This window comes from Thamnophis elegans, chromosome 8 (genome assembly GCF_009769535.1).
Source record: "Thamnophis elegans isolate rThaEle1 chromosome 8, rThaEle1.pri, whole genome shotgun sequence".
Taxonomy (NCBI): domain Eukaryota; kingdom Metazoa; phylum Chordata; class Lepidosauria; order Squamata; family Colubridae; genus Thamnophis; species Thamnophis elegans.
The window spans coordinates 66937133-67081311 of NC_045548.1; the positions used below are offsets into that span (position 1 = coordinate 66937133).

Below are 144179 nucleotides of genomic sequence, written 5' to 3' on the forward strand. Positions count from 1 at the left end.
AATAAAAAAAATTAAAAAAAGAAGGAAAGAAAAACTACCTTTTGGAAGCATTCAGACTTCTAAGATTCTGTTACTATAACCTTATCATAAAAGTAGCACTATCACGTACGACTCTGGTTTCCTAGTCTAGTCTACCTTGAAGGCCTGACAGAGGCTTTTAACAGTGGTTCTTCATCCTCCAACACTATGGAGCATACGGTCCATTCCATCGAAAATGTAATTCAAAAAGAAGGAAGGGATGATATACAGGTAGTGCTCAACTTATGACCACAATTGTGTCCTAGGATATTTCATTTTTCTGAGAGAGGGCTGGGTGATACCTTCCTACAATAGAAAAGAGCTAGACAGATGATTAGACAACTGGAGGCTAAAACATATTGTAGAAAGTTAACACCCACTCCTCTCCTAGAAGAATGAAATATTTTAAGAAATATTAACAAGGCAGAATATGCCCCTTAAAAGAGAAATAGAAATCTTAAAACAGAAATTCAGCCCCAGCTCCCTGTACCCAGCAGATATTTTGGTTTTCTACAAGACAAAAGACTGGGCCAGCTTATCTACAAAACAATAAACCTTCACCCTCAGGACATGATAGGATTAACCGTCTACCCATCTAGCAACAGAACTCACCCCATGACATCTGGGGAGATTGCATCACCCAGCAAGGTTCAATCAAACCTGGGACTCAAGACAGTCTATAAAGTTACCCCTGCATGGCCCCATGGGAGTCTGACAACCAATCAGCATACTTGCCCTTACACAGCAACAGGAAGCTCTAAGGCGGGGCCAAGATTGGATGTGTGTGTGTGTATTCCATGTTCTTGATTGCCCAGAACCTCAAACCATATGTAGTCTAGTGAAAGGGAGGACTATGATAGCAGTGTTCCAATATTTGAGGGGCTGCCACAAAGAAAATTGGGTCAACCTAGTTTCCAAAGCACCAGAAGGCAAGACAATAAACAATGGATGGAGACCAATCAAGGAAAGAAGCAACCTAGAACTAAGGAGAAATATCCTGACAGTCAGAATAATTAACCAGTGGAACGGCTTGCCTTCAGAATGTGTGGGTGCTTTTAAGAAGAGACTGGACAGTCCCTTCTGGAGTGCTGTAGGATCTTCTGCTTGAGCAGAGGTTTGGACTAGAAGACACCCAAGGTCCTGTCCAACTCCGTTATTCTTGTTTCAGTGCTTATTTTCTCCTTCTGCTGCTCCTGTTCTTCTTGCTCTTTCTCCTCCTCCTCTTATTTGTTCATTTGTTTGTTTATTTGCAGAAAAGGATTGTTCGCTGGAATAAAGATGAAAATGAAGAGGAAAGGAGACAAGGGGTTATTTATTGCAAACAAGGGAGCAACAGGTAAGCCTATCTAGTTTGAGAAGATTTCAGCCAAATGAGAAGATGATATCCGAATGCTGCAGGACAATTGCTTCCTTGAGACATCCTATCGTTCTGTGCACAATAAAGAGCATGATATCATGCTACATTTGTCCCAGGGAAACCTGAACTCTGAACTTGAGTCTCTTGTAAAGGGAGGACATTTCAAGCATCAATAGAGCAAGATCAATAAATAGACTGTTTTATGTGTATTTGTGTGTGTGTGTGTGTTTGTTTGTGTGTGTGTTTGTGTGTTAGTGTTAGTGTTACAAAGTTTGTGCCATTTTCCATGCTGATTCACTATACTCTTGAGCAGGAGATTTGAAAACTCAGAGCCACCATTTATTATTTATATCCAGCTTTTATTCCTTTTATCAATAATTCAAAGTGGCAAACATATACTGTACTCCTTTCTCCTCCTATTTCCCCCACAACAGCAACCCTCTGAGGTGGGCTGGGCTGAGAGAGAGAGCCTGGCTTTCATGACAAAGGCAGGATTAGAACTCACAGGCCTCTGGCTTCTAGTCTGGTGTCTCACACCAAATTGGTTCCTAGACCAAATTAGTCCCTAAAATTGGTTCTTAATTGAGACTCTTCTCAACCATTGAGAATATCTGCTTAGAGCAGGGGTGTCAAACTCGATTTCATTGAGGGCCGCATCAGGATTGTGTTTGACCTTGGGAGGGGGGGGCAGGGAGGGCATGGTCAGGGGTGTGTGGCCAGATCAACATCACTGGTGTTGGGGGCGCCTATGGTGGCTGAAGCGCTCTGCCGGTGAAAGGGGCTCCTGAGCTCCATTTTTGGCTGCAACAGGCTTCTGCAACCCTCTATCAGTGAAAATGGAGCTTGGGAGAGCTGCGTGCCAACCTCCCGAGGTCCATTTTTTGTTGGCAGAGGCACTGTTGGCCAGTCTTTTATTGTTTCTAGGGGAGCCCCGCGGGCCAGATCTAAGCACCCCACAGGCTGGATCCGCTCCCCAGGACTTGAGTTTGACATCCCTGGCTTACAGTATTTCTGTAGTGCAGAGAAATTTCTAGAGCATTTCTCTAGAACCATCCCTAGGAAACAATGGGTGGGTGTCAGCCTTTCTAGGTAAATCAAATTAGGAATCCATTATAGAGCATAGGTGGGAGACTATGGTCTAGAGGTGGTATTCAGCAGGTTCTGACCAATTCTGGAGAACCTGTAGTGGAAATTTTGAGTGGTTTGGAGAACTGGCAAATACTACCTCTACTTGGCCCCACCCCCATCTATTCTCTGCCTCCCGAGTCCCAGCTGATCGGGAGGAAATGTGGATTTTGCAGTAACCTTCCCCTGGAGTGGGGAAGGAACAGAGATTTTGCAATATCCTCCCTTCCCTTGCCATGCCCACCAAACCACACCCACCAAGCCCACCAAGCCACACCCACCAGGCCACGCCCACAGAACCAGTAGTAAAAAAAAATTGAATCCCACCACTGTTACAGTCCCTTTATGAATTGTGGATTTCAATTCCCAGAATACAAAGCATGGTTGGCTCAGGAATTCTGGGAGTTGAAGTCCACAAGTCATAAAAGGACCATAGTTCCCCATGCCTGTTCTAGTGGACTAGCGCAGTTTTAGATCAGAGGTGGACAAATATGTGATGGTTTGAGACCTCAGTTAACATTTCTGGATGTCCAGGAACCACAATGATCAAGATAGGGATGCAAAATCAAGAAATCTTTAGGCCTTTAAAGGGGAGGGAGAGAACAAAAGGCTTTGTTTTTTGTTAGAAAGTTAAATCTATTTTAGGGCCTAAGCTATCAAACATTTCTTATCCAATACGGCAGGAAATTTTTAATTTTCAGCAAGCTTTGATCATCGAAGGTTCTAATAGTTTGAAACAAGGGGCTTCTAGGCAGGGTTCCACCACAAAACCGCATTCGACTAAAGGGCGCTCGATGAAGCCGCGTAGCTGACGTCATCACAGCGCGACAACAGCGTGGAGAAAAAAGCACGCTGTAAACGCTAAACCTAAAATTAACCCCTAAACCCAAACCTAACCCCCCTAAACCTAATCCTAAACCTAACCCTAAACCTAACCCTAACCCTTAACCTAACCCTAAACCTAACCCTAACCCTAACCCTAACCCTAACCCTAACCCTAACCCTAACCCTAACCCTTAACCTAACCCTAAACCTAACCCTAACCCTTAACCTAACCCTAAACCTAACCCTAAACCTAACCCTTACCTTAACTTGAAGCAGCTTGCTTTCAAAGCGCTATTTAAAGCGCCCTTCTTTCTCCGCGCTCGCTGTTGTCGCCCTGTTGATGACGTCAGCGACGCGGTTTAATCAGGCGCGCTTTAGTGGAGCGCGGTTTTGTCGTGCCACGTCTAGGCAGATATTTGCTCTCTCCTGCTTTAAACCTAATGCTCAAGCTGTCACATGCAGATATGCAATAGTTAGATAATCATTTCTAAAACATCAATAATGGAAGACATGTTTCTCTGAAAGTCCTCCTGCTTATCAGAAATGAACTTTCTCAGCCACATGCAGCTGTTAGGAATATAATCTAACGGTTGGGTTGGCAATATATAAATTACGTAACAATGTTGTACCTGTTTCTTTAAATCATACTGTAAAATGTGATTGGTTGCTGGTTTCCTCAATCGGCCGTAAGAGGGAGCCAGAATGACTGTTAGCTGTCTGTTCCTTAGATGCTGGGCTGATCTGGAAGTGCCTTGAGCTATTGCAACTGCTAGCAAACTTTGTGTACCGGACTAATTATATGATACTGGACTTTGTTATTTGGATTGTCCCTTAACTGAAAGACGTTGATGACTGACTGTCTTATCCGTGTATGACTTGGACTGTTTGATGGACTCTGATACCTCTATTTCCACGAAAGTGAAAGCCTATTTAAATTGCAGTGTCTCTGTATGCTGGTTTGTGTGTTCTCCAACACAACTCTCACAACGCTTCGCTGAACGCACTCGCTCTCCCAACGGGGAGTTTACCTAACAGCAGCTATAGTGGATTATTGCTTTAAATCTCAAAGGTCCTCCCTAAATTTATCTACGTGTTTTCTCCCCCGCTTTGGGAATTTGTGTTTTAGGGAGAGGAAGGAGAGAATGGCTGTACAGTTATAAATCTAAACCAAAGCTAGATGTCAAAGGGACTGATTAACTTGTCCACAGAGATGTCACGAAGAAACTTCCAATTTCCCTTTTAATTATGAGCAGATAAATAAGCAAAATGTCACACAGGGCTTCATTATTGACATTGCCAGCAGGCATTTCAAACAGCGTAATGAGGTAGAATTCATGCTATCCAAGCAACGTGATGTCTTTTTCATGTTTTAGACTAGAGTTCCAGTCGTATTACATATATAGAGGGCAAAGTTTGCACACTTCTACCACAAAAAGCCATGCTTTTAATAATAATATAGTAATAATTCTCACGACTACAATTGAGCCTAAAATTTCTGTTGCTAAGCCACACAGTTGCTAAGTGAGGTTTGCCCCATTTTACAACCTTTTTTGCCACAGTTGTTAAGTGAATCACCACAGTTGTTAAGTTAGTGATATGGTTGTTAAGTGAACTTAGCTTCCCCATTGACCTCGCTTGTCAGAAGGTCACAAAAGGGAATCACATGACCCCGGTAGACTACAACCATCATAAATACCAGTTGCCAAGTGTGTGAATTTTGATCACGTGACCACAGGGAGGCTGCAACAATCAGACGTGTGAAAAACGGCCATAATTCACTTTTTTCCCAGTGTTGTTACAACTTCAAACAGTCACTAGGTCAAGGTTTCCGACTAATGAACCCAATAGCAGTTAGACTTATATACCGCTTCATAGGGCTTTCAGCCCTCTCTAAGCGGTTTACAGAGTCAGCATATTGCCCCCAACAACAATCCGGGTCCTCATTTTACCCACCTCGGAAGGATGGAAGGCTGAGTCAACCCTGAGCCGCTGAGATTTGAACAGCCGAACTGCAGAACTGCAGTCAGCTGAAGTAGCCTGCAGTGCTGCATTTAACCACTGCGCCACCTCTGCTCTCTAATCAGATGAACCCCATCCCTGAGTGTCACAAATCATGTTAGCCAATTAGGAAAATTGGCGGGCTCTCCAGGCACTCCTTCCCCGACCTTATCCATTGCCAGTAAAGATGACCTTGGTTCTCACGAGAAAGCTCTTTGTTGTGTCTAGTAAGGCGTTCTACCCTCCTTCCCCCCCCTTCCCTCTCTGTGTGGCAACTGAGGAACAGAAAAATGGCTGCTGCCAGATTCAGTTCAAAGTTGACAATCGGTTCTCCCTCTAGTGAGTGAGAAGTATCGTCGGGTTGCCTTTGCCCTCATCTTCGCTGTCATAGGAGTTGGGCTGCCCACTAGTGAGCAAATTTGCTTGAGTTAATAATCATTAGTCCGAACCTTGACACACTAAATAAATGGCTGTAAGTCGAGGGCTACTAAATAGAGGGCACAATTTGCTCACAACTACCACAAAATCCATGCTTAGGGACATTGATATATTTTTCTTCCACAGAGGAGCAGGTACATGAACATTTACAGCATGAGGTTGTGAGCGGTCAAGATGACGAAGTACAAGATATGCTGAATGATGAAACTGACGCCGTGTGTAGCGCAGAAGTCTCAGCGTCTTGGAGTAAAAGGTACTGTATATCAATCAAAAAAATCTCTTCCCTTGCTCCTGTCTCTTGTTGATCTACCCCAGAGGTGTCAAACTCACAGCGTCACGTTGTCATCACCTGATGGATCACGACTTTTCCCCCTTCACTAAAATAGGGATGGGCGTGGCCAGCGTGTGACGCATCCAGCCCATGGGCCGCGAGTTTGATCTAGCCGAAGACTGGAAACCATGGAAGTTGTCACTTTTCTCCATCATCTGGGATTAACTCTTAATAGGTTGAGAGTTGGAATGCTTAAGCATAAAAGTGTAAAACTCAAGTGTAAATGCTCATGTGAGGCTCTTAGTGAATAATGACATGGAGGAGGAGGAGGAAGAGGAGGAGGAGGAGGAGGAGGAGGAGGAGGAGGAGGAGGAGGAGGAGGAGGAGGAGGAAGGGGCAGAAGCTATATGTCAACAAAATATTTCCACCTGAAGACAAACTTGCCTCAGATGAAAAAGTGGGAAGGAACAGATCAACAATCTTGATTTAGCCTTCGCTCTTGTCTGTAGAAAGCAAGATGCTGACTTCAGTGCAAATTGAATCCACCTTCTGTTATAGAGGAAGCTACAAAGTACATGTACAGCAGTATTTTTCATGTATATGAGATTGATAGCTGTACTATATCATGCAAGAACTCAGTTTGGCATGCAGGCAACCTCAACATTCCCGGTGTTATATCCTGTTCTTTGGGCTGATAACAGTCTCTTTGTGGTTAATATTTAAACACAAAGCAAGTTTTGAACAGGTGACTGTGGCTGTTTGATTCACACAGACCGGTGTTCCAAAAAGATGAATTTTCAGCATGCAGCACCTGCCTGCTTCCCTGGAAAAGATGCAGCTGCTTTAAAAAGCTACTGTGGCTATGTTTGTATTAGCAATAGCAATAGCACTTGGATTTATATACTGCTTCATAGTGCTTTTATAGCCTTCTCTAAGCGGTTTACAGAGACAGCCTATTGCCCCCAACAATCTGGGTCCTCATTTTACCCACCTCAGAAGGATGGAAGGCTGAGTCAACCTTGAGCCACTGAGATTTGAACTGCCGCACTGCGGCTAGCAGTCAGCTGAAGTCGCCTGCAGTACTGCATTCTAACCACTGCGCCACTTCAGCTCCTACATGCTCTGTCTGAATTATTTCCAACTTATTTCCAAACTATTGCCCAGTTCTGCAGATGTTCTAACAGAATAGATATTCCTTGACGTATAACAGTTCATTTAGTGACTGTTCAAAGTTACAATGGCACTAAAAAAACGTGACTTACATGAATGTTTTTCACTCTTATGACCGTTGCAGCATCCCCATGGTCACATGATCAAAATTCAGATGCTTGGCGATGGGTTCATATGTATGACTGTTGCTGGGTCTCAAGGTCATATGATCCTCTTTTGTGAACTTCTAACAAGCAAAATTAGTGGGGAAGCCAGATTCACTTAATAACTGGGTTACTCATTGATTCACTTAACCACAGTGGCAAGGAAGGTGATAAAATGGGAGCAAAACTCACTTAACAAATGTCTCACTTAACAACAGAAATTTTGGACTCAATTGTGGTTGTAAATCGAAGATTACCTGTATTGGGAGGACCCACCATCATTATTGTGGTCAATGAATGGGCAAAAATAGACTGTCTTCCCATGTCAGCAAAGGTTATTTAAGAGTAACTCTCAGTTACTCTTAAGTGTAATTGAGGAAACAGCAAACAGGGATGAATGTTACTCAAAGCTTCTGAGTAGGGCAGATAGTTCCTTCCTTCCTTCATTCATCCATCCACCTATCCATCCGTTCATCCATCCATCCATCTATCCAATCATTCATTCAACTTAGAACATAGAATAACATTATTGTCCATCATTTCTGTGCCTGATCTGAAATTAATACAGGTAGCCCTTACAATCATAATTGAGCCCAAAATTTATGTTGCTAACTGAGAAATTCGTTAAATACATTTTGCCCCATTTTACGACTTTTCTTGCCGCATTTGTTAAGTAAATCACTGCAATTGTTACATGAACGATACCAGTGGTGGGTTTCTAATTTTTTTACTACCAGTTTGCTCATGCAGCCATTCTCCCTCTCTCTCATGCGCGTGACACTTCTGCGTCCGGGCGGTTGGGCGGGGCCTCCTGCCACTGCTACTACCGGTTCGCCCAATCTGGGCTGAACTGGGAGCAACTCACCTCTGAATGACACAGTTGTTAAGTGAATCTGGCTTCCCCATTGACTTAGCTTGTCAGAAGGTCACAAGAGATGATCACCTGATCCTGGGATACTGCAAAGGTCATAAATATGAACCAGTTGTCAAGCATCCAAATGTAAATCATGTGACCATGGAGATGCTGCAACAGTCATAAGTGTGAAAAACGGTAATAAGTCACTTTTTCAATGTCTTTGTAATTTCGAATGGTCTCTAAACAAACTGTTGTAAGTTGAGGATTACTGTATTTTTTGGACTATAAGACGCACCTTTTTCCCTCAAAAAAGAGGCTGAAAATCTGAATGCATCTTATACACTGAATACAGCATTTTTGCCTCCTGAAACCCCACCCCTTCACCAAAATGACCCTGTATAGCTTGTAGGAGGCTTTCAGAGAGCTCCTGGGAGCTGAAGAGGGCAGAAATGAAAATGGGCCATTTTTTGCTCAATTTTGCTCCCCCCCCCAGCCCCAGGAACACTCTATAAGCTTCCTAATGCCCTTTTTTGACAAAAAACAGGCCCGTTTTTGCAAAAAATGGGCTATTTTTTGCTCATTTTTGGACCCTCCACCCTCCCAGGAACACTCTACAAGCCTCCTAAAGGCTATTCATGTCCTTTTTTTTTTTTTTTTTTTTGAAAAAAAAAGAGCCTGTTTTTGTGAAAAATGGGCTGTTTTGGGGAGGTTTGCAGAGTGCAAAACTTTTTTTAAAAAATTTGCCTCTTCAAAACCTTGCTGTGTCTTATACTCCGGTGCGTCTTATACTCTGAAAAATACGGTACTTGTACTTACTATTATTTGCATTGGGCAACATAATACTTTTCACTCTATTCCAAGCAAGTTTCACTTTCCATGTATTTTACTTTTCAATTATTCTGATGGGACATAATTATTTTTTTCATACAGAAATCGTACTTTTTCTGCTTATAGCGGTTTATTTTCATCCTTGCTTATTTTACCTCTTTTCTTCCACACTGTATCTACTTTTCTCCAAGATCTTCCCTTAATGCTCTAAAAAAAACCCATTCTGATAGCACATTAAGAATTCTGTGCTACCGTAGCATGTTCTACTAATTTTCTCAATTTTTCATCATAGTCAAATCAACCATTTTTTAGATCTATTTTAATTCCTTAGCCATGTGTGCATAAGAAAAGGTATATGCTAGAACCAAGTATTCAGAACAAACAGTTCTTTTTCAAAACAGCTATTCGTAAAACATCCTTGCGTTTGTGAAGGGCCCAATCCAGGGGTGGGTTCCTGCCAGTTCTAACGTCTTCTGTAGAAGAGGTTCCACAAATCTACAATGCCGTTTAGAACCAGTTCCAGGTCCCTCCCCCGGCCCATCCGCACATTATCAAGATGAAGAGTGAGAGGAGGAATTCTGGGAGTTGAAGTCCACAAGTCTTAAAGCTGTCAAGTTTGAACACCCCTGGGGATTTTTTTCTAAAGGGTTAGGGGTGCAAGGGTCTGGTAACTTGACAGCTTTAAGACTTGCATGCTTCAAATGCCAGAGTTTCTGAGCCAACATTTTGGTTGCTAAGCAAGAGCGTTGTTAAATGAGTTTTTACAAGTTGGCCATGCCCACCCAGTCACATGACTGCCAATCCACTCCCACTCAGTCAGATGGCTGGCAAGCCACTCCCACAAAGCAGGCCACACCTACAGAAGAGGTTCTAAAACATTTTGAAACCCACCACTGGCCCAATCCATCTGTTTCCATCGCATTCATTCGTACTATCTGGCAGAACATTTTTTCTCAGTGCCTCATCACTCAACCTGCTATAGAACAACCAACACAAGCTATGAAAAAGGTGACACTACCATACATCAAGAACATCTCAGAAACAACCAACAGACTATTACAACCACATAGTATTATTGTGTGGTGCACAAGCCAGCTAAATCCTCCAAAACATCTTAGGTAAAGGAAAAGGCCCAGTAGCCCAAGAAGAAGAAGAAAAAAGGAGGCATCTACAACATACTATGTAAGGATGGCAACGGCTACCCTGTTTCCCCCAAAATAAGACCCAACTGGAAAAAAAGTTCTAGCATGATTTTTCAGGATGCCTGTAATATAAGCCCTTCCCCCAAAATAAGCCCCAGTTAGGATTGTCAGCCACATTTATTACTGTATTTCTCCAACAATAAGACCTAATCAGAAAATAAGCCCCAATTTATCTTTTGGAACAAAAATTAATATAAGACCCAGTCTTATTTTCAGGGAAACATGGATACTAGTCAAGCAGAAGAGTATCGGAACACATCCATGAACACCAAGTAGTAGCCAGTAGTATCATGGAAACTCCTTAATCTCACAATACATGGACATACTCAACTGTATTCAACTGTGAAATTTTGACCATCCTAGATCAAGCTAAATCCAAAAATGCTAAGGAGTTCCAGAAGCTTGGCATCCCCCAAAATAAGCCATCAATAAACTCATAAAAATAAACCATATTTACAAACCGTCCCAAAGAAACAATAAAACAATAAAATGCTAATAAGGAAACAAAAAGACCAGAGCACGTTATCTCCAACAGCCAACACCCAGATAAGCAGAGATTAATACCCAGCAAGTAATTACATAAGCAGAAAACAATATCCTAATCAAGGAAATACCATCTGTCCTTCGGCTCGTCACAAGAGTCCATCACGACAGAAACCCAATATTTTTACTGTTGCCTTTGTTATATTTGTGTTTTTTTATTTGTGCTATTTTATTTATTTATCAGCACAAATAAACACACACACACACACACACACACACACACACACACACACACACACACATATATATATATATATATATATATATATATATATATATATATGTTATATTTATGCTGATAAATAAATAAAGGGAGACTTATCAGCATAAATATAACAAATGTAACAAAAAAGGCAACAGTAAAAAATATTGGGTTTCTGTCTGGATGGACTCTTGTGACGAGCCTAATGACAGAGAGTGGAAGTGTGACCTTCCTCCCATACTTGGGCATACCAGGGGTTGTGACTTTAAATATATATATATATATATATATATATATATATATATATATATATATATATATATATATATATATATATATATATATATATATATTTATTCTCCTCTATTGGAATTTTTCACTTTGGTGACATTCATTCAGAATATCCATGATATTTTCAAAATCTCTTTTCCATTATCCCATTCACTACTGTGCTGAGTGCAGGTATCACTAACCTACTAATTCCTACTTTCATATACACCCACAATGGCATAGATGACACCAATTCATAAGTTTCCAATATGCATCTTAGCTCTTCTGTTCATGATTAAATCTTTCTGTGTTTCCAGCTGGTAGGAAGGAAGGAAGGAAGGAAGGAAGGAAGGAAGGAGTAATGGAGGAAAGGGAAAAGGGAAGGGGAGGGAAGGGGAGGGGAGGGGAGGAGAGGAGAGGAGGAGAGAGGGAGGAGAATGAAGGGAGCTGGTAGGAAAGAAGGAAGGAAGGAAGGAAGGAAGGAGTGATGGAGGGCAGGGAAAAGGGAAGGGGAGGGAATGGGAGGAGGGGAGGGGGAGGAAAAGGAAGCGAGGGAGGAAGGAAGGAGCAATGGAGGGAAGGGAAAAGGGAAGGGGGAGGGGAGTGAGGGCGGGAGGAAGGAAGGAAGGAAGGAAGGAAGGAAGGAAGGAAGGAAGGAAGCATTCTTCTAGCTTTCTAGCAGGTCTGATTTATACAACATTTTAGCCTTGAGTAATATATTGTGCAAACTCAGTCACTGGATACGTCATAGATGAAAATATACTAAACACTCATTCTAAATAAAACATTTGGGCTATCCAGTTCTAAAAAGTCCTTCCAATATTTTGCTCTTGGAATGGATGGCTTTATGCTCTTGGGAAAAGACTAACAGAGCACTCTCTTGCTTGTCCTCCATATTAAATCATGTTGAGGATGATAGTGCCTTTAATACAGAAGGTCATCTAGATGCACCATGTAGAGTAGTGATTGATCGCCACTTTCTCCAATGCTGATTAAAGTTCTCCAACTGACTGACCATAGGACCTCTTGAATGCTGAAACCTGACATTGTTCTGAAAGGATGGTTTCCCTCCAATGTTGTATAACATATGAAGCCATTAAACCTCATAATTGCTGGTATTATTTAATGCCTTTTACATTAGGCTCCCAAGGGTTCAGAGAGAGATTGTTTCTAGTTCCTTTGGGAGTGACTTTGAAAACATAGTTTTTGGCTTTGGCTTGGCATTTTGAGTGGACTAAACATTTTTGCTATACATGAACCACCGACCGAAGTTGGTTCTCCTAAAAATCATGCTTAGAACCAAGGGTGGCCTACCAGAATCCTCCCGGATTCGGGAGAACCCCTAGCTAATGTTATGGCCACTTTGGACGACCTCCAAATCCCACCCCTGGCTTGCCCCGCCCACCACCTGCTCCTCCTGCCCCACCATGCCGCTCCCAGAAGTCTCCACGTGGCCCATTTTGGATACAAGATAAGTGCAGGGACCACATGGAGGCTCAGGGAGGGGGCAAAACAAGCCTCCCAGAAATACCAGAAATCTGGAAACAGGTCCGTTTCCATCTTCCAGAGGGCCTCTGGAGCCTGAGGGAGGCTGTTTTCACCTTTCTGGAGGCTCGAGGAAAGCCTCTGGAGCCTGGGGAGGGTGAAAACGCCGCCCCATCCCCGCCATGGTGCAGGAAGCTGACTAGGCCACACCCCCATGGCCATGCCCACCCAGCAACTGGGCAGAGAACCGGTTCCTAATTTTTTTCAATCCCGCCCATATAATGGTTCTCTGAAAAACTTGCAATGTTAAGTAATCCCTATGTCTGAGTATGGAAAGGGACAAATTAAATCGTATTAGACTTGTTAACAATGTAAAATGTAGCTTTCTGAAGTCTCAGTGCTGTCTTTATCTTCTGAATTGGAAACAGAGCCAAGCTGCAGTTGAAGATCCATGAAACGGAAACGAAGACCCAGAATTATCAGGTAAGGTACAAAATGTTGGCCAGCGTCTTTGGTCAAGGACCTGAATATCCCTTTCGGTTTTGCAGGAGAAGGCACAGCAGAACCCGGAGGTGGAGTGAAAAAAAGGGATCAGCCTAGAATCCCTACGTAGTCACAAGCAAGCTGAGTCTAACAACCCCCCCACCCTTGAGTGCTGTTGTCCTTTAGCTAACTCTTACCCTGGGCTGAGTATTAGTTGAGAAGAGTCCTGTAAATAGGGTTTAAGCAATAAAGCAGCTTAGTTGAAGCTTCACTGACGCCCCCATGTTATTAGTGTGCAGTAACGTGGGTTATTTATGCTGCCTGCCGGCTGCCTGCTATTTGGCAATTCAAATCTCACCGGGGTCCAGATTGACTCAGCCTTCCATCCTTCCGAGGTGGGTAAAATGAGGACCCAGATTGTTGGGGGCGATAGGCTGACTCTGTAAACCGCTTAGAGGAGGGCTGTAAAACACTGCAAAGCAGTATATAAGTCTAAGCGCTATTGCTAAGTGCTGTTGCTATTCACCTGGTGCACCTGGTGTTTCCCACCTGACAGATCTTGAGTCAAATTTGCATTGCGTTCTTGCAGATTGCCATAACCATCACTGAAGCACGTCAGCTCGTTGGTGAGAATATAGATCCGGTGGTGATTATAGAAATTGGGGATGAAAAGAAGCAGACTACAGTCAAAGAAGGAACCAACACACCATTTTATAATGAAGTATGTAAACTGAGCTGAGTGGTTAAGAAACAGATGTTTTCCCATTTGGTTTGCTTTATTTTTTATTTTTTAGTAAAATGAATAAAATGGTTAAAAGGCCAGCTCTGCCACTTGTTGAAGGGATCTTCCCCCATTTGGGGATATATTAGAGTGATACAGGTGTTACAGCAGAATACACGTGGTCCTCAACTTGCATCTGAAATTGAGTCTGGAATTATGGTTGTCAGTCTTTAAGCGGGTCACCACTTGACTGTACTTGATTTTATGACTTTCTTTTGCAAGGGTTGTTAAGCAAACACCTTGTTTGTTAAGCAAAGGCTATAATCGTTAAGTAAATCTATTGTCTGCAATGGGGAAATTTTGTCAGAAATTGGAATTAAAGACCAGTTTCCAGCAAAAAAGTCATATCATGTGACCGTGGGGCAGGGGTGGGTTTCTCGCCTCGTTCCAACTGGTTCGGTTGGAACGGGGCCGGCAGCGTCCTTGTGTACGTGCATGGTGCACGCATGCATACTAGCATCTGTGCGATGCTCCAGCTGCTCCTGGAGGATCGCGCAGGCGCTGTATGCGTCCTGCGCATGCGTGGAAGTGCAGAACTCGTCAAAACAGGGTAAGGAGCGCGGGGGCGGGCGGGTGGGCCCTTCGCCGTTCCCGGAAGTTACTTACTTCCGGGTTCGCCGACCAACCGGTTCGCAGGGACCGCCGCGAACCGGTTGAAACCCACCCCTGCCATGGGGATGGGGCTCAAAACTTTAAATCTAGGTTGTATACAGCCCTAGGACAGTGATGGCTAACCTTTTGCGTGCATCCTTAATGCAACGCATGCGTGACCCCCCTGCACACACCCCACCCCCTGCACATGCACATGTGACCCCTGCATGTGTGCCCCACCCCCGGACATGCACGGCAGAAACCCGAAAATGAGCTGGCCGGCGGGAGGCGTGCACGCATGCGCAGTGGAGCTGAACTGGGGCAACAGCTTGCATGCCCACAGAGAGGGCTCTGCATGCCACCTGTGGCACCTATGCCATAGGTTCACCATCACAGCCCTAGGGATTGTAATTTGTAATTTTGAATGTCACTAAGCAACCAGTTATAAATCAAGGACTACTGCACATTCCAAGATAACTTGCAAATGAACCTATAGCTTAAACATGCTCAAAATGTTGCTAGAGTTTCACTAAGTTTCAGTTCCCAGATTTCTTTCTTTAGGAGAAGGACTTATCATTTAATTTAGGGTTCAAATGAAAAAATATATATATTCAGAAACCAGAATTCTGTAATAATTAAGATGATAACAATAAACGTTGTGTCTCAGTTGGATGAGGACAAGAGTGATGGAGAAGTTATTATTATTTTTCCTCTATGTGATTCTCTCATGTTATCTTTATAGTGGAAAAAAATTAAAGATATGAGATTTAAAGATACTCTTCTGTTATACTTATTTATTTGGTTTTTTTTCCCCCTTCTCAGTATTTTCTATTTGATTTCACTGGGCCACAAGTTCATCTGTTTGACAAAATTATCAACATCTCTGTAAGTACACACATCTTGGGCAGACAGTTAATGTGTTGTTTGAAAATAGTTGTGGAGGAGAGAGATGGCTTGTACTTGAAAAAGTTAAAAACTGACAGGACTACTTTATGTTAGCACACAGCTTAGGTATTTTTAAACACTGCCTCTTTAACTTTATTTCTAATTGTAATAATATTTATTCCAAGAACAAATCACTACTCTCGTTCTTCTGCTTTTTGAAAGTTCAAATGTTAGAGACGGAACTAAACTTTCATATAATAAAAACGTTTATTCTCCAGAACTGTAACTTCTCTGGGTAAAATTGCTTTAAAGTTCTTTAGTGAGGTAGCACACTAAGATAGATAAATACATAAATGATAGAAGATTTGGATTTGGATTTGGATTTATTGGACATTTATAGGCCGCCCTTTTCCCTGAGGGGACTCAGGGCGGCTTACAATCACAAAGGAAAGGGAGTGTAGGACAGTACAAAAAGAAATGTGAACAAAAGTAAATTAAACAATAAAACTCAACATTCACTCAACATTCGGGAGGGGCGAAAATAGACTTATCCCCAGGCCTGACGGGCTAGCCAGTTCTTGAGGGCTGTTAGAAGATGATAGATAGATAGATAGATAGATAGATAGATAGATAGATAGATAGATAGATAGATAGATAGAATAGAGGGAGGGAGGGAGGGAGGGAGGGAGAGAGGGAGAGAGAGAGAAATGGACAAACTTTTCATGTCTTCTTTCATAGGTTATGCATAACAAACTTCTAAAAAGTTTATTGATTGGCTCCTTCAAAGTAGATTTGGGAACTGTTTACAATGAACCAGGTAAGCAAGATCTTTTCAGCAATCCTTTTTTTGTTAAATATTTTTTTCTGCTTAACTTGTTGCATCTCAAAGTGAATTCACTTAACTTGCAATTAAAACAAAAAGCAAACAAAGCAATCCACTTCTGTATTGTATAGATATTGCATATTCACTGCCCATATTGTATCATCTATGTTAAGGTTTCCCACGAGAGTGGACAAATTTGGATCACAACTTTTGCTATGTTAGAAGTTCGAAAATTGGCACCAGCCTCATGTAAGAAAGGACAATATTCATAGGCAGAATATTTGAATACATTGCAATTAACCCAAATGTGATCATAAACCTTCAGAAACAGAATTACAAAAATTGGTTTCTTTGAGCTAAAGTTGAGAATGAGATTTAATATTATTTCTTGACTTCTGGGGGAAATAAAAAGGGGAGCTTAATTGCATATTTTTCGCACCAAGCTAATAGATGATAGATAGATAGATAGATAGATAGATAGATAGATAGATAGATAGATAGATAGATAGATATATACATAGATAAATAGATAGATAGATAGATAGGTAGGTAGGTAGTGATGGAGGGAGGTAGATAGATAGAGAGAGAGAGATGATAGATAGATAATAAATTGATATATACAGATGATAGAGAGAGAGAGGGGGAGAGAGAGAGAGAGAGAGATGATAGATAGATAGATAATAAATTGATATATACAGATGATAGATAGATAGATAGATAGATAGATAGATAGATAGATAGATAGATAGATAACCTTTATTGTCATTTTTTACTGTGGGCACACTGGCACCCATTAAAAATGTTGCCTGCTCTCAAATGTGTGCACATACATTACACACACACACACACAAAATGTGTATACGTATGTTATATATGTATATAATATATATATATTAGTTTGTTTACGTTATTGTCATTGCATCTCATACAATGAAATTAAATGCCATCTTCAGTGTACATTATATATATAAAAACACACATCCTTCACATTATTGTGTTATTTGTGTGTGTGCATGTGTGTGTGTCTGTGTGTGAGTGTCTGTATGTATATAGTATATATACATATACATACACACACCACAGAAACACACACACAGAAATCAAGGTCCATCTTGAACATGTATTGGAAAGAGGAAGCTTGACAGTTGACAAGGTTGATTATATGGATCAAAACTGTGACCGAATCTGGATGTTTTGCTTCGGACACCTCCTCCCAGAAGGTAACAAGGAAAACAGATTCTGCCTTGCTAAAATCCTTTTAGCAGGGATCTCAAAACCCCTGCTGAATGCTGTTCTCATGTGTCTGTATTTCCAGGTCATCAGTTCTGTGACAAATGGGCTGTTCTCACAAATCCAGCTGACATTAAGACAGGAGTCAAGGGATATCTCAAATGTGATATCAGTGTGACGGGAAAAGGAGACGCGATCCAAGCAACTCAGAAAGGAAGTAATGCCGAAGAGCAGATAGAGAAGTATGACATCACTTCCCTTCTTCTCCAGCTGGCCCTTACCTTCCATATAAAGCTGCCATGCAAAATAATGGAAATCCTGCAGGAATAACATGGGTCTTAGTTGTTGCTTGGCAAAATCTCTCTTAGCTATGGTAGTTTGCTTTTGATTAAAGAGTTCCTTGGGAAACGGCGGTCTTAATTGGGGCAGACCTCTTGGGATTTTATGGAGAGAATCTTTGATGGTTGCATTTGGGTAAAATAAAGATGTTGAAACGCGTATCATGCATTTCATTTTCAGTCCCATTCTGAGATATTACTGATCATTCCTCGCTAGACTGGAGGCATTCAGACTGAAAATGTAAAATTTAAATTGAAACAGCAAGCATGAGAGGCAGGATGGATCTGCACTAAAAGGAATTCAACTCTTTCAAATCATGGTCATAATTTGAACAGAGGGCCCTCTGTTTTTGGAATTTATTAATACCTGTCCACCATTACTTTTGTGAACGGTATCTTTAGCATTGTGTTCCTCAACCTTGGCAACTTTAAGATGTGCGGACTGCACAGTGCTGACTGGGGAACTCTGAAAGTTAAAGTCTACACATCTTAAATTTGCTATGGTGGCACAGAATCCAGTATTGCAGGCTAATTCTGCCGACTGCCAGCAGTTCAATTCTCACTGGCTCAAGGTGGACTCAGACTTCCAGTGACAGGGACAACAGAAAGTTGTACATTCAGATCTGCAAGATTCCATTAATGGATCCTTACAATAAAACAGAATTAGCACACCGTTTGTGTTTTCTGAGCCATGGTGGCGCAGTGGTTAGAATGCAATATTGCAAGCTAACTCTGCCTACTGCCAGGAGCTCAATCCTGACCGGTTCAAGGCTGAATTAGCATTCCATCCTTCTGAGGTCGGTAAAATGAGGACCCAGTTTGTTGGGAGGCAATATGCTGACTCTGTAAACCGCTTAGAGAGGGCTGTAAAGCACTGTGAAGCGGTATACAAGTCTAAGAGCTATTGATATTCCTAAGGTTGAGAAACACTGCTCTGGATAAATATATACAGTTATTCCAAATTCAACATCCAATTAGACTTGGCTTTTAAAAATAAATAAATCAAATTTTGATTTAATTTAGGTTTGAATGTAATAAATGCAATTAAGAGTAATAGACTACTGAATTAAAGTCACTTGATCATTCTTTCCCTAGATAATAATTTCCTCCTACAGATCCATTCAAAGGGGACAAATTTGGGTAGCAAATTTGGACAGCTTTGGGTTGCAGCCAAGACTTCATTAAGCATTGAGTGGCTTGGATGTATGCAACTGTTTGTGTGGAATTTATTTGCCGAGTTTTCTTCAGAGGTTAGCTTATTTGTCCCTTTTCCTTTCTTCCATTTCCCCCCTCTTCTTTTCCAGAAATCTCTTGATTCCAAAGGGATTTCCATCAGAAAGACCTTGGGCTAGATTTTATGTGAGAATCTACAAAGCTAAAGAGCTCCCAAAAATGAACTCCAGCATCATGGCCAATGTCACAAAAGCTTTTATAGGCGATACTAAGGATCTGGTGGACCCATTTGTGGTTGTCATGTTTGCTGGTCAAAGGGTAAGTGGGCACATACAGGGGCTGTCCTTTCCTGGTCAGTTGGTCTCCTACAGCCTTCATTTTTTTTTCTTGTTGTCACCTAACAGCTAAAAATGCACAAAATTGTAATTTAGCTGTCTTGAATTTTGAATGAGCAGGGTTATGTTGGCGGTTCCACCACAAAACCGCGGTAGACAAAAGCGCGGTCGACGAAAGCGCGTATGTGACATCATCACAGCGTGACGAAAAAGATCGAAAAATGTAAAAATAAAGCGAAAACCTTACCCTAACCCCCCCAAACCTAACCCTAAACCTAACCCTAAACCTAACCCTTAACCTAACCCTAAACCTAACCCTAAACCTAATCCTTAACCTAACGCTAAACGTAACGCTAACGCTCTAAACCTAACCCTAACCCTTAACCTAACCCTAACCCTAACCCTAACCCTAACCCTAACCCTAACCCTAACCCTAACCCTAACCCTAATCCTAACCCTAACCCTAACCCTAACCCTAACCCTTACCTTTATGTGAATCGGCTTGCTGTAATTTAATTTTTATTTCACTTTTTCGATCTTTTTCGTCGCGCTGTGATGACGTCACATACGCGCTTTCGTCGACCACGCTTTTGTGGAACGCGGTTTTGACGGGTCACGTATGTTGGCAACTTCAGCAATTTATGCCTTTATTTTACAATGTTTGTATACTGCCCTAAATCACAAGACTTTGGGTGGTACATAATAAAGGGGAAAACCACAACGTGGTCAGTTTTCCTAGCGCCTTTCAAATCTGAATTTTTGTCAGTATTAATCAACTGTAGCTGCAACTGCTGTAGACTAACTGCCCATTCAAATGAGGCTGAATGATCATCTCTTAGGAATGTTCTACTAACCCACTTAGACTGGAGGTGGAGAACTATGGCACTTTTATGACTTGTGGACTTCTACTCCCAGAATTCCTGATGGCTGGCTCAGGAATTCTGGGAGTTGAAGTCCAGAAGTCATAAAGGGGCCCATAGTTCCCCACCCCTGTACTAGATACTGCAGTGAATAAGGGCTTGGAGTAGATGAAGTTTAACACTTCATCTGATTCTATGAAACAACTGATTTACAGAATTCCTGGAATTACAGAAGGTTTGGGGACAAATGTACCTCAACAGTTGTGGTGGGACCCTCAACAGATTCCCCCCTAAATATTCAGGACAGATACAATCCATGTGACTCCTGATACATCCTGGTGCCACACTGTATAGGACTTTATTTGTAATAATCAGCACTTTGAATTGGTTCTAGTAGCCTTTTGGCCACCACTTCAGCAATCTCAGAATGAGTGAACTGTTCTAGTTCCAACTTTGACCTATCTTTAAGGGCTGCTCCATTAAGAGCACATTGCAGGAGTTCAACCATGTGGTGGTAAAGGCATCCTCCTGATTACTTTGTTTAATGGAAGTTTAGCAGGTAACTCCTGTGGACTTCATGGAAAATGAAGAAGTTAGAATAGCATTAAGGGTTACTGCTATTTCTCATGAATATAAGAAGGGAGGGAGGGAGGGAGGGAAGGAGGAAGGAAGGAAGGAAGGAAATTCTATGTTAGAGAGGGGTCCTCGAAACGAGGCTGCATGAATGGAGGGCAGGCACGCATGTGCATATATGCAGTTCGACTTGTGTGAGTGGCAGGCCGGTGTGCATGTACACATGTGCGCAGCTAAGCTTGCACAAGTTGATCTGGACATGTATGAATCTGCCAGTGGTAGGTTTCAAAATTTTTTAGAACCTCTTCTGTAGGTGTGGCCTGCTTTGTGGGAGTGGCTTGCCAGCCATGTGACCAGGTGGGAGTGGCTTGCCAGCCATGTGACCGAGTGGGAAATGGCTTGGCATGTAATTGGGTGGGCATGGCCAACTTATAAAATGCGGTGAAACTCACTTAAAAACGCTCTTGCTTAGCAACCAAAAGTTGGCTCAGAAACTCTGGAATATGAAGCACGCAAGTTTTAAAGCTGTCAAGTTATAAGACGCTTGCACCCCTAATCCTTTAGAAAAAAAATCCCCCAGGGGTGTTCAAACTTGACAGCTTTAAGACTTGTGGACGTCAACTCCCAGAATTCCTCCTCCAGTCATGTTGGCTCAGGAACTCTGGCATTGAAATGTGCAAGTCTTAAAGCTATCAAGTTATAAGACCTTTGCACCCCTAATCCTTTAGAAAAAAAACCCAGGGGTGTTCAAACTTGACAGCTTTAAGACTTTAAGGTTTAGATAGGACTCTTAGAGGCGGGCAGGGCAATTGGTGAGCCAGCCAATCAGTGAGCGGCGGGGGGGGGGGGGCAAGCCTGGTGCGGATGGGGGGGAGAGAGTTGGAACCAGTTCTAAATGGCACAGTAGATTTGTGGAACCTCTTCTATAGAAGAGGTTAGAACTGGCAGGAACCCACCCCTGGAATCTGCCCACCAGCCTGCCACTTGCCCAAGTTGAGCTATGCACTTGTGTGCGCACTGAACCACTGCTTGCATGGCCCAGTTCCCCTCTCCCCTCAGCCAGGCCACCAAGCTGCAAAGATTGGGGACCGCTGCATTAGAGAATATTGTTCCCAGTGAGAATAGAATGGGTATTTGGTGGTGACTTCCTTCAACCAGTCTCTTTTATTTTAGGGGCGAACCACAGTGCAAAAAAGCTGCGCGGATCCTGTGTGGCATGAACAGGTTGTCTTTAAAGAAATGTTTCCCCCATTGTGCCGGAGAGTCAAAATCCAAGTATGGGACGAAGGCAGCATGAATGATGTGGCTTTGGCAACTCATATGATAGAGCTGAAGAAGATCTCAAATGAACAGGATGGCGATAAAGGTAAAGAGACAAATGCTGCTCTGGTGAAAAAACTCAGGCTGCAGTGGTGTGATGAAACTGTGGGTGATCTTGGGTAATGAAGGGAACAGATGCTGCCTAGGAAACAGTCAGATAAGAGAAGCAGGAGCCCCCAGTGGCTTAACGGTTAGAGAAAGAAACTTAGAGTGGACCTATCATAATTGATCAAGCATTTAAAAATGACAGCAGGAAATGTGTACATTCAGATTTGCAAGATTCCATTAATGGAGCCTTACAATAAAACAGAATTAGCACACCTTAGTTTCAATTGAGAAAATGTGACCAAGCCAAGTCAAAAACATCAGGGAATTTCTAGAAGACTGGCACTCTGAGAAATCAGCCCTCGAGATCAGCATAGATTAACTCCAAGCTTACATCAGACCAATAATCAAATAAAAAACACCCCAATCAAGAAACTGCCAAACAGCAAACAGAATCCTTAAGACAATCCCCACCAACACCGACAGGCAAGCTACTAGAATATAAACTGACAGCAAACTGTACTCCTTACTAGCACTGATGATGTTACTTAGTTTGGGTAATGAAATGTCTGCAAGAAAACAAGCAAGCTCAGACAGCACCAAGGACCTCTCCTTTCAACCCTGAGCTACAATATTCTTATACACCTTTTGAGATGTGATGGCGCAGTTGGTAGAATGCAGTATTGCAGAATAACTGTCAGGATTTCAAGCTTCACCATCTCAGGGTTGACTCCACCTTCCATCCTTCTGAGGTTGATAAAATGAGGACCCAGACTGTAGTTAAAGAATACATCATTTCTTCTTGCAGGATAGATTAAATTGCCTTACACACTCATAGCCACAGTTTTCCATTGGAGGAAAAAAGATGGTACCCAAATAGAGGAAGTATTCAGCAGGTTCTGACCAGTTCTGGAGAACCGGTAGTGGAAATTTTGAGTAGTTCGGAGAACCAGTAAATACCACCTCTAACTGCTCCCTCCCACATCTATTCTCTGCCTCCCCAGTCCTAGCTGATCGGGAGGGAATGGAGATTTTGCAGTATCCTTTCCCTGCCATGCCCACCAAGCCATGCCACGCCCATAGAACCGATAGTAAAAAAAAATTGAATCCCACCACTGTACCCAAATGCATATACACAATGCATTTCCTGTTATTTTAGTTCACCACAGTACATATATCTAAAATTGTAGAAAAGCTATCCAAGAACTTGGTTTTCAATCATACTTCCTTTACTGGAGCTTCTTTTCATGGAAATCAAACTCTCTTGTTTTCCTCAACTGGATTGGATAAGGTACAAATAAAGCACACACACACCCAATTCATTTACAATTATTTAAAAGTCACCTATAGTTTCTAGTCAAGACTTTATTTTTCTTCTATAGATTTACTAGCAAATAAATATATCAATTTATAAGACGGGCAGGAAGCCACTGTGTCAACTCAAAAAATTATTTGGCATGCAACTAAACATGCCCGCTTGTCTGGGCATTCTTTGTTTTTCTCCTGCTTTATTAGACTTTCTCTTTATGGAATGTGTCTTTTTTCCCCCAGGTTTCCTGCCTACTTTTGGGCCCGCTTGGATCAATCTTTATGGGGCACCCAGAAACCACAGCTTGATGGATGATTATCAGGAGCTCAACGAAGGTTACGGGGAAGGTGTCTCTTTTAGGGGACGTCTCCTAATTGAGCTTGCAGTGGAAATCCTCTCTGGTGGAGCTCAGGAATCAAAGTTCTCAAAGATGATCAAGGATGTGAAGCGGGGGTCACCAAAGGACAAAGATTCTAAAAGTTCAAAAGGGACCGGAAAAGACAAAGGGGCAGAAGATGGCAAGCCACCTTCCTCTCCAGATAAAACAAATTCAACAGATGCGGAAGTGGAAGCTTTTGATGTGCCCCCTGAGGTAAATAATTACAATCTGGATCTGCTTTACTAGATGGATCCTGAGAAGTAGGTCTGGCCTTGTTGTAGATAACACAGCTCCTACTGAAAGGTAGTTCTCTGGGTCATTTTTCAAAATGTTCTATTTCCTCAACTACATTTCCCAGAAGAGTTGGGTTAGAGGTACTTTTGCATTCAGAAAAAATGATAATGTATTACGATCTATTGAGGCAGAATAAGAAAATAACATAATCATGTGCCAGTAGTGGGATTCAAAAAATTTTCTACCGGTTCTGTGGGCGTGGCTTGGTGGGCGTGGCTTGGTGAACATGGCAGGGGAAGGATCCTGCAAAATCCCCATTTCCACTCCACTCCAGGGCAAGGATACTTGAAAATCTCCATTTCCACCCCACTCCAGGGCAAAGATACTATAAAATCCCCATTCCCTCCCCACCCCACTAACCTGCTTTCCAGCTCCATTCTCCTGTGCAGGGCAACAGAAGACCCAGCCGATCAGCTGGGATGCCGATCAGCTGGGACTCAGGAGGCAGCGAATAGATGGGAGTGGAGCCAGCCAAGGGTGGTACTTGATTTGATTTGATTTATTGCATTTCTATGCCGCCCTATTCCCAGAGGGACTCAGGGCGGCTCACAAACCAAAGTAAGGGGGGGGATACAAACAGGAGGAAAACAACGGACAAACAACTACAACAATTTAAAAACAATCAACAAGCACACAATTCGAGCAGGGATGGGAACTCGTCAGCCCCAGGCCTGTTGGAACAGCCAGGTTTTATGGGCTTTGCGGAAAGCCTGAAGGGTGGTGAGGGTCCGAAACTCCACGGGGAGCTCGTTCCAGAGGGCCGGAGCAGCCATAGAGAAGGCCCTCCTCCGGGTGGTAGCCAATTGGCATTGGCCGGTAGATGGAATTCGGAGGAGGCCTAGTCTGTGGGATCTAATCGGTCTATTGGAGGTAATTGGCAGCAGGCGGTACTTGCCGGTTCTCTGAACTACTCAAAAATTTTCCTAGATTTTTCCTAATTTTTCTCCAGAACCAGTCAGAACTGACTGAATACCACCTCTGACGTAACTCAAACCAGCAATCAAAGACTATTCAATTATACTAAAGAATATAATAAGACAAAGGAAGACCTTATGACCCTTCTGGCAAGGAATCCCAAGGAGATGATGGCAGGTGGAATCCCCTCAAAGCTAACAAACATGGAGCATAGGTTCTGAACCATACTTAAGCACATCTGCTTCTCAATGGTCTCATCTCACTGGATTTTATCAGTGACAAGAGGATAAGTATCTGTTTTGGAATATGCTGTATTCCTGCCAGGACTAAGATCATCAAACTTTGTTGAAGGTGGTGATGAGACCATATGAAAATTAAGGATCATCTGTTTCTCAAGTTTATATGAAGATGAGAAATTATCATCCTACTCTACAAGTCAGAACAAAGGACTAGGCGGAAGAATTTGACCTTTTAGTGACTAAAACAAATATTTGCTTAATTATGCACTACATATTTGTCCACTACATGAGAATATTAAGAAAGAGGCATACAGCATTATCTAATTCTTCCTCTGTTGGAGCCACCCTCACTACAGAAGGTTCACGTAGAAGTCATATGTTCTTAAAACTCTTTACAATTTGTACTGGGCCTATGTCAACACGCAAATTTCTAAAGGCAGAGACCAATGGAGCTGGCCTTCTGTTTGCCTCCAAAGCACCCAGGGCAGTGGTTTTCAACCAGTGGGTCGGGACCCCATTGGGGGTCAAACAACCCTTTCACAGGGGCTGCCTAAGATCATTGGAAAACACAAATTTTCGATGGTCTTAGGAACCGAGACATCAATTTTATGGTTGGGGGTCACCACAACATGAGGAACTGTATTAAAGGGTCACGGCATTGGGGAGCTTGAGAACCACTGACCTAGGGGCAAGACAAGATGTCACAGATGGAGGAGCATTAAATAGAGATCCAACCTAGAATTAAAGATAAATTTCTTGACAGAACAATTAATCAGTGGAACATCTTATCTCCAGAAGTTGTGAGTGCTCCATCATTGCAAGTTTTCCAGGAGAGACTGGACAGCTGGAACAATAGTCTCCTGCTTGAGCAGGGGATTGGACTAGAGGATCTCCAAGGTCACTTCCAATCCTATTATTCTGTGTTCTATGTTCTAGTTCTACTTTCAATTATATGCAGTGCCAACCTTGGGATGGTAGGAAGCGCCAGGAGCTGTTATCTCCTTGGTGTTCTTATATTTATATCTGATCTGTCTGCATATTAAATCAGAGACATTTTAAGGAAGAGCATCAACATCCTTGATGGCAAATGGTGTGACTAAGGCTGAAGGCAAAAGGATGAGTGAATGGGTAATGAGGGTAGCATTGATGAAAAGAATATGGAATGATTAGGGGACTGGAGACTAAAACATATGAAGAACAGTTGCAGGAACTGGGTATGTCTAGTTTAATAGAAAGAAGGACTAGGGGAGACATGATAGCAGTGTTCCAATTTCTCAGGGGTTGTTACAAAGAAGAGGGAGTCAAACTATTCTCCAAGACACCTGAGGGTAGAACAAGAAGCAATGGGTGTAAACTAATCAAGGAGAGAAGCAACTTAGAACTGAGGAGAAATTTCCCGACAGTTAGAATAATTAATCAGTGGAACAGCTTGCCTCCAGAAGTTGTGAATGCCCCAACACTGGAAGTCTTTAAGAAGATGTTGGATAGCCATTTGACTGAAATGGTATAGGGTTTCCTGCCTAGGCAGGGGGTTGGACTAGAAGACCTCCAAGGTCCCTTCCAACTCTGCTATTGTATTGTATTGACTTGTGCTTGATAGCACTTTGTAAAATGCAACATATTTCATCCACATGAGCGGGTTTTCTGTCCTTGGGCCTTGCAGATTTGTTTTGAAGGATCCTCGGCTTTTTAGAGCAGGTTGTGAAAATGGGAAGGGAGTAGGGCTGCAGGGACAGAGAAATTACTTCTCCCAGTTCTATTGATGTAAGTAATTTGTTAACTTGTCCAGGGGCTTATTGTTAGAGCTGAACAGTATAATTAAACAGGTGACATTTTATCCTAAACACACACATATTTAACATTGATTTCATCCCATATGCGCTTAGGCATGAATAAAGAAGTCAGTAATTTATGTTGGTAATCAACCTTGTTGCAGCATTTTATATATATCTCCCGTAAAGCTATCTTTTATCTTATGGAATTGCCTGTAAGAAAAAAAATGCTCATAATAATCAGGGCAAAGATTGGTACTTGATGAGGATTTGTTTTGGTATAAAATGACATAAGTACTTTTTACCATCTGATGCCGGCGGCCATATTCAAATGAAATGCATTTGTAAATTCTGCCTGAATCATTGACAATGACTTATGTGAAGATGGATTACAACTGAATTATCTAAGAATTGATGTAATTGAGGCTTCACCTCTATCAAATCTCATCAATTTCCATGGAGGTAACGTCTAAGTAATGATATGCAATATTGTACAATATGATTCTCTTAGAACTTAAGGCCATCCAATAGATATCTGGTCATTGACTGTAATAAAAGGTTGATCAGGTGATCCAATAGAGCAAGCTTTTCAAGTTGGTGGAAATTTTGAAAACCTGTTACAAGCAGATTTGGCAAGTAACAAAACATCTTGATTTGCGCAGGGCTGTGGCCATCAATTATTTTAATTTCTAAAGAGGCTTCTAGCTTGCAGTGGTGGGATTCAAATAATTTAACAACCGGTTCTCTGCCCTAATGATTTCTTCCAAGAGCCACTTCACCAAACTGCTCAGAAAGTTAACAACTGGTTCTCCCAAAGTGGTGCGAACCGGCCTGAATCCCATCACTGCTTCTAAGGGTTAGCTATGGCCAGAGGCATTGCTAAAATACAGGTTATGCTTGAAGCCAGTAATATTTTTTTTCAAACTTACTAGTTTCCTGTTCATTTTGTGTTTCATTTAAAGGAATCTAAAAAGTAAAATAAACAGTGCAAGAAATGACTTTCATCTATGTTTTGCTCAGTTTCATAGCATATATTTCCCATAGCAAATATAAAACCAGCAGTGTGCCAATTTTTCTGTGCATATCTTAGTGTCTGTTCATGTGTAAGCTATTGCAAATTCATTTTAAAATAGATTTCCTTTGTTATGTCTTCATCAGATCCACGAGGAACAACGTGAGGAGTTCCTTCTCTTTGGGGCATTTTTTGAAGCAACAATGATTGATCGGAAGGTTGGAGATAAACCAATAAGCTTTGAAGTATCTGTTGGTATGTGTATACAATTCTATTCCAAAGAGAAATTCCCCAGGCTGATGTTGCTGTTAACCATTTTGATTTGGCTATTCTTTCAAATAGCGTTACCTAATTTAGAAAGTGGGGTACCAATATCTCAGGGGTTGCCACAAAGAAGAGGGAGTCAAAACTATTCTCCAAGGCACCTGAGGGTAGAACAAGAAGCAATGGGTGGAAACTAATCAAGGAGAGAAGCAACTTAGAACTGAGGAGAAATTTCCTGACAGTTAGAACAATTAATCAATGGAACAGCTTGCCTCCAGAAGTTGTGAATGCCCCAATGCTGGAAGTCTTTAAGAAGATGTTGGATAGCCATTTGTCTGAAATGGTATAGAGTTTCCTACCTAGGCAGGGGGTTGGATTAGAAGACCTCAAGGTCCCTTCCAATTCTGCTATCGTATTGTACCAGATGTGGTATTCTGTCGGTTTGCCCGGAATTCGGGCGAACCAGTAGTAGCGGCAGTGGGAGGCTCCGCCCACCCTGCCCAGATGTCATCACTGTGCATGTGCAGAAGCACCACGCGCACGCTTCCAGTTCCATACCCGGTAGCGAAGATAAGAGGATTTCATGCCTGGTGGGTACTAATACCATGAAAAACCCCACATCTTGTTCTCTCCTCAGGTTGCTTGATTCAGGGCCAGTAACAAACTTCAGGGAAGATCCAAATGTCTCTTCAGTACAAGAAAAAAAATTCTTCATTCAAATTACCTCAGTTGTTATCTCAAGATAACAAGCCTGTATTATCAGCTTGGGTGTAGAGAAGAAGGCTTTTTAGGTAAATAAGCCTAAGTCTAATATTGACTGAAACATGAGGCTTGGGACGAGGCTGAGTATCTCAGAACTTCATGAGTGTATTTGTGTACTGTGGTTAAGAACAAGCCCTTATCCTACTTCTCCACCCTCTGAAGAAAAGTTAAGGGAGATACTTTTCCATTACTCATGTTGGCTAGTATAGATAGTCCTCGACTTATGGCTACAAATGAGCCCAGAATTTATGTTGCTAAGTGAGAAATTTGTTAAGTGACCTTTACGACTTTTTATTTTTGCTACATTGTGAAGTGAAACACTGCAGTTGCTGTCTTAGTAAACATGGTGAGTCTGGTTTGCCCCATTGACTTTGCTTGTCAGAAGGTCTCAAAAGTTGCTCATTCGACCCTGGGACCCTGGGCAACCGTCATAAGCATGAGCCAGTTGTCAAGCATCTGAATTTTGATCACATGACCACGGGGATGCTGCAAAGGTTGTAACTGTGAAAAATAGCCATGTCACTTTTTTTTTCACTTTTTTGTAACTTTGAACGGTCACTAATGAATATTGTAAGTCGAGACTACTTGTCCTGTATTTCTCAACTGGATATGATTCTATAGGATCAAATAATTGATAGGATAGTAGTCCAAACTGTCAGGATACCAAGGGGAAGGTTGTAGACAGGGATTTTTCAAAGACCGAGGATATAGGTGAATCACACAGGTGATTTGTTATAGGGATCCCATTTAAGATGCCTTTCTAAAGCCTGGACTATAGGAGATCTCTCAAAGCTACCTGAAGGAAGGAAAATTATGGTTGGGCCTACTCCAAAGTTCTCCTTTTCCAAGGAATCAAGATTGCCATTTGCATTATCGTCAGATTTAACTAGATTCTGCTTCAAATGCCACTCTAGCTTCAATAGAAAGACTCCAAACATCCACTTGAAAACATAGACATGCAAAACACTGAGATCTCTTTATTTACATGATTTCCTTCTTCCCTCTTTCTCTCTCTCTCTTTCTTTCTGTCTTTCGTTTTTGAAACGGCGATTGAGCACCGCCCCCTCGAGTCCAGAATGACTAGCACATATGTGCGGCGGGAGAGAACCTTTACCGTTAACTTATAGTTTTGTACACCGTACAAAGTTCCACTGTAGTTGGCCGCCAATAAATTTAAACAAACAAACAATTAATGAATGCAATGTTGTTATACTGCCTGTGAAATTAGACAGACGTTGGTTGTCCACTGATGAACCCAAAACCAATTGTAAAACTTGGTTACCTTTTTTCTTTAAGCATTTGGATACCTGAGGGAGTTACAGTATTAGCACTGGCGGAGGGAGATGTTCCGTGAAATCCCACAGAATTTTAAGAAATCTTTATGCTGACCTTCTCATCAGCACCAGATGTTTGGTACTGTAAATGAATTCCTGGCTTTTATCTTTAGTCCCAGTCTCATTTCTATCTTTCTCATTTTGCCATCCGACAAGCAGTTTGGGTTTTTGCAGGGAACTTTGGAAATGTGATTGACGGAGTGTCATCTGGAGCCAGGGGAAAAAGAAGACCCATGAAGGAGAAGAAGAAGGCTCCCCTTTGCTGCAAGAAGGAACAGGAGAAGATTCACCTGATGTTGCAATGCCTCTGATATCTACCACATCTCCTGAAAAACCATACTTACAGAAGGAAACAGGTAGATTCGTTCTGCTAGGTCTCCATCTCTTGCTCTCTTTAGAACTTAAAATAACAGTGTTGGAAGGGACCTTGGAGGTCTTCTAGTCCGGTTCCACCACAAATTGCGCGAACAACAAAAGCACGCCTGACTAAACCGCAGTGACAAAAACCGTGCCGACAAAACCGTGCCGACAAACCGTGCGACGAATGAGCGACGAATGAGCCCTGAAGGCGCACCGACAACAGCGCGCCAACAGAAGCGCGCTGTAACCTAACCCTAACCCTAACCCTAACCCTAAACCCTAACCCTAACCCTAACCCAACCCTAACCCTAACCCTAACCCTAACCCTAACCCTAACCCTAAACCTAAACCTAACCTAACCCTAAACCTTACCTTAACTTAAATCGCGCTTCTGTCGGCGCGCTGTTGTCGGCGCGCTGTTGTCGGCGCGCTGTTGTCGGCCCTTTTGACATCGCGGTTTTAGCGCTGCGGTTTGTCGGCGCGCTTATGACGTTCGCGCTTTAGTCGGGTCACGTTCTAGTCCAACCCCCTGCTCAGGCAGGAACCCCTATGCCCGGGATGGCGAACCTATGACACGCGTGCCACAGGTGGTACACGGAGCCATTTGTCAGGGCACGTGAGGCGTTGCCCTGTCAGCTGGCCAGCGCACATGCGAAAACAGCCTCCCCCCCCCCTCAGAGGCCCTCTGGAGGCTTCAGGAGCTTCCCTGAAGCCCCCAGAGCGCAGAAAAACGGCCCTATGGGCAAACCGGAAGTTCCCACACACGAACCAAAAAAGGTTTACCATCACTGCCCTATGCCATTCTAGGACAAATGGCTGTCCAGTCTCTGAAAACCTCCAGTGATGGAAGGGCCCACGGTTTCTCGAGGGCAAGCTGTTTCCACTGGTTATTTATTCTCACTGTCAGGAAATTCCTCCTTCAAACGGGGGTTCTTCAGATAACCAATGGGTTGACACATCATTGAGCTACTGAACCAGTTTTGAAGATAATAGGATACCATTACTGCCTCCTGGGCTCCATTTTTGGTGGCAGAGGGCTGCAGGAAGCTGTCACAGCCGAAAACAGAGGGCTGTGCGTGGCCCTCATGGGCTCCGTTTACACTGACAGAGTGTTAGCAAAACAAACTACTAGCAAAAAGTGGCCTTTGATCACACAAGTGACATTGAGCTGGCCACACCCATTCTGGCCATGCCCACCCCAGCCCCTCCGAGGTCAAACACAACTTTCATGCGGCCCTCAATGAAATTGAGTTTTTGACACCCCCTGCTCTAACAAATAACCCCACAGCTTCCTGCTTATTATGCAATTGCTCTTTCTGGAAATTTGGGGATTCGTCTCTGTGCGCTGTGATCTACCTGATGCATTTTTAAATAGTCAAGGAAGGTTAAGGATTAGCAGCCTAGAAACACTTGCGTATTTGGAATGGAAGCATCTGAAAGAGAAGCTGTTAGACAGGTGGAAAACGTTGCAGCTGAAACATAAGGCTGCCTCGAAAATATTGTTCCCGGAGAACAAACATAAAACACCAGACTTGGAATGAAGTCATCAGTCAGTGTGTCAGAATGACGGTGTAATTCACAGAACTGAACTGCCTGCAGTTTTCTTTGTGTTTGTAGGGAAGTGTATTTTTTAAGCCCAAGAAATTTCTAAGCTTATATATATATATATATATATATAATATATATATATAAGTATATATATATATATATATATATATATATATATATATATATATATGTTATATTTGTGCTGATAAATAAATAATATATATATATAATTGCTTCATTTCAGTCCATTTAAATGGACATCAGTCAGACAATAAGGACTGGATGGTTAACTTAACATTTGAGGGAACCTGTTTTCAGTCATGGCTGCTTCAATTTCTTTAAAATAATCTATCAAATGACTTTGTACTGGACCATAATGTGTTTTGAACATAAAGGCAGTGATATGATGTTAACTGATGTGAATAAACTAAACCAGGTGAGATTTGGCTAAAGGCTGGATGTGAAATCTCCCCTCCCAGATATAGGCTAGACCAGGAAATAAAAACCAAGCCAATTGCATACAGGTAGTCCTCAACTTATGACTACAATTGAGCCCAAAATTTATGTTGCTAAGTGAGAAATTTGTTAAGTGAGTTTTGCCCCCTTTTACGAATTTTCGTGCCACCTTTGTTAAGGGAGTCACTGCAGTTGTTAAGTGAATAACGTGGTTGCTAAGGGAATCTGGTTTCCTCATTGTCTTTGCTTGTCAGAAGGTCACAAAAGGCGACCACATTACCCCCGAGACACTGCAACCGTCATAAATGTGAGTCAGTTGTCAAGCATTCAAATGTAAATCATGTGACTATGGGGATGCTATAGCGGGCATTGTGAAAAATGGTCGCGTCGCTTTTTTCAGTGATATTGTAACTTGAACAGTCACTAAATGAACTGTTGTAAGTTGAGGACTACCTGATTATTGCTGAGGAACTTTGTATGGCTGTTTTGATGAAGAATTAAGCTCAAATGGAAAGAGATTTTTGCTCTTTCAATGGCAAGGAAAGAACTGGCTCGAAACCTACCCTCAAACTGTTTGATGTCAAAAGATGAAGAAAAAAACCTTTCCCATGGTACTGCCTGGTGTGATGGATGGATCGATGGAAGGATGGATGGATGAAAGGATGGAAGGAAGAAAGGGAAGGGAAGGGGAGGAAAGAAGGAAGGAAAGAAAGAAGTGGAAGGAAGGAAGAAGGGAGGGAGGGAGGGAGGGAGGGAGGGAGGGAGGGAGGGAAGGAAGGAAGAGGAAGGAAGGAAGGAAGGAAGGAAGGAAGGAAGGAAGGAAGGAAGGAAGAAAATTAAGAAATGGGACATCCAGGCATATCTGGGAATCCCAAAGAGTGATTTGACCAGGTTCTAGCAGCACCAATGATTCAATTCTCTTCAACATCTCATCAATGATTTGGATGAGGGGATAAATGGGGAACTCATCAAATTTGCAGATGACACCAAGCTGGCAGGAATAGCCAACACTCCAGAAGACAGGCTTAAGGTACAGAAGAATCTTGACAAACTTGAACATTGGGCACTATCTAATAAAATGAAATTCAATGGTGAAAAGAGTAAGGTTCTACATTTAGGCAAGAAAAACGAAATGCACAGGTACAGTATAGGTGGTACCTTGCTCAATAGTAGTAACTATGAGAGGGATCTTGGGAGTTCTAGTGGACAACCATTTAAGTATGAGCCAGCAGTGTGCAGCAGCTGCCAAAAAAGCCAAGACAGTTCTAGGCTGCATAAACAGAGGAATAGACTCAAGATCATGTGAAGGGTTAATACCACTTTATAAATGCCTTGGTAAGGCCACACTTGGAATACTGCACCAGTTTTGGTCGACACAATGTAAAAAAGATGTGCAGAGAAGAGCGACAAAGAAGATTAGTGGACTGAAGACTAAAACATATGAAGAGCGATTGCAGGAACTGGGTATGTCTAGTTTGATGAAAAGAAGGACTAGGGGAGACATGATAGCAGTCTTCCAATTTCGCAGGGGTTGCCACAGAGACGAGGCAGTCAAACTATTCTCCAGAGCACCCAAGGGTAGAACAAGGAGCAATGGATGGGAACTAATCAAAGAGAGAACTAAGGAGAAATTTCCTGACAGTTAAACAATCAGTGGAATGACTTGCCTCCAGAAGTTGTGAATGCTCCAACACTGGAAGTTTTTAGGAAGATGTTGGATAACCATTTGTCTGAAATGGTATACGGTTTCCTGCCTAGGCAGGTTGGACTAGAAGACCTCCAAGGTCCCTTCCAACTCTGTTATTCTATTCTTATTCTATTCAATTAATTCATTAATCAATTCATAATTTAATTGGATATCTTTTTTTAAAAAGTTATTTTTTTTGAAAAATACTTTTTTTATTTTCCATTTTCATAACATATAATCACATGTATACTATTACATAGCCAATATCCTATTGTATTAAGTAGTAATTACATCAGTTCCTTTTGTCATCAATGCCCAGAAACCCATTATTAGCTCTTCTGCTCTCCATACACCTCTTTCTTCTACCTCTCTCCTACCTCCTTTCTTCCTTCCATCATCCTTTTCTACTCTACTTCCCCTTCCCTTCTCCTTCTCCTCTCTCTGCATTCCACTCCTCCTTATCCTCCTCATCTTCCCCCCTTACCCTCTCTCCTATCCCTCTCTTCCTATCTTTCTTCTCGCCTCTGTTTCCCACTCTTCCTCTCATTGGTGTATTTCCGCTTCTGAGCAAACTCCATTCTATGTTGATGGTATTTATGCTTCCATATCAATATACTTAACATATCTTAGTTTTAAAGAAAAAATAAGAGAAGAAAGTATACATGTGCAATCATATTACATTCAAATTTAACACCCCTCGTCAAGCCTAATATGCATTCCTCCCTCCCTCCCCCCCCTCCCCCCTAACCCCCCGCCCAGCCTTCCCTCCCCTGACTTCCCAGAAAGTTGGTTGGATTAGAAGACCTCCAAGTCCTGACTTGGGAAGTGGGTCTCAACGGACCAATGAGCATTCTTCTCTTTCAACAGAAACTACCTATACTTGCCATACGGTGAGAAGAAGCCTTGTGTTTATGTCAAGAGCTTTTGGGGGACTCAAACCTTTAGGCTGTATTTCTCAAATACCCTGGAAAAAATGGGAGATCTCTTGGTAAGTTTGGAATAATGCTGATGTTTGAGCCGCACACAGAGAATGCGTCTTTGTGAAACAATTTTGAATTGAATTTATTATATTTCTATGCCGCCCTTTTCCTCGAAGGGGACTAATTTTCAATCAATCAACCAATCAATCAACTCAGTTGTTTGAACTGGCATAAGTTTGAACTGGATGGTTTGAAATGCTGAATACATACTGAGGATGCATTGTGCTCCTACGCTTTTGCTGTTATTTTCGAGGCGTTGCTTCTATTTATTAAATTTGTAGACTTCCTAAAGTCCCTGGTTATCCACTGAGTTGCATTTGCAAAATGGGTAGCCATACAAAGTGACTAAATAAATAGGTTTTTATAATACAGTAGTTTTTCCTCTAGAGTGAACACACATCTCTTATTGGAAATCTTCTGTTAATTAAACTGTTTTGAATCCAGTGAGAAGGAGATGGTATATTCACTCTCTAGTAAAAATGGTTTAGGTTTTGTAGGAAGTTAGCACCCACCCCTCTCCTAGAAGAATGAAATATCCTGGGAAATATTGAAAAGGCAGAATATTATACGCCCCTGGATCAGGAATGGAGAAACATGTTTTTTAGGCAGGAAACAGACTCACTCTTAATAGCCCCCACTTTTCTTAATGGGGCATTAAAATGACTGAGCTAGTCTACTTTACATAACAAAGATAGGATTAGCCTTATATAGAAATTCACCCCATGGCATCTGGGAACTCAACCAAACTTGGATTCAAAGCACAACCTAAAGAGTTGCCCCTGCATGGCCCCATGGGAGTCTGACAACCAATCAGAATACATTTCTTACACAGGAACAGGAAACAGAGCGGTGGGATCGAACAGAGAGTGTAAACCAGGAACTTTCAGCCCTTCTTTCTCTTTTCTTCTTCGCCCAACATCTTGAAGCATGTGATCACCTTTTTCCCAAGACCTGAAGCCACGTGGTCCTGTCCACTATTAAACCATCTTTCCAAGCGGTTTCCCATGTTTCCCCTATCTTTTCCTCCACTTGGAGCTGAACCCAGAATGACTTTTCTTCCAACAGTTTGTATTACTATTATGGTGTATCACTTGTTACACAGGCTTCCTTTTAATAGTGTCAGAAAGGTTAGACTTCTTTCTTTTCTCTTTTTCTCAAGTCGGGATTTTAATAAAACACACCAGACAATCAGTGGAGAGTCGAAATATATTTATTCAGCCAAAGTTGTCGAGTTGCTTTGGATGGATGGCTGCACCATCTACCTATAAGTCTTTTAAAGATTGAGTCGATCATTATCAATGGTATAAAATATATTGGCTTATTACAAGAGTTTCCTATTGGCCCTATCAGCATGAACATCTTGTGCATCAACACTCCAATCAACAACTAAAAAATTATGCACAACCAGGCACCCCATAAATATGATGCATAGAATAGCTCAAAGTACATATTCCAGTAAGAGGGAAGTTCCCTGAGAATGGGCTTCAGCAGGAATCAAAAAATTCAGAAGACTAAACCTCTTGTCCCGGTGACTGACCTAGATTGGATCCTGCAACATTGTTCCGGGATACTTATATTTGCCTTCATTCATGAAAAGCTTCCTTTTATATTCTTTAAATAAATGTTTTCTTATCTTAAAGTTTCAGCAAACTTCATTATTTAGAGTTTAGCAGATGTTTCTTTAGCTACAGCTAAACAATGGGCATTTTTTCTTTCCTATACATGTGTTTTTCTAAATATATGTTTTCTTTTGTTACATGAAAGATTCACCTATTTATACTAACAGTGGGAACCAGCTACTGTCTTCCTTATTGTAAGCATATAAAATATTCCAACAATAAATGCACCAAAATGGATAGACTCACAAAAGAACTAAAAGACAAAGAGGAATCTGAGTATTACTTAGTATGGTGCAAATGGCTAAAGAGGGGAAAAGTAGGAAAGCAATAAAAGGGGGAAAAAAAGATTAAGAGACCAGAAAATAAATACAAAACTGCAGAATTAGCAAGAGGGAAAAATATAAGATATATTGTATATAAAAATAGTATGAAATATGATCAAATGTATGAAAAAGATATATGGAATTATTAGAGATAGAAGATATGTATGTCTGTGTGTGTATATATACATACATACATACATACATACATACATACATACTACATACATGTATAAGGCATATATATATAGATAAAAAACCATAATGGATTAAAAAATATTCCAACAATAATATATATCTAAAGCAATATGGGTCGCAGTGGCTCAGTGGCTAAGATGCTGAACTTGTCGATCAGAAAGGTCGGCAGTTCGGGGATTCAAATCCCTAGGGCAGCGTAACGGAATGAGCTCCCGTTACTTGTCCCAGCTTCTGCCAACCTAGCGATTTGAAAGCATGTAAAAATGCAAGTAGAAAAAATAGGAACCATCTTTGGTGGGAAGGTAACAGAGTTCCGTGCACCTTCGGCGTTTAGTTATGCTGGCCACATGACCACGGAGATGTCTTCGGACAGCGCTGGCTCTTTGGCTTTGAAATGGAGATGAGTAGCGCCCCCTAGACTCGGGAACGACTAGTACATAGGTGCAAGGGGAACTTTTACCTTTACCTTAAAGCATCGATTGCTGTTTGGAATTATTTTAATGCCCTTCATAATATTGCTCTTCTCTTTATCTTTCAGGAAGAAGGTTTGGAGCAAGTGAAAGATCTCATTAAAGTTTCTGAAGTTGCATCAGAAGAGAAAATAAAGTCAACTCTGAGTGATTTTATCAAGCAAAGTAGGTAAGAATACTCAGGGAAGAAACCTCTCAGAATAGTCCTACATGGTTGATAGAAACTGGTGATGTTTGGAAAAGTTACACTTTCTGAATCATGTAGAGAGAGCCAGTTTGCAGGTAGTCCTCAACTTACGGCCACGATTAAGCTCACAATTTCTGTTGTAAAGTAATACATTTGTTAAGTGAGTTTTGCCCGATTTTTACAATCTTCCTTGCCATAGTTGTTAAGAGAATCACTTAGTAACCCGGTTGTTAAGTGAAACTGGCTTCTCCATTGACATTGTTTGTCAGTAGGTCACAAAAGGGGATCACATCAGGGCTGGGTTCCGGCAGGATTATGATCGTGGGAAACAGCAACGGTCATAAATATGAAGCAGTTGCCAAGCATTTGAATTTGATCACATGATCATGGGGATGTTGCAGAGATCGTAACTGTGAGAAACAGCGCCATTGTAAACAGCAGAAACAACAACAGAAACAGCGCCATTTTTCAGCGCCATTTTTCAACGCCATTGTAACTTTCAACAACTAATTCAGAATTGCTTGCTTTTTTATATCCTATAAGTATAAAAGTTATTACTGGCTTTGATTCCAATTTTATGCAAAGATCTACTTTAAATTGTTTTTTCCATTATAAATTTACCAGCAATTCATTACTAGATAATCCAGCAAGTGTTTGAATCTTCCAGAAGAACATAACATTGATTGGAAGTATTCATTAACAATTCTTGCAAACAGATATTGCCAAAATCCACAAGATCAACATAATTATGCATATTTGTTTAAATTTCCATTGGGTGCGGCGATGGAGGTGCAAAATAACAACCTATTCACCCAATAAATTTAATTTCCTTTGGAATATTAACATAGAAATTGTGTTTCTGAAGCCTCATATTTTTCATAAATAAAATGATGATTCTATTTTAATATTATAAATTAAAGCTCTTAGTATATTCTGCCTCTCTACTTTGCTAAATCAAAGTATATCCTGGTAGAAGCGCTACCAGGGGATATATATATATTAAAGAAATGTTCTTTTATTGCCTCTAAAGCTTCCTTTGTGCATCTATAGGGCCTTTATCACAAATGCTGAAAAAAAGCCCAAACTCTTGAATCGGACAGCTTTGGATAAAAAAAGATTGAAACTGTGCAAGCAAGAACTGGTATGTGGACTATTTGATTAGGCTGTTGTGGGAATGAATTAGAAACTTGCTGGACCAATTGTCTGGCATTATATTTGTGCTAAGCCATGTATGGTTTAACTATAATGTAATGAATAAACTGAATAAACTGTTCCAAGATCGAATCTGAGTCAGTCAATGGGATCAGAATAGAATGGAATTCTTTATTGGCCAAGTGTGATTGGACACACAAGGAATTTGTCTTTGGTGCATATGCTCTCAATGTACATAAGAAAACAAGATGCATTTGTGAAGAATCATAAGGTACAACACTTAATGATAGTCATAAGGTACAAATAAGCAATCAGGAAACAATATCAATATAAATTGTAAGGATACAAGCAACAAAGTTATAGTCCTGCAGTCACAAGTGGGAGGAGATGGGTGATAGGAACAATGAGAAGATTAATAGTAATAGTAGTGCAGCTTTAATGAATGGTTTGACAGTGGTGACGGAATTATTTGTTTAGCAGAATGATGGCGTTTGGGAAAAAACTGTTCTTGTGTCTAATTGTTTTGGTGTGCGGTGCTCTATAGCATTTTTTTGAGGGTAGGAGTTGAAATAATTTATGTCCAGGATGCGAGGGGTCTGTAAATATTTTGACTCGTGCAGTATACAGGTCCTCAATGGAAGGCAGGTTGGCAGTAATTGTTTTTTTCTGAGTTCTGGTTATCCTCTGAAGTCTGTGTCTGTGGTGGTGGGTTGCAGAACCAAACCAGACAGTTATAGAGAGCAGACTGCTAGAGCAGGGGTCGCAACCCCTGGGTCTGGAGCCGCATGTGGCTGTTTCATCCCTCTGCTGTGGCTCCCTGTTGCCGGTCGGTTCCACAATTGATAGGCTTTCAGTTAGGACAGGTAGAGGAAAAAGGACCCCGCACAAGGAGGAGACTCTATGAGGGGGGAACTGGACTTCCAGTTGGCAGAGGAAAAAGGATGCCATGCTAGGAGGAGACTCTATGGTGGGGGAACCAGTCAGGTCTAGAATTGAATGGGGGGAGACTGAGACTTCTGGTTAGGACTTTTGTGGCTCTTTGAGTGTTTAAGGTTGCAGACCAGTGGTGAAATCTAATTTTTTACTATCGGTTCTGTGGGTGTGGCTTGGTGGGTGTGGCTTGTTGGGGTCATGTGACTATGTAGTCATGTAACTGTGGGATCAAAAGACAGAAACTCACTTTAACAATGTCCTGCTGGAACAGGGTTGGACTAGGTGACCTCCAGGTCCCTTCCAACCCTAGATTATTCTCTGAAGCTGTGTCTAGTGCCAGGTTGTAGTCCTTCCTTCCTCTTCTTTTTCCCTCCTTCCCTACCTTTCTTTTTCTTTCTTTCCTCCCTTCTTCTTTCTTCTCTCTCTGTCTCTGTTTCTCTCTCTCCTTCTTTCTTTCTCAGCAGAGCTGTCTGCAATTTGACAGCTCAATCTCACCAGGCTCAAGGTGGATTCAGCCTTCCATCCTTCCAAAGTGGGTAAAATGAGGACCCAGATTGTTGTGGGACATATGCTGACTCTGTAAACTGCTTAGAGAGGGCTGTAAAGCACTGTAAAGCGGTATATAAATCTAAATGCTATTGGGGTTTGAGGTCTGTTCTCCAAGCTTTTGGGTTGGTTTTATTACCAAACCTTCCATGACCAGGAATTTAGGGAGCGATTCGGGAAAGATTTAAGGAACGATTTCCCTAAATTCCCCTGAAGATATTACCTAGCCTGGTAACAAAATGTTTGGAAACCAATGCCCAAGCTCGGGGAATGAAACTCTACCCTCCTCCTACACCTGAGCTACAGATATTCACCACTACTGCAAATCCGTTGTTTCTCTGTGCTTTTACAGGAAGCCATGTCGAGGGATGCTAAAGGGATTCTCCAGCAGCAAAAAAGAAGATTTCGCTAGATGAAATGATGCGTGAAACACAAAACTTTATAGAGAGGATTCGGTTCTTAATTGACGAGGTAACTGCTCAAGTTTCCTTTCTTGATCCACTTGACCTTCAAAGGCAGCACCCTACTTTCTGCCTTAGAAATGACTTGTGATAGGTAATGTCTTCTGAGACCAGAGCATTGCTTGCAAATTGCTATGGGCTTCTCTAGTGTAAAGAATAAAAGCATGACTAATTAGGCAATGAGTACCAATAAGAATGAGCACCAGTAGATATGCTTCTCAACATCTCAGTTGGAACTGGAACTTATGGTCAAGATTCACTTTACAAGAGAAAACATAATATCTGCTTAGCCTACATCTGTGATGTTGAACCTAAGGCCAGAGGTGGTATGCAGCGCCCTCTCTGTGGCATGGACGCTGTTGCCAGTTGCTCTTCTGGGTTTCATTGTGCACCTGTGCACCAGCCAGCTGTTCTCTCCCAGGTTCCGGTGCTCCAGCGTGCACCCGTGCTCCAGTTTGAGACTTGGTGCTCTCTCTGTTTGTGTGTGTGTGTGTGTGTATCAGAGGTGGGTTCCTGCCAGTTCTAACCTGTTCCATAGAAGAGGTTCCACAAATCTACCAGGCTGTTTAGAACCGGTTCCAGTTCCCTCCCCCCTGTCCGCACCACGCTTGCCCCGCCTGCCGCTCACTGATTGGCTGGCTCACCAATCGCCCTGCCCGCCTCTAAGAGTCCTATCTAAACCTTAAGTCTTAAAGCTGTCAAGTTTGAACACCCCTGGGTTTTTTTTTCCCCTAAAGGGTTAGGGGTGCAAAGATCTTGTAACTTGACAGCTTTAAGACTTGCACATTTCAATGCCAGAGTTCCTGAGCCAACATAACTGGGGAGGAATTCTGGGAGTTCAAGTCCACAAGTCTTAAAGCTGTCAAGTTTGAACACTCCTGGGGTTTTTTTTTTCTAAAGGTTAGGGGTGCAAGGGTCTTGTAACTTGACAGCTTTAAGACTTATGTGCTTCAAATGCCAGCGTTTCTGAGCCAACATTTTGGTTGCTAAGCACGAGCGTTGTTAAGTGAGTTTCACCACATTTTATAAGTTGGCCACGCCCACCCAGTCACATGGCTGCCAAGCCATTCCCACTCGGTCACATGGCTGGCAAGCCACTCCCACTCAGTCTTATGGCTGGCAAGCAACTCCCACAAAGCAGGCCACACCCACAGAAGAGGTTCTAAAAAAATTTGAAACCCACCACTGGTGTATATGTGTGTGTATTTTTTACAAAAACCTTTTCTTATGTTCTGATGTATACATTTGGATGAAGGACATTCAATTTTACTCCCTACCCAACTGAGTCAGCTGATGTCTGAATGTAATTTTAATTTTATCCTATGTTGTACTGAATGTTAGTGAGTCCCTAGCAAGATAACATGTAAACATTGGGGTTATTTTCTTTTCATGGTTGGTTTTTCATTATTGCCCCATTCTGATGTACAAACATGACTTGTTTAAAAGTAGCCTTATTTGTCTTTTTTTCCACAGCCCTCTCTTTTTTCTTTCTATTTTTGGAAAATGACAGAGGCATAGGGTCTTAAATACCCTCTATTATTATCGCATGGATTGAAACACAAACACGCACACAAATCTCACACTCCCCTGTGTATAATGGGCAATCTAAAAGAGGAGCTACAGGACTGGAATGAAGGATTAATTTTCCTCATTCCAAGATATTTAATGATGTCAAACTGGGTAGGATTAGTATGTGTTTATGCTACAAAAAACAAAGCTGAAAGTTAGAGATCAAAATATTCAATAAATAAAGCCTTAAATCTGAGCTCTGAGTGCCATTAAAAAAGGTATAATATTGTGCCATAAAATAGAGGTTGAAAATACTTTTTTTAATGAATGCAAGCTGTGCTGTGTTTTAATTTTGAAATATGAGCTCGGTGTATTTAACAGAACCTTTTTTCAACGATCTGTATTTTTCAAATGGCTGCGGCTTCAAGAACAGATTTTGCAACCTGCCTTAAGCTGTCAATGTTCCCCTTTCTCAGCCTCAACATACAGTGCCTGACATCTTCATCTGGATGCTTAGCAACCACAAAAGAATTGCCTATACAAGAATCCCAGCCAAAGACGTGCTGTATTCCCCTGTGAAGGGGCAGCGGGGCAAACATTGCGGGAAGATTAAAACCCACTTTTGAAAGTAAGGCTGAAAAGAAGTAAAATCATCTAATCCTGACTAAGTCTCATAGCAGTGGCCCCCCAACCTATTGGGCATCAGGGACTGGTTCTGTGGAGAAAGGGATTTCCACGGAGAGAAAGGGGCAAGGGGTTTTGCACGCTGCCTGCATACCGCAGAGAGGGCTTCATTTCTTTGTGTGGCCCAGTTGCTGGCATCACTGACGTCATTGCACAGACCGAGGGTTGGGGAGCCCTGTTTTATAGGACATTTATCAAGTTGTGTTGTGGCCTGTTGGTCACCAGCCCAGCCAGCAGCCGAATCAGATGAGGAGGAGGTGTGGGTGTCAGGGTCAGCATCAAGGCAACCTGAGAACTCTGAGGGGGAAGAGGGAATGGAGCTGGCAGAGAGAGAGAGGGAGAGAGAGAGAGAGAGAGGGAGGGAGGGAGGGAGGGAGGGAGGGAGGGAGAGGGAGAGAGAGAGGCAGAGCCTGGGCCGTCCTTCAGCCCTCAGATGGAGAGTCAACAGCCCCCCAGGTCTGGAGGTTGCTGATGAGGAAGAAAAGCTGGGTCCAATGCCTGACGTGTGGATGCAGAGGAGAGGAGAGCAGTGGAAATCTATGGGCCGATCCTTAGGACAGAAGAGCCACCGCTACTAGCGAAGCCCCACCCTAGCTCTGGGGATAAAAGGCAGTGGGAGGAGGATGGACAGACTAGTTGCCTGCTATGTATATGAGAGAGATACTTTTGCTGGGGCTGCTGGCACTCCTAATACAGGAATCATTTATTTAACTACAGAGGGTTTGTCATGTTTGGGAACTGGGTCAGAACAGGTTGCCAGAATTATTTGTGAAGCTTCTGAATCTCTCAGACGACTTTCCCAATGAGCTGCAAATATTCTCTTCTATTGCGTATGGAGATGCTCAATCATTCGGGTCATGGTTGTCCCAAAGGTGTTTTTTCAAAAGGCAACTTTATAAACTATTTTGGTGTCATGGCAGTTAATAGATGTGCAGTATTTTTGCCAGTGACAGATTTTGTATTTTTCCCTCTTTTTTTTTCCTGTGGAGTAGAATTTTTCTCCTCTCTTCTCTATCTAAACATCTCTCCTATTATTCAAATTGATATTCTCCACTATTTCTAGATCGGTCTATTAATCCATCTTTCTACGGTACATATTGTATTTTGTTTGTTTGTTTTCTTCTATAATACCTTTTCAACTTCTGGTCTGGCTACAGCCCTGGAATGTCCTAATAGACTCCCTTCCAAGTACTATCCCAGCTGGGCCCTGCTTAGCTTCTCATGATCAACAGAAGCCATCTAGGTGATGCCACCAGTGGGGTATTAGGAAAAGAAATATGGTTAGAAATATCACTAGTGGTTTGATATTTTATCTTTTTCCTTTAGTTGCCAGGAAAAAGGTCTCCAGGTTGGAACGTCCATGGAAAAGTGGACACTTATCTCTGGCTTGGCTCTAGTAACTATGCCCATGCTATTTTCGACAACTTACCAGTTGGATAGAAGCAGAAGCACCTTTGGCAGAAAGCACAGGATCCCATCCTACTACTCCGTATCCTGCCAGTCTGATCTACAAAAGTGAGATCCACTTTGTATTTGGGTACTGACAAATTATCTAATGTATGAGGGGTCCTTGATACTCTCTGAACTTGCTTGTTTCTTGCAAACATTTCATTACCCAACTAGGTAACATCAGTCCTAGTAAGGAGTGCCATTTGCTGTTAGTTATATTCCAGTACAGTGCTGGTGAACCTTTTCAGCCCTGAGTGCCGAAACAGGAGTGTATGCGTGGGGAAGCGCCGGAAACTGGAAGAGCAGCTCCACAGCACGCATGTGTGTGCCTGGAAGCTGAGCTTCCAGTTTCCAGCGTGCGGAAAGACCAGCTGGCCAGCACGCATGTGCACGCCAGAACTGGAAGCTCAGCTTCCTGGTGCACACATGCGTGCCAGGGAGCTGCTCTTCCAGTTTCCGTAGTTCCCATACGTGTGAAGACCAGTTGGAACCCGGAAGAGCAATGGCGGAGGCTGGCGTGTCCAGAAGAGATGGCTTTATGTGCCACTTCTGGCACGCATGCCATAGGTTTGCCATCATGATTCTAGTGGCTTGCCTGTCACACTGAAAGCAAATGGCACACATTACTAGCACTGATGAGGTTACCTAGTTTGGGTAATGAAATGTCTGCAAGAAAACAAGCAATTCAGCTCTGAGAGCATCAAGGACCCCTCATATCAACCCTGAGCTACAAATATTCTCCTTTATTAGTATATAATGTCTGTTGTGCAGTTGCTTATAGTTTTAGGCACTTCTTTGACTCTAAAGAACAACATAATTAAAATTTAAAAATTATCTTCAGTTTTTGTAGAAAATGAAGCGTAGATCACTGGTTTATTCAATTGATTGAATTTTCCTGATATGTTCTACTCAACAAAAACAAACTACTTTAGAAGGAGTCGTTCGATAAAGAAAATTAAACGGAAGCCATACATTGGATTATATGACTATATAAATCCCTTCTATTAGAAAGTGAGGATTAGTATAATCCTCACTAACTGCCCCATCCATTTTGTTATGAAATATCTGACATGAATTGACTCATCTAATCAGGAACAAATAAGGGTTCAACTTAATTTTCAGCATTAATGAGGAATTGGGACTTCGGACATTTCATTCTCATAGCAGAAATATCCTGAGTGTGTGCAACCATGTACATTTTCTTAAATATATAAATTAAACTCACCCTGCTTAAACGGTTCCACCACAAAACTCGCGTTCGACTAAGGGCGCTCGACGAAACTGCGTACGGCGTCATCACAGTGCGACAACAGTGCGGAGAAAAAAAGCACGCTGTGAACGCTAAACCTAAAATTAACCCCTAACCTAAACCTAACCCCCCTAACCTAATCCTAAACCTACCCAAAACAGAACCCTTACCTAACCTTAAACCTAACCCTAAACCTAACCCTTAACCTAACGCTAACCTATCCTAACCCTTAACTAACCCAAACCTAACCCTAACCCTAACCTTAACCTAACCCTAAACCTAACCCTAACCCTAACCCTTAACCGAACACCTAAACCTAACCCTAAACCTAACCCTTACCTTAACTTGAATCGGCTTGCTTTAAAAAGCGCTATTTAAAGCGCCCTTCTTTCTCCACACTCGCGTTGTTGCCCTGGGTGATGACGTCAGCGACGCGGTTCATCGGGCGCAGCTTTAGTTGAGCGTGGTTTTGCCGTGCCACGGCTTAAAACAAGGGGCGTTTTGAAGCACATCTTGGAATGACCATGTAAATGGTCTCATGGTCAGGCCCAAGAAGTACTGAAAAACTAGGTGCAGAGAATCGTATAATACTCATATGTTGTTGGGCAGGGGTATCAAACTAGATTTTTTCGAGGGCCAGATCAGCATTATAGTTCCCCTGTGAGCTGGCCGGGTGGGGGGGGGACGGGAACAGGACGGACATCTCCTGCAGCACCCTGCTGGCCAAAATGGGGCATGGGGGGAATGCGCCAGCCCCCACAGCCTGTTTTTGGCCTGGATGGCCTCCTGCAGCACTTGCGCCTCCCCATGCCCTGTTTTGGCTGCCAGAGGCACCGCGGGCCAGTCTGTTGCTATTTCCAGACCGACCAATGGGCCAGATTTAAGCACCCGCAGTCCGCATCCGGTCTGGGGTCTTGAGTTTGACGCCCTTGTTGTTGGGGATGTCAGCGTTCCAAATATCATCCAAAATTAAATCAGAGTTCAAGGCAGAGCATTCCTCAAAGTTCCAATTTATTAAGAGAGACATGTTGGTACAGTCCGTGCGAAAACCTGAATCTGAAAGCTCCTGGGTTCTTCCACCCAGTTGAAAGTTCATGATCTTGCCCCCACACCAGTGGTGGGTTTCAAAATTTTTGAGAACCTCTTCTGTAGGTGTGGCCTGCTTTGTGGAGTGGCTTGCCAGCCATGTGACTGGGTGGGCATGGCCAACTTGTAAAATGTGGTGAAACTTGCTTAACAACGCTCTTGCTTAGCAACCAAAATGTTGGCTCAGGAACTCTGGCATTGAAGTGTGCAAGTCTTAAAGCTGTCAAGTTACAAGACCCTTGCACCCCTAATCCTTTAGAAAAAAAACCCAGGGGTATTCAAACTTGACAGCTTTAAGACTTGTGGACTTCAACTCCCAGAATTCCTCCTCTCGCTCTTCATCTTGATGATGTGTGGACAGGCGGGGGGGGGGGGAAGGGAGCTGGAACCAGTTCTAAACGGCACTGTAGATTTGTGGAACCTCTTCTATAGAAGAGGTTAAAACTGGCAGGAACCCACCCCTGTCCCACACCCTCATGGTCCAATCTTCCACTACCACGCTGGCAGCTTCCACTCATCCAGTTCTGGTCAGGCTCAGAGGTGCGGAGAAAAAAAATGATCTTGGGCTTCTAGAAAGGAGTGTTTTATTTTGACAACAACACATTCTACAATTCTACTCCTTACTATTTCCCCCTCCCAATTACCCCCCTAATGAAACAGCATAGTAAAATAATAGAGAGTGTGGCAGGCCAGATCCTAAAAGGAATATGACTGCAGGCCTGACAGGGGAAGGAGTGAAAGAAAAAGTTCAAAGTATACCATTTCAGATGTGAACTGGATATTTTTCCTCTGGTGGAAAACAAGGAAGAACTAGGCTATTTTCCAGCGAGCGTTGATCCCACCATGAATCAGAAGAAAAACGATACAACCTGTTCCATGTTCTTTTATAGTCCCTTCTCCTATTACCATGTTTCTATCCTGCTCCTGTTCATCCCCAAGTGATATGCATAACTCTCTCCATTCCCTGCTTGCAGCCAAGAATATTTTTCAACTGAGAGCTCACATGTATCAAGCAAGAGGATTAATTGCAGCAGATAGCAGCGGCCTCTCGGATCCTTTTGCTAAAGTGACTTTTGTTTCACACTGCCAGACCACAAAGGTAAGGGGAAATGGGAATAATTAATGTAGTTAGAGCAGAGTTTCTCCCAGAAGCATTCTTATTAGGACTACTAGAACAAAAAATGGATAAACAATCTCAATACATAATCATACACATACTCACTGCAGCCAGGATTGCTTTCGCACAAAACTGGAAAAAAATTAATACACCCTCAGATGAAACAACAATTAGAAAAGTACTCGAATGTGCAGAAATGGACAAAAACAATAGCACTAAAAGAAAGAGAAGAATCAGACTTCTATAAAAGTATGGAATAAAATGTATAAGTGGCTAGAACTCAGAAGCCAAAACAAAAATAGAGAATATAAATATATGGTGATACAAATAATGAATACTATTATAAGTGTTAATATTATGTTTGTTACATTATAGGACAAGGTTAAAGTAATAGGAAAGCAATGCAGAAGGGAGAATTATAACCAGTGGTGGGTTTCAAATTTTTTTAGAATCTCTTCTGTAGGTGTGGCCTGCTTTGTGGGAGTGGCTTGCCGGCCATGTGACCGACTGGGAGTGGCTTGCCAGACATGTGACTGGGCGAGCGGGGCCAATTTGTAAAATGTGGTGAAACTCACTTAACAACTCTCTTGCTTAGCAACCAAAATGTTGGCTCAGAAACTCTGGCATTTGAAGCATGCAAGCCTTAAAGCTGTCAAGTTACAAGACTCTTGCACCCCTAACCCTTTGGAACCCCCCCCCCAGGGGTATTCAAACGACAGCTTTAAGACTTGTGGACTTCAACTCCCAGAATTCCTCCTCTTGCTCTTCATCTTGATGGTGTGCGGATAGGCAGGAAGAGGGAGCTGGAACCGGTTCTAAATGGCACGTAGATTTTTGGAACCTCTTCTATAGAAGAGGTTAGAACTGGCAGGAACCCTCCCCTGATTATAACAGCTAAGCAGGAAAGCTGATATAGAAAGCTGTAAAATTACTGTACATTGTTATGTATGTTCTGTGTTTTGTTTTGTTTTCTCTTGTTGTGTCTTCCTTACTGTTTTTAAAGGTTAAAACATTCAATTAAAAATTGTTTTTTTAAAAAAAGAGCAGTGTTTCTCAATCTAGGGCAGGGATGTCAAACTCAAGACCAGGGGCCTGGATTTGGCCCACGGGGTTTTAGATCTGGCCCGCAGGGTTGCCCTGGAAACAGTGAAGGACCAGCCCATGGTGCCTCTGCCAGCAAAATGGCGTTCGGGAATTCTATTTTCGCTGGCAGAGCGCTAGGGTCAACACAGGCGCTCCTGATACGAGTGACATTGAACTGGCCATGCCCACCCAGGCTCCCTGAGGTCAAATACAACCCTTGATGCAGCCCCCAATGGAATCGAGTTTGACACCCCTGACCCAGGGCATTGTAAAATGTGTGGATTTCCTCAGCTAACATGATGGCTGGGGAATTCTGGGAGTTGAAGTCCACACATCTTAAAATTCCAGAGGTTGGGAAACACTGACCTAGAGGAATGCTGTTGTAGTAAGCTTGATGTGATTAGGTAATGCAACCCAGAAGAAATCCTCTTGCAAGTGTGAGCAGGTGTAGGAAAACCGATTCTGTAACTTGTTGGTTAAATAATTAATAGTGCCAAAGTTTTAATTTTTTTTAAAAAAAATTTTTTTAGAAATGTGCAAGACGAGCGACTTTTGTGGTGATTGCGGGTAGCATACAACAAAGATAGTTATACAATATAATTTTTTAAAAAAATCTTCAAGACTGAAGAAAAAAATCATTAAAGACAATCAAAGGATCTGTTTTAACCTTTTTAACTTGCTTTGCGTGGTGGCTCAGTGGCTAAGACGCTGTGCTTATCGATCTGAAATATTGGCAGTTCAGCGGTTCAAATCCCTAGCGCAGCGTAATGGAGTGAGCTCCCGTTACTTGTCCCAGCTTCTGACAATCTAGCAGTTTGAAAGGATGTAAAAATACAAGTAGAAAAATAGGGACCACCTTAGTGGGAAGGTAACAGCACTCCCTGCACCTTCAGAATTTAGTCAAGCTGGCCACATGACCACGGAGATGTCTTCGGACAGCACTGGCTCTTCGGCTTCGAAACAGAGATGACCACTGCCCACTAGAGTCGGGAACGACTAGCACATATGTGCAAGGGGAACCTTTACTTTTACCTTTACCTAACCTGCTTTAACCATGGCCATTTGGATATATTATGTTGAAAACTATGGCCAAATTCGTTTGAAAGATATCAGGTTAGTGCCAGGATAAACTGTAATATCTTCTTGCAAGCCCTGCTATTATTAATATACTATTTTTTCCCTTCTCCCTTAGATCATTCAGCAAACTTTGTCTCCAACTTGGAATCAGATGTTGCTTTTTAATAATATTGAGCTTTATGGTGAAGCCAAGGAAATTGCCGAATTCCCTCCTGTAATCATTGTGGAACTCTATGATGATGATGCTGTGGTAAAGATAATTTTCCCTTATTTATATACCTTATTTTAAAGGCTTGTTGGTCAATGTAGTGAATTGCAGAGGCTTTTTTTAAAAAAAATATTTTTGAAAGCATCCTAATATCAGGGACAAGATACGAATGATACATAGAAGCAGAGGCTGCTCTAGAAAAAAATTCTAATTCTATTAATACAGTGAAGGAGCTGAGTAAAACTGATTTGTTGTCTTTCACTTAAGACTCAACAGTATTGGAACTAATATACTGTATGCTAGGGAGACATGATAGCAGTGTTCCAATACTTGAGGGGCTGCCACAGAGAGATTTTAGATTTTAGATTTTATTTAGATTTTATTTGTGATTTATAGGCCGCCCTTTTCCCTGAGGGGACTCAGGGCGGCTTACAATTCATGGGAGGGGGAGTGCAAGACAAAACATAAGACAATAAGTGAACGAGAAAAAAATAAAGCAATAAACACAACTTTCATTCAACATTCGGGTGGGGTGAATTAGAATCTTATCCCCAGGCCTGACGGGATAGCCAGATCTTAAGGGCTGTGCGGAAGGTCTGGACGGTGGTGAGGGTGCGAATCTCCACGGGGAGATCGTTCCAAAGGGTCGGAGCTGCTACTGAGAAGGCTCTCCTCCGCGTAGTCGCCAGTCGGCACTGACTGGCAGATGGAACTCGGAGGAGGCCTAATCTGTGCGATCTAATAGGTCGAAGGGAGGTAATCGGCAGGAGGCGGTCTCTCAAGTACTCAGATCCACTACCATGGAGGGCTTTATGGATGGTAAGTAGCACCCTGAAGCGCACCCGGAGATCAACAGGTAGCCAGTGCAGCTCGCGGAGGATAGGTGTTATGTGGGCGAACCGCGGTGCGCCCACGATCATTCGCACGGCCGCATTCTGGACTAGCTGAAGTCGCCGGATGCTCTTCAAGGGCAGCCCCATGTAGAGCACATTGCAGAGGAAGGGGTCAACCTATTTTCCAAAGCACCAGAAGGCAAGACAAGGAATAATGGATGGAAACTAATCAAGGATAGATTCAACCTAAAAATAAGGAGAAATTGTGGGAGCTTCATCACTGGAAGCTTTCAAGAAGAGACTGAACTGCCACCTGTCAGAAATGGATGTAGGGTCTCCTGTTTTTTGGGGGGGGTTGGGCTGGATCAGTGGTGGGTTTCAAAAATTTTTAGAACCCCTTCTGTAGGTGTGGCCTGCTTTGTGGGAGTGGCTTGTTGGCCATATGACTGGGTGGGAGTGGCTTGCCAACCGTGTGACTGGCTGGGTGTGGGCAACTTGTAAAATGTGGTGAAACTCACTTAACAATGGTCTTGCTTAGCAACCAAAATGTTGGCTCAGAAACTCTGGCATTTGAAGCTGTCTTAAAGCTGTCAAGTTACAAGACCTTTGCATCCCTAACCCTTTAGAAAAAAAAACCCAGGGGTGTTCAAACGTGACAGCTTTAAGACTTGTGGACTTCAACTCCCAGAATTCCTCCTCTCGCTCTTCATCTTGATGATGTGCAGATGGGTGGGGGGAGGGTGCTGGAACCGGTTCTAAACAGCACTGTAGATTTGTGGAACCTCTTCTATAGAAGAGGTTAAAACTGGCAGGAACCTACCCCTGGACTGGATGACCTACAAGGTCCCTTTCAACTACTCTACTCTACTCTACTCTACTCTACTGATGGGGGAGAGGTGTGACTACGCGCCCCCCCTTCCGCAGCCCGTTCAAATATCACATCCTACCGGCGAAGGGAGCGTGAGGGGCGCGGCGATGTCCTCCCCGAGGCCGGCCAGGTGCGGCGCTCGCCCCCTCCCCCTCCTTCCCCCTCCCCGACTGGCGCAGGTGAGGTGGGGCGCGCGGACTTGGCCTCCCGCTGAGCCTGGGCGCGCGGCCGTTTGACGCAGCCTGTTCCGGGACGGCGCTGGCACTTTTCTCCCCCGGTGGTGGTGGAGGAGGAGGACATACAAAAGGGAGGCGGAGCCCGAGTTCGCTTGGTTGGGCTCCGCGCTTTCCTCCTGCGACGGGAATCCCACGGGAAAAGCCTCCTCAAAAACCTCGCCTTTTCCGCCCTTCCTTGGAGCAGCTCTTCGCTCTCCTCCATTGCTCCAGGCGCGGCCGAGGTAGCCGGGGAGAGGCCGGCCGGCCGACTCAGCCTCTGCCCGCCAGCTGGGATGCAGTGCCGGCGGGTGTTTTTCCCACGGCACACCTTACACTATGTCACGGCACACTAGTGTGCCGCGGCACAGTGGTTGAAAAACACTGCTCTACTCTATTCAAAAATCCAGAAAGACAAGGAAAAAACTCAATCAGGCAAACGAAGACTAATCTAGCAGCTCAAATGAGAGCCTTGAGAACTAGATGCTCACCTGGAAACAAAACATCCATAGTTTTAGATCCCCAGGCCCCAATTTTGCTATGGCTTTGGTGTCCCTATCCAAATCCTCCCAAACCTATGAAAGGACTACATGGAAAATAATTTCAACCATCTCTCATTGGGATCTCACAAAAAAATCCCGATGTCTCAATAAAGGAGAATATTTTTTAGCTCAGGGTTGAAATGAGGAGTCCTTGAGGATCTCTGAGCTTGCTTGTTTTCCTGTAGGCATTTCATTATCCATTTTATTATCAGTGCACTGATGATGTTATCTAATCTGGGTAATGAAATGTTGGAGTAGCACAAACGCTTCAATCTGAAGTCTCACTGGAATTTCTGCAAGATTCCTGGTTTGTTACCTGAGATCTAATAAATTGTTGGCACCAGAAAGTACCCAGGGGTCCTATGAGTGTTAACCACCATACACAATTATTTTAATTTGGATGGTGGGTTCCGAGTGTTCTTTGGGGGAAATGGATGCTTATCTTGCCAAATCTTGAGGTGGGCAATAGATAGGATATCAGAATTTAATGGGCTCGGGTAAGCTATTAACATACTTTATCTTAACTAAGGGAATATTGACATGATGCCCGTTCTTGCTTCTGAAATATCACTAAGGGTTTAGTTTGTTTCATTAAATGACGGCACACTTGTTGTTTAATTTGTGTTAATTGATTATGTGCCGTCAAATTAGTGTTGTTTCTTAGTAGCCATATGGATAGGGGTTCCCCCCTCCCTCAGTTTGAACCTTCAGCTCTTCTAATGCTGCCAGAATTTTCTTTTTCTACATCAATCAGTAGACTAATGGGCCACTTACAGTTGATTGATCAAAGACATATAGAAGTACTAAGATAGATTAACAAATTTCTGTGGAATCCAGATATTTAATATTGCTATGCTGCTAGTAATGCCTTTGCTTATTCCAATGATTGCAAGCATGAGCTTGGATGATCAGCAGAATGTGTGTGTGTGTGTGTGTGTGGTGTGTGTGTGTGTGTGTGTGTTTTCATAGATTTTCAGGGTAGGTATGCTGGTCTTGTTACATTCGGGTCTTTTCCCATGTAAGATTGAGATTGTCTTGGCAACATTTCGGCGAGGTCTCACTCGCCATCTTCAGGCTGGGTTTTGGGCTCAAAACCCATCCTGAAGATCCCAAAACCCATCCTGAAGATCCCAAAACCCATCCTGAAGATGGCGAGTGAGACCTCGCCGAAACGTTGCCAAGACAATCTCAATCTTACATGGGAAAAGACCCGAATGTAACAAGACCAGCATGTATGTATGTATGTATGTATGTATGTATGTATGTATGTTTGAGAGAGAGAGAGAGAGATAGAGCCAGAGAGAGAGAGAAGAGAGAGAGAGAGAGAAGAGAGAGAGAGCCATATATATATATATAGAGAGCCGTATGTATGTATGTGTGTATGTATGTATGTGTGTGTGTGGTATGTATGTATATATATATATATATATGTTATATGTATATATGTATATATGTATATATGTATATGTTATATGTATATATGTATATATGTATATATGTATATATGATATATGTATATATGTATATATGTTATATGTATATGTATATATGTATATATGTATATGTATATATGTATATATGTAATATACATAAGATATGTATATATAGATAAGTATGTATATATACATAAGATATATAAGATTTTTACAACCCCTGGTAAGCCCCAATTATGGGAGGAAGCTAACTGCTTCCATCATCTGTCAATCGGCTCGTCACAAGAGTCCATCACGACAGAAACCCAATATTTTTACTGTTGCCTTTGTTATATTGTGTTTTGTTTTGTTTTTATTTGTGCTGATAAATATCCCAGTAAGGGTATGGCTAGCTGATGAGAGCTAAATAGCTTGAAATAGATCTATACTAGTCTCCCTTTATTTATTTATCAGCACAAATAAAAAACACACACACACAATCTGTGTGTGTGTGGGTGTGTGTGTGTTCCAGCATAACTCTGGAACGCCTGGAGCAATTTCAACCAAACTTGGTACACAGATGACTTACTCTCTGGGAGCAAATACTGTGGGGCTAAGACACCCCTAAAACCCCTCAGGTTATGTGTTCTGTTAAGATACAGTCTGTTGTGCCTTAAAACGGTTTCTACTGTAGTGCCGTAAAATGGCTTCTACTGTGCAGTGCAGTGGAGTTGCCATGGTAACGGCTTCACAGTACTCCACAAGGGGGCTGGTAAGGAGGAAAATCCAATATTAGGAATTACATTTGATCCGGATATTTTCCACCTATAAATAAATACCTGGGCAACACTTGTTACACAGCTAGTGTGAACACAAATGGCATTGTATATTTTTTTCCTTTTTAAACAAATAGGGAAAATCAGAATATATCGGTGCAACTGTGGCTGCTCCAGTAACTAGGCTGGTGGAGGACAAATATGAACCCCCAAAACTTAGTTACCACCCTCTCTACTGTGGCAGTCTTTCAGGGGAGATCTTCTGGCTGCATTTGAGCTGCTTCAGGTGAGTTTGGAACAATTTCATTTTTAATAAATGGATTCAAGTTTATTCGGTCTTATTTTGACTTCTAGTGACCACCTAGATAGATCTGCAGAGTTTCCAGTAAGAATGATCTTTATGTAGAAGATCATTATAGGAAGGTTTTATTTGAATTAAAAGTTGGGGGCAGAAGGACTGTTAATTTGATCAATAGAGGATTAGGTTAATTCCAGGGAGAATTGCGGAATGTTTTTTTTTTCCAGAGTGCTTTGAATAGCATCGCGGCTGAACAATAACATGTGTTTTTGTACTGTAGGTCCCTGATTCTGGCCCAGAAAACCTTCCACCTCTTGATCCTCCTGATGCCAGTCTAATCTATGCAGTCCCAGCCAATATACGACCTGTATTAAGTAAATATAGAATAGAAGTAAGTTTGGATAAAATGAACAGCCTAATGATCCTCTGAGCCCTTGTGTAGTGCATGTAAAATATGCTGAGGCAAAATGAGTTTGTTCACATCTATTTGTACTTCTGATGCACACCAGTATGGATGTCATTCTTTGAGGGGGGAGGGGGCAAGAGGGAGAGGGGGGAGGGAGGGAGGGGGAAAGAGAGAGAGAGAGAGAGAAAGAGAGATTGAGAGATCATGATTGTCCCGCACTTAAGTAGGTCCTCGCAATTCACTATGTATTAACATTCTAATTTGAGATTCTTAGCCAAGAAAGAGAGATCTAAGTTGTGTGCCTCTTCTTCCTCAATGATTCTTTTGCTTTTCTTTCTTGTTAACTAATGAATTAGTTAATTAACACAATCAGGGGTCAGTTGCTTTATCTATATATATATATATAAGCCAAGTACCACTCACTCATCATGAAATCTCCAGAACTATAAAGCCTACAAACTTGACATTTGGCACGTATGTTCCTCTTGGCTTCTTGGTGCTCGCTAAGAAAAGATTTTTCGAAAGGATCATCAGATTATTATATTTCTTTTACAGTAATTAATATGCTCTGATGCTAAGGAGTTCTACTCCCCCTTCCCACCTGAAAAGAACTCTGTTCCAACTGCCAGCTGCCTCACATTCCTACCTCAGTTCAACCTGGCAGACATTCCATTCCTTCACTCAAGAGCTGTCTGGGTACAGCACTAAATGTTGGTACCTCGCCAAAATGTCTACGCCTTCCACCTATGGAACTGCTTCCGGGCTCAAGGCGGTGGGAGCGATATTCCCTTATGTGTTTCAATCATCGCCCACCACTGAGCCAACAGATTGAACCAGATTTCTCTTGCATTGCCTGATCACATAGTTTTGTCACAAAGCACAGGTATCCAGCTAGTCCTTTATAAGTTGCCCAAAAGAAAAACAAGATTGATCTCATTGCTTCAAGGTTAACCCATTCACCAGCTATCCACATCCAATCCTCTTTTTAACAACTTTATCTTCTCTCCTTTCCTCCCAACCTGCAGTGTGAGGATCCAAATTATCACCTCCTCTAAAGGGTTGTTGTGTTTAATACATTGATCCCTGAAGTGAATTCTGTAGACGTTACATATTATTTCTTTCCCTGCCACAGGTTCTATTCTGGGGTCTTCGGGAATTGAAGAAAGTGCAGTTTCTATCTGTTGATCGTCCCCAAGTCTTCATTGAATGTGCCAGTAAAGTAAAATCCTGTGTGATCCAGAGCTACAAAAAAAATCCCAACTTTAATACCCTAACAGACCGGTTTGAAGTGGTACATGCATACAAATTTATGCTAAATATATTCATCTTTGCAATCTTTGCCTTTGCTTAAAATGATGAAATAGCATTAGATACAATTTCATAAGAATAATTTAATTGTCTAGCTCAATGCAACCCATGGGGGACATGAGCTTCAGGTTTGATTGAGTTCTGAAGGGCAGTAGGTAACGTTGAACAAATCACTTCACTTACAGCTTGCCTTACTGTAGTGGAATGTAGTCTGGATTCCCAGGTGGGAGGGCTGCATTCCAGAGGCCGATGAGGCAGGGAAGCTTAGATAGTTTGGTTGGGAGGAAGAGAGTTAAAATGGCTCCTCCCTAGCAATTATCAGTATATATCTATGGTGATGCAAATAGTATTTGTATTTTATTTTGTTTGTATTAATTTAGTTTGTTGAACATGTACAAGGTAACAGATATATGTATAAACATGGACATGAACAAGGAAATGAATACAAATAAATGGGGACAGTAGGACAGGAATGGTAGGCATGCTGGTGCGCTTATACATGCCCCCTTTACGGACCTCTTACGAATGGGGTGAGTTCCACGGTAGATAATTTAAGATTGAAGCTGTGAGGGTTTGAGGATATAACAACAGAGTCAGGTAGAGCATTCCAAGCATTGATCACTCTGTTGCTGAAGTCATATTTTCTGTAATCAAGTTTGGAGCAGTTTACCTTGATTTGTATCTATTGTTTCCCCATGTATTTTTGAGGTTGAAGTTGAAGAAGTCGTTGACAGATAGGATGTTATAGCAGATAATTTTGTGTACTACGCTTAGGTCAGACCATAGGCGGCGTAGTTCCAGGTCAGTCGTAGGTTTCAAATTTTTTAGAACCTATTCTGTAGGTGTGGCCAGTTTTGTGGGAGTGGCTCGGCAGTCATGTGACCAGGTGGGCGTGGCCAACTTGGAAAATATGGTGAAACTCACTTAACAATGCTCTTGATTAGCAACCAAAATTTTGGGCTCAATTGTGGTCATGTTCTCTTTTTCTTTCTTTCCTTCTTTCCTTCTTTCTTTCTTTCTTTCTCTCTCTCTCTTTCCTTCTTTTTCTTCCTTGTTTCTATCTCCTTTTTTCTTTCTTTCTTTTTTCTTTCTTTTTCTTTCTTCTCTTTCTCTCTTCCTTCTGTCTCTCTCTCTCTCTGTGTCTGTCTGTCTGTCTGTCTGTCTCTCTCTCTGTGGCTCTTTGTCTTCCTCTCCCTCCCTCCCTCCCTCTGTCTCTCTGTCTCTCTCTCTCTCTCTGTCTCCTCCCTCCCTCTGTGTGTGTGTCTGTCTGACTCTCTCTCTCCCTCTCTCTCTCTTGTGCCTCTCTCTGTCTATCTGTCTCTGTGTGTCTATCTGTCTGTCTCTCTCACTCACTCACTCAAACACAGACACACACATATCTTGTTGAGTATTCCAATCACATTTGAAACACTCAACAACTAGACTGTATTGACGGTTTTTTGCAGCATTCTGCAGCCATAGGACCAAAATTTCGAGCCTGGTGGCGTAAGGGATTCTATTGTGAGCAGAGGAGTGGAGGACTCTTGTGAAATACCTCTATATATTGTGAAGTACCTTCTTGTGAAATACCTCTTTATATAAAACAAATTGTTGCTTTAGTTTAGCAAGATTTCCCTCTATAGGTGAGGAACAATAAGGGAAATGGCTCAGAAGTAATTCCACATGTTTATCTAGGCTCTTAGGGCCTGACACTTACACTGTGGTTGAAATCAGAGTTTACAACCCGATTGTGAATTTCATTTCATTTTTAAAATATCAAATGGAATTAAGTATAACTTTCCTACCTTCTTCAGCTGCCATTCTTGTGGGACAGCTGATAACCAACAGTTAGAATTACAGTATGGTTCATACCCATGAAATTTTTATCCCTAATGCTGCCTGCACAGGGAGAGGAAATTCTTACCTTAAAAAAAAAAAAGAAGCTATGCAGTGGTGGGTTTCAATTTATTTTACCACCGGTTCGTTCGTGTGCATGCAGAAACCTCCCGCCATCACCACTACCAGTTCGCCCGATCCAAGGTGAACTAGCAGAAACCCACTTCTGAAACTATGCCCAGAAAGAAAATAATCGAAGATTTAACTTTCCAAACTCCTCTTGCAATGTTTTTCACTAACTTTAACTGCACCCTATGCATTTCACATTTCTAGCGGCATCTGGCATACAGTTTTAAGAAAAATATTACAGAATTGTTGATTACATCATTAAGATTGTAGAAAGTTAGTGCCCACCCTTCTCTAGGAGATATTAAAAAGGCAGAATATTATATTTTCCCTAAAGGAGGAACTTGTTTCTAAAGACATAAACTCAGAGCCTCAGCTCCCTGCCCCCTACACCCCATCAGCAGATATTTTGGTGCCAACCTATCTACAAGACAAAAGGCTGAGCCAGCTTATCTACAAAACAAAAGACCTTCACCCTCAGGACGTGATAGGATTAGCCCTCACTCAAGATCCAAAGCCATTAAGTCATAATAGGAATTGCCCAACACCCTTTCAGAACACAAGCCTCTTCATTGCATCATCATCCAGCAAGATTCAACCAAGCCTGGGACTCAAGACAACCTACAAAGTTACCCCTGCATTGCTCCATGGCAGTCTGACAACCATTAGAACACCTGCCCTTACACAGGAACAGGAAGCTCTAAGGCAGGGCTCAAGAGAGGGTATAAATCTCTCTCTTTCTCTCACCCATGTGCTCAACTGCCCAGGTCCTCAAACCACATGGTCCTGTTCATCATTAAAACCATCTTTCCAGACAGCCTTCATGTTTCCAGTGTCTTCCTCCCCACTTGGAATTGAACCCAGATGGACATTTCTTCCAACAAGATCATAGGCTTGTTGGACTTTAAATTAGGTAGAGGAAGAAAGGGAGAGAAATGCAATTTAACTGATGTTTTAAATGAAAAAAAATAGCATGAGTAACAAGAGAAAAAACTTAATCTGATTTTGTTTTGATTGCTTATTTATCAATCTAGTTCATTTCATTTCTACAAGTTTTAAGAATGTTTTTTTTTAAATACTGAGAATGCATGCATATTTTTTTGCAAATTTATAATTCATGTGTGCTGTTTTTTTTCACATTATCAGATCATATACTTATTTTAGTAAGATCTTTGCATAATGTATATACTTGCTGTGCACCTTATGAGTGGTGAAGTTCATTAGAACATTTGGACAAGTATGGCTTTGATGTTTTAATTATCTTTTGTGTGCAGTTTCAGAAGTGTCAGTTCAATACGCTCCTGTTGTAGTGATCATCAAAGAATTTATGTTTCATGAGAAATTAATCAGGTAGACTGATCAAATAAATTGTGTCTAATATAAAAGTCTAGCCACCGTAGCACGTTATCCAAGTTTGGAAAGAACGAATTATGACAAGTCTCTTGTTCCAAGGTTCCTATGAATCAATAAATGGACTTAGACTTCAAACGTGACTTTAATTAAAATGAAAATGAAGGTGAATCTAATAACTAGGATTTATTAGGTGCAAAACCAGAGGTTTGTTGTTTTTAAATCACAAAATGCCTGGAATTAAATGGGATTTTTACTGAGAGGTTTATGTAAGGTTGGACTATAACTAAGGCTATTTTTTTAAAGAGAAACATCTGCAGTGATTTTAAATCCAATAGATTTTAATCTTTGTGACATTTAATGGGATTGTTCAAAGGACCAATGACATGTTGGAAATAGATAATGAAAGGTTCTAAAACACCAGTGGCCTTTCTACCAAGTATGAGATATGATATTTAAAGAAATCCGGCTTCTTGGGAAAAAAAATCCGGAAGACAAACTGCAAATCATCTCAAGTAAATTACAGAAATCCAATTGCCAGAGGATTTTTTTGTGGGATTTGATAGAAAACCCATTTCCAGTTGGAACTAAAATGTGCTGAAAGGAAATGAGCAAAACTGCCGTTTTGAGAAGATAAGGAAAGATCTGACTGGTTCTTTTATGTTTCTCCATTGTTAGGAATTGCCCGAAAATGAACTTCTGCATCCTCCACTAAGCATATGTGTGGTTGACTGGAGAGCCTTCGGCCGCAGCACACTCGTGGGGACCCACACCGTCAACTGCCTTAAGCAGTTTCTGCATAAACTCAAGGAACCTCTTGTTTCCTTAGCTAAAGAAGCTGATATTGTGGAAGTGGACAAAGGTAAGACATGCCAAAATTCCAATCAGAATCCACCCTCCTTTCTTTTCATAGAGCTGTAAAGATGTAAGGCCTTGGAGACCACGCTGCTGTTGCTATATTAAGTGGAGCTGGTTGTTTTTGCGACATCTACTTTAGCAGGATTTATTGGTTAATCTCTCATTGTTAAATTCTAATGGTTGTTTGTTTTATATTGTGAGGAGCAGCATGGAAGGGTAGTGGTGGTAGTGGCCTAGAGGTCTGATGAGGGTAGTCCTATAGCAGTGGTGGGATTCAGCCAGTTCGCACCTATTTGGGAGAACCGTTGTTAACTTTTTAAGCAGTTCGAAGAACCGGTTGTTGGAAAAAATCTCCTTTTGCTTCTTTCCACTTTACAGAGCTAATCCTGTAAGGAAGGCAGGAAGGAAACATTCTGGTTTTATTTCTAGCCTAATCTTTATTGCCCTGCTTACAGAAACTGCCTCTCCCGTTAACCCTTATTAGATTTTAACTGCTAAGGCGAAGCGCCCATTGACGTGAGTGACGTTGAGTTGGCCACGGCCACCAGTCACATGACCACTGAGCCACGCCCACACAGCCGTTCATTAGGGCAGAGAACAGGTTGTTAAATTATTTGAATTCCACCACTGTCCTATAAGTTAGGGGTGTCAAACTCTAGGCCTGCAGGCCAGATCTGGTCTATGGGGTGCTTAAATCTGGCCCATAGGGCCGGCCTAGAAATATCAAAGAACCAGCTGGTGGTGCCTCTTGTTGAATTTTATATTGACTTCTTTCTAGCTTCACCTGCTCCAGCACAACCTCACATAAGTCAACTTCCATCACTTCCATCAGATCACATTTATGTTGATGTGGAACACGGAGAGCCTCATTTGCCTTCCCCAAACCTGAAGCAGCAGAAGTACATATTCCCATATCACCTCCACTGCTACCACCAGCTCCTTCACGGAAACATTCATTAGCCTCTTCCTCTAGACCTTTGAAAGATGGAAGATTGAAAGTAAGTTACATCCAATTTGGAGCTTTTTGCATTTCCCACTAGACTATGCATTCCCTTCTTTATGATGAAACAAGGGGCAAAAAAATATACCAAGCTCAAAACACATCCATGTAGTCCTCAACTTATGACCGGAGTTGAGCCCTACATTTATGTTGCTAAGCCACGGTGGCATAGTGGTTAGAGTGCAGTACTGCAGGCTACTTCTGCTGACTGCTGGCTGATTGCAATTTGGCAGTTCATATCTCACCAGGCTCAAGGTTGACTCAGCCTTCCATCCTTCCGAGGTGGATAAAATGAGGACCCAGATTGTTGGGGGCAATGCGCTGACTCTGTAAACCACTTAGAGAGGGCTGTAAAGCACTGTAAAATGATATATAAGTCTAAGTCAGCAACCTGGGCTCTGGAGCCGCATGTGGCTCTTTCATCTCTCTTCTGCGGCTCCCTTGTTGCTGGTCGGTGCCACAATTTTGAGAGGAGCTTCCGGTGGGTGGGTAGGAAGCACAGCGCTCCAGGAGGAGACTCTATGGCAAGGGGTGGGTTTTCTGGTCAGTTCCACAATGATAGTTAGGACAGGTAGAGGAAGGACACCCACGCTAGGAGGAGACTCTATGGTGGGGGAACCGGACCTTCTGGTCGGCTCCAGAACTGCATGAAGGGAATTCCGCTTAGGACCTTTCTGGCTTTTTGAGTATTTAAGGTTGCCGACCCCTGGTCTAAGTTCTATTGCTATTGGTAAGTGTAACAGTTTAAATGAATTTTGACCCATTTGATGACCAGTCTTGCCATAGCTGTTAAGTGAAGCACTGCAGTTGTTAAGTTAATAACACAGTTGCTAATTGTTTGATGAGAACATAACAGGAGAGAAGTAAACATATACAGACAATCCATGTAATTACAAGTAGTCCTTAACCACAATTGAGCCCCAAATTTTTGTTGTTAATTGAAACATTTGTTAAGTAACTTTTGCCCCATTTCATGACTTTTTTAAATTTCCATTGTTATGTGAATCATCACAGTTGATAAGTTAGTAACCCAATTGTTAAGTGAAACTGGCCTTTCCCATTGACTTTGCTGGTCAGAAGGTTGCAAAAGGGGATCACATGACTTTGGGATGCAGGAGTGATGGTCATAAATATGAACCAGTTGCCAAGCATCCGAATTTAGTCTCATGATCATGGGGATGCTGCAAAGGTCATAACTGTGAAAACGGTCGTAATCACTTTTTCAGTGGCTCTGTAACTTTGTATGGTCACTAAATGAACTGTGTAAGTCAGGGACTACCTGTATATACAAAACCTCTAAGGGGGTATAGCAGTGGCCTGACAACTGGATGTCCAACTGGCATTGCTTCGTGCAAATTTTCTATGGAACCAGAGAACACACCTTGTGGGCAATCTTTTACACTATGTTGAATAGCTTGCATCTCAGTACCACAATCGCAACAAGGCAAATCTTTCCATCTCCACTGATACGGGGCAGAGGGACTCTTTACACCGTATCACATCCGTAGCTTTCCTTAAGCTTTCACATGCTCCCTGGGGGGTGCTAACAGGTGACAACGACAGATGCAGGCCTATTTCCCTTATGAGGCCTCGTGGCCATGACAAACAGAAATGCATAAAATCAAATAGACTATATCTATATGACTATGGAACTATAATGTCACATTATTATACCCTCAAGGCAATGGATAATGAAGCTATTGCTTATAGTTTGTTCCTTATAGGAACATAAACTAGGATGAGTAACCATGCTGAAAATTGTTATATAATTAATGTTATAGCTTAGACAGGCCTGATTTGAAAAAAAAAAACAGAAAGATCACAAAGAAAAGTGCGTGCTGTGTGTAAAATATATATAATATATATATATAAATAAGTATGTATGTATGTATGTATATGTGTATCTATGTGTATGTGTCTGTCTGTCTATATATGTGTGTGGTACATGTATATGTATGTATGTATATACAGTATACACACACAACACATCACGTTTTCCCGAAAATAAGACCTCCCTGGATAATAAGCCCAATAGAACCACGTGTGGATAATAAGTGCATGCATTACAATGAGCACTCCCCCGAGAATAAGCCCTCCTCTAAAATATTTAACCAATATTTAGCCCTCTCCCCCACCATTTACCAATACAATACAATAGCAGAGTTGGAGGGAACCTTGGAGGTCTTCTAATCCAACGCCCTGCCTAGGTAGGAAACTCTACACCATTTCAGACAAATGGCTATCCAACATCTTCTTAAAGACTTCCAGCGTTGGGGCATTCACAACTTCTGGAAGCAAGCTGTTCCACTGATTGATTGTTTCTAACTGTCAGGAAATTCTCCTCAGTTCTAAATTGCTTCTCTCCTTGATTAGTTTCCACCCATTGCTTCTTGTTCTACCCTCAGGTGCCTTGGAGAATAGTTTGACTCCCTCTTCTTTTGGGCAACCCCTGAGATATTGGAAGACTGCTATCATGTCTCCCTAGTCCTTCTTTTCAACGTTCTTCATATGTTTTCACCTCCTGCTGCCCTAATCATCTTTATTGCTCTTCTCTGCTCTCTTTCTAGAGTCTCCACATCTTTTCTACATCATGGCGATTTCGTGAGGGGAGGGGGGGGAACATGCTCTAGGTGGCCACATGCACCCTGCCATCCATGCAGAACGCCCTCGCAGAGGCTGCTCCCACAAACCCTAGCTACTGTGTCCCTTCTCTTAGTGGTGGCCGCCAAAAGAGCAGCAGGCCATAGACGCTTGGGCTGGCAAAAGTGTGCCAGAACAGAGAAAGAACTTCTGGTCCTCTCTGGATCAGTTGATCTGTGTGCCGCAGGCCAAGGTTAAGGGGCCTCCTGCACATCAAAAATAATAAGACCTCCCGAAAATAAGGCCAAGCATTTATTTGGGGGGGGGGGTCAAAAGAAAATAAGACCCTGCCTTATTTTCAGGGTAAATCTCATTTTTACTATTTTTATTAATAACTCAAATGTTGAACATCGCTAATATTTCTTCATGCTCCTATTTTTTTCACTAAAACAGCCCTATGGGGTGAGTTGGGCTGACAGAGAGTGACAGGCTAAAGTCACCTAGCTGCTTCAATGACTGAGGTGGGATTAGAACGGATCATCTCCTAGTGATTGGTCCAAAGTTATCCAGCCAGCTTTCATGCCTGAGGTGGGACTAGAGCTCACTTTCTCCTAATTTTCAGCCTGGTGTTTTAACTGAACTGGCCTATAATTCATCATCCTAGAAGGAATCCAGATTTAATATCCTTATTCAGTATTTCTTTGTCTTAGACATTTGTATAAATTGGAACCATTTGTTAGGGAATAACTGTGTTGATATAATGAAAATAGATACCAAAGTACATTTTTTTAAAAAATGACTTCAAGCAAAATCATTTTTACCTGTAACATTTTTAAGGACCGCAAAAAATCAATTTACCGCTCTACCAAGAGAAAAAGAGAACTGTCGCTGATGAATCTGCTGAAAATGTCATCGATTGGTGGTCAAAGTATTATGCTTCAATACAAAAGTACAGAAGGTAGGCAAAGTCATAATACACATTTTAATCTATTTTTCTATGTGATGTAATTTTTTGGGGGGGGGGGATTGAAGTTTTTTTCCTGAGTAGGAATAGCTCCTTTTCAGACACTTCACACACACACACCACACACACACACACACAGTTTCCAGTAAGAGTTTCCTAAGTAAGTCCTGAACTCATTGGTAGCCTCACATGAAATGAGCAAGGACATACATTCAATTTTGCAGCTACTAAGATTGTCAGACAAGCAGGCACAAAACAGCCAGGGAAGTGATTGAAACCTGGGAAACGGGCCCTCGACAGGGGTGGTATTTACTTACCCTTCCCTACTGGTTTGCAAATGTGAGCGCATGATGCGCTTCTGGATAAAAAGGGCCTAAATGGGATGCCATAGAGCTGGGTTGAGTGGGGCGGGGGCCACCTGCAATTTCTGCTACTGGTTCGGGCGAACTGGTCCGAACCAGTAGAATACCACCTCTGCCCCTCTTCAGTCAACAGGCGTGCTTATTTACCACCAGATTTTTTGGTTCTTAGAAGGCAAGGGCTGGGCAACACAAGCAAACCACAGTCAACAATTTAATGGCCAGCCATCAACCCCCCAGTCAGCATCTAAAAAGCCACATACAACAGGCACCACACAGGGAATAGCACACACTCTGCTAGAGAGAAGTTTCCTGAAGATGGGCTCCAGTACGAGTCCTAAAGCTCGGAAGACAAAATCTCTGGTCCTGGTGATCAACCCAATTGGATCCTGCAATATTATCTTGGGACACATACGGTTTGCCTTCATCCCTAAGTAAATAATTAAATAACAGAAAGTAAATAATGTTAAAGCTGGATTGCAGTTAAGCAGCTTGATCTGTATTTTCATAAGTACTTTTTTGTTTATTTCCAAAGGCAAAAGTCTTCGATTTCAGTGATGGAAACCAGGAACATGTGAGTAAATATTTACATTTTTATTAATAGTGCTTTTCATAGTAAATGGTAACAGTCCATTCTCTCAAGAATACTCACACTCAATCAATATTCTGGTATATTCTAAGTGATTTGTCTGTTTGCCTACAGAATATATCTTTCCTTGGAAAGGAATTTTTGATCCCACTGAAAATGTCATTTGTAGAAGGAGAAAGTCCATTATCATGGCAATTCCTCTTCATTCCTATCCCCTGGTTGTCCCAAAGGTGATGTTTCAAAAGGCAATTGGACTTTGTTTTTCCTTGAAGACATTCGTTTCTCATCCAAGAAGATTCTTTAGTTCTGAAGAGTTCTGAACAGAACTGAAGAAGCTTCTTGGATGAAAAGCAAATGTCTTCAAGGAAAAACAATGCCTTTTGAAAAAGCACCTTTGAAAGTTCCATGGGGTATTCAGAGTTCGCTCCCTGTGTGTGTGTGTGTGTGTATCTGGACATCCTAATCTACAAAAACCCAATGGCTCCCTAGGACACACCATCTACCAGAAAAACACCACACACCAACGGCTACTTAAATGCACAATCCCATCACCACCCTGCACAGATCAACTCTGTAGCCAAGACTCATCTCCAGAACCAAACGCCTAGCCGACAAAGATCACCCGAAACTGAATTACCCACTCTCACAAACGTATTAATCTCCAACGGATTCCAAAGAAAAACAACTACCAAACTAATCCAAAGGAGACTCCCCCAAAAAACGAGAAACAGAATAGGACAATGGCATCGCCCTCCTCCGCAGATTAAAACCAGCAAAATTCTCCACAAACACAATATCAAGACAGCCTTCAACAGTGACCAAAAATAGTCAACCTCTTAAGAAACCCCAAAGATAAAATCCAGCTAGAAACCAAGGAGTCTACAAAATACCATGCAAAATCTGCACTGCAACATACATAGGACAAACGAACAGGAGAATAAATGCACGCATCGCAGAACACAAGAACGCAGTAAGAAAAAAGAAAAGAATTCTTCCCTTTTCCAGCACCTTAAAGCTACAGGACATGAAATTAATTTTGAAGGAACTAGGTTAATCTCCAAACTGAACACTTCAACAAGAGAATAATTATGGAAGCTATCGAAATAGAGAAACACCCCCACAACATGAATAAACGTGATGATACCTCCGCCTACCAGACATCTGGAAACCAGCCCTAGTCAACAAACAAGGCCCACCCACCACTCAGGCCGTTTCAACACGAAACAACAATAGACACACAGCCAGCACCAATCAGCACTAATCTACCAATCATGATACAACCACACAACCAATCATTCCACTTACTGAAACAAAGCCAGCACTCCACACACCCCCTCCAAGATTTATAGAAAGACGGCAGTTCTGATCACACTTTAAGCCCAAAACCCAGCCTGAAGATGGCAGGTGAGACCTTGCTGAAACGTTGCCAAGGCAATCTCAATCTTACACGGAATGGCTGTGTGTGTGTGTGTGTGTGTGTGTGTGTGTGTGTGTGTGTGTTTTGCAGCATAACTCCGGAACATCTGGGCCAATGAAATGAAAAGGACTGAATTATGTCCATAGTGTCAAGTCACTGAACCTTTGACAGTGATAGTGTGCATTTTGGATCCCTTTTCTGTTAAGATACAGCCTGTGGTGCCTTAAATAGCTTCTACTGTACACAAAGAGGAGTTGCCATGGTAACGGCTTCGCAGTACTTCACAAGGGGGGGTCCCTCTAATACAGGATTGGGATAAATACATATCTGGGCTATGCCGGGTTATCAACTAGTATCCACTAAAACAGATATATAGAAAACATGGGATTACTGGAATGCAAAAGACTTTTACCTCAAGTATGTTGGCAGCAAATGTGGATGTTCTACATCAGGGGTGTCCAACCTTGACAACCTGAAAACCTGTGGACTTCAACTCCCAGAATTCCCCAGCCAGCCAGGCTAACGAGATTCAGAAGTTTAGCACATTTCAGAAAGGTCTCAAAAGGCATACTTAAGGAAGGCATGTCCACATAGAAGGAGATTTTGAGTGACAAAGGATCCCCCCCCCCCAACATCCTTCTCATGGAGAACTTGCCACAGTAGGTTCTTTCTTACCTACTGCAATTTCATAGATGGGCTGCAGAAAACAGGCTCAAGGTTATGGGACCTGTTTTTGCATTCACATGGTGTGTGAGGTTATTTGGCCATTCCTCTCATAGGAACTTTATAACTGAGATTATATAGGAAGGGTGATGTTTAATTTTCCCTCCCTCTGGTTGCGCTTTGATATACCCCTCTCTAGTACCTACTGGCAAGGAAACATGGAGAAATGCTGGGCATTCATTGTCTACTTTGACCCTAAACTTGAGTGTTGGTCTAAATTTCTAGTCTCAATGAGCAGAGAGATGGACTGCAGGAAAGGAGCGGGTTAATTCAAGCTATAGCATCTTAGAGAAGTTTTATTAGAAGATGGTGGCTCATAATGTCATCTTTTGTGTAATTGTATTAGCTGGGAAGTTGGTCAAGGTGAGTGGAATTCTAATCATTAAACCATGACACAGCAGAACTTCTGGGAGATTTAATTATGCGGATGATTTGCATCTGCCCCTGAGTGAAATGTTTTAATCAGTTAGCCAAATTATACGGAGTTATTCATTTCCGATTCTGTATTCATGTTCAGTATAATTTTGCCCTCATTTGAAATGCAGTTCTGCTGTTTAGCAGGCTATGTGTAGTAGTATGTGGGAAAGATCTTGGAGAGAGGGCCAAAAGATACTGCCTAGAGAATGGTCAGATAAGAGAAGGCATAGCCCACAGCTGTATAATGGATGCGGAAAGAGATAGGAAGGGACCCTCCCTAGCTTTTCAAGCTGTGAAGGAGACAGCCAAAGAATTGTACCTTCAAATCTATAAGATTCTGTTAAGGTAGCCATACAATAAGTAGAATTAGACTTATCTGGCATATTTCTGTTTGATCTACGTGGAAATGCTGACACCATATGCCATTGTTCCCCTTGTTGTCTATGGTAAATTACTGTTGGAAGAAATGTCCTTCTGGGTTTAGTTCCAAGTGGAGAAAAAGACACTGGAAACATGGAGGCTGCTTGGAAAGATGGTTTTAATGGTGGACAGGATCACATGCTTCAAGATCTTGGGTGAAGAAAAAATGGGAAGAGATGCTGAGAGTGCCGGAGTTTTATATCCTCTCTGGGTTTTTGAATTTGAGCTTATATTCTGATTGGGTGTCAGACTCTCATGGGCCATGCAGGGGCAAACTCTGTAGGCTGTCCTGAATCCCAAGCTTGGTTGACTCGTGCTGGGGTGATGATGTAATGAAAAGGGCTTTGGGATTCCCTATTATGGCTCTGTCTGAAGGAGGTAGATCTTTGTATGTAGTATAGTCTGGCTCAGGCCTTAATGGCCCATTTACAAAGGAGTGGGGGACTGAGTCTCTGCCTCGCTTTTAGGGGAAATATTCTGCCCTTTTAATATTTCCTAAAACATTTCATTTTTTAAGAGCAGGTGGGTGCTAACTTCCTACAGCACAGTATACGCCTTGGGACTGGCGTCCCCCTTGGGTATATCCAGCCGAAACAGCTTCCATGGATCGCGATCCATTAACAGTGGAGTCAATTTCCATGGAAGTCGCCTATACCCATGATGGGTGAAGAGGCATCAAGTACAAGTACAAGTATACGCCTTCATAGAAAATATGGCCCAAGCATCAAATGTTGGCTTGGAATATCTGAATGCCGGTGTGAAGAAATTTGAAATATTTTGCCAGACCTAAAATCAAAGGCTATTTAAATAGCGTGGTTATTATGAAGAGCTATTTAAATCAAAAGGAAGTGTGAAAAACAAAGGAGTATGGTGTGAAGATTATGCCTGTGGAAATATGGAAAGGTTACAGCATGGGTGGGCCTGAACAGAAGCAAAACTGAAGCAGTTTTTTGACATGAGTAGCAGAGCTTATAGCAAGGATCTCCAAACTTGGCAACTTTAAGATTTGTGGATTTCAATTCCCAGAATTCCTTAGCTAGCATGTTTACAGTTACTCATCTGGTTTGGTTGCCAGCTTCAATTGTACTTTCAGTAACAGTAGCCTTGAGTTTCAACCTTGGCGCAGAAATCTTGATGGGAGCAAACCAGTGGTGGGTTTCAAAAATTGTTGGAACCTACTCTGTGGCTGTGGTCTCCTTTGTGGGAATGGCTTGCCACCCATGTGACCAGATGGGAGTGGCTTGCTGCCCATGTGATCGGCTATGAAATTATGAATTAGTACTTAGGTCGGTCCAAGTAGCTATTCAGAAACTCTGGCATTGAAGCATGCAAGTCTTAAAGCTGTCAAGTTACAAGATCCTTGTCAGTGGTGGGTTTCAAAAAATTTTGGAACCTCTTCTGTAGGTGTGGCCTGATTTCCGGGTCCACTGGTGGAACCTCTTCTAACCGGTTCGGTAGATTTGACGAACCGGTTCTACCTAACAGGTGCGAACTGGTAGGAACCCACCTCTGGAGCAAACAGAAACTTTTAGTTGCCCTCTAACTGGATTTTGGTCTGGATTTGTACAGCCCATTCCTAGCAGTTCTATTTTTGTCAGAGCCATTACCATTATAATAACTGTATTTTCATTTCTATAGCAAAAGACATGACAACCTCTGTAAGCTTTAGCACTGAAGATGAGCCAGATAAAAAGAAGAAAGAGAAATTGCTGAAAGCCAAAGTGACAGAGACGTCTTCCAAGCTAGCCACCATGGAGGTAAAGTTAATTATGATTCATTCAGATCTGAGAATATTTCATATTTATACTGATTTCATTTGGAAAACTGAAATCCCAGTGTGGAATATTAGTACAGTATTTGAGGAATGCAGGACAGTTGGTATTCAGTGTGAAATGAAACCAGCTATAATTCTGTACTCCTATAGGGAAAGGGACGCGGTGGCTCAGTGGCTAAGATGCTGAGCTTGTTGATCAGTTTGGCGGTTCGAATCCCTAGCGCCGCCTAACAGAATGAGCTCTTGTTACTTGTCCCAGCTTCTGCCAACCTAGAAGTTCGAAAGCACGTAAAAAATGCAAGTAGAAAAATAGGGACCACCTTGGTGGGAAGGTAAGAGTGTGCCGTGTGCATTCGGTGTTAATCCTGCTGGCCACATGACCACAGAGACGTCTTCGGACAGTGCTGGTTCTTTGGCTTTGAAATGGAGATGAGCACTGCCCCCTAGAGTTGGGAACAGCTAGCACATATATGCAAGGGGAACTTTTATCTTATAGGAGAAGGAGTGGTAGCACTTGGGGGAGTTAAAAGAGGGATCAGCCTAGAATCCCTATGTAGGTACAAGCAGACTAAGTCCAACTTCCCTTGAATTTCTTTCACCTTTATCTAACTCCAAGGAAATGCTAATCGCTAGTTGAGAATGTTCCTGTGCATAGATGTTTTAGCAATAAATGTGTTTAATGACCTTCACATGTGGATCTGAACTTCCATGCCTGACAACTCCTCTGAATAAAATAAGGCACATAAAATAAAATAAGGCACATTGATCTGGATTTAAAAAAAAAGATCTTAATTATGAAAGCAAGAGTAATCATCTTATTTTGTGTCAATGATTGTTTCAAATTTCTGAACACAGAAGCTTGCTTAACACAACTGACAGGAAACATCATTAAATTTGCTTTATACAGTGCAGTGCTACACTGAAAGGTTGTTGTTTATTTGATAAATTTATGAATTACAGGTAGTCCTCAGCTTTCAACAGTTCATTTAGTGACTATATTAAGTTACAATGGCATTGAAGGAAGTGACGGATGACCGTTTTTCACACTTATGACTGTTGCGGCATCCCCATGGTCATGTGATCAAAATTCAAACGCTTGTAACTGACTCAATTCAATGATGGCTGTAGTGTCCTGAGGTCATGTGATTACCTTTTGTGGCCTTCTGACAAGCAAAGTCAATAGGGAAGCCAGATTCACTTAACAACTGTGTTACTAACTTAACAACCACAGTGATTCACTTAACAACTGTGGCAAGAAAGGCTGTGAAATTGGGCAAAATTCATTTAACAAATGTCTCACTTAACAACATGGGGAAAAATGTGCACCAACCAGCAGTAATGCCGATAGCAACCCACCCCTGCAAGGCACATAGGAAATATAAAAGAAAGTAATAAAAGCAATTTATTCCTAAAATATAGTAACAAAATAGCAAAAACATAAATGGAAACAAAACAGAATACATGCGAATAAGCTATAGTAATACAGAAAAGAAAAGACCTGTGTTTTTCTTCCTTAGCAGTGAATTTTGGTCCATTCCCTCCCCCCCCCCCCCCGCCCTCTTTTAAGGTCTATGATGGCGATTTGGAGAGCGAGTTCAACAATTTTGAAGACTGGGTAAAAACATTTGAACTCCTTCGAGGCAAAATTACTGAGGACGATCATACTGATTTTGAAGACAGGATTGTCGGGAAATTTAAGGTAGGGTTCAAGACGGACAAAATATATGTGTGATGTGTCAAGGATAGGTGTTGTAGAAAAATCCATATTACTCATTACTGCTGTGTACTGCTTCAATCTTCTGAGAGTGCAAACATAGATGAGCTTATCTGCAAAGCTTGGCAGCCCTGCTTTTCCTCAGAATTAAATCAGCTCTGAGCCTCAATGAACTTTGCTGGCTTGGGAATTCTGGGAGTTGAAGTCCACACCTCTTGCTGGGTTTGCTGAGGTTGAGAATCACTGACCTACTCTATATGTAAATATAAGAAGTGGACAGAGGGGTATATTGATCTATAAGCCAAATGTTGCAGCAAAACAAGATCAAATATTTTTTTAGCTCTTCACTGATTGACAAATGAAGATAATTTTTAGAACAAAAGTGGGTAAGCGATATATAAGCGATTGAATAATTTGTGGAGTGTTAGGGCTGCCATAGATTGTTCCGTGGCACGACAAAACCGCGCTCGACTAAGCCGCGCCCGATTAAACCACGTCGCTGACGTCATCAACAGGGCGACAACAGCGAGCGCGGAGAAAGAAAGAAGGGCGCTTTAAATAGCGATTTGAAAGCAAGCCGCTTCAACTTAAGGTAAGGGTTAGGGTTAGGTTTAGGGTTAGGTTTAGGGTTAGGTTAAGGGTTAGGATTAGGTTTAGGGTTAGGTTAAGGGTTAGGTTTAGGGTTAGGTTTAGGGTTAGGTTAAGGGTTAGGTTTAGGGTTAGGTTTAGGATTAGGTTTAGTGGGGTTAGGTTTAGGTTTAGGGGTTAATTTTAGGTTTAGCGTTTACAACGTGCTTCTGTCTCCGCGCTGTTGTCGCCCTGTTGATGACATCAGCTACGCAGTTTCGTTGAGCGCGCTTTAATCGAACACGGTTTTGTGGTGGAACCAGATTGTTCACATAGTAGATAATGTTCTATAAAATATGCTGAAAGGTTTCCAACTTTTGATACAGTTTTTGGAGTGGTCTTGATTTCCTTCCTTCCTTCCTTCCTTCCTTCCTTCCTTCCTTCCTTCCTTCCTTCCTTCCTTCCATCCTTCCTTCCTTCCTTCCTTCCTTCCTTTCTTCCATCCCTCCCTATTTGGACTCTAACTCAGTTTAGGCTTACAGTACAGTAAAGTTTAAGCCATCCTATTTTATGAAATACACCATTGTTCTCAACCCTAGCAACTTTAAGGTGTGTAGACTTCAATTCCCAGAATTCCCCAGCCAGCAAGACCAACCCTCCAAAGTCCACACATCTTAAATTTACCGAGGTTGAGATGCACTAAAGTATTGAATAGTTGGCACCTCTTTTCATATTTCAAAACCATGCCACTGAACTTTGGCAGTGTAGCCAGAAAGCATTTTAGATGCCATAAAAAATAATAATATTTTAACTGCATATTGCACTATCACCAACTTATCCATAGTTTCCTTATATAGTGGAGGGGGTGGGGGAGAGTTGAACTAGTGATATTTTTCCTTTAGTTTAGTTAGAATGTCACCAGTTAAGATTTATAGACCTTAATCCAGCTCTCAATAGTATCCGCGTTTTTTCCTTTGGCAAGTGAACAGAAATACAGCACTGAGTTGCTGTTCTGAGATTGTTAATCTTATAATTGCCAGACCAAGGTAAGCAACCTAACAGCAGATAAACAAGTCAGAAAATCTAAACATTGATTGCAGAGCTGCTAGCCACATCTGTTTCATTCCTTTGAATGCTAGACTTAAAATAACAATGCCGAGATATTGCCAGAAGTGACTAAAATATTAAATAAAGTTGTCCTTAAGAAGAAATGAAAGAAGAGCATCAACCTAAGATGATGGGGTTTAGGGAATAATTTCCAAAATGCTTTTTTTTTTGTCTGCATTACCTGAGTTTATTTGACATGAGTAATTTAGCCATGTTGTTTATATATTGACCGAAGGGCTGCTTCTGCATATACAAAACTCCTGAAGACTCTTCCTCAGGCGACGGAGGTCCTCTGAGAATTCTGCAAGGCCTACCCCCAAATCACTCAGTGAATGTTCTAATCAGAGTATATATTGTGGCCGTAAGTATCCCTTAAACTCCTGTCAAATTCTTCTTTTAAGTTAAAAAGATTCCGTTGGTTCCAATGCAAGAAAAAGTTCCAAGATAATGAAGATATAAAGATCTATAAAAAGCAAATAACGTGAACCTCTACTTGTAGGAGGAGTGGAAGACCTTGTGGGTGGAGTTAAAAGAAGAATTGGCCTAGAATCCCTATGTAGCTACAACGCGAACTAAGTTCAACTTCCTTTGCATTCCGTTGATCTTTATCTAACTCCAAGCAGGTGCTGTTAGTTGAGTAGATTTCAGTGCCTGGGCATAATTATCGTGTTTTCCCAAAAATAAGACAGAGTCTTATTTTCTTTTGATCCCTGAAATAAACACTTGCCTTATTTTTTGGGAGGTCTATTATTTTTGAGGTGCAGGAAGGGCGAGTGTGGTCACATCATGGCTGCTGCTGTGTGCAATATTTTTGGGAGGGCTTATTTTAGCGCATGTGCTCAAAGCCTAATTGGGCTTATATCCAGGGAGGTCTCATTTGGGGGGAAACAGGATAGGAATAAATCAATTTAATTGATCTTCATGTATGGATCTGATCTTCTGCACCTAATACATATGGTTCCACACAAAACCGCGGACGACAAATCGTGGTCGCCGAAAGCGCGCATTTGACGTCATCACAGCGCGACGAAAACATCGCGCTGTGATCGAAAAATGTAAAAATAAAGCGAAAACCTTACCCTAACCCCCCCAAACCTAACCCTAAACCTAACTCTAAACCTAACCCTTAACCTAAGCCTAAATCTAACCGTAAACCTAACCCTTAACCTAACGCTAACCTTTAACGTAACGCTAAACGTAACCCTAACGCTCTAAACCTAACCCTAACCCTTAACCTAACCCTAACCCTAACCCTAACCCTAACCCTAAACCTAACCCTTACCTTTATGTGAATCGGCTTGCTTTAATTTTATTTTTATTTCAATTTTTAATTTTTTTCGTTGCGCTGTGATGACGTCAAATGCGCGCTTTCGTCGATCGCGCTTTTGTGGACCGCGGTTTTGACGGGTCACGAATACATATTGGCTGAGAAATTCTAGGAGTTGAAGTCCACTCATCTTAAAGTTGCCAAAATTGGGAAATGATGCTTTAGACCATCAAACCACAATGACATATTGCTGTCATGTGATGTATCACATCTTTTTCCCTTTGCTTAAAATGGGGGTGGGCATGGCCAGGCAGTCACGCATTCGGTCTGCGAACTGCAAGTTTGACACCCTGCTTTAGATTGATGGAGAGATGGTTCAAGAATACCACACAGACTCTTCTGTCAGCCCTTGTTCAGAACAGATTGCTCAAAACAGAAGCAAGAACAAATTGAAAATAATCCTCCACTCCTTGAGAACCTGTAGGAAAACAGAAGCTTCTCATAGTGGGAAAATATTGGGGAAAGGCAGGTTTAATCTCATTTTTATTTTAAAGTAGAACCATTTTCCACTGCTCAATGGGGAAAAGACTGGAAATCTTGGGTAAATGGTAGAGTTGGGAGGAGTTCAGATGAAGGAGAAGAGCTTCATAGGGGCCTTCAAACAGGATCTTAAACTCCCCAACTTTTTCAAACTTTGCACATCTGCCCTTCACAGATGCAGCATCACCCTGAAAAAAAGAGATGTGGTTTAACAGGTTTGTTTATGTATTCTGTTTGGGTGCAGCCAGATCAATAGAAACAGGGTGAGGGAGAGGAAAAGGAAGTGCAGGCAGCTGTGTTCCTGTTTTGTTGCCCTGGTATGATTAGTGCCCTCAGAGCAGTGGTGGGTTCCTACTGGTTCGGACCAGTTCAGCTGAACCTGTAATGGTATGGCGGCCTGAGTCGCTGGAACTGGCAGCAACCCAGGCCTGCCACACCCCTGAACCGGTTCCCTGGTTTCTTCTGCCATTGCCGGCATGTTTCTGTGCATGTGCGGAACAGTTTTTAGTCAACTGCGCATGCGCAGCCATGTGTGGTGGGCACAAGAGAGAGCAAACGGTCTCTTAGCGAACCGGTAGTAAACTGCTTAGTAACCCACCCTGCCTCAGAGCCCACCTGGTTCATGGAATCATAGAATCCTATGGCTAGATGGGACCTTGGAGGACTCATGTCCAACCCCCCTATCCAAAGTTTGTCTTTAAACCAGCTTTAATGAACAGAAGAGCGTTTATTAAATAATATTTTTTTCAATTTTTTTGCAGGCCTTTAATCTTAGTCCTGCTGACCCGGATGGTAAATCTGATCCATATATTGTACTGAAATTGGGGGAAACCCAAATTAAGGACCGAGACAGATACATTCCAAAGCAACTAAATCCCATCTTTGGTCGGTGAGTTCATTAAATGTGCACAGTGTTTTACGATTAATGAGTTACTCCTGACATTTTTCTTCCCTTGAGTTGCATTTATTAAATCTTGAAATGTCATGGTTTGTAAATCTTGGTTCTCAAAGCTATGTATACTGTCTAATCTAGAGTTATGTGTGGGGAGAGATTCATAATTAGCAAAATGTTGGATGTGTTATGATACAAGTCCGACCCTCTTTGAGTCTATGTGTTAATAGCTGTCTACTTTTGCGAAAATTTCACACAATGGCATAAATCGCAAATCATTTGAATATCTCTTAGGTCTAAAGTGATATATTCTCTTAAGAATATGTCTTAAGTTTAAAGTTACTCTTCTGTAATTAAAATATTTGTACTGGAGTTTTACCTGTGCAGCTTTCTACATTAGATGTATATCATTCTTACAACATATCTGCAGAATTCCTAGTTTGGTCTAGAGATTACTTTGGCCTTCTAGTAGGTTGTTAGAACAGCAGCCCGCAACCTTTTGAGTGCAAGGGACTGTGTGATGACCCGGGGCAAGGCACAGAGGCAACATGGTCAGCTGAGAGTTCAAACTCCCCTTTATTGCTCCAACTTTCCCCCAAACCAGAGGTGGGTTCCGGATCCCATTGCAACCGGTAGGCTGCAATGGGGCCCTGCGTTCACCACGTGCAGGCACACAGCATGTGCGCAGATTGCGCATGCATACTTACCGCCCGCAACGCTCCAGTTGCTCGGTGGAGCATCGCACAGTCCATATGCTCCATGCCCGTGCGCGAAAGTCCCGATCGGCTCAAATACACGTAAGGAGGGTGGGCGGGCTGGTGCCCCCCCCGGAGCACCATACCGGAAAGGTACCTGGTTCTCCCAGCAGGCACTGGTATGCCCGTACGGGGGCGTACCAGTCGTATCCCACTACTTCCCCAAACGTTCCCACATTTATGGCAAGTCCTGGAGCAAAGTGCTCACATACGCACCTCCAGCAGCCTCTGACTGTGAATAGTCCAGAAAAATGTTGTTAGCTTCAAGGCAAGAAGTCCAGCGAGGCAAGGGAACAAGGCAATGTGTTCAACGAAGTAAAGGAACAAGGCAATTATAAGGCAAGAAGTCCAGCGAACTCCAGACATCGGCAATGGCACACAAAACTCCACAAATTCAGCACTTATTCCCAACAAGTGCCCCTCCCCACAGCGTCTCCTTAAATCTCAGTCGCCAGGTGTGAAGAGGGGCAGGGTGCTCTCCTCCCAAGTTGTTGGGTCAGCCTGCACTGTTCCCACCTCTCCACTCTCCGTGCTCGGGGATCAGGAGGGAGCTGTCCTGGCTCATCGCCTCCTCTCTGTTGCTCCTCATCTCCACTGCCTGCATTCTCTTTTGCCCTCTCTTGGTTCTCTTGCCCCCTTTCTTCCCTGCTGGCAAGCCATCCCAAGCCTGAGGGACCCAGAGCTGCCTTGTCCTGCTCCTCCCCGTATTCCTCTGAAGCCAACAAGGCTGCCCCCTTGACCTCCGTCAGCCTCAGAGCTGGTTCCTCCTCCTCCACAGACTTAGGCTCTGACGGGCCCATGACAGACTGGTTTCATGGAGGGTAGCTTTTCTGCGGACTAGGAGGGCATGATTTTGCACGCTGTCTGGTTTCTGCGCATGCATGGATGAGGATTCCCTTGCTCATTTAGTCCAGTTCCTGGCAGGCCATGCTCGTCTATGGTCCAGGGGTTGAGGACCCCTGGGCTAGAGGAAGAGTAATTACTTGAACAATAGCAACCGCAAGACTCACGCTTGCATTTGAATAAATGCATTCTGATGCAAGAGATTGTCCATCTCTTGTGTGGTTTTAATATGCTCCCATGATAATAGTTACCTGACTTTATTGGTACACAAAAGATTTTTCACGCATAGAAATGCTGTAAAATAGCTATAGCAATAGCAGTCTTAGTCTTATCTACCACTTCACAGTGCTTTTACAGCCCTCTCTAAGCGGTTTACAGAGTGAGCATATTGCCCCCAACCATCTGGGTCCTCATTTTACCCATCTCAGAAATATACTAAAAGTTAACAGGCATGAGATCAGGAATTCGGAGAGATGAGTTACATGATTCAATCACATTTTCAGTCATTTTGGGTAAGGAAACAAGGGCTAGAGTGTTTCCATGTCAAATCTCCTAAAATAAAAATGTTGAACGCCTGCCACACTTCCTAATCATTTTCCAATTTGAAAAGTTTTAATTTAGAGGCTGAAAGGTAATAATTTTCCAGGAAGGACATGACCCCACCTGAGTCAATTCCAAACAACCTTGATTAACAAGAGCCAGTCCTCACAAGAAATGTTTACATTAACAAACATTTTGGAAAAGAGAGTCCAAAATGGATATTCAAAGCCAACATTGTAAATATTGTCACTAAACTTGCAAACAATGGTCTGGTCTTTGGAGTCTTCTCCAACATGGTAGCCACCAAAGTGAATGCAGTTCCTTGAATTCCCTACTCACATATGCTTCCCCCCCCAAAAAAAGTTGGGCGAAGGATCTGAGCATTCTAAAAAACATACTTCCCTTTATTTGCAGAGTTCAATCATTTTAAAGTGCAGGATTCTGCATGGTATTAAGCCATGTATAGTAGTTCTGATCTAGGCTTCCCCAAAAAGCACGAGGCAGAGTACTGGTCCCAACAAAACTCCTTTTATTAAATGAATGTGAATTCCTCTCATTCACATTCAGCAAGGCCCAGCAAACAGTATTTCAAAGGAATACTTATGACTACAGACTTTATCTATCTTGGAAAGCTGCCATGTAAATATTTTCCAAAGGAGATGCTGTGCAAGGAAAGACTGGGCACAGAGTCTCTGAGATTCACGGACAGATCTTCACACTCCTGAAACGAATGAACGAATTGTTTTCTGAAAAAGCCCCCTCTCCTTTCGCTCCTTTTTTATTTCCTATGGGAGGGGCCATTCAGCATCCACCTGTAGCTTTACTCCCAAATCAACCCTGATTTCTAAGCTGTTCTTTTCTTCTGGCAGCTCTGCTCATGCACATCCTGGGAACAGGCTCCAGCTGTTCCTCTGCCTCACTGCTGTCTAGCTCCGTAGGCACCTGATCACTGCCAGGCGGCCTCGGTCCTGTCTCTGCTTCTGATGCAGAGCCCTTGTCTGAGCCTTCCCCAGCCTTCAGGAATGGCCCATGCTCCTCCCCAACCTCCTCACTGTCTGACTCTGCTGCCAGCTCTGCTGGCCACTGGCGGGCCACAATAATAGTCAACCTAGCAGGTAGACGCACCTGGTTAAGGTGGCCTACATTTGTACAGGGATCAGACCAGATCTTTGGATGGAAGACCACTGGGAGATCCCAAGACCGTAGTCTAGAAGGGGAAGTAAATGAAATCCCAGAGGAAGATACTGTTGTCAAGAAAATTGTATGAATGTGTCCATAAAGATAAGAGGTTTTATTTCTGTTTGTGCTGAAAACAGAGATGTTTATAATTACTTTGCCAACTGGTGTGACGAAGCTTGAAGATTTCCACCTGTGATTTCTCATCTCGTTACCTTGCTTAATTTGTTGCTAAATTTTCTGCAGCCTCATTAAACTTTGGAGAAGAGAAAGTAGAGAGAACAAATGGCATAAACCCCACTAAAGAGACTTTTGTGAATTAACCCTTCTACCTTTCTTATATTTGCCTTGAATGCTACTATCTTGTCTCTGTCTGTTGCTGATTAATCATCATTTCGTGGTGATACCAGCTAGGATTTTCCAAGAAAAAAATGAACTAACGTAAATGAAGTCCATTATAAATGGAAACTTTGGATGAACTTCAATTCTTTTTCTCCACCTTGTCTAGAGGCTGGTTGCCAGGATATTCTTCCCATCCGAATGTCCATCACCCTCCACTAAACACATTTATTTTCCTTTCTGTAGGATCACTTATACCTAATATAATTCTTCATAAGACCTTACATTGTTAGCTAATACAGCTTTAAAGCTATAGAGATCCCGCTGCCTTAAAAAAGTTCAAAACATTCTTAAAGATTCTTCTCATCCTGGGCACTCTTTTTTTTGAACTATTACCATCTGGCAGACGGTACAGGACAATAAAAACAAGGACAAATAGGCTGAAAAACACCTTCCACCCCAGACCAGTAACTATATTGAATTCTATTGTATAATGCAATTTTTTTATTTATTAATTGGAATTTGTCAAACAAAAACAAAAAAAAGAATAAGAGAATAAAATACAATGACAGGGGCGATAGGCATATTAGTGCACTTATGCACCCCCCCCCCTTTTCTGACCACTTAAAAGTATGAAGTGAGGTCCATGGAAGTTAATTTGTGACTGAAACTGTGAAAATTTGTAGCTGAGACAACTGAATCAGGTAGACAATTCTATTACAGAAATCATACTATTACAGTCAAGTTTAGAATGATTTACATTGAGTTTAAAGTAGTTGAATTGAATTGAATTTTATTATTTGTATGCCGCCCTTCTCCGGGAGGGACTCAGGGCGGCGAACAACTCAAAAGGGGGAAAAGGGGAACATAGAACAGAATACAAGTAATTAAAATAGGCAAGAATCACACAAGCACACAGGTCGAGAGGGGAGGGGAACTCATCAACCCCAGGCCTGCCGGCAAAGCCAGGTTTTGATGGCTTTTCGGAAGGCCTGGAGAGAGGTGAGGGTCCGAATCCCTGCGGGGAGTTCATTCCAGAGGGCCGGAGCTGCCACAGAGAAGGCCCTCCCCCAGGTAGTAGCCAGGTGGCATTGGCTGGTAGACGGAACCCGGAGAGGCCAACCCTGTGTGATCTAATGGGTCTTTGGGAGGTAATTGGCAGCAGGCGGTCTCTCAAGTTGTTTGTGTGCATATTATTGCAATTAAAACAGAAAAAGAAACAAAAAAGGCAGAAACAAAAAACCCCCCAGAAAAATATTAATGCAAGTTCAAGAGTTTTCAATTCAATTGTATTGAATGTGAAGGATACTGTATGTGTTTCTGTTTTATTTTTATAGTTGTTGTTGTTGTTGTTATTGTGTATAATGTACACTGAAGATGAGATTTAATTTCGTTGAACAAGGTATAATGACAATAAAGTAATCTAATCTAATATGATAACCTGATTAGGGCAAAATCCACTCCATTCTACACCATGAACAACTCATAATTTTAGTTAGCCTTTTTCTTAATTAACTATGCTTAGGATTATAGTCCAATCATAAATGAATTTGACATTATTATTATTGTTGTTGTTGTTATTATTATTTTGCTCTTTTTGCATTAGGTCATTTGAAATTCAGGCAACTTTCCCTAAAGAATCCTTGCTTTCAGTCCTGATCTATGACTATGATTTGATTGGTTCAGATGACCTCATTGGAGAAACTAAAATTGATCTGGAAAACCGTTTCTACAGCAGGCACAGGGCTACTTGCGGATTACAAAGCCAATATGAAATGTAAGGTCCCTCCAGGACATTCAGTTCTATAAGGAATGTGGGTGGATAAGGAAATTAAAAAACTTCTAGAGCAGGGATGTCAAACTCAATTTCATTCAAGGTCGCATCAGGGTTGTGTTTGACCTGAGGGGGGCAGGGGGGTTGTGGCCAGGGGAGCGTGGCCAGATCAACATCATTCCTATCGGTGGCATCGGTGGCAGCCCAAGTGCTCTGCCAGCATAAACAGCCTCCCGAGCTCCATTTTCACTGGCAGAGGATTGCAGGAAGCCGTGGCAGCCAAAAACGGAGCTCAGGAGCCCATTTTCGCTGGCAGAAGCACCGTGGGCTGGTCCCTCGCTGTTTTCAGGCCAGATCTAAGTACCCCGCAGGCAGGATCTGCCCCCCAGACTTTCAGTTTGACACCCCTGTTCTAGAAGAAACTTGAGTTTGCTGAGGTGTAGACATTTATGAAAGTTTTGTACAGTTCAGCAAAGCTAATTTTGACCCACGGTTTGAAGTGAGCTTCCTTCTCTCATTCCTCCCTCTGTAAAATCCTCTCCTCTCCTTGAATTTTTAGTGAAGGATACAACGCTTGGAGAGATGCCCTCAAGCCAACTGAAATCTTGAGCAAGTTATGCAAAGATAACAAACTGAATGAGCCGATCATGCAACCTGGAAAGATACAAATAGGGAGCAAGATCTTTACAGGACAGACTGTCTTTCAGGAAGATGAAAATGGTAACTGTGTTGTGCACAGGGTGAATTATTACCAATATCAACAATACTCAGAGAATACCCCACAGTGCTTTTGCCACTATATAAAAAACATCGGGTGATGCATTATTATTTCATCAGTAACAGTTCATTAATAATAAGTATTGCCAATTAGCTTGCAGAGCTAAGCAGTGGTGGCTCATTAAGCAAGGGGGATCTAAAACAGTAGCCCCCAAACTTGTGGGCACCAGGGATTGGTTCCGTGGAGAGAGAGTTTTTCTACCAAACAATGGGGGTGTAGTTTTCATCCCACGGATGAGGCTTTCCTTGTTTGCATGGCCCAGTTTCTGGCATGAATAGAATAACAGAGTTGGAAGGGACCTTGGAAATCTTCTAGTCCAACCCCCTGCTTAGGCAGGAAACCCTACACCCCCTCAGACAAAGGGTTATCCAACATCTTCTTTAAAACGTCCAGTGTTGGAGCATTCATAACTTCTGGAGGCAAATTGTTCCACTGATTGTTTAACTGTCAGGAAATTTCTTCTTAATTCTAAGTTGCTTCTCTCCTTGATTTGTTTCCACCCATTGCTTCTTGTTCTGCCCTCAGGTGCTTTGGAGAATAGGTATGTAGAATGTATGGAGAATATAATAGGGATGCAGTGGCTCATTGGCTAAGACGCTGAGCTTGTCGATCAGAAAGGTTGGCAGTTTGGCAGTTCGAATCCTTAGCGTCGCGTAACAGAGTGAACTCCCATTACTTGTCCCAGATTCTGCCAATCTAGCAGTTCGAAAGCATGTAAAAAATGCAAGTAGAAAATTAGGGACCACTTTGGTGGGAAGGTAACAGCATTCCGTGTGGCTTCGGTGCTTAGCCATGCTGGCCACATGACCACAGAGATGTCTTTGGACAATGCTGGCTCTTCGACTTTGAAATGGAGATTAGCACAGCCCCCTAGAGTCGTGAACGACTAGCACATATGTGCGAGGGGAGCCTTTACCTTTACCTTTATGGAGAATATATACATGTAGCAACCCTGTGCCATTCCAGCTCCCTGCAGTTTCCTGCCCCCAGCAGATATTTGGTACCCATTGAGAAAGACCGGGCCAGCCTATCTACAAGACAAAAGGCCTCCAGCTCCAGGGTGATAGGATTAAGACATGACTCTCCAGGACATAATAGGATTGTCTATCAGCAGAGCTCACCACATGGCACAAACACCTGGGAACATTAAATCACCCTCCAAGTTTCAACCAAACCTGGGAGCTCAGACAACCCATGACCCCTGCATAGCCCCATTGAAGTCTGACAGCAACCAATAGAATACATGCCCTTGCCACAGGAACAGGAAGCTCAAGGGCAAGGTCCAAGAGAGGGTATAAATAACACTCACTCTCCATGTGCTCAGCTGCCCAGCACCTAAAACCCATGTGGCTCTGTTCACCAATAAACCATCTTTCCCATCAGCCTTCATGTTTCCAGTGTCTTTCTCTCCACTTGGAACGGAACCAGTTGGCTATTTTTTCCAACAATTGTATTGTTCCATGGGGCATTCTCATTCTCAGTATTTGGTCATCTGTCTCTACATTTTTTTTTGGGGGGGGGAGACTTCCTAGAAACCAACTCAGCACATAGTGGTTTCATGGACATTTCTGTTAAGTTGTTTTGGCAACAATATGGAAAAGGTTTACATCTTCTGAGATGTTTTCTACTTCCTTAATTCCTGGAGTTCTGCATCTTCAGAAGACCAAACTATATTTAGATTCCAGGCTGCCACCAGTTGAGACTTTCTTCATTGTACGATATTGTAATGACCCACTTTGTTAATTGATGCAATGATAATTAAACAGTATATTAATCTTCTAACTCTCCTGTTCGTTTTCACGCTGTCTTTCCTTGTTCAGAGGGGGAGCCAGTAGAATCGTATGAACACCTTGCTTTGAAAGTTTTGCGTTCTTGGAATGAAATTCCAGAGGTTGGATGTAAATTGGTGCCCGATCACATTGAGACAAGGCCTCTTTATCACAAAGACAAGCCTGGCATGGAACAGGTAAATGCAGCTGCATCTTAGATAGATGGCAAACAATCTTATTATATTACTTCTATCCTAATTTTCAATAGTAGAGAATGTACTGTATGTAACTCAGGATTGAACTTTTGGGTTCTTGGTGTTTTCGGAGTTTGGTTATTTTCCTGCACATGTTTGTAATCGGGCATATAGACAATTTGCAGAACGCATCCATGAATGTGACCTGGAAGTGAGAAGAAAGAATGAATAATCCTTAATCTCTTAACACCTAGATAAATTAAACCACAATTACAACTGGGAAGTGGTTAAGGTTTAAGGTGAAGCCAAATCCAAAAATGGTAGGGTATTCTCTGGGAATTTGAATTTGAAATTCTGACAAATCAGCCATCAACAGATACACAGAGATAAACCCCATTTACATCAGAGGTGGTATTCAGCCGGTTCAGACCGGTTCGAGCGAACCGGCAGCGGAAATTTTGAGTAGTTTGGAGAAGCGGCAAATACTACCTCTGGTTGGCCCCGTCCTTCCACCCCCTTTGTTCCCTGTCCTATATTCCCTTGTTTTTTTTAGCTCAACTGATTTGCGCTGACACCAAGGGCGAACTTTGAGTGCTGGGTGCGCAAAGCACTCTCTCATAGAACCAGCAGGAAAAGATTTGGAATCCCACCACTGATCTACGCATCATTTATAAGATACAACCCAAAATCAAGAAAAGAAAAAGCAGCTTGGAGCATATTCTTCGTCAAAGCAAACATCCAGATAAGCATGAAACTGCACCTGATAAATAATCAGGAAGGAAACGATAGAAGCAAGAAAACAACAAGGAGAAAATTATATTCTAACGAAGACTGGCAAGACAAGCTAGTAGTATATATTACGCCACTGCAGTGGTGGGTTTCAAAAATTGTTCGAACCTACTCTGTGGGTGTGGCCTCCTTTGTGGGAGTGGCTTGCCACCCATGTGACCGGATGGGAGTGGCTTGCCACCCATGTGACCGGATATGAAGATGCCGACGACACTTGTCAGAACCACCTTACCTCACACACAGCACTGGCATGCATAAGAATATGATGTGAACTTGTTTTTTAAAAGGCATCTTTGGTTTGCGTTAAAACAACTTCAACACATGCAATGTTCTGATTGCACCACAAATGCAGTAGTCATCCTTACCTTTCACAGAGGCACTGAATTTTATAAATATGAGCATGCTAGTGTAGAATAATCATATCCAAGGACCAGTGGTGGGTTTCAAAAAACTTTTGGAACCTCTTCTGTAAGTGTGGCCTGCTTTCCGGGTCCACTGGTGGAACCTCTTCTAACCGGTTCGGTAGATTTGACGAATCGGTTCTACCGAATAGGTGCGAACTGGTAGGAACCCACCTCTGCTCCACTGATGATGTTACCTAGCTTGCTAAAGAAATGTCTGCAGGAAAGACGTTTTGTGCTCAGGAAACACAAGAACCCAACATCTCAACTTTCTTTTATGTTAGTTGAAAGTGTTACAGAGTTGGAATATGAACCGTGCTTCCATGATTTGAAGAGATTGATATGTACTAGAGCAAGACTGAGCAAACTTTTCTCCATCAACAGCTGCATTCCTTCAGAGGTAGCTGTCAGAATCGTGCATTAATGATGGTAGACTGAAGCAAGAAGAGGTCTAGAGTGAAGACCATTAGTTCTCTTTCTGACATCTTTTTTCCCCTTCCTCTATCAAATCCCCTTTCTTTCTTCTATTCTCTTTCTGGATCCCTCTTCTCGCTGTCTGAAGCAATAGATCACAAGGAAACAGAAAGCTCCGATCACAGGTTGCACTCAATCACTTGCAAGGCTGCTTTGGAAATCAGATCAAGAGACTCATGAAATAAAGGAAGTGCCATAGATTTAGGGCCACAAGCCTTGAGCCTGGCTAGGTGACTCAGTGGCTAAGACACTGAGCTGGTCAATCAGAAATGTCAGCAGGTTGAATCCCTAGTATAGGTCTCCTGCATGAGCAGGGGGTAGGACTAGATGACCTCCAAGGTCCCTTCCAATTCTGTTATTGTTACTGTTAAAGACTCCGACAGAGAGGAGGCGCAAAGGCATTTTCTTCCCAGGTCCTTGTTGGGGAGGTGGAGGAAGATGAACTGAATTATTTGACAGGGCTGCATTTGTCAGAAATCCTTGGGCAGAGGGGTTGGACTAGAAGACCTTCAAGGCCCTTTCCAACTCTATTAATCTGTTTTTAAAAAGCAACTTGCCTTCAGAAGTTGTGGGAGTTTCATCACTGGAGGATTTCAAAAAGAGACTAGAAGAAGACGAACTGAATTATTTGACTGGGCAGCCACGGTCAGAAATGGTGTAGGGTCTCCTGCTTGGGGGGGTGGGGGTTTGGACTAGATGACCTACAAGGTCCCTTCCAACTCTGTTAATCTGTAATGATTCTATTTCTTGACTATCTTAGAATCTTATTCTCCGTGTTGTGTTTTCTCCTCTCAAGGGTCGTGTGCAGATGTGGGTGGATATATTTCCTAAAGAGATGCCTCTTCCCGGCCCTCCTGTTGACATTTCACCTAGAAAGCCCAAAGGGTAATTGATGACGTGCATTTCTTCTTTGCCCTCAAATATACGTTTGCTAATGTCCTGCATCTTTCATAAGGCAGCATTTCTTATTAGGAAAAAAATAAAGGCTCCCTCAAGCTGCCCCCCCCCCCCCCTTGCAATTACAGTAGCACATCCATCTAGTGTTTGTGACACAAACAGTTTGCCATTACTACTTTGGAGGATTTTCCATTTTGCTTCCAAATCCTGAGATTTGCTCTCCTGTTCAAGGACAAAACCGACCTTTGCAGTTTTAAAGAGCAGACAAGGCTAGTTAAGTAGCCCCTAAGCTGGCAGGAAATTCCAGATTTTTTTGACAGGTTTTGAATGTCCTTTTCATTTTAAAAACACCTCCCATTTTCTAATCCTCATTTGCTCTTGCTTATCCTAAACGGACATTGTTTTGTCTGGCAGAATGGCTCCTGAGTTAAGAGGAGAGATCCTGCTTTCTTTCTAGTGAAATAATCATTGCAAGGTTTTTAGTTTAATGAAAATGCTTCCCAGATCAACATTTTTGGGGGGGGGGGGGGCATCACGAGCAGTGATCCCTATTTCAAGTTTGTTTCTGCACTAAGAGGAAACTATCATCTGTCTTTAGCTGTATTATTTTCTATTGCATTGTCTCCAGAATTAATATTTGCTGCTACCTAAGTTAGAGGTGAGGGATGCGGTGGCTCAGTGGCTAAGACGCTGAGTTTGTCGATCAGAAAGGTCGGCAGCTCAGCGGTTCGAATCCCTAGTGCCATGTAACAAGTGAGCTCCCATTACTTGTCCCAGCTTCTCCCAACCTAGCAGTTCAAAAGCACCTAAAAATGCAAGTAGAAAAATAGGGACCACCTTTGGTGGGAAGGTAACAGCGTTCCATGCTCCTTCGGCATTTAGTCATGTCAGCCACATGACCATGGAGAAGGTCTTCGGACAGCGCTAGCTCTTTGGCTTTGCAATGGAGATGTGCACTGCCCCCTAGAGTCAGGAATAAACAGCACATATGTGCGAGGGGAACCTTTACCTTTATAAGTTAAGGCTTTCTGAAAAGAACTTTGCTTATTTGTATATCGGCCCATTTTTGCCATTATAAATAGGCAAACATATCCGCTTAAGTCCTGTAACCTGAAGAAATTTGGCAATTCTTATTTAACATAATTTTAGACAACTAGTGCCATTATCAAATTGACTGTTCAGAAGGGGGTATATGATGAATAGGAATCAGATATAATATCCAAAGAAAATGCGGACATTTAAAAAGTGTTGAGACAAGCTTCCAAAAATAGTTTATTAATTAGCAGGTGGGATAATTTTATAAATATATATATATCATGTTTGCTCAGTTTTAACATTGAATTGATTTTTTAAAATGCACACATGAATGAAGAGTTAATGAAGGGCTTTTTAAAAATTCTCATAGCATATAATTTGTACCAAAGGTTTTAATTTAAATTCGGTTTTTCTAAGAAGCATGATCTATATTTAATAATGCAAAAATATTACAGGAATATGCCTTTAGTTCAGAGAAGCTATGTTGTAATGTATTTAAGCATTGGATAGATCATGTTCAATAAGTAGAGAGCCAGTAGTTTAAGGCAATAGGCTAGAGACTTGAGTCTCTAGCCTATTGCCTGGGAGACTTGAATTCTAATCGTGCTGGAGGAGACATTTCGAAAGAGGGAATTTTGTTCTCACCGTCTTCTGCGCATGATGAATGCTCGTGTTTGGGTTTGGTCAAGGCCAACCATCTCTGCATACCAGCTGGATGGGGCCACCTGAAGATTCACCCCACATGACACCCTTGGGGGTTGGAGATTGGACCTTTAGGCCAGGGTAACTGGGGGGAGGGATTTAGGTAAACTTTTGATATGTACAAGTTTGTGCCTTTTTGCCTCAGATCTTGCTTCACTTTTGCTGTTGCCACTTCATATCCAGTAAAAGTACCTTTTCTCTAAAACAATGGAGTTGGGGTTTCCTTTCTTGGATTTTGAAGGAGGCCCGGCTGATGTCCAACTTAGCCATGAAAGCTAACCCTGAGCTTGTCGATCAGAAGGTCGGCAGTTCAACAGTTCGAATCCTTAGCGCTGCGTAATGGAGTGAGCTCCCATTACTTGTCCCAGCTTCTGCCAACCTAGCAGTTTGAAAGCATGTAAAAAATGCAAGAAGAAAAATTAGAACCACCTTTGGTGGGAAGGTGACAGCGCTCTGTCTGCCTCCACAATTTAGTCATGCCGGCCACATGACCACGGAGATGTCTTCGGACAGCGCTGACTCTTTGGCTTTTTAAACAGAGATGAGTACCGGCCCTAGAGCTGGAAACAACTAGCACGCATGTGTGGGGGAACCTTTTCCTTTACCTTTATTCTCTTTGGTGTGAACAAAAAGATGGAGTCCAGATTTTCTCTCTAAATGACACATTTATTCAGCTGAACAAAAGTGGGTCTTCCCATAAGATTGGAGGAACCCCGAATACAGTTCAAAGCATGTATGTATGTATGTATGTATGTATGTATGTATGTATGTATGTATGTATGTATATTCATAGATTTTCATGGATTCTTACATGGGAAAAGACCCAAATACAACAAGACCAGTGTGTGTGTGTGTGTGTGTGTGTGTGTGTGTGTGTGTGTGTGTCATTTGTGCTGATAAATAAATAAAGGGAGACTAGTATAGATCTATTTCAAGCTATTTAGCTCTCATCAGCTAGCCATACCCATACTGGGAATCGACAACACAAATGTAACAAGGCAACATAAAAAAATGGCTTTCTGCCTGGATGGCTCCCAGAGTGAGCCGATAGACAGAAAAGGGAAGCAGTATGCTCCCTCCCATATTTGGGCATACCAGGGGTTGTGACACAATACATACATACATACATATATACATACATACATACATATATACGTGTGTGTTTGTGTGTGTGTGTATACATAGACACATACACATACTCACATATATACATACACATACATTTCTTACCTTTACTTGGTTACATAAGAACTCGGCATACAGTAGATGAGATACAGAAGTTACAAAAATACTTAGGCATGCATCCTGTGGTTTTTGATCAGATGCTCAACTGGCAGAGCTGTGGTTTCTTATGGAATTTTCCGCAACCTCAAAGGCCCATGAAGGCCTGAACTTTATCTCTGTCATTTCAACATAAGAACCTTTTAACCAATCATTAGAATTATCAGAATCCCAATCAACCGTATGACCATAGTTGAGGGGTTATAAATTACCATTCTTCCTGAGTGACTTTATATTCTATTAACATGTGACTTTTCTCAATTTATTTTCTCTCGTTTCTCCTCAGTTACGAACTAAGAGTAATTATCTGGAATACTGAAGATGTCATTCTGGAGGATGAAAATATCTTCACAGGACAAAAATCAAGTGATATCTATGTAAAAGGGTACGTCTACTCGTACCCTTTTGGGATATATGACTTACAGATCACGTCAATTATTTAACAAGGGGAAAATTAATTTCTGGTCACAGCCATTCATCAATCTGGAGTCCCTGCCAGGTTTGCTGGAAATATGGTGTTTTATAGCATGACAATTAGGTGTTTTACAGCAATAGCTCTTTGGAAATTCAGCTTCCACTTAGAATTCAGAAGGCATAGAACTGATAAGAGTCAGGACCAAAATTCAAAAGTAATAGAGAATTCATATGTTCATAAGTTGAAAGGTAGCTTCCTTTGACTTTTGCTTACCTCTATCCAGACGCATTTATTTATTTTCTTTTGGAAATCTATGGAAGTGATTTTTCCGTTACTTGCTTTCTGGATTTTTTAAAATGTCTATGCCTGAAGTTACAAAGTTAAGTCAACAAAGCGATCACATACTCATTAAAAAGCGCAATTAAAAGTCACTTTAAAAGATTATGGAATCTGGTAGCCCTCCGAGGATTCTAGAAATACTACTTAAAGCCTGGAATGAAGTGGAGTGGAGTGGAGTGGAGTGGAATAGCATAGCATAGCATAGCATAGCATAGCATAGCATAGCATAGCATAGCATAGCATAGCATAGCATAGCATAGCATAGCATAGAATAGAATAGAATAGAATAGAATAGAATAGAATAACAAAATTGGAAGGGATCTTGGAGGTCATCTAGTCCAACCCTCTGCTCAGGCAGAAAATCCTATACCATATACCTCTGAGCAGGCTTTTGAAAATCTATGCACCCGCCCACCTGAGCTCCACCTGTGCTTTAAGCCTTTGGCGCTTTTGCGCACACGCGTGGCATGTTACGGCATCTGTGTGATGCTCCGCCGAGCAGCTGGACCATCACGGAGGCTTTCAGAAGTGTTGCAGGCCAGTACGACGCAGGCACGCACTGCACGCATCTATGCACATGCCGCGTGTGTCCATGTGGGTGACGCCGGGGCTGTTCCAACCGTACCGGTTGGAATGGAATACGGAACCCGCCACTGGCCCATGTGGAGGCTCGGGGAGTGGGGGAGAGAAATGGGCCTTCCGGAGGTTCCAGAAGTCCAAAGCTCGTGCAAAGTCAACCAGCAGTAACGCCGGTAGCAACCCACCCCTGCAGTAGAGCGCTTGAAAAAGCTCATGTCAACTCTGACCCCATCCTAAGCATCCTAAGCTACGTTGTTGTGATGCCAATTATCTGACTGCTTTGTGGCTTGTAAATTCCCATTTCATTTTTTTTCATTCTCCCTACACACATCACAGATGGTTGAAAGGCCTTGAAGAGGATAAACAGGAGACAGATGTCCATTACAACTCCTTGACAGGAGAAGGGAATTTCAACTGGCGTTTTGTGTTTCCATTCCACTACCTCCCGCCTGAAAAACAGATGGTTGTGTGCAAGAGGGAGAACATATTTTCCTTGGAAAAGACAGAACGCAAAATGCCTCCAGTATTGGTCCTCCAAGTGTGGGACTTTGAACGACTGTCTTCTGATGACTTTCTGGGTAAGAAGGGCTGGGGCACTGAATGGGCACAACAGTTACACGTCTCCTACTCTCCAGTTTCCCCAAGGATCCCGGTGATATATGGAAATACCCCTTACCCTCTTCAAAGCTCCATCCCTTCCACCTGCCAGCCATTTCTCCTTCGCTCAATAACTGGAAGGTACCATTGCTCTCACATCCTTTCTGAGCTGAAGGAATTATTCCTGTCTCTGAGCAATAGCAATAGCAGTTAGACTTATATACCACTTCACAGTGCTTTTACAGCCCTCTCTAAGCAGTTTACAGAGGCAGCCTATTGCCCCCAACTATCTGCGTCCTCATTTTACCAACCTCGGAAGGATGGAAGGATGAGTCAACCTTGAGATAGGCAGGCTTGAACTCCTGGCAGTGGGCAGAGTCAGCCTGCAATGCTACAATCTAACTACTGAGCCAACAGGGTTCCGTAAGGATCTCCTTATCTGAGCAGATAGTTTCCTGAGTGAATATGTCAGGGAAGGTTCTCATCATCCAGATAGACTTGTCTGGACTTTGAGCGCTGCCAACTGGAACTTATTTTCAGAATAACAGAATTAGAAGCAACCCCAGAGGTCTTCTAGTCCAAGTTCCTGCTCAGGCAGGAAACTCTATACCATTCCAGACAAATGGTTGTTTCTTAAAAACATCCAGCATTGGAGCATTCATAACTTTGTTTTGGTTTGAAATGTTTCCCTTGAAGAGCATTCGGAGACTTCAGCTTGTCCAGAATGCAGCCGCGCGAGCGATTGTGGGTGCACCTCAGTTCACCCACGTAACACCTATCCTCCGCGAGCTGCACTGGTTGCCTATTGGTCTCCGGATACGCTTCAAGGCGCTAGTTGTCACTTATAAAGCCCTTCATGGTATTGGACCTGGGTACTTGAGAGACCACCTGCTGCCAATCACCTCCACTAGACCAATTAGATCCCACAGATTAGGCCTCCTCCGAATTCCATCCGCCGGCCAGTGCCGACTGGCGACTACCCGGAGGAGAGCCTTCTCTGTGGCTGCTCTGACCCTCTGGAACGAACTCCCCGTGGAGATTCGAACCCTCACCACCCTCCAGGCCTTCCGCAAAGCCGTTAAAACCTGGCTGTTCCGACAGGCCTGGGGCTAAAGAGCTGTTGCCCCCGTCTCGAATGGTATGACTGTTGTGTGTTTTTAAATTATGTATTGTTATCTTTCGTCTTTTATTTTTTGTCTGAACCCCCCTTCCCTGATTTGAATTGTGAGCCACCCTGAGTCCCCTTCGGGGGGAAAGGGCGGCATATAAATATAATCAAATCAAATCAATCAATCAATCCTGCTTATCCAAGTAGCTTTTTCAGTCTGTATGGGATTCAGCCAGTTTGCACCTATTCTAGAGAACCGGTTAACTTTCTAAGCAGTTCAGAGAACCGGTTGTTGGAAGAAATCTCCTTTTGTTTTTCCCCACTTTACAGGGCTAATCCTGTAAGGAAGGCAGGAAGGAAAAATTCTGGTGTTGTTTCTAGCCTAATCTTTATTGCCCAGCTTACAGTAACTGCCTCTCCAGTTAACCCTTATTACATTGCAACAGCTAAGGCAAAGCGCCCATCGACATGAGCGATGTTGAGTTGGCCACGCTCACATGGTCACATGACCACTGATCCACACCTACCCAGCTGGTCATTAGGGCAGAGATCTGGTTGTTAAATTATTTGAATCTCACTACTGGTCTGTTGGAACCCATATATGTCCTCTAGGGTGGATTATTCCCAGGGTGATTCCAGGATGATTTTATTTCTCATTGAACCTGTATAGGCTTCTCAGATGAGTAGGCAGAGAGTTGTTAAGAATCGTTCCTCCTAAATCCTTCTCATAGGCGGGTTGTTAAGTGTGACCTCCGTGATCAACCTGTAAAGTGGTCTTGATCTTCCTGGGGAACTGATGCAAGAGCAGCATAAAAAACAAGGGATAGGTTGTGTTTGAATCCTCCATCTTTATTGAGAAGCGGATTTTCCATTTTGATATAAGTGCATCCCTTCACTTCTCTTTCAAACCATCTATCTTCTCTCTCCAAAATAGAATAGAATAGAATTCTTTATTGGCCAAGTGTGATTGGAAAAACAAGGAATTTGTCTTGGCTGCTTAAGCTCTCAGCATACATACAAGCTATAAGTGATACATCATGATCATATTCATCATAAAAATACATTCATCATGTATCATAAGATGGAACCCTTAGTGATAGTCATAGGTTACTAAATAAGCAATCAGCATAAATCATACTAGGAAACTAAATAAAGAAATATAAATCGTAAAGATATAAGCAACAAAGTTATAGTCCTTAGTAGAAAAGGAGATAGGTAATAGGAAAGATGAGAAGAACAATGATAATACAATCTTACTAAATAGTTGGATAGTGTTGTGGGAAATAGTTGTTTAGCAGAGTGATGGCATGGGCGGGGTGGGGGGGGGATGTAAACCTTATTGTGCCCTTTTTCTTGTCCTTTTATTGCTGAGCCAGGGATGCCAAATAATGGTTAATTTGTGTAAACAGTCAAGAAGTTCAAGGTTTTTAAAAAAAATAATAATCTAGAAAAGTTCTTCAGTGCGTACAATCTAGATTGTTGCACGATGGATGGACAGCAAAACACTCAACTTGACTGAACTGTGATGCAAAATAGGTTGCCACCTTCTATTGGGGTAAAATGCTTATCCATCCTTGCTGTGTTCATATCAGATGGTAGTAGCCAGGGGTGACTGCTACGGGTTCAGCCGGGTTGAGGAGAACCCATAGCTAACGTTATGGCTGGTTTGGAGAACCTCCAAATCCCATCCCTGGCTGGTTCCGCCCCTCCCGCCCCACCCAGGAGTCTCCACGCGGCCCATTTTGGATGCGAGGTAAGAGCAGAGCCTGTGCAGAGGCTCGGGGAGGGGGGAAAATGGGCCTCCTGGAAGTTCTGGAAGGCTGAAAACAGGCCATTTCTGACCTACAGAGGGCCTATGGAGCCCGGATGAGGCAGTTTTCACCCTGCCAGAGGCTTGAGGAAAGCCTCCAGAGCCTGGGGAAGGTGAAAATGGTCCCCCCACCATAGTGCAGGAGGCCGACTAGACCACACCCACCATGGCCAGCCCACCCAGCAACCGGGAAAAGAACCCGTTGCTGAAATTTTTGAAGCCCACCCCTGGTAGTAGCTTTCCCGGATTTCCGATAGAAATCTGAGACTCATCACAATTTGGGACCTTCTCCATGGATGAAGAATGGAGGAGGTCATGCTAACTTATTTTGCAGATGACTTCTGTAAACGCATCATCCAAGCTTTTGCTTTTCTAATCACTATAACAACAATGATAGAAACATTAAATAGGTTATACTCATCTGAAGTACTTGGAGCTTAGCCAAGAAGCTGAGAGTTGATCTTGGAAAGTCATATGGCCCATTAAGTGTTTGATTAATGTAGAATTTTATTCTGCGATCCACAGGCTCTCTCGAAATGAACTTGAATGGCTTTTCTCGAGCAGCCAAATCTGCCAAGCATTGTGACATGAGCACCATAACGGAAAAGGAAGAGAACAAAATTTCCATATTTCAGCAGAAGCGGATCAGAGGCTGGTGGCCTTTCAGCAAAGCTGGAGAACTCACGGTGCGTAAACAAACCAACAACAACAAAACCCCCATCAGGGTTCAAAGGGTGGAAAGCATTTCATGCATGATAAATCAAAGTGGTCTTGAATTGTTTTCAGGCTTCAGTCTTTTTTTCTCCCCTTAATTTCTTTTTTTCTGTATCCTCCCAGGTTCAACATTACAAAAATTGCAATCAATTCATTTGCTGTGGATTCAGTTCCACATGGGCTAGTTATAATGATGTCCTGGATTATGTGTGTATGTATGTACCGTATTTTTTGGAGTATAAGACACAGCTTTTTCTCTCAAAAAAGAGGCTGAAAATTTGGGTGCATCTTATACACTGAATACAGCATTTTTTGCCTCCCGAAACCCCGCCCACTTCACCAAAATGGCCGTGCATAGCCTTTAGGAGGCTTTCAGACTGCTCCTGCGTGTTGGGGAGGGCATAAATAAGCGAAAAACTGACCTTTTTTGCTCAATCCCCCCCCTCCCCAGCAGCACTTTATAAGTCTCCTAAAGGCTATGCATGTCTCCCCCTTTTTTTGACAAAAAACAGGCCATTTTTGGGAAATCTGCAGAGTGCAATTTTTTTTAAAATTTGCCTCTTCAAAATCTTGGTGCGTCTTATACTCCGGTGCGTCTTATACTCTGAAAAATATAGTAGGGATGTAGGTATAAAACAATGAAATGAAATTATAAAAAATAAAATAATAATAAAATAAAAAGACAGTCTTAACTGAAAGCATAATCTATCATAAGGCATGTGTCAGGGTTCCAAGTAATACACCCATAGCAAACAGAACTCCAAGGCTAGAAGGTTCCTCAAAGAAGAAGTTTACTGGATATATCATATTGGGACAAGACTGGTGAAAACTGACTCTAAAGTCCGCATAGTTTTCACCTAATTAAAAGTAAAAGTTTTCCCCCTTTCCCAAACCATCCGCCACATAGTCCAATCAGGTGCTGTCTAGTTGCTGGAAAGCCTGTGAGAATGTCCTTGGTTCACAAGGGAAACTATTTTGTTTTGGCTACAAGACCCCAGCTATCTCTATTCCCCACCCCTCCCTATCCCTCAGCACCATTGTGGCAACACGAGAGCCTCCAAGATGGCCTCAGTCAGGCCAGCTTCAGAGTCAACAGCATGTATAAATCTCAAAGGTTCGATTTAGATTCTGTTTTAAAAATTCGCTGATTATATTCTCACAGCATCCTAAACTGGCACAGTTTTGAGTTACTAACCAATTGGGTAACAATTCACTTGTCTTGTACAAGTTTGAAAAAAAAGTTAATTCAGAAAAGAGGTTAATGGGGCTAACCTGTTGTCAGCGTTCCAAATATCATGCTGAATTAAATCAGAGTCCAAGACAGAGCTATCCTTAAAGTTCCAATTTAATAAGACAGACATGTTGGCAACAAACTGTGGAATCCCAAATCTAAAAGCTTCCTGGGATTCCACCCAGTTGAAAGTTCATGATCTTATCCCGACCCCCATTAATCCATCACATGGTCCAATCTTCTTCGGCCACGCTGGCATCTCCACCCAGCTGGTTCCGGTCAGGTGCAGACGTGCGGAGGCAAAAGATGACCTTGGGCTTCTAGAAAGGAATGACAACAACACATTCCACAATTCTACTCCTTTCTATTCCCCCCTCCCAATTACTACACTAATGAAACAGCATAATGAAATAATAGAGAGTGTGGCAGGCCAAAGATCCTAAAAAGGAATATGACTGCAGGCCTGACACCTGTATTAATTCAGCCACTGACATTTTATGTAACGCTGGTTTCAGTGTTTTGATTGAGATTGTTCTTCCTGTACTCAGCACTGACTAAATTTCAATTAGAAGAAAAGATTTATAGCAGGTGACACAGCCATAATTAATCCAGGCACATTGTGCCTCTGAGCCAGGGTGAGAGACTGAAAGAAAATGTCACTTTCTAAGACATCTTCTTCCTACCTGAGTATACTGTGATTTCCTACTAGACTCAGTGCAAGCAGATACAATAGGTGCCATAGATGCTTTTTCAAAAGGCAATTGGACTTTATTTTTCCTTGAAGACGTTTTGTGTCTCATCCAAGAATTTTAGTTTAGTTTAGTTTATTGTCATTGCACCTCATACAATGAAATTAAATGCCATCTTCAGTGTACAGTTTAGCTATAAAAATAAAAACACAAACCCACACCCTTCACATTCTATATAATTGAATTGAAAACCCAATATTGCATTAATATTGCACTATTCCGTTGAATTCAATATAGTTACTGCCTTGGGATAGAAACTGTTTTTCAGCTGCCAATTTGTCCTTCTTGAAGCTTCTTCAGTTCTGACTCAGTGATGAAGATTGGAAATATTTAAGAGGCATCTAGATTTTAGCACTCTTTCTGAGAGATCTTGAGGCCACTTGGAAGTTTATCTGCGCTCTCAGGGTCATCTGAATAGTGCAAATGGATGTGGAACCTTTTTGGAACTGTAGAAAGGACTGTGTTTAAACAGGAGATAGGTGGTGTCATATCCCTCCCCCCTCTGTTCAGAGAACGCTGTTCAATCTTAATGTAGATGGTATCTTTAATGCCCCCCCCCCTTTCAAACCAGTGGTCCTCTCTGTCCAGAATGTGGATTTTGCTGTCTTCAAAAGGGTGACCTTTATCTTTCAAATGCAGATGGACTGCTGAATCTTGTCCTGATGAGTTTGTTCTCCTATATTGCACCACAACCACATTTGTGAAGTGGTTGTTTTGTTTCCCCAGTGTACAGTTCTATACATGTCTCACTGCATTCTCCCACATATATCACATTACTCAGTTTGCGTCTGGGTATTTTATCCATGGGGTGGGACAAGCTTCTGCCTTAGTGTATTTTGGGGTCTAAAGTGGGTATGTATACCAATTTGTTTGAAAATCTGCCTGAGCTTTTCAGATATTCCTGCAACATATGGAATGATTCTCCATAAACATTCAGATATAATAGCATATTATGGTCGATGAGGTGTAGTTCTGCCCATTGCCAGACTTCCAAGAGACTGGAAGAGTTTGAACTGCTGGATATTAACAATAGACCATTGTTGTGACTCAGCAGAAGTTTGCTGTGAGTTGAGTCGGGATGCAAGATTAACAATGCAGCTGGGGCTCGTTAGTGGCGTCTTCTGGTGATAAAAGAACGGATGGTGCCATGCCCTGGTTGCAGGAGTCAACGCTCATTGATCATTGGTCGTGGTTTGTTTGTGAGAGACACTTGGAGAAGTTATTTGCTTTCTGTAACCCTGATTCAAAGAGACACTTGGAGACGTGCTTTGCTTTCTTTTTGTACACCTGGTTTTGCTGTAAGAGAGATTTGTTTTGCATTCTGTTATCTTCTTGTCAGAGACTTTATTTATGTTTATTTTTGGGCTCGCAGCCAGTCTGAGCCGAGGACTGATAAAGTTCTTTCCTTTTACGTTTGTCTGCCTGTCGTCGGTTAACGAGCGAAGAAGGGGGGACAGAACAGACCACTATCCCTTTATATCTGTGTTTCTCAACTTGACAACTTTAAGAGGCATGGACTTCAATTCCCAGAATTCTGGGATTTGAAGATCACACCTTTGAAAGTTGCTAAAGTAGTGAAATTCTGATGAAATATCAGAAGATGAAATATTGGAAAATATTAGAATTATCAGGAATTAGTCAGGTGATACATCCTCAGGTTGCTGGAAAGTGGAAATTCCATTATTTTGCCTAAAAATATGACATTCCAGATAATAGAACACCATTTTCCAAGAATCGAAAATCCTATTTAATCTCCCTTTTAGCTTCTGAAATCTCATCATCGGAGATATAAACCTAAAGCCACAACCACATCCTTTTAATACCACTGTAACCAGATAAGCTGTTAACCACATCCTTTTAATACCACACTAAGCAGATAATGCATTTCAAGGAGTTTTGAGCGCTCAGTGCATTGCAGAGAAGATCAATTTGAAATTTGCATGCACAGTGCAACAAATGCAGGTAGTCCTCAGTTTACAACCATTCATTTAGTGACAATGGCACTGAAAAAAGTGACATGATTTTTTTTCGCACTTATGACCCTTGCAGCATCCCCATTGTAACATGATCAAAATTTGGACACTGGGCAACTGGCATGGGTTTATGGCAGCTGCAGTTCTCAGGATCATATGATCCAGTGGTAGGTTCCTACTGGTTCAGACTGGTTCGGCCAAACCAGTAGTGATTTGGCGGCCTGGGTCACTGGAACTGGCAGCAACCCAGGCCTGCCACACCCTTAAACTACCTATGGTGCCGCCATCTTGTTTTTTAGTTCTGTGCATGCACAGAACAATTTTCATTGCACTGAGCATGTGCAGAACAATTTTCATTGCACTGAGCATGTGCAGAACAATTTTCATTGCACTGCGCATGCGCAGAACAATTTTCATTGCACTGCACATGGGCATGAGGTGCGCATGTGAGCAAACTGACAATAGTGCCTGCTGGAATCCACCCCTGATGTGATCCCCTTTTGTGACCTCCTCACAAGCAAAGTCAATGGGGAAGCCAGACTCACTTAACAACCTTGTTACTTATTTAACAACTGCAGTGATTCACTAAATAACTGTGGCAAGGAAGGTCAGAAAATGGGGCAAAATTTACTTCATTTTAGCAACAGAAGTTTGGGGCTCAATTTGTAATCGTGAGTCACAAAAGGTGATCACATGACCCCGAGACACTGCAACCTTCATAGATACATGCCAATTTGCTAAGGGTCCAAATTTTGATCATGTGGTCATTGGGATGCTGCAGTGAAAATTGTCATATTTATATCCGTGCCATTTTAACGTCAGTCGTGAAACAAATCGTTGTAAATCGAGCACTGCCTGTAGTGATTAAAGCGCTCATTATGAGATCTTTAAATATTTTTAACCAAAACTTCATCTCCTTTTCAATCCAGGGCAAAGTGGAAGCTGAGTTTCATTTAGTGACGGCCGAGGAGGCTGAAAAAAATCCAGTCGGCAAAGCTCGGAAAGAACCAGAGCCTCTGGAAAAACCCAAGTAAGTGGCACAATTTATCCCAGGTTTATTATGCCTGGACAGGTGATAAAATGAACTTTTCACTTTATGTCCGTCCTGAAGCTTCCCATCCTCCTTGACCGAGTGCCACCTTTTATAATATATCTATCAGACACAAAATGTGAAATCAGCATAAACAAGAAACAAAGCCATTACTGTGATTTATTATTTAATCTCCTCATCAGAAGATGGCTGTTTTCCAAGATCGCTGACCATCTGCCTTACATTTAGATTCAGTTGAGCGACAATGGCTTGGAAAGACCTTAGGAAATGGGCAGATTTGGGGAAACAGGTGGGCAAGCAAGAGAGGGAGCGATTACCCACAATTATTCATTTCTAATATAAATACCCCTGCTCAGATATTTTCAGATCTTTCTTCCAGGCCTAGCTGCAGGAGTCTGGAAATAAGATGAACCAAGAGAGATGTATTAGGTGTGTCTGGCAATGAGTTTCTTGAAAAGAATAATAGAATAACAGAGTTGGAAGAGATCTTGGAGGTCTTCTAGTCCAACCCCCTGTTTAAGCAGGAAACCCTATACCAATTCACACAAATGATTATCTAACATCTTCTTAAAAGCTTCCAGTGTTGGAGCATTCACAACTTCTAGAGGCAAGTTGTTCCACTGATTAATTGTTCTAACTGTCATGAAATTTCTCCTTAATTCAAAGTTGCTTCTCTCCTTGATTAGTTTCCACCCATTGCTTCTTGTCCTGCCCTCAGGTGCCTTGGAGAATAGTTTGACTCCCCCTCTTCTTTGTGGCAGCCCCTGAGATATCAGAACACGGCTATCATGTCACCTCTAGTCCTTCTTTTCATTAAACTAAAAACATACAGAAAGAGAGAAAGAGAGGGAGGGAGGGAGAGAGAGAGATGCGTGGAAGGCCTGCATGCAAACAAAGCGCATGCACAGAAGGCCATGTGCATGAGTGGAAGGGGTGAATGCGCCCGTGAAGTGAGCGGATGCACGCAGTGTGAACTTGTGGTAACAAAATGTGAAACCCATCGCTGGGTACATACAGACATACATACACATACACATCAGTGGTGGGTTCCTGATCCCGTCGCAACTGGTACACTGCAATGGGGACGGACGTCCACTTTGGGCACGTGCGCTGTGCACACATGTGCACACGCCACCGCCCTGCAATGCCCCAGCTATGCTGTGTGCACGTGCGCAATTGCCCTGTTTCCCTCAAAAAGCGGTAAGAAACGCGGAGGCGTGCGTGGGCCCAATGAACCACCATTCCGGTACGGTGGCCTCTGCTCCCAGCGGCCACTGGTACATCCGTATCGGGCCATACTTCCCGGAGCCCACCACTGATACACATACAGATACAGATACACACATTCAGGTTCCTATACCAATCACAATTTATTTTATTAATTAATATTTCAGAAAAAATATAGCGTACTTAATAAAACGCATTTATCAAACCAGCAAGATAGTGCTTAGAGGAAACTTTCAACCAATGTGAGCATTTAATATGATTTATATAATAAATTGTCTATGGGGGTCTGGCTTTTGGCATACCCTGTGTATATGGTGTTTAGTACACACACACACACACACACACACACACACAACTTTCAGCTAAAGAGTGAGATGATGACTCACTTTTATACATATTCATGTTTCTTGCAATATTACTAAGTCTTCTTTTCATTTCTTTTCCTTTCTAGCCGGCCCGACACATCCTTCTCCTGGTTTGTGAATCCTTTCAAGTGTTTGTATTATCTGATCTGGAGAAATTACAAGAAATACATCATTATTGGCCTAATCCTAATTATCTTAGTTATCTTCTTAGTACTCTTCATCTACACACTGCCTGGAGCCATCAGTCGTAGGATTGTTATAGGAACTTAGAAAGAATCCCTCGTCGATGCAATTTATTAAAATCAAAGTAAATGAAGACTTCGCTTTTATTCATGCTAAGAGCATCCTCTAACTCAAAGTTGTCCAGCCTTGGCAACTTTAAGACTTGTGGACTTCGACTCCCAGAATTCCCCAGCCAGCAAGATTGGACACCTGTGTTCTAATTCTTTATTTCAAGATATTTCAGATAGATAGATGATAGATGATGATAGATAGATAGATAGATAGATAGATAGATAGATAGATAGATAGATAGATAGATAGATAGATAGATGATAGATAGATAGATAGATAGATGATAGATAGATAGATAGATAGATAGATAGATAGATAGATAGATAGATAGATAGATGTAAGATGTTAGTGTCAACAAGGAACAGAATTGTATAAATTGTTTAAATTGAAGTATATTCCAGTTGTGTAGAAAAAAATTGTCAACAGCTAAGAGGGCACGTCAGCTTTGCATACAAAACATTTCTGTCTCAGATTAACAAACTAGATTTGTAAAGATCATGATGTTAAATATTATAATTTTTTGGATTGGTGGGTTTCTTTTTAAAAAAAAACCCACTCCATTCAAATTGTGCAATTGTTTTTGTTCAAAAATTTCCCTAACTTATAGAGCTTTTATATACAATGACTCTGTCACAACTAGTTAACATAGGTTTTTACTGCAAATTTTAATGCAAATTTCCTTGATGCCATTTTTGTTATGTATGGATTTTTAAAAATGTGAATGTCTCCGATGTAAAATTAATACAGCTTTATATGAATATAAGTATATGTGGGTATTGTGTGGGGATTTGGAGTTTGGAAAAGATGGAGGGATGCATCAGAGGTGAAATCTAGCAGGTTCTGATAGGTTCTGGAGAACTGGTAGCAGAAACTTTGAGTAGTTTGAAGAACTGGTAGTAGAAATTTTTAATTTTTAATTTGAATTTTGAGAACCGGAAAATGCCATCTCTGGCTGGCTCCAGAGTGGGGTGGGAATGGAGATTTTCCAGTATCCTTCCCCTGGCATGCCCACCAAGCCACACCCACCAAGCCAAGCCACCAAGCCATGCCCACAGAACCAGTAGTAAAAAAAAATTGAATTTCACCACTGGGTTGCACATATTTGTAGAGAGGAGGGATTAAACCCATTTAATGTTTTTTGCCCCTAATTGCAATCCTTCTCCCACAGTACAGTTCCTATTCCATAAACATACACCATTTACACATACTGTGTTTCCCTGAAAATAAGACCCAACTAGAAAATAAAGCCCCAGCATGATTTTCTGGATGGTTTGTAATATAAGCCCTACCCCACAAAGTAAACCCCAGTTAAGGTCATCAGCCAGACTGATGCATTTTAGTACTGTATTTCCCAGAAAATAAGACCGAATCCATCCTTTGAAACAAAAATTACAATACAATAGCAGAGTTGGAAGGGACCTTGGAGGTGGTGGGGCATTCATAACTTCTGGAGGCAAGCTGTTCCACGGATTAATTGTTCTAATTGTCAGGAAATTTCTCCTCAGTTCTAAGTTGCTTCTCTCCTTGATTAGTTTCCACCCATTGCTTCTTGTTCTACCCTCAGGTTCCTTGGAGAATAGTTTGACTTCCTCTTCTTTGTGGCAACCTCTGAAATATTGGAACACTGTTATCATGTCTCCCCTAGTCCTTCTTTTCATTAAACTAGACATACCCAGTTCCTGCAATCGTTCTTCATATGTTTTAATCTCCAGTCCCCTAATCACCTTTGTTGCTCTTCTCTGCACTCTTTCTAGAGTCTCCACATCATTTCTACTTCGTGGTGACCAAAACTGAATGGAGTATTCCAAGTGTGGCTTTAACAAGGCATTATAAAGTGGTATTAACACATCATGTGATCTTGATTCTATCCCTGTTTATGTAGCCTAAAACTGTGTTGGGTTTTTTGGCAGCTGCTGCATACTGCTGGCTCATATTTAAATGGTTGTCCACTAGGACTCCAAGATCTAGTTAATTAATTGATTGATTGATTAATTAATTAATTAATTAATTAATACAAGACCAGATCTTATTTTGGGGAAAACACAGATAAGAGGTCTGTGTCAGGTTGAAAACAACTCTGAACCTTTATAATCCTACATGATAACCTCTGTTGGAGAGCTGAATTTATTTCTGACTCCAGCAGATGTTCTTTCAAGCTGCAGTAAAACTGTTCCTTTTTTCCCCCTTCAAATGTTTCCTGATTTATGGAATTCACAGGAGACTGGTTTTGAATTTGCAAGAATCTGACTTTCCTTTCAGCTTAGTGGGTTTCTAAAGGGGACCTGACATCTTTGCAGCTCCTCCTCATAGGAACAACTAGAATATTTGTTTTTGTGTGTGCAGGGGCTACGTAACATTAACGGAAAGAGGTATGGAATAGAGCTGTGATGGCAAATGTATTGCACGCGTGCTACTGGTGGCACGAACAGCCATTTGTCAGGACATATGAGGCATTGCCCTGTCAGCTGGCCAGCACGCATGCATGCGCTGGCCAGCTAACTTCGGCCTTCTTTTGAAGCCGTTTTTTTGCCCTCCTTGAAGCTTCCGGAGAGCGAAAAATGGCTTCCAGAGTGACTTCCAGTTTGCTCGTAGCAATCAAAGAGAAGAAGCAAATTGAATATTATATCATATGGGAATTATTCTACCGATGGTTGAAGAAAAAAAATATGAAAGTTAGAAATGAAAGTAGATTAGTGAAATATAGAAAATATATTAATAGAATTAAATAAGTCAAGAAGAGGATTGTTATAGTATCCGAGGGTTCTACCACAAAACCGTGGTAGACTAAAGCGCGCTCGACGAAAGCGCGTACGTGACGTCATCACAGCGCGACGAAAACAGCACGCTGTGAGCGGTAAACTTAAAATTAACCCGTAAATCTAAACCTAACCCCCCCCAAACCTAACCCTAAACCTAACCCTAAGCCTAACCCTTAACGTAACCCTAAACCTAACCCTATACCTAACCCTTAACCTAATGCTAAACCTAACGCTAACCCTTAACCTAACCCTTAACCTAACCCTAACCCTAACCCTAAACCTAACCCTTACCTTTATGTGAATCGGCTTGCTTTAAAAGCGCTTTTTAAAGTGCCCTTTTTTCTCCACGGTCATATTTGTCGCGCTGCTGATGACGTCAGGTACGCGCTTTAATCGGGCGCGCTTTAGTGGACCGCGGTTTTGACGGGTCACGGTATCTGAGATGTTAAGTATATCAGCATTAAGTCATGAGCAGATTGGTAATGAATATAGTTCTAATTTTAATTGTTATTGGACAAGGCATTTGTACCCAGATGACACACTGTGCAATGGAAGATGGATTGTTTGCATTAAAATAAAATTTAAAAAATTAAAAAAAGAAAGAAATTGTGGGTGCTTCAACACTGGAGGTTTAAAAGAAGAGATTGCACAGCCACTTGCCTGAAATGGTATAGGGTCCCCTGGTTGAACAAGGGGTTGGACTAGAAGACCTCCAGGATCCCTTCCAACTCTATTATTCTGTATTCTGTGTCTCAAAGGCTCCCCAGCATTTCTCACCCATTTTTACAACAGCCCACATTTGTCCTCATGGCATCTGCCAAGAACTTGTGAGCTAATCAGTGCTCTCTCTCTCTCCTGCTTAACACTGGGAGAGTGCTAAAATTGGAATGCCAGCTGTTGCACCCATCTCTGTCTTGGGCTTATAACTGCTTGTGCAGTGAAGAAAAAACACAGGGATCTTGTGCTAATGTTAGAAAACCAGCTTGTGCAAAGACACACGGTTGCTGGTCTGACGTTGGGCACAGAAAAAGAGGAACCAAGAAATGGGTTGCAGCATGGGGGAAATTATCTCCCTCCCCCCCCCAACAACAGAATTTGGGATCAGCCCCAGATTCTGTGCAGATCCAGTGTTGCAGAATGAGAAAGAGGGAAATGATTTGCCTTAAATTGCAACTGAGCCAAAAGCAAACTGCATCAGCTGTTTTGCAGCAAATAACAGCATTTGGTCCCAACCCTCATATAGCAGCTGGATCAAAGCCCTGTGTGAAAATGTGCCGATCGAAGAAATTAAACCTGGGGGCCAAACCACAAAGGATACAAAATATGAATCCGCTGGTCCATTACTACTACTATTGCCATTTAAAATCACCATTATGAATCACAATTCTTCTCTGAACAATCTCCCAAGGATTAACATTGGAATTATTGCTAATATGTCTCTATGCCTTTAACTTGGCTCTTTATGTCGGGGAATAAAATGAACAGATGGTAGATGTGATCTTGGAGAGTTTGTGGGTTCTTGTTTTTGTTTTATTTTCTATTTTTGATGCTCCTGATTTTGGCAACTTTGTAGCAATTTGTCTATCTATTTTAATCATTCCCTGAAATCCGATTACTGTTACCTGGTGGAGGGTTAAAATAAGATGATATTCAGCAATAGAGATTATGGAGGGGGGGAGGATGGGGGAGAAGATGGAGGAGGAGATGGTGGTGGTGGTGAAGAAGGAGGAGGAGAAGAAGAGAGGAGGAGAGGAAGAGGCGAAGGACAAGAAGAGGAGGAGGAGGAGAGGAGGAAAAGAGGAGGAGGAGGAGGAGGGCAGGAAGAGGCAAGGAGGAGAGCAGGAGGACTGGAGGAGAAGGAGGACAGGAGGAGAAGGATAGGAGGAGGAGGACAAGAAGAAGAAGTGGAGGAGGACAAGAAGAAGAGGAGGAGGAGGAGACGGAGAAAAAGAGGAGGAGAGGAGGAGGAGGAGAAGAGGAGGACAAGAAGAAGAAGAGGAGGAGGAGACTGGAAGAAGAAGAGGAGAGGAGGAGGAGGACAAGAAGAGGAGGAGGAGAATTCTATCTAATTCATATGATTCTATAATTCTCTGGTTCTAAATTTCAACCCTCACCTATAGACATGGCCGTCAGCCATAATGCCTATGTTTGCACAACATGCTTAAATGCCTAGGGAACCTCACCATTGTTTATGAAATTAAGTCAACTTGGGCGTTTGGATAACAAGACAGACTACAGGGGTGGGCTTTACACAACATGCTTCCTTAACTACTTTGTGGTCCCCATGTTGTGCAAGCTAGCCCTTGGATGCCTCCATTGCAGTACGGACAATCTGAGCAGATACACATTTTTTCTTGTATATTTTCTACATCAGGAATCTTCTGGTCCAGCTGCCTCTTCTCCTTCCTATTGTTTTATTCTCTACCTCTCTCACCATGCTATCATTACAAAATATGGGTTGCACATATCAGACAATAAGCAAAATGGGCATCGGAGACAGTGGGGCAAAGTGAGAGGTAACTTGTTGCCCCGATTCAAGAGAAGATGCTGTCCTGTGGTCAGACTGTTTGGGTGAAGGACGTTTGCCAGTAGATGGTGCTGTCTCTTTAGCTTAGACTGGCTTGCAAGAACATCCCAACTTCCCAACCTGGTGACCTCTAGGCATGTTGGACTACAGGTAATCCTCAACATGTGACCACAATCGGGACCAGAACTTCCATTGCTATGTGAGAGGGTTATTAAGTGAACCATGTCTGATTTTACAGCATTATTTTGCTATAGTTGTTAAGTGAATCACCCTGGTTAAGGGAATTACATGGTCATTAAGCCAATGTGGCTTCCCCCAACGACTTTGCTTGTTGGAAGCCATCTGGGAAGGTCACAAAGGGTGATCATGTGACTCTGGGAAACTGCAACTTTCATAAATGCCAAGGGTCTGAATTTTGATCGGTGGATTACAACAGGGGTCACCAACCTTTCAGAATTCAGGGACCATTAAATTCATAATTTTAAATTTTTTCGGGCACCAGACTGGTAGTAATGCCGGCAAGAACCTACCCCTGCCTCCCTCCCTTCCTTCTCTCCTTCGTATAAAGGCGAATATTTGTAGCCTCCCCCCCCCCCCCAGAAGTGATGGCACTAGCACTAAAGGTGTTACCTAGTTTGGATAATGAAACAGTTGCAAGAAACCAATCAAGCTCAGAGAGTATCAAGGACCCTTCTTTCCTTCCTTCCTTCCTTCCTTCCTTCCTTCCTTCCTTCCTTCCTTCCTTCCTTCCTTCTTCCCTCCCTCCCTCCCTCCCTCCCTCCCTCCCTCTGAAATAATTAATACATCATTTCCATGGCTAGACCTTTTCTCTTCAATTCTAGGGACCTAGCAGATGTTGTGGCCCGCCGCCGGCCAACACAGCTGGCAGCAGAGTCAGATAGTGAGGAGGTTGGGGAGGAACATGGACCAGTCCTGGAGGCTGAGGAAAGCTTAGACGAGGGCTCTGCATTGGAGGCAGAGAGGGAGCTACACAGTAGTGAGGCAGAGGAACAGCTGGAGCCTGTTCCCAGTGTGCGCATGCGCAGAGCTGCCAGAAGACAAGAACAACCAAGAAAGCAGGGTCGACTTGGGAGTAAAGCCACAACTTGGAGGTGATTGGCCCCTCCCGTGGGAAACAAAAGAGGAGCAAACGGGGAGCAGGCTTCTGCAGGAAACAATTCGTTCCTTCGGTCATTTCAAGAATGGAAAGTTCTGTTTGTGACTATAAGAGACTGCCAAATGTTGTGCTGCGTTTAGAAACTAGTTATCTGGCAGCTCTCCAAGCGAGATAAAGTTCGTGTTGATAAATATTCCTCTGAAAGACTGCTTGCCAAGCCTTGCTGACTGTGAATGAAAAGAATTCACAGTCATGTAAATAAAAGAGGTTTTGCCAGGACCAAGACTTTGCTTCATGCATTTTAAGGAACCCTAGGTCAGAATGGCTAAGGAATGGAAATGTTAAAAAATCTACCAAACTAAAATTATCCATTATTTGTTCCCTGGGATTCCCATTGGAGTAGTGCAGACATACCAGAAAGTCTTATGCTTCTCCACCAGCTATCACTCGACCACTTGATCTCTTCAGCAATGAACCACTTCAAAAATCAGGCTTGACTGGGGAGAAGGAGGAGCCATGTCGTGATGTTACAACTTGCGGTCTCAATACTCTGAGACCGTCGTTGACACTTTTGCTGCTGGGGAGTCCATTGAGAGCTAAACCATCCCATAGAGATGGTGATCAGGAAGACAAAGCCTTGCTGGTCTCAGGGATATCACAAAATCCCTGATAGACCCAAGGGAAGTGCTTCAAGCCTGCGGTAAACAGACAGCCCCTAGGCTGATGAAATCGGGACGCTCTGGAAAAGAGAAAGTGAGTCCATCTGGTGAGGTATTTTTCTATTTTGCTAAAGACTGCCCAAAGAAATGTTTCTTTAAAGCCAAATTAGATTCTTAAACAAAAGAACTGAGCGGCGAAAATAATCCTAATGGGATCGCTATGGAAAGTTTTTTCTTCCCCTTTGTCATTGTAACTATTTTTTTGTGGATTGAAGTGCTCGTAACGTTCTTCATCTCTCGTCTTAAAGTGAACGGATTGATTTTCTTTTTCTTCTGCTTCTTGTTGCTTTATTTTTTGACTTCTGGATTAAAACCTTCCTTTTTATTTTAACAATTCTTCCTACTACTTGTTATTAAATCACACTAAAAGCAATCTAAAGAACTTTGTTTCCTACAGAAGGTGAAAATTAACTGCCAGTCGGAGTTTTTTGAAACAAGGTATCTCTTTCTTCCTTTGACTTCACTAACGTTGCAGCTGAAGGGTTTGCAACAGAAACTGATAAAAAAAACCAAGGGCACGAACTGTTTTCACAGGTGCCTCTGAGAATTATTTTGGCAGGGAAAGAAAAAAAGAAAGAAAGAAAGAAAGAAAGAAAGAACGAACGAAAGAAAGAAAGAAAGAAAGAAAGAAAGAAAGAAAGAAAGAAAGAGGGGTAACAGAACCCTTCCTCTTTGAAGAGCATAAAAGAACGTGTTTAAGTCAATTTAAAATAAAAGTAAGAGAGGCCTGGAAGACTAGACTAGCAGTCATTATTAGTTCCCCCCCCCCCATTTTTCTCTCTCTCTTCTGTTTTGGAAACATGACTCAATACTTAGATGAGGAAACCTTAAAATTCCAAAATATCTTGGCTGGAATTCAAAATCTATTGGAAGGATATGGGAGAATTGAGAAGAAGCTGGAAAGACTAGTCTTCCTCACAGCAAAAGATGATGGGGTTGGAGCCCCCAAAATTAAAGGGGAGAATGAAGCTATAGAAGATAAAGATAAGACAACAGATGAATTTATTAATGGAGCAAATGTGGGTGAAAATGGAAAGGGAATGTGGGAAAGGGAATTCGACGAATTGGAGCTCTACCCCAGATTCCAGGACACGGAAGAGAAAAAAAAATACTAACGATGATAGACATAAGAAGAGAAATTTTTTCAGAAGCAAGATTGACAAAGACAAGTTAACTTTAGTAGCAACTGGTGGGCAAGGAGATTATCTGAGAGAACTTTCAAGCAACAAAGTGCAGAGAGAACCTGATAAAAACCTTATAAAGGAGATAAAAAGAAGACTGACACCACAATTGGCAAGAGAGATAAGACTGTTTTGTTACTGGAAAGATACAGGTTGACAATGAAAGTTGGTAATAAAAAAATAGTTTTTTTTATTATTGTTGATTAATAAGTAGGAATTTTGTAACTCCTAGATTGTTTTACATTGTTATTGAATGTTTACTCGCTAACAATAAATTAACCATAAATAATAATAATGAAATGATAATGGATACAGCATAATGATATATACATGTATTGACAATTTATTAAAAGAAATTTGGATATAAATTGTATATTGTGACTTGGGAAAAAGACCTATAACTTTTATTAACAAATTTTCATTTAGCTCTTGCTGTAAAGGTGTAAGGTTTTTTTGCGGGGGGATGGGCCTTGATGAGAGGAGATGGGGCATAAATAGTAAATGATTTTAGCCAATTATAATAACAGCAAGGAAATGTTAATGGTCATTGTTTAACAATATATACATGCTATGGTATTGGCTAAAGTAACTTAGATATAAATTTTAGTCAGTGAGTTGGGAAAAAACGGGGGGGGGGGGGAAGGAAGGCTTAGAAACTTTATTTACTGATTTTTACTTAAAAGATGCTATCAAGTTGTAATGTTATTGGAGGATTTTTTTTGAAATAGCCAAAGAATGCTATTATGTGGTTTTGTCTTTAAATATGAATGATTTGAGGTAAAAGCATGTTCAAATAACTGTAGTCAAATGAGAATTGTGGTACATTGATAGTAAGATATACAAAGATTTTTGACTTAAAGTGTATAATCTAATATGAACTATAAGTAATGACTGTGGAAGAAATGCACAAAAGTTATCTGTAACCAATCGACACGCTTTCTACAAGATGTAATGAAGGATGATTCTTTTTTGTGTGTTTTTGTTCAATTAAAATTTTAAAAAAATTCAAAATAAAAAAACCAGGCTTTCCTCTGCCCAAAAGAAGACCAATCTTTCAGCCCTACCATTCCAGGACGCCCAGCCAGCTGACAGTACATCCACAATCACGAAAAAAAATATCAACACTGCTGGTGTAAAGTAATTTTTCATCCATTTCAAAGCCAGATCAGCAGAGTTCCAAAGAAATGCACACATTGGCTTGAAACTTCAGACAAAATGTTATTTATCAATGCCCCTGAAGCTGTATTAAATGGACTGCTTGTTCTGTCAACTTCAAAATGTTTCAGTACTTCATTTATTTATTTATTTTAGTTTGTCAAGCATGTACAAGATAACAGGTATAAGTATAAAAATGGTCCTGAACAAAGGAAATGAGTACAAACAAATGGGGACAGGAGGGCAGGGACAGTCGGTGCACTCATGCACGCCCCCTTTTCGGACCTCTTAGAAATCGAGTGAGGTCCATGGTAGACAGTTTAAACTTGAAGCTGTGGGGGTTTGAGGATGTAACAATGGAGTCAGGTAGAGCATTTTGGGTGTTGATCACTCTGTTGCTGAAGTCATATTTTCTGCAATCAAGTTTGTAGCAATTTACCTTGAGTTTGTATCTATTGTTCACCCGTGTATTATTGAGGTTGAAGCTGGAGTAGTCATTGACAGGTAGGACCAGGGGTGGGTTCCTGCCAGTTCTAACCTATAGAAGAGGTTCCACAAATCTACAGTGCTGTTTAGAACCGGTTCCAGCTCCCTCCCCCTGCCGGTCCGCACATCAAGATGAAGAGCGAGAGGAAGAATTCTGGGAGTTGAAGTCCACAAGTCTTAAAGCTGTCAAGTTTGAATACCACTGGGGTTTTTCTTTTTTAAAGGGTTAGGGGTGCGAGGGTCTTGTAACTTGACAGCTTTAAGACTTGCGTGCTTCAAATAGCAGAGTTTCTGAGCCAACATTTTGGTTGCTAAGCGCCAAGCCCCTCTCACTCAGTCACATGGCTGGCAAGCCACTCCCACCCAGTCACATGGCTGGCAAGCCACTCCCACAAAGCAGGCCACACCTACAGAAGAGATTCTAAAAAAGTTTGAAACCCACCACTGGGGAGGACGTTGTAACAGACAATTTTGCATACTATGCTTAGGTCAGACTGTAGGCAGCGCAGTTCCAGATTGTCCAAGCCCAAAATGTCGAGCCTGATGGCGTAAGGGCTTTCTATTGTGAGCAGAGGAGTGGGGTACTCTTCCCGTGAAATACTTCTGGACTCGCTGAATTGTATTAATGTCCGATAAACAGTGTGGATTCCAGGCAGATGAGCTGTATTCAAGGATTGCTCTTGCAAAAGTTTTGTATGCCCTAGTTAGCAGTATAATGTTACCGGAGAAGAAGCTTCGCAAAATTAGGTTAACAACTCTTAATGCCTTTTTGGCAATGCTGTTACAGTGAGCTCTGGGGCTTAGTACCTGCTGAGGACCTGCTGAGTTTTGAAAGTTTACCAGTATTTAAGTGGGAAAAATGCATCTTGAATCATCTTAATTTCTCCTGAGTTAAGAGCAGCCAAGGCAAATGCAGAATAAGATAGCGAATGTTATTATATGCCCTGGTTTACAAACTGATTCATTTTCCACACTCTAAATAATGTCAGTGCTAAGATTTTATTTTTTATCTTGTGATGCTGCTTCTGCGCACTCCATTAATATAAAAAATATGCTTCCTTCTATTGCCAAAGGACTGTACTCATTATTTTTTCTGTCTGAGGCATTCAGCCAAGCTCTAATGGCAGAAAGCAAGTCAAAGGCTAAAATATCATTATGTTTACAGGATTTCAGCTACCATGGAGATAAAAAAGAATAGCATAAGGTTTTTCAGATTACAGAATTCAACGTATACATGACCTGGAAGAAATAAACATTCCCCATTCCCCAAATACTGCAATGTGCTCTACATGGGGCTGCCCTTGAAGAGTATTCGGCGACTTCAGCTAGTCCAGAATGCGGCCGCGCGAGCGATTGTGGGTGCACCTCGTTTCACCCACATAACACCTATCCTCCACGAGCTGCACTGGCTACCTGTTGATCTCCGGATATGCTTCAAGGTGCTAGTTGTCACCTATAAAGCCCTTCATGGTATTGGATCTGGGTACTTGAGAGACCGCCTACTGCCAATTACCTCCACTCGACCAATTAGATCCCACAGATTAGGCCTCCTCCGAGTTCCATCAGCCAGTCAATGTCGACTGGCAACTACGTGGAGGAGAGCCTTCTCTGTGGCAGCTCCGACCCTATGGAACGAACTCCCCATGGAGATTCGTACCCTCACCACCCTCCAGACCTTCCGCATAGGCCTTAAAACCTGGCGGTCCCGACAGGCCTGGGGCTAAAGACCTTCACCGTACCCGAATTGTATGAATGTTGTGCTTTTAATGATGTATTGTCTTATATGTAACTCGGTTTGTCTCCCCCTCCCCTTGAATTGTGAGCCGCCCTGAGTCCCCTTGGGGATACGGGCGGCATACAAATATTAATAAATACAAATACAAATACAAATACAAATACAAATAACGTATGGTACATTAAAAGAAAAACATTTTCTAAGATTAAGTGACAGTACAGTAAAGGAGGCAGATGAAATTGCTTCTAACCTTTTGGGGGAGAAAGTTATTGGAAATTTGGGGTCCGTTTTCCTTTGGGTTAAAGTGACAGTGATCCTAACATTGTGTGATTTAACACTGGAGGCAAATGGTTGATGGCTGGCCTCAGAAAAGGGACTGTAGGAAGTTAGCACCCACTCCTCTCCTAAAAAAAGGAAATATTTTAGGAAATATTAAAAGGGCAGAATGTTTCCCCTAAAAGGGAGGCAGAAACTCAGCCCCCCCCATCTTTGTCAATGGGCCATTAAGTCCTGAGCCAGTCGATTCTGCATAACAAAGATCTATCTCCGTCAGGCACAGCCATAGTAGGAATTGCTCAAAGCCCTTTCATTACATCATCACTTAGCAAGGCTCAACCAAGCTTGGGACTCAGGACAGCCTACAGAGTTGCCCCTCCATGGTCCTGTGGGAATCTGGCAACCAATCAGAATACAAGCTGAAATTCAAAAGCCCAGAGAGGGCATAAAGCTCAGGCACATTCAGCATCTCTTCCCCTTTTTGCCCAGCATGTCAAGCCATGTGATCCTGTTCATCAATAAACCTTTCCAAACAACTTCCATGAATCCAGTCTCTTTTTCCCCACTTGGAGCTGAATCCAGAAGGACATTTCTTCCAACAAGACAATGAGCATTACATGTGTGTCTAAAAAGAAAGCAATGAGATCAGCATTTCCAGAACAGATATTCTTTCGTTAATTAATTCATCGCTGAGGGAGGAGGACCGAGCCTGGAGTCCCCCACTCCACCGTCCATGCGTCTCCAAGCCGGATAAGAAGCGCTGCGCCCGCTCCTCTCCGGCTCCTAGCTTTCTCTTTAACCCCCTCAAACCGCCTTCGGGTCTGGCTCTGCTTTCCCCGCTTTTGCTTCAACTTCGCCTCTTTGCAAAGGGGGAAGTGTGTGGCCGGGGGCACGCGTGTATGAGCGGACTGCCTAGCCCTGGGTTTCCCCTTCTTCCCCCCTCCCACCTAATATGCTTGCCTCACTGGCAGTGAACCTCACCGCACGTCACTGCTATCTATCGATCTATCTCTCTGTCTGTCTGTCTCTGTTATTGTTGTTGATGAGGATGAGAGAGAGAGAGAGAGAGACAGAGAGAGAATGAGAATCTATCTTTTAATTGCTTGATCAATAACAACACTACTGAATAAAAAGCATTTTGCCCAATTCAGTTATATTTAAAAATTCTCAAATCAGGGAAATAGTTAAAAGAGTATGAAAGAGTTAAAAGCGTTTTAAAATGGGAAAACCAACAGTTTGGGCAATTTAATTTACACACTTCTGATTTGAGTTCCCTTCTGTAGGTCAGCTCTTGCTGGAAGCAGCCATCCATAATGAATAAACCGGAAGCAATCAGCCCAGGGTCTGGAGCAGGTGTGTGGCATTTTTAAAAAAAATAATTTTTATTAAATATTTGGATCTTCAAAAACAATAGGAAAGACACAACAAAGAAAAAATAACACAATAAGACAAAACAAAACACAGAACATACATAACAATATATGGTAATTTTACAGCTTTCTATATCGGCTTTCCTTCTTAGCTTTTATAATTCTCCCTTCTACATTGCCTTCCTCTCACAATAACCTTGTCCTATAATGTAACAAATATAATATTAACACTTATAATAGTATTCATTATTCGTATTTCTAAATATTTGTATTCTCTATTTTCCGTCTTGGCTTCTGTTTTCTAGCCACTTGTACATTTTATTCCATACTTTATAGAAGTCCGATTCTTCTCTTTCTTTTAGTTCTATTGTCATTTTATCCATTTCTGCGCATTCGAGTATTTTCCTGATTGTAGTTTCATCTGAGGGTGTATTGATTTTTTTTCCAGTTTTGTGCGAAGGCAATCCTGGCTGCAGTGAGTATGTGTATGATTATGTATTGAGATTGTTTGTCCATTTTGTGATCCAATAGTCCTAATAAGAATGCTTCTGATTTGAGTTCTATTTTTCGCTCAGTAATTTCTTCTAACCACTTCCGAATTTTGCACCAGTACTTCCTTGTGATGGGGCATGTCCACCACATGTGATAGAATCAGAGGTGGGTTCCTACCAGTTCGCACCAGTTCGGTAGAACCGGTTCGTCAAATCTACCGAACCAGTTAGAAGAGGTTCCACCAGAAAGCAGGCACACCTACAGAAGAGGTTCCAAAAATTTTTGAAACCCACCACTGACACACACACACACAAACACACACACACACACAGACTCACACAGAGAGAGAAAGAGAAAGAGAAAGAAAGGAAGAAAGAAATAAAGAAAAAAAGACAAAAGAAAGAAAAAGTGAGAGAGAGACGAAAGGAAAAAGGAAAAAGGGACAGAGACAAAAGGAAGGAAAGAGAGAGAGAGAGAGAGAGAGACAGAGAGAGAGAGAGACAGAGAGAGAGAGAGAAAACACATGGCCGGCAAGCCACTCCCACCAGGTCACATGGCCAGCAAGCCACTCCCACAAAGGAGGCCACACCCACAGAGTAGATTCAAAAAAAAATTGAAACCCACCACTGGATAGAATGTGCATTTTTCATTTGCAGTTTGGAAAGTTAACAATTTCTAATGCCCATTATCTTCAAAGTGAAAACTGCCGGCAGCAAACTCTTGCTATTTTCCATACCTCGAAAACTGTCAATTAAAATGAAATATCCTATCAATAAAAATGGCATTTAAATAATAAAAACAATAATTAAATGGTTTATACCTAATATTACTTAAGGGATCAAAGCCTTTCAGAAATGTTGGTTTTGATCCAGAAGTGGAGATGTATGTATACAGCATTTTTTAATGACCTGGGACTTAACAGTACTGCCTGATTGCTAGTCGTCTCTAAAATAGGCCAGTGGCCTTTTTTGGTGGGCAGGAATAATTGATGTGGCTCTATATTTGCCTTGTTTTCATCACAAATGCAATTTCCTCCTAGGTTCTTTGCTACAGTTTAAAAGTTCTCTTATTCCCTTATCTCAAGTCTCCTTGTGTATTCTTGTCTGTTTAGGATGTTTTCCTTCATTTTAGGTTGAGTCCAACAGCTTGTCAGTTGCTTTGCAGAAACAGAACATCCTTTATTAATAATTATCATGGTTTCTTCTATATTTCACATACATTGTTATAACATAATGGTTATAGGCAGGGGTGGGTTGCTCCTGGCATTACTGCCCGTTCGGTGCGCACCAAAATTTTCAGGCAATGTAGGAGAAATCCAGTTCAGTCTGTTGGGTCAGTGGTGGTTGGTGATTGAAACACATAAGGGAATATGACTCCTGCTGTCTTGAGTCCGGAAGATATTCCATAGGTGGAAGGCGTAGTCATTTTGGTGAGGTGCTGACATTTAGTACTGTAAGGAGCCCCATATCGCTCCTGAGAGAAGGAGTGGAATGTCTGCCAGTTTGAACTGAGGTAATGGAATGTGAGACAACTGGCAGTTGGAACAGAGTTCTTTTCAGATGGGGAGGGGGAGTAGGACTCAGTATCAGAGCATGTTAATTTCTGTATAACAAATACTAATGATCTGATGGTCATTTCAAAAAATTCTTTCTTAGTGAGCACCTGAAAGCCAAGAGGAATATACAGACCAAATTTCAAGTTTGTAGGCTTTACGGTTCTGGAGATTTCATGATGAGTGAGTGGTATTTGGCTTTTTTATATATAGATGAATAAGCCCTCTAGTTTTAACATCCTGTGCGTCTATAAATATAATTACTGAATAAATAATAGTTAGCTGGATCTGCCAAACACAGTGAGTCATACATGACAAATTTCAATCAGAGAATGTACTTAAAGCCAAACAATCCACATCATGGCATGTCCTTCTTCCTAATGTACACTCAAGTCCCAAGTATCACCTAGTAAACATACTGTACATACATGTGGGCATCAGAGTGTCATAACAGGATACATAACTTTGATTGTGCATTCTCACTAATATATACCGTAAAAGTCTCCAAAACATAAGGGGCTACAGAAAATAATACTGAAGCCACTATTGTCAATTAAAACATGGATGGAAAACATGAACTTTCTGCGTTCCACTTCTAAAAATCAAAATATAATAAATAAGTAAATGGGATAGCTTAAAATATTCACAACATGTCTAGTTTTGTTCATTATGCAAGTGATGGGGGAAACTGTCACCTTGTTGTTTTGAAACAATATAATTAACGTTCTTAATTCCGAAGCTTAGCATTTAAAAGAACAAAGGATATGTTTGTACATTCAGTGCAGCTGCAAAGGTTATTGTGGGTCCTCCAGTGGCTTTTGCTTTGCTTTGTCTTCTGATAATATGACTTTCTGAGTAATAGGAGAGGAAGTAAACACAGACCTGAAATAGGCTTGTTTATATTTTCGACAATTTTAATAATTGCAATTGCAGTTTATTGAGTCATGCTTATGGCTTAAGGCAGTGTTTCTCAACCTTGGCAGCTTTAAGATGTGTAGACTTCAATTCCCAGAATTCCCCAGCCAGCGTGGGTCATTTAACTAAGGTGACCAGACGTCCCGATTTCAGCGCGACAATCACGCTTTATAACAATTTGTCCCGTGTCCCTGGCCGTTTTTAAAAAGTCCCAATTTTCCGGCTTCATGTTGAAAGCCCAGTGGATTTGCTTAAGAAATCCTAACCGGGGCAAGACAAAAGACACCCTGTCTAATCCCTCTCTCTGTCTCAGTACTTTCATTGAAGATATTAAAACATTAAAGCAAGAAAACGGACCTCCCCCCCGCGCCCCTTTTACCTCATTTTATAAGAAAAAAATGATCTAGTACCATAGAGCTGCAGGAAATGGCTAGAGAGGTCGCAAGTGTTACTTCCTGGATTTTCCGGAGGGGAGGGGCACGGAGGTTGGAGATCTGCTCCGAAAAATGGTGGCAAAGTTTCTTTGAAAAATATTTCCCTGACTAATTTCACCATTTCAATTTGCTCAGTTCTTTGTATTAACATCTACATCATTCTGGGTTTACTTGGAGTGCAAGCCTGCTGGTAAGTGAGCTGGGTTTTTTTCTTTTAATTTTTTAATGTATTTTAAAATAATACTTTATTTATTGTGCATAGGATTTTTTAAAATTCTTGTGGATTCTTTTTTTAAATTGTCTTAGACTATTTAAAAAAAGATTCTATCCAAAATAAATTGAAGTGAAACCATGTTTAAAAATTCTATGCCCAATACTTTGAAATATATTGTGCATAGAAAGAATAGTTTGAAATGTTTTACTTCAATTTATTCTGTGTGGATTCTTTTTTTAAATTGTCTTAGGCTATTTTAAAAAAGATTCTATCCAAAATACAAAATACCAGCTGCAGTTATTCACTTAAGAACGTGGCAAGAAAGGTGGTATAATGGGCTTAGTGACCAAAGTTACAATGGCATTGAAAAAAGTGACTGACGACCATTTTTCACACTTAGCGACCATATTCACACTTAGCGACCGTTGCAGCATGCTCATGGTCGCGCGATCATAATTTTGATGTTTGGCAACAGATTTGTATTTATGATGGTTTCAGTGTCCTGGGGTCATGTAATCACCTTTTGACAAAGTCAAATGGGGAAACCAGTTTCATTTATGTTACTAACTTATCAGCTGCAGTTATTCACTTAAGAACTGTGGCCAGAAAGGTGGTATAGTGACCAAAGTTACAATGGCATTGAAAAAAGTGACTGATGACCATTTTTCACACTTAGCGACCGTTTTCACACTTAGCGACCATTGCAGCATCCTCATGGTCACGTGATCAAAATTTGGATGTTTGGCAACAGTTACAATTTATATTTGTAAATTGTAGTTATGTTGAAATTAAAAAAAATTACAATACTATTTTTGTGTTGTATGAAAATTTTTGTTGCTCCCTATAAAATTTTTAATCAACACCCCCCACCCCCCGGTCAAAGATGTCCTTCTTTACCAATCTGAAAATCTGGTCACCTTACATTTAACGCATAGTTTCCCTAGAGATATGCAGGCTGCCATGATGAGAATGGAGACCGGAGAAATCTAGAAGGCAAACAAGAAGGAGAGTGGGTCAAATGCTTCCTTCCTAAAAAATTTGCATCTGAAGCTGTGAGATATTCTTGGAATTTGGTTTCATCAAGGTAAATTCAAAGAGGTTTGCTCCCAGTTCGGTCCAGTTTGGCCGAACTGGTAGTGGAATTCAGGCCTGGGTTCCAGTATCGGCAGCGACCCAGGCCTGCTATGCCACCCCCCAACCAGTCCCTTCACTGCCATTCCACCACCATTTTGTTTTTTAGTGACTGCGCGTGCACAGTTCACTATAAATTATTCTGCACATAAGCCAGTTTGCACCTATTTGGGAGAACTGGTTAATTTTCTAAGCAGTTCAGAGAACCAGTTGTTGGAAGAAATCTCATTTTGTTTTTTCCCACTTTACAGGGCTAATCCTGTAAGGAAGGCAGGAAGGATACATTCAGGTATTGTTTCTAGCCTAATCTTTATTGCCCTGCTTACAGAAACTGCCTCTCCGGTTAACCCTTATTACATTGTAACAGCTAAGGCGGAGCGCCCATCGATGTGAGTGATGTTGAGTTGGCCACGCCCACCCATCCACATGACCACCGAGCCCCACCTACCCAGCAAGTCATTAGGGCAGAGAACCGGTTGTTAAATTATTTGAATTCCACCACTGCCCAGTATAATATAGAATATAGCACTGTGATTTTTGGACTGTTTTCTACCAACACTCTTCCTTGTCCCATGACATTCAGGGCCAGTTAATATTGAAACAATCGTATTGTCAGTCCTACAAATAATTTAAAATGTACATATGCATAAATTGTAATTTATAATGGTTTAATGTTGATACATACATCCATAAAAATTCACATGCTGATTTGTTTTAATTTACTTTGCTGGTTTGATTTATATCCTGCTTTTTCTCTATTTTCATCCACTATAGGGAATCTGATCTTTATCCAATGTCCAGGATTTCATTCTTTTAATTCTTTTCCAGGTGGTCCTCGTCTTACAACCACAAGTGAGCCCAAAGTCACTGTGGCTAAGCAAGACAGTAGTTAAGTGAGTTTCGTCCCATTTTACAATCTCTCTTGCTACAGTCGTTAAGTGAATCACTGCAGTTGTTAAGTTACTGGTACAGTTGTAAAGTGAATATGGTTTCCCCATTGGTTTTGCTTGTCAGAAGGTCACAAAAGGCAATCCCATGAGCCAAGGATACGGCGACCGTCATAAATATGAGGAGGATGCTGCAATGGTCGCAAAAATATCCATAAGTCCTTTTTTTTAGTGCTTTTCTTTAGATTGTATTTTTTTTAAAAAAAATTTATTTTTAAACAAACATCAACAAAAAAACAAAAATCATAAAGCCATCTTCAATTACAAACAGTGTGTCGGTTAGTTGCAAGGTTTCTGCGCATCCCTTCCATAGTCATCACTTATAATTCATTTATAATCACATATTATCAAATCAAAAATATTTATATACATTATTATTATACCTCGTTTATTTGACTATCACCAGTATTCTTCATTTTCCACAAGCTATATTAAGTATTGGGATCGTTTACACCACAGCAATTAAATATATCATCTCAGATATTTCCAGTAGTAAAGCATTTTTATGTTATATTCAATATCATTCAATTGTTCTTATATTTACCACATTCTCTAGTAACTTTCATTACCATATTTTTTTAATCTAACCACGAATAAAATAAATCCCAAATCCTATAAAATTGTTTATCTTCTAACTTCAAATGTCAATTTACTCATTTCAGCACATTCCATTATTTTATGAATAACTTCCTCCTGCGTTGGTATTTTCTGATTTCTCCAATTTTTAGCAAATACAATTTTAGCTGCTGCTAACACATTTACAATCAAATCTTTAGATTGTAATTTTGAACAGTTATTAAACAAATAGTTTGTAAATCAAGGATTACCTATAATCCTTTTCATTCTTTCTTGTGGATCAGGGGTGGGTTGCTCTTACTGTCCCTACCGGTATGCTGATCATGATCTGTTTGCGCATGAGCCTGATGTGCACTGCGCACGCATGCGCAATTCATCACCCCTGCGACAACCAGCTGCTTGTTGGGGCTCGCGCAGGCACCACACGCTGTCCGTGCGTGCACAGCAGGGGTGGGTTTCTCGCCCCATTCCAACCGGTTCGGTTGGAACGGGGCTGGCGGCGTCCTCATGCACGCGTGCAGTGCACGCATGCGTACTAGCGTCTGTGCGATGCTCCAGCTGCTCCTGGAGGATCGCGCAGGCGCTGTATGCCTCCTGCGCATGCATGGAAGCGCAGAACTCGTCAAAACCGGGTAAGAAACGCGGGCGGGTGGGTGGACCCTTCGGCGTTCCCGGAAGTTACTTACTTCCGGGTTCGCCGACCAACCGGTTCGCGGGGACCGCCACGAACCGCCTGAAACCCACCCCTGGTGCACAGTGTGCCTTTTGGCATAAATATAGCTATAGAGTGCGGGCAGGCGGGTGGGCCAAACGAGCCACCGTACCGGTACACTCTCAGCTGCTCCAGGCCACTACCGGTATGACCGTACCGGTCCGAACCAGCAGCAACCCACCACTGTTGTGGACGCAAACTGAATCCTTTAGTAATACTTTAATCTAGCAGTTTATTTCTTGATTTCTTGATTGTGTGCAAGCAACTGAATGTGATGAATTGTTCCCTCTCATTAATTCCAAGAACACTTTAAAATGCTTGCAAGGAAACTTTTAAATGAAAGAGCGGTTCGTAAAAGCCAGAAAGACCATTGAACAAGCAGCTCCATTTGCTATACCAGGGTAGAAAATGAAATACTATTTGAGAAATTGGAAATGGAATGCCTTTCTCCAAGCAGTTTTTTCAAGGATCAGATCATAAAATTAGAGAGAAATTTGCAGCTGCTTTTCAATGCTGTGAATGTTTTTTTCCTCTCAAGATGAGAAGCCAGTGATAGGAGATGATATTAGTTTTGACGGAGCTCTTAAAAAGCCAAAATGAATTTGCACTTTCCCTGATTTACAAATTGTTGAATGCTCAATCTGGGAGAAACCGAGATGTGTCTGATCTTTCAGTACAAACGATGGTTTCATTTGGTTATGAACTGAAGTGTTTTTGTGAGAAATTGCCTCATTACTTTCAAGTGGAAGAGCATTTGAGAGACAACTTCTGCAAGTGAATTGAGGGGGAAAAGAGATATATGGAAAAACAGCATCTCTGTTCAATTTGAAAGCCTAGAGTTCAAGATATGCAAATCCTATTACATTACTACGGGGATGCGATGGCTCAGTAACTAAAACACTGAGCTTGTCAAATAGAAAGGTCAGCATTTTGGCGGTTCGAATCCCTAGTGCCGCGTGATGGAGTGAGCTCCCATTACTTGTCCCAGCCTCTGCCAACCTAGCAGTTCGAAAGAATATAAAAATGCAAGTAGAAAAATAGGAACCAACTTTGGTGGGGCGGTAACAGTGTTTCGTGCTCCTTCAGCATTTAGAGCGATATCTTTGGACAGCGCTGGCTCTTTGAAATGGAGATGAGAACCAACCTCTAGAGTTGGGAACGACTAGCAGAAATGCGCGAAGGGAACCTTTACCTTTTTATTACATCGCTTTAATACTTTAAATACAGAAGAGTTGACTCTATTGAAGAGCAAACCAATGGAACATAAAGAAATAAAATGTATGCATATTCATGAATACCTTTTAATAATCCTACTGATTACTGAAATTTAATGAACTCCTTTGCTAAAATTAGATGTAGTGATCTCTGTTTTCTTTTATACTTTGCTAAACTGTATGTGAATTCCACATTTCTAAACTACCACTTACAATACCACCTCTAAAGAAAGAGATTTTATTTTTAGCTCACAAATCCTGAAGGACCAAGTAATAATAACTGCATTTTAGTAGGATGTGGGAGAGGGTGTAAAATTCTTATCTCAGAGGGGGGAAAACATCATTTCCCAGAGAGAAAATCCTGACATTTAGAGGAAGACTTCAACTTTGATACTTCTATTTCTTTATTATTATGATATAAAAATGTGAAATCACAGCTGCCAAGTAATTTAGTTGGTAATGGTTTTCATACACTTTGGGTTCTTCCCAAGAACCTAGACTGTCATAATGTGTTGGAATAATATATGTATGGATCTAAGTAAAGTGGCCTTTTGTAACCGACAGATGGCAATTTTGTCATTGGGCAGACTTCCTAAATGCTGTCCAAGATTTTTTGGCGTGGTACCCAGTAGCCAGTAGCCCTTGCGACCATCGTGGGTGGTTTATATGATGATCTCTCCATTTTGATTTTCAGGTGTTGATACTCTAATCTTCCCCAATTCTTTGTCTTCTAGTCAAATGTTTTTGATATCGTCATATCTGTTTTCCACACTTCCTTCTTTTCAACCACAGTTAAATCTGATGTGTGATGAGCCAAGGCTGCATCAGTTTATATTAAGAATATAAATATTTTAACCTGCTCATTTTTGACTACTTTGTGTTCCCACCACTTATTCATTGCTTAGTTAGTTAGCCAGAAATTCAAAGGATAAGTTTTAGCTCTTAACATTACTACCATTATAATGGTACAGTTATGTGATTGCCATTTTATAAGGTAAAGGTTCCCCTCGCACATATGTGCTAGTCATTCCCAACTCTAGAGGGCGGTGCTCATCTCCATTTCTAAACTGAAGAGCCAGCGCTGTCCAAAAACGTCTCCGTGGTCATGTGGCTGGCATGACTAAATGCTGAAGGCGCACGGAACACTGTTACCTTCCCACCAAAGGTGGTTTCTATTTTTCTACTTGCATTTTTTACGTGCTTTTGAACTGCTAGGTTGGCAGAAGCTGGGACAAGTAACGGGAGCTCACTCAGTTACGCGGCGCTAGGGATTCGAACTGCCAAACTCCTGACCTTTCTGATCGACAAGCTCAGCGTCTTAGCCACTGAGCCATCAGTGAGCCTGCCATTTTGTATTTTCCTTAATATCTTACACACCATTCCAAAAATATGGTGATAAAAAAGCCATTTGGAATCTTTTAAAAGCACATCCCAACCCACATTTTTTAAAATCCATGTATGTTGTAAAGAATTCAAGAATACAGCATTTGTTTGAAGCGTTCAGGAATAACGCTTGTGCAAGATTTTACACACCTCAGGTTATTGTCCCTGATAACTTCTTGTCTTCATCTCATTACATTTGTGACAGTTGGAACTCATCCATTCATATTGAGTCACTACTGAGACACTATTCCTATTGAGATGGACGGTTTAGAAATGTGATAAATATATAAGCAATGAATTAGATTTTAAAAAATTTCTTATTTCTGTTGAAAGCATTACAGTTTCACTTTAAGGTATGAATTTGGGTCATTGATATTCCAATAATAATACAATACAATAACAGAGTTGGAAGGGACCTTGGAGGTCTTCTAGTCCAACCCCCTGCTTAGGCAGAAAACCCTATATCATTTCAGACAAATGGCTATCCAATTTTGTCCATTTTGTCCATTTATTCCATTTTTCCATTTATTCCATTTTGTCTTATCCTTCACAAACACATTCACCCTTTAGCCAGAACATAAGAACAGATGCAAAATGAGGAACCTACTATTTGAAGTATCAATTAACATAGAATCAGGTGCTATCATTATGTGAAACTGAGTCTCTTTTATCTTATTCTCAATATAAGTGAACACCACAGTGTCCACCAAAAGTAGAGTTGATTCTCTGCATCTTTCCTTTGAGTGATGGTGACATTTCAAAACTTTAATAACTATTGGTAAACTCTTTACACTGTAACCTTCATTGAACCCTAAGGCTGTATGAAGGAAAATTCAATTTAACCTTTGGGTAATAAACAACATGAAACATTACTGAAGCGCCTCTGAAAATAACTGCAGTGGGAACATCAAGTCATTTGAATATTTTAGAAGTATATCAAGATTCCGAATTCACTAGGCAGAGATGAAGTGGTGAGAATTCATGGGACACAACTGCCACATGTGAAACATACCGTATTTTTCGGAGTATAAGACGACTGGAATATAAGATGCACCAAGGTTTTGAAGAGGCAAATTTAAAAAAAAAGTTTTTGCACTCTGCAAACCTCCCCAAAACAGCCAATTTTTCGTGAAAACAGCTGCATCCCCCCCCCCAAAGGCATGAATAGCTTTTAGGGGGCTTGCTGCTTGCAGAGTGGTCCTGGAGGGGTGGGGGGCAAAAACAAGCAAAAAACAGCCTGTTTTTCACAAAAATGGGCTCGTTTTTTGCAACAAAAAAAAAAGGGAATGGATAGTCTTTAGGAAGCTTATAGAGTGCTCCTGGGGGCTGGGGGGGTAGAATTGAGCAAAAAATGGGCCGTCTTTTGTTCATTTCTGCCCTCCCCCGCCCCCAGGAGCTGTCTGAAAGCCTCCATAAGGGTATGCATGGCCATTTTGGTGAAGGGGGCATGGTTTCAGGAGGCAAAAAAATGCTGTATTCAGTGTATAAGACGCACCCAGATGTTCAGCCTCTTTTTTGAGGGAAAAAGGTGCGTCTTATACTCCGAAAAATACGGTAGCTACAAGTCAAGGAACACGATATTTGGAAAGCACAGGTAGTCCTCAACTTACAACCATAATTGAGCCCAAAGTTTATGTTGCTAAGCAAGACAGTTATTAAGTGAGCTTTGCCCCATTTTATGAATTTTCTTGCCCCAAGAAAGTGAATCACTGCAGTTGTTAAGTTAATAATACAGTTGTTAACCGAATCCGGCTTCCCCACTGATTTTGCTTGTCAGAAGGTCACAAAAGGTGATCACATGACTCTGGGACACTGCAACCGTCGTAAATATGAATCAGTTGCCAAGTGTCCGAATTTTGATCACACAACTATGGGGATGTTGCAAGGGTCATAGGTGTTGAAAAAAAATCATGTCAGGTTTTTTTCAGTGGCGTTGTAACTTTGAACAGTCACTAAATGAATCGAGGGCTACCTGTAGGCCAACATCTAATATAACAGAGATGGAAAATGATTTCTGTGGATGGAGCCAGAAACGATATGCAACTCCCAGCAATCCGATTGCACTTAGCTGTAATCGCACAGCAGGATTCATAGCAGAGAGAGAAGCCATCTGGGGAGAGCTTCCCTTAACATGCAGTATCAACAAAACACACCATAATCCATTTGTTTACTAAGCGTGGCAGCAACACACCATGTAAATCTTTCCGGCACATGCTTTCCAGAGGCCAAAACAAGAGTATAGTAATTGACGCTGAAACACCGACACAGCTCCCTGGCATTTTAACACTCTTGGCTTTTTCTCTTTTCTCTTTCGCTCGCTTCAATTGAAATGGGAATGGAAACTGGAAGTCTGATTATTAAGAAGAAAACAGTATTTTGGAAACTATCAAGTTTTCTTAACAGAGAGGAGAGGAGAGGAGATATGAGGAGAGGAGAGGAGAGGTGAGGAGAGAAAATATCAGAGTTGGAAGGGACCTTGGAGGTCTTCTAGTCCAACAACCTGCTCAAACAGAAAAATCTATACATTTCAGACAATCTCTTTTTAAAAACCTCCAGTGTTGGAGCAATCACAACTTCTGTTGTTGTTCCACAGATTAATTGTTCTAACTTATGAGCTATGGTGGGGCAGTGGTTAGAATGCAGTATTGCAGGCTAATTCTGCATCACTGCCAGGGGTTCGATCCTCACCAGCTCCAAGTTGACTCAACCTTCCATCCTTCCAAGGTCGATAAAATGAGGACTCAGGTTGTTGGGGACAATATGCTGACTCTGTAAATTGGTTAGAAAGGGCTGTAAATCACTGTGAAGCAGCATACAACCCCTAGTCCTTCTTTTCATTAAACTAGACAAGATGTGCATTTTTGGGAAGTGACATTTCTGTATAGGAGGAAGGGAAGAAATCTGTATGGAAATTGTCCCTGGCCACATCATTGCTGTTCTGTTTATCTCTCTCTGAGTCATCACTATGGAACAGAGAAAAGGGGGGGGGGGAGAGCAAGAGAATGGAAGTCACTCGGATTAATGTACATTAGTAGCTACTGACAATTCAGGGCACAAGCAGCTCTGCTCTATATAAAAGTGCAACGTATAGAAGCTGCACAAAAGCCCAAGCAGATCAATAGAGGATTTGCAGAGTTGCCAGATCATTATCAGACGTTTAGAAGCCTCCAAGGAGAAAGACAAAAAGGTCCATGCGGTGTTCTTAGGCATAAAACAGATGTGGATTGTTATTGCTTTCTTTTAGAAACATAGAAACGTAGAAAACTGACAGCAGGGGTGGGGGAAAACATATTGATCCAGGGGTGGGCTTCAAAAATTTCAACAATGGGTTCTCTGCCTGGTTGCTGGATGGGCGTGGCCTAGTCGGCCTCCTACACCACATTGAGGGGTGCTGCGTTTTCGTCTTCCCCGGGCTCTGGAGGCTTTCCTTGAGCCTCTGGGATGGCGAAAACTCCCTCCCCCAGGCTTTGGAGGTCTTCTGGGAAGCCTGTTTGTCCCCCTCCCCGAGCCTCCACACCAGTGGTGGGTTTCAAAAATTGTTCGAACCTACTCTCTGGGTGTGGCCTCCTTTGTGGGAGTGGCTTGCTGCCCATGTGACCGGATATGAAGATGCCGATGACACTAGTCAGAACCACCTTAAATTACCTCACACACAGCACTGGCATGCATAAGAATATGATGTAAACTTGTTTTTTAAAAGGCATCTTTGGTTTGCATTAAAACAATGCATTAAACAATGCATTAAAACCCCTGAAACAATTAGAAACAAATACACAGCATCCGATGATATCCCTCTCAATACATCTACATTTTACAGTCGCAATGTACAACTACATTACTTACCCCCAAATATTCTCCCAAAGAGCCACACGCAATGTTCTGATTGTACCACAAACGCAGTCGTCATCCTACCTTTCACAGAGGCACTGAGTTTTATAAATATGAGCATGATAGTGTAGAATAATCATATCCAAGGACCAGTGGTGGGCTTCAAAAAAATTTGGAACCTCTTCTGTAGGTGTGGCCTGCTTTCCGGGTCCACTGGTGGAACCTCTTCTAACCGGTGCGGTAGATTTGATGAACCGGTTCTACCGAATAGGTGCGAACTGGTAGGAACCCACCTCTGCTCCGCACAGGCCCTGCACTTACCTCTCATCCAAAATGGGCCACGTGGAGACGCCTGAGAGGGGTGGGGTGGGCAGGGCCAGCCAGGGGTGGGATTTGGAAGTTCTCTGAACCGGCCATAACTTTAGCTACAGGTTCTCCCGAACCTGGGCGAACCCATAGCAGCCCCCTTGTATTGATACAATACTGTACTGTGCAGAGGATTCTTTTTCCCTAAGTGCATGAACTTCAATTTAAAAACACTGAACTGCAGTTTGCACAATTTTGATCACTTTTCCAGCAACGTCAAATTGTTTCCCATGTTACAAATACCCTTAGGAACGTCGACTCTATTACACACCTTTAAATCATCAGTAAAAAGACAGAAGTGACTTGCAATCCTTCTGTTATATCACTTACAAGCACATTGGACAGAACAGAAACTAGGACTGAGCCTTGTGGTACAATGCTTGGGACCAGTCTCGGTAGAGACAGTGTCCCATTAACAATCACAGACTGTGATCAATACCTGAGTCAAATTCCTATTCACTGCATCAGCCTGTGGTTAGGGTCTAGGAGAGTTCGCCACGGCGAATTCTCCACAGTCAACTCATCATGGCTTATTCACTGCTGAACAACTTACACGGCCAATTAGCTGCAGGACAATTCACTGCAGGACTAGAAATAGTGGGATAGAATCATTTTTTAAAAGGATGCAAAAGGCGGGCAGAGTGAAATGTGAGTTGCGAAAATTAAAATATATTTAATTCATTTTAAATAATTAAATAGAATTGTTAAATTGTCCCACAGCAAGTTGTCCCATGATGAGTTGGCTATGGTGAGTTGGTCATTGCAAATTGTCCCATGGCGAGTTGGCCATGAGAAGTTGGTCAACAGCGAGTTCGCTGTGGCAAATTGTCCCATTCGGAAGTGGTTAAGTCCTAACCTCTACAACTTTTTAAATAAGTTCATTATGTGGGACTGCATCAAACGTTTTCCTAAAATCCAGATAGCCCTTGTCTACGACACCACCTTTATTCAAAACACGTGTGACATATTTGGAACATTCTGAAATAGGGCTTTTTTTTTTTTAATATTTCTTTCTTTCTAATATCTAGAAACCCAAAGCTTTCCCAACAGGAAAGGGAAAAGAAGAGGTCTTCTTTTGTCTTTGCCTTCTGAAATTTGAGCAAGGATGGATCAGGATTTTGGCTTAAACTGCTGAAGTGGCTAAGCGTTTTTCCATTATCCCTCTCTATCTCTGAATAACTCTTTTTGAAATTAGACTTTGGAGTCGTCACATTTTTGTTTCTGATCTTGAATAACTCTCTTTGTGCCAGAATTCATTGGTCCCTCAACAAGAATATAAATGGCAAAATAGAGTCAATGGTCATAAATAGGTCCGTGTGAGTGTGTGTGTGTGTGAGAGAGAGAGAGAGAGAGAGAGACAGACAGACACAGAGAGACAGAGACAGATGAGAGACAGAGAGAGAGAAAGAGAAAGAGAAAAACAGAGAGAGATGAGAGAGACAGAGACAGAGAGACAGAGAGATGAGAGAGACAGAGAGAGAGATGAGAGAGAGAGACAGAGAAAAAGAGACAGAGAGAGATCAAAGACACACACACACACAGACACACACACACACACACAGAGGCAGGCAGACAGAGTGATAGGCCTTGTTTACCAAAGAATGGAGACCCATAGGGAAGGCAGCTTTTTAAACTAGAAAGTTTTCCGTTCATGCTTCCAGTGAATTATTCATTCTAAAAAGGTTTTAACATTATCTCCATTCAAATGTACTTTCCCAAGATATCCATAACCCACTAATCCAATGGATACATTAATGCCATACTGTATTTTCATATAAATTAGTTTCGATTTGCTGAAGGATGAAATTTAGCCAAAATTGTTGCATAAGAGTACATTCCAATCTCACCGAGAGTTGCTTGACTACTTTTAGTTTAGAGCAGGGCCGTCAAACTCGCAGCCCGCGGATCGAATGCCTCACGCACTGGCCACGCCCACGCCCAATTTAGCGACAGGGAAAAGTCACGATAGGTCACACGACAACGCCGTGACAATGCAAGTTTGACATCCCTGGTTTAGAGGCTGCCAACAGCTTATGAAAGAGACCCCAAATTTTGCAATTTTTTCAGAATTATTTTCCAGTTCAACAAACTAGGCAACATGTCAATCCATCAATTGCTTAAATTTTAAACTGTAAATTATGGAACATTACTTAGAAACGATAAGAAGTGTTAAATCTTGCATTTAAAAACTGGTCTGATTGCCATAAGGGGTATCCTTTGTTTATCACTCTGACTGATCTCTCTGCTGGTACAAAGAAAGAAACTTTATTTTGGTTTCTGCAGATTATTTAGTACAAAACTTTTATTTTCTTTATCAGTCTACCAGTAAAAACTTAAGTCTATGCCCTTATTTTACAACCAGCGTGAAAATAGAAGCCACTAATTCCTTAGAATCTCCAGAATTACTTTACAAGGCTGACTGAACAATAATGTATATTGTTACTAAAAACACGCTGTAGGAATCAATATTTTCATAAATGTACATTACGGCATAATTATTATGGATGAAGAATAGCGTTTTATAATAACGACAGAGAACCCTTACCTCAAATTTCTTCTTGTAGGGTTGCAATCACGTAGCGTGGACATCTCTGAGTATTTTTTTTTTATTTATAATTGGGCTTTTTATGTTCAATTCAGCTCTAATCAACAGTTCAGCGTTCAACTGAAGAGCACAAGCAATAGCAATAGCAATAGCAGTAGACTTATATACCGCTTCATAGGCCTTTCAGGCCTCTCTAAGCGGTTTACAGAGAGTCAGCATATTGCCCATTCAGCATATTGCTTCCATTCCCAATTTCATTTAAAATGATTTATATATTGATCACTTAACCAGGGAAGATGAATTGAGAGCTGGCAAGTATATGGACATAATCTGACTTCCAGCCCAGCGTAACTTGATGCTCAGAAGAAAAAAAAATTCCTGAGCTAAGAATGACTTATGGGCCTGAACAGTCGCATATGATCTGGTCATTTGAGACAATTGTGATGATAAGAAGATTTATGAAGTTCAACATGAGCTGACAGAAAGTATTAGTGTTTAAATCTTGGCCTGTGCTTCAGGGGTTGGTAGCCCTACAGTATTCCAAGAAGATCACTCAGGGAGACAGCAACAAACGTTGAGTGTCAAATCAGTGGTGGGATTCACTTACCTTTTCTACCGGTTCACAAATGTGAAGGTCGCGCATTACATCGGGGCGGGTGGGCAAAGCCATCGACAGCCATCGCTACCGGCTCTCTCGAACCGGGAAGAACCGGCTCAATACCACCTCTGGTGTCAATCCAAAGCAAAGTTTCCCAGCTGTGGCAACTTTAAGACGTGTGGATTTCAATTCCCAGAATTCCCCAGCCAAAATGGGGAATTCTGGGAGTTGAAGTCCACATATCTTAAAGTTACCACGGTTGGGGAAACCCTACTCTCAGGACAGAAACTGATGTAAAAAAAATAATGAAGTTTCTGTGGCTATAAGATATAGATCTTATAGCCACAGAAACTTCATTATTTTATTTTTTTTAAAAATACAATTAGAGATGCTCGTTTTATTAAGTTTACCTTTTAAATATATGCAAAGGGTGCTCATGAAGAAGACCATTGTCCACAGTCTAACATTATCTATCTGCAGTATTGATTTGGATAAGAGGGTGTAGAATTTAACCCCACTTTCTATCATGTGTGTAAGTGACTAAGTAACCTTAGATCTTTTGCAGTTCGCAGGGCCTTATCTCACTTCTCAGATAAAGATAAAGCCAGGAAATTTACATCTTTTTTCTGATGCCTTGAATTAGTAACAGGATAAGCAAAATATTTATGAATTCCTTGATGTAAGCCATTTTTGTTTCCCACTGGCCCAAGCTGTTTGGAAGGGCAATACATGAGTGCTATCCTCTATTGTCCCCTCTATGCAAGAACATACCAGGAATTATTATTTCCACTTTTTATTAAACATCCTGGCCATTCTAATTTGTTTTATCTTAAAATGTTACTATCAGATCAATCTGTCTCTATCTCTAGCCAAGTACTGCTCAACTGTCTGTACAGTACTTGATGCCATAGAATTTGTTCTAACCCCTCTTAAATGTTTTCTACTTGCATTTTTACATGTTTTCAAACTGCTAGGTTGGCAGAAGCTGGGACAAGTAAAGGGATCTCACTGTTACGTGGTGCTAGGGATTCGAACTGCCGAACTGCCGACCTTTCTGATCTACAAGCTCAGTGTCTTAGCCACTGAGCCACAACGTGTGTTTGTGTGTGTGTGTGTGTGTGTGTGTGTGTGTGTGTGTGTGTGTGTGTGTACATGACTGAATAAAGATTTGATGATGATGAGTCAAAATAACTTCCATTTTACTCTTTTCGTTTTGTTCCAATGGATAAGTAAGAATAATCAGGAAAGGCCAGAAACCAAAAACAATTTTAAAAAAATGTTCAGTAACAAATAAGAACAGGCAGAATTAGCAATAATCCAAGCAAAGCATTATTGAAGAGTGGCTATCAGGAACAACCATGTGGAAGAAGCATTAATAAAAAATATGCATGCAGAAATAATCTTTTAAACAGCTAAAAGGAGAAAACCATGAGCACGGAAATATCAAGTAAGCATCAATTTAAAGACAAATTAAAATGACCAGAGTTAAAAGCATTAGTAAAACAAGTCTCTTATTATGCCTTTGATGTTACTTCTTCTAGAACATCCGTCTATTTAAACTTGTTTATTAGCTTAGAGGAATTGTTAAATTCTCTTTTTTATCAAAGAGAAAACAATTTGTCTTAAAAATTAAAGAGAAAAATATATATATTCCTCTGAATCCCAAATAAGATTAGAGAAGTTTGTTTCATTCATATTAAATGTGAATTTATGTAATGATTAAATGTGAATTTATGTAATGACATACTTCTGAAGCCATACATTAACTGAAATTTAGTTACTATTTTAAATCTGTATTTCTTTACATGTAACTGTGCAGTTGTAAAATTTAGGGAAAGGTCTGTAAACAATGCATTATTTTTAAAAAAATAATGAAGTTTCTGTGGCTATAAGATAGAGCATCAGTTTCTGTCCTGAGAGGGACGCTTTATAGTAGGGTTTCCCCAACCGTGGTAACTTTAAGATGTGTGGACTTCAACTCCCATAATTCCCCATTTTGGCTGGGGAATTCTGGGAATGGAAATCCACACGTCTTAAAGTTGCCACAACTGGGAAACTTTGCTTTGGATTCACACTGAAATTTAGTTACTATTTTAAATCTGTATTTCTTTACATGTTACTGTGCAGTTGTAAAATTTAGGGAAAGGTTTGTAAACAATGCATTGTCACAAAAAATGAAACATTAACTTAATGTTAGGGTGAATGGTTTGTCCTGCTTGGGTGGTGGGGTTGGACTAGATAATCTACAAGGCAGGGGTGGGTTCTAGCCGGTGTTGTCGGTTCGCTTGTGCACACACTTTGCGCACACTGGATGTGTGCTGTGCACACATGCAGAGTTCAATGGAAATTGTTCGGCACATGCACCGAACTCCCCAAAAAGATGGTGGCGGCGACAACGGCGACTGGGGAACCGGTTCGGGGGCGTGGCCAGCCTGGGTAACTGCCGGTTCTGCGACCCAGGCCAGCATACCACTACCGGTTAGGCCAAATCTGGCCAACCAGTAGGAAACCCCCCCCCCCCTCTGCTATAAGGTCCCTTCCAGCTCTGGTATTCTGTAATGTTAGGATGAATGGTTTGTCAAATTACATTCCTTGGCTAATAAGAAGATATCAAGGAAAGGGCATTATTTGGCATTTCAGTTTCAATCAGAAGAGGCAGGTTTAGCCGATTTGAGATTTAATTTCAGGTAATGCCACATCTCATGAAGTTAATCCAGCTTAGAAATTTAGTTTTAGATAACCACAACCAACGTGTATGTATTTATCTGATTTTATGCGTGCTGGAAGAGCAAGTGATTCAGAAATAAACATTCCAATACTGAAAAGAAATCCTGTTTTTAGGTCACAACTAATTCTGTTCTGAAACCATGAACAAAATATTAGGCAGCAAATATCTGCAACACAGTTTCTCCAGATACATATATAACCTTTACAAAGGTCACCGAAAGCAAGTGGAGATATGGATGGTTGGTATTCTATTTTCTTCTCACGGATTTCATTACCTCATGGCTTGATCACATAATTCTGGTTGCCATCCCTTTATTCGCCTTTTTCCTTCAGCTCAAAAACCCAAACCTAGAAAAATGCAAAAGAAATTTGGACCTGAGTTGTCCATCAACTCAGTTACAAATCTTATTTTTTGTTGACTTAAAATTTTCCTCCGGTGGCTTCAAAGCAGTGGTAGGATTCAGCCAGTTCGCACCTAATCGGGAGAACCAGTTGTAAACTTTTTAAGCAGTTCGCAAAACCGGTTGTTGGAAGAAATCTCATTTTGTTTTTTTCTCACTTTATGGTGGCTAATCCTGTAAGGAAGGCAGGAAGGAAACATTCTGGTGTTGTTTCTAGCCTCATCATTATTGCCCTACTTACAGAAACTGCCTCTCTTGTTAACCCTTATTACATTGTAACAGCTAAGGCGAAGCGCCCATCGACATGAGTGACATTGAGTTGGCCAAGTTGATGGTCACATGACCACTGAGCCACCTACCCAACTGGTCTTTAGGGCAGAGAACCGTTTGTTAAATTATTTGAATCCCACTTCAAAACTTCTAAAACACTGCTTATTCTGCCTCAGATATATTCCTAAAAGCTCCCAGCAACTGATCCAGCCTTAATTTTGAAGATTTATTTATGGATTAATTTGATCAAAATATAAAACATCTGTCTTCAATTATCCACCTACAGGTCACATATATATGCTCATTTGGCTAATTTTGTGAGTCATTTTGTGAGTCCCAGGCCTCTGTGAAACATAATTGTAACCCTGGTGACTCTTTAAGACTGCTGATATCAGATTTGATGGAATCTTTTTTTTAAATGTCAATAATAATAATAATAATAATAAGGCATACTGTGGTTACATGGGCTGTATTAAAATAAACATTGGATGATGCTTATATTCATCAAGTTGTTTTTGATTCCTAGCGACCAACAAATCTATTTCTAGATAAGTGTGTTTCTTTATTGCAACTGTAAACAATGAAAAATCTCCTTTCACTGTGCAAGCTACAAAATAATTGCGTTATAATTATTTGCGGTAAAGCTCACTTAGTTTGATATATGAACCGCTGTTTCAATCAACTAACCTGGTTCTACTTCTGTTATTTATTGCTACATATTATTAATACTTGGCATATAAATATATCATTCAAAGCTACATTTATATGACTTGTAAAATTATATTGGTGATTTATTCGATGATTTTGATCCGTCCCTATTTCTTATAAAGGCTGATTTCTAAACAGCTTTTCTAATGTCATAATTTTCACTTCTTCATTTTTACTTATCTATGATGGAAAAAGATGTTGAACATTAAAAAAATGGAAGGAAAATGCTGTTTACTCTTTCATCTAGATGAATCACTCCTATTTCCTTTTTGGCCCCTAGAGAGAAAATTAAAAAGAAAAATGGTTCATTTTTCACTTAGTAAAAGGAGATGCAACCCCCCCCCCAAATAATAAATGCGTCAACATGGATGAATCGTATCTTTTACTAATAACGAGTCCTACAGATCATAGCAAATTCTATCCAACAGGGAAATTAAGGATGTTCTCGTAGTAATGAAATTCTTCATACCCTTCTGAAGTGGCAGAAAAAAATCAGCTGCATGACAATCCCACTATCAGTCTTTAGCCTGTCTTTTTTTTTTCAGTCTCACATTCAAATGTGAGAGAGGCTAATCTGAGGGCCACTAAAGGCTAGCTCATGGGTCGGCAAACTTAAACACTCAAAGAGCCATTTGGACCCGTTTCCCACAGAAAAGAAAACACCGGGAGCCACAAAGGTCCTAACCGGAAGCCCCCTGTTCAATTCTGGAGCTGACCGGAAGTTCAGTTCCCCCACCATAAAGTCTCCTCCTAGCGCGGCGTACTTTTTCCTCTACCTGTCATAACCGAAAGCCCTATCAATTGTGGAGACAACTGGAAAACCCTCCCCTTGCCATAGGGTCTTCTCCTGGCACACTGTGCTTCCCCCCCCCCCCCCCCACCACCGGAAGCTCCTCTCAAAATTGTGGCGCCGACTGATGACAGAGCCACAGCAGAGGGAGGAAAGAGCCACATGCGGCTCCAGAGCCGCAGTTTGTTGACCCCTGGGCTAGTTCACTATCCCAAGGGCTACAAAACTGAAGCCTTTGCACACTTTGATCAAAGAGTTAATAGCAATTGCAATAGAACTTAGACTTATATACCACTTCACAGTGCTTTACAGCCCTCTCTGAGTGGGTTATAGAGTCAGCCAGAGGTGGGTTGCTTCCGGTTCGGCCCTGATTGGGCAAAACGGTTGCAGCAGTGGTGGGAGGCTCCACCTTCCTGTTGTCCCCAATTTGGGCTTGAGCCTTGTGCTGAAGCCAATGATGGACGCCAGACACAAGGTGCAGGTTTTCTGATTACTTTTTATTGGAGTACTCCAAGGAAAAGGGTTCCTGGTCAAAAGGCCAAGAACCAAGAACAAAGGATTAAGAAAGCTTTATACATTTTCACTGAAGAAGGCGGGACAAGGTGAGATAACAAGAAATATCTAATAAAATTTTTAGTAATAATTCTACAATTTGTTCTATGGGTCTCTAGCTGTCTCTAGTCCTATGCATTGACTAATGAATGCCCCAGGAGTTATCTAATACACATTTCATTTGCTGCAGGCCATCCCTAACTTTCAGCTGAGGTCTGCAAGTTGTCTAACTACCCATAATTGCTACAAGCTTTAAACATGTATATTTCCTGTTGATAAGGATTCTTTGTTCTTTCCAGACAGACCTCCACAATTATAGTTGTCCTGATTTACTTTCAAGTGTGTGTCATGACCTTGCTTTAGCATCTAGCCCATCACCGTCCGGACACTTCTGTGCATGCAAGCGCACCCGAACCGGTAGAAAAAAATTGGCAACCCACCACTGAAGTCAGCATATGGCCCCCAACAATCTGGGTCTTCATTTTACCTGACCTTGGAAGGATGGGAGGCCGAGTCAACCTGGAGCCAGTGAGACTTGAACTGCCAAATTCCAGTTCCCAAACATAAGAGGCACCTTGCTTGCAAGCTCAGTTGGTTTCAGCTTGGATTGATACAGCTGCCATCTTTACTGTTTGGATACTCCACCTCCCTAGGCAGACACTGCTGAGCATTAGGCTATCATTCTCTCCCACGATCCCCGGGATATGTCTGAGAATAAGTAGGAGCCTTTTGGGAAAACAAAAATGGCAGTCAGGAGTTTGGAATAATATAGAAGAATGTGATTTTCCAGTGAGACTGATCTATCAGGGCATCCTGGTCTACTCAACTGTGGGATGGAGCATACTGTGTCTGCTTAATCTTAACATTTAAAAACAACACTTAATCTCTCCCCTGGTCTAGCCAACAAAGCAAGGAGAGCCCGTGGCTTAGAGATTAATACATCTATCTAATATACAAGTAGCCGGGGTTTGAATCTCGAAAAGGGTATGGCTAGCTGATAAGAGTTTGAAATAGATCTGACTGACTTCCTGGGCGGGACTTACTGATGGTAGCAGCTAAACACAGCTGCTCCCGTATTACCAGTGGCGTTATCTGTTAAGATGATCATCTATCAAGGAGTGGTAGAGGGGGAGGGGAAGTAGGGTAGAGGGGAATGATGGAGGGAAGATGGAAAGTTGGAGGGGGGCGAAAGAAAGGGTGTATGGAGGGTCGAAGAGGTACATTGGGTTTCTATTTTGGGGGGTATTGTCGACAAGAGGAATGGCTGTGTTTAATGTTTAATGCTATATGGCCCTGGTTATGCACAGTATATATGTGACTGTACGAAAATGAAATGGAAAATAAAAACACATTTACAGAAGATGATCATCTATCAGACATCTGACAGACACCTTCCTCTTCGGGAAAAGAAGGGAAAGGAGAGAAGTTTTGTCAAGCAAATGCCTTTCTGATCTTTGCAGCTTCTGTGTCTGTGAAGAGAAGGGGGGCCAGCTGAAGGCAGAACTGCTCCGCGCTGGAAATCTCCGGCTGCCTTGCAGCCCCAAGTAAGCTTCCCTCCCACTCAGTTCAAAGATTGAATTACCTGATTTCAAAACGAGCAGGATTCGTATGCGAGAGCATTAATTGTTTATTTAAATCTAGCTTCTATGCTACAAGATCCTCTTCCGTTATTTTATCTATTTAAAGAGGTGTCTAAAATGGCAACGAGCCAGTTGAATTGCTGACTAACATTGTTTATCGGGAAAATATAAATTCAACAGAAGAATGGGATGCTATCTCAAAATGCATGCTGCTCCACCAAAGACCCGCTGGTTCTAATCAGGTCAGTTTATACCATTTCTTAAAAACGAAACAAAGCACCCTCCATCCCCTTCCTTCTTCCCTCTTTTCAAGAACTTCAGGTGACGTGAAGAAGTTGAGCGCCCTCAACTGCTTCAAACTCTTCAAAACTTTTAATTATTATTTTTTTAATTCCTCTCCTGCATTTGTGTTCCAGGAATTATTCAAAGAAGGAGAAGAAAGAAATGCTAATGTAATGCAATTTAGGGAAAGAAATCTTTGAGGAGGTAGAAGAGGGGTATTTTATCTAGGCCCTCTACTATTTTTTATTGAATGGGAATACCTTCCCCTGCAGCCCCTTCCCAAATGCAGGCATAGGTCTCCATTGTCTCCATCAAATTAGGCTGTAAAATATCTACAAGCTTTATACTTGGAGACACATATATTCATTTGCAATACAATCAGCAACCAACTGATTTTTGTTATTTCTTATTTTTTGCTAATAGCAATGCCTTAATTTTCCAAATAACAAGATCTTTGGAACATATTATAATTATAGGCAATCAACACCCTCTTAACATAATCTTTCATTTAGGCAGCTCCCCACGGAGAGTTCTCATCTTCTGCATTTGTTTTCTGACCTACTTCCCACATTTTTAATGGTCTTTTTATTTTTCTTCATTAAGTCCATATAACTACATCAAAAATTGACAATAGAAGCTTTTGAAATACAGACACACACTATATCATTTGTGGCTTTCCTACAAAATAATAATCTAGGGAGATCTTTTTTTTTCCCCTGGCAGAAGTCTATTTAGAACAGGAATACGGGTAGTCATCGACTTATAACAGCTAATTTAGTGACCATTCAAAGCAGTGGTGGGTTGCAGGTGGTATCCCCTGGTACTGGCGTACCAGAGCCTGCCCGGAGTACCGGATACTTTTCCAGTACGGTGCTCCGGAGGGCCCACTCACCCACCTGAGCTTCTTACCTGTCTTTTAAGTCTTCGGCGCTTCCGCGCACAGTGCATACAGCGCCTGCGCGATGCTCCGCTAAGCAGCTGGAGTGTCACGGAGCTTCGCAGAGGCATTAAGATGCATGCATGCGCTGTACACATCCATGTGGATGCCGCTGTGATGTGTGGATCCGGACCCACCACTGGTTCAAAGTTACAACAGCACTGGAAAAAAAGCAGCTTATAACTGTTTTTCACACTTACAACCTTTGGTAGCATCCCCATGATCACGTGGTCAAAATTCAGATGCTTGGCAACTGACTCATATTTATGACCGTCACTGTGTCCCAAGGTCATCTGATCCCCTTTTGTGAGTTCTCGACAAGCAAAGTCAACGGGGAAGCCAGATTCACTTAACATGTTGCCAACTTATCAACTGTCGTGATTCGCTTAGCAACCGTGGCGAGAAAGGTCGTAAAATGGGGCAAAATTCACTTAACAAATGTCTCACTTAAAAACAGAGACGTTAGGCTCAATTCTGGTTATAAGTCATGGACTGCCTGTACTGGTAATGCTGCTGGAGCTGAGAGGACTTTATTATATAAGGCGATCTCAGTGGCTCTCAACTCCAGACCAATTCTGGGTGGCTTATTATGTAAAAAACGAATACAAATACAGTAAGATAAATAATGCATTAAGGTAAATTAAAATACAGTAAGGAAAGGGCTGCGGTAGCTCAGTGGCTAAGACGCTGAGCTTGTCGATCAGAAGGTCGGTAATTCAGCGGTTCGAATCCCTAGCGCCGCGTAACAGGGTGAGCTCCCGTTACTTGTCCCAGCTTCTGCCAACTTTGCCAACTTCTGCCAGTTTGAAAGCAGGTAAAAATTTCAAGTAGACAAATAGGGACCACTTTGGTGGGAAGGTAGCAGTGCTGCATGAGCCTTTGGTATTTAGTCATGCCAGCCACATGACCACGGAGATGTCTTCAGACAGTGCTGGCTCTTGGGCTTTGAAACAGAGATGAGCACCGCCCCCTAGAGTTGGGAATAACTAGCACATATGTGCAAGGGGAACCTTTACCTTAAGGGAAATGAAATGACAAATCCAGACAACTAACATTAAAACATGGGCAACATATGACCAACACCTGAAATAATAAGAGGTTCCATTCAGCCTGTCCTAAGGCCTTGGAGAAGATCTGGAGATCTACTTTACACTCCTGAGTGATCCAGGCTTTCACCTTCATTTCCCTCTTCTGTATGAAATCCTCTCCAGGGAATTCCTAACAATGGTCACTCAGAGCCCTGTCCCTAGTTGATGGGCATGTAATGCATGCAAATTATTTTTAAAAAGGAATAAGGTTTTAATCTGTGGATTGCACTCACCAGCCTGAAGCCGAAGTTCATCTACTCTTAATATTCCCATACGGATATTCTCTCGCCAGTCAGCAATTAATTGAGCAAGAAGATGCCTTGTGTTTCCTGAATTTCATAGTCAATTCATCCTGGGTGATAAGCAGAGGTGGGTTTCTACCGGTTTGGACCAGTTTGGCAGAGTAGGTAGTAACACTGCCACCCATGCACCCGAACAGGTTCTATTGTCGG

The 144179-nt window shown here is 41.8% G+C and overlaps 1 protein-coding gene across 1 annotated transcript; it reads left to right on the forward strand.

The window, feature by feature from the left end:
- Positions 1–5952: 5952 nt before the first annotated feature.
- FER1L6 (fer-1 like family member 6) lies at positions 5953–104136 on the forward strand. The gene is given in 46 exon segments (XM_032222297.1): positions 5953–6014; positions 13160–13214; positions 13804–13935; positions 15409–15471; positions 16210–16288; positions 17610–17766; positions 19167–19353; positions 21977–22169; positions 23720–24069; positions 28235–28343; positions 30623–30661; positions 30664–30783; positions 30786–30804; positions 35367–35487; positions 38155–38255; positions 39324–39414; positions 41257–41293; positions 41296–41375; positions 43351–43518; positions 44885–44993; positions 44996–45073; positions 48317–48441; positions 50735–50869; positions 55608–55719; positions 55722–55756; positions 56049–56159; positions 57307–57465; positions 61452–61635; positions 62410–62499; positions 62502–62629; positions 66049–66079; positions 66082–66169; positions 69610–69626; positions 71739–71857; positions 73442–73573; positions 75498–75623; positions 77831–77958; positions 83221–83391; positions 83948–84108; positions 85987–86132; positions 88590–88678; positions 91995–92093; positions 93378–93619; positions 97082–97242; positions 102153–102253; positions 103953–104136. Coding segments are annotated over 46 exon segments (5424 nt in total).
- Positions 104137–144179: the final 40043 nt, after the last annotated feature.